Source organism: Lycium barbarum, chromosome 11 (assembly GCF_019175385.1).
Source record: "Lycium barbarum isolate Lr01 chromosome 11, ASM1917538v2, whole genome shotgun sequence".
Classification (NCBI taxonomy): domain Eukaryota; kingdom Viridiplantae; phylum Streptophyta; class Magnoliopsida; order Solanales; family Solanaceae; genus Lycium; species Lycium barbarum.
The window spans coordinates 31,641,748-31,785,926 of NC_083347.1; the positions used below are offsets into that span (position 1 = coordinate 31,641,748).

The 144,179-nt window shown below is 37.8% G+C and overlaps 3 protein-coding genes, 1 long non-coding RNA gene and 1 other non-coding gene across 9 annotated transcripts; 3 read left to right on the plus strand and 2 right to left on the minus strand.

The window, feature by feature from the left end:
* Positions 1-24,622: 24,622 nt before the first annotated feature.
* Positions 24,623-60,701, plus strand: LOC132618950 (BI1-like protein). 3 transcript variants are annotated; one of them, XR_009574401.1, is made up of 6 exons: positions 24,623-24,999; positions 25,347-25,460; positions 26,940-27,097; positions 59,110-59,241; positions 60,213-60,260; positions 60,330-60,701. XR_009574401.1 is itself a non-coding variant. In XM_060333932.1 (4 exons), exons 1-4 carry the CDS (start codon positions 24,747-24,749, stop codon positions 29,642-29,644), a joined length of 732 nt encoding a protein of 243 aa, XP_060189915.1. In that variant the 5' UTR covers positions 24,623-24,746; the 3' UTR covers positions 29,645-29,809. The 3 variants fall into 3 exon arrangements, 1 of the variants encoding a protein (XP_060189915.1); XR_009574402.1 differs by having other exon boundaries at positions 59,127-59,241; XM_060333932.1 differs by lacking the exons at positions 59,110-59,241; positions 60,213-60,260; positions 60,330-60,701 and adding an exon at positions 29,438-29,809.
* Positions 55,111-55,215, plus strand: LOC132620650 (small nucleolar RNA R71). The gene has a single exon (XR_009575087.1). It is a non-coding gene; the product is annotated as a small nucleolar RNA R71 (small nucleolar RNA).
* A 5,923-nt stretch (positions 60,702-66,624) lies between the features above and the next one.
* LOC132618665 (uncharacterized) lies at positions 66,625-69,777 on the plus strand. The gene is made up of 4 exons (XM_060333689.1): positions 66,625-66,762; positions 67,286-68,160; positions 68,249-69,352; positions 69,441-69,777. Exons 2-3 carry the CDS (start codon positions 67,532-67,534, stop codon positions 68,274-68,276), a joined length of 657 nt encoding a protein of 218 aa, XP_060189672.1. The 5' UTR covers positions 66,625-66,762; positions 67,286-67,531; the 3' UTR covers positions 68,277-69,352; positions 69,441-69,777.
* A 457-nt stretch (positions 69,778-70,234) lies between these two features.
* Positions 70,235-71,520, minus strand: LOC132620444 (uncharacterized). Its single transcript, XR_009574912.1, has 2 exons — positions 70,916-71,520; positions 70,235-70,789 (listed from the first exon to the last, which is right to left on the minus strand). It is a non-coding gene; the product is annotated as an uncharacterized LOC132620444 (long non-coding RNA).
* Positions 71,521-76,808: 5,288 nt separating this feature from the next.
* On the minus strand, positions 76,809-94,978 carry LOC132616511 (uncharacterized). 3 transcript variants are annotated; one of them, XM_060330949.1, is made up of 11 exons: positions 94,026-94,978; positions 92,648-92,924; positions 92,273-92,458; positions 85,358-85,510; positions 84,813-85,271; positions 82,121-84,655; positions 81,211-81,404; positions 80,970-81,125; positions 79,608-79,842; positions 77,900-78,210; positions 76,809-77,519 (listed from the first exon to the last, which is right to left on the minus strand). In XM_060330949.1, exons 1-11 carry the CDS (start codon positions 94,784-94,786, stop codon positions 77,216-77,218), a joined length of 5,571 nt encoding a protein of 1,856 aa, XP_060186932.1. In that variant the 5' UTR covers positions 94,787-94,978; the 3' UTR covers positions 76,809-77,215. The 3 variants fall into 3 exon arrangements, with proteins under 3 accessions (XP_060186932.1, XP_060186933.1, XP_060186934.1); XM_060330950.1 differs by having other exon boundaries at positions 92,648-92,886; positions 94,026-94,164; XM_060330951.1 differs by lacking the exon at positions 94,026-94,978 and having other exon boundaries at positions 92,273-92,468; positions 92,648-92,788.
* Positions 94,979-144,179: the final 49,201 nt, after the last annotated feature.

Here is a 144,179-nt window from a genome sequence, read left to right on the forward strand (position 1 = left end):
TACAACGGGGTAGCCAGTCCCAACACACAACAGGGCCCAACCTAAGGCAATATTCAACCCAACTTCATACCCGAATGTTCACATGCTGTCTCCAATAATATAATCTAAATATGTGTTTCGCTATACGAAGTCTCACCAAGGGTAAGCCATAACCTACCTGGATGGCTGAACTGCAACACCAACAACTCACTCTTTTGCCTTGCCTTTTCGCTGAACCTCAGAAACCAAGTAGTCTAAGCATAATCAAAATCTAGATTAGAAATCATGAAGAATGATACTAATATTGCTACTATTTCAATTAGGTCAATTCTAGCCCTAGAAATTGGGGAAACGGACCCACAAGGGCAAAATAGGAAATTCAGAAGCAAGATACCAAATTAAGTACTAGGTGATATTAACCCAACCACTAATTGTTGATTTAACTCAAAGATTAGCCTAATTTCTGATTTCAAGCAAAACCCCTAAATTAGATATAAACCTTAAGTCTTTGATTCCGAAATTCAACACTAGAAGTGAAAGATATATGATTAATAAGCTTAGATTAGTCAAAATCTAACATAAACATCATCAATTTCCTCATACATGAGCCTAAGGAAAAGTTCACCCCAAACCCTCTTTCAACTTCCATCACTAAGGTCTTATTAAGAGGGAAGGGGAAAATCTAGAATTATTGTGATTAAGGAAGAGTAAAGGAATAGGCAAGATTTACCTCCACGAATGTCTCCAAAATATCTCCAAGACTGATCCCCAAGCTCTAATTTCGAAATGGGAAATAATGAGGGTCTTAGGGCTTATTTAAATCACACTTAATGAAAATACGTGGCCCGACACCGCCACGACAGTGACGGCGCTGCTACAGTGCCCATAAGGCCGCCATAGCGGTATGGCAACAATTACACATGGACGCCCCAGTGGCCAACACATAGCAACAGCGGTGCCGCCATATCGGGCACCAGGTACCAGAATCCCTCCGATTTTTCTAAGTCCTCAGTCGAAAATCTCGGGCCATTCCCGAGGCCATCTTCTCACAAACCATCCACACTGACCCACACAAAAATATGCTATGAACGCGCTCGTGGCCTTGGAATTTCCAACGGAGGCCTTGTTGACCGAGTCAACCCCTAATGCCTTAATTCCAATTTCCAACCCAAGTCCCAAAATGCATCCAGGTGAATTGGGAACCGAACCAAATATACACACAAGTCATAAACAATCGTCCGGACCTCTCGGAATTGACAGATTTTCGAAAAAGGTCTGTTTACCCAGAAGTCAACTTTGGGTCAAAATGCGCTAGTCAATGCTCGAAAAAAACGACAATGCCGAAAGGAATATAACGACCAAACGGGTCGTTACATATTCAGAAAAGACATAGAAGCAGTTTAAAGATATGATACAAATTATATACACTATGTTCAAGGTTCAGATGCTACAGGATGCAATGATACATAAATGAAACTCAGCATGACTGTATACATGTGGCAGTTAACTCCCTATAATGGGACAAATATCAAGTTCAGCTGAGTATCAACAAGTTACAAAGGGGAAAAAAGGGATACAATATCATGTAAGCCAAAAATCTATAGGCATGGATGTTAACAAAGTCAACTGAAGGTAGACATGCAAATATAAGGCAAGATTCTCAATCTTTTCCCACCTATAGACATATATATTAGGTGATTTATTCTCAAATGGTCACAAGAAAGCAAAGAGACATGGTTTCAAATAATAGACTATCAAATACCAAAGTTTCAGGTTCAAACAAGACTTCTGGAGAAAAAAAGGCATTTGACATGTTCATATGACACTCTAAGAATAACAACTGTTTGCACAAGTGAAGAACAAGTTCAAACTCAACATAAGGCATATAAGAACATATTACTAAACATTTTTGACACTTAGGCAGCCAACAAAATCCTTAGGACTCATATAAAATTCAGATAGATTCCCCCTAAACTCTTATCCAAATGACATTTCTGACAGTAAACATTCAGAGGTTTAGATTGAATACATAGTTAGCATATGCAATGATTCAAAATGGTCATGCAATTGACTCAGATTCAAAGACTCTACATAAGGTTCATGGTGGTCAAACTAATAAACCTAGAGCCCTAGATGACTCATATTCAGGCAATAAGTGAAGGCAAATAACAATCCTTGTGTGATATATTCAGGAAGCTGGTAACCAAGTTTATTAAGAGCATTAGGACTATTTGAAACTCCATAGATTCACACAAGACAGTACCATTCAATAACAACATTCCTGTTAGCAAATGACATATTTATAAACACATAGATAGGATAACATGTTTCAAATATAGAGGGTTGATTCATTATACCATGTTTAGCATAGTTCATATACACACACTGGATTTTAAAGTCAACCAACTCCACATCTGAGCTTGACATAGGCTTACCATACTAATCATACAACTAAACCTAAGCAGTTAAAAAACTCAAGTTTAAACTCAAATTTAGACCGAAACATAGTATATCTTAGCAAACAACCAAAATCCATTAGCAACACAGACGCTACGTATACAATAACAATCATTATAGACATACATATCTTATTTAGGCAATCATGGACGTGTATTGAATCAGTACAGAAAATCCCCAAACTAGTATAAACTCAACTAACCACAAAAGAAACAAAGATTTGCAGGTTCTTAGAATATAGACTGACCATACCAACTAAATATGACAAATTTATAATGGCATGTTTTAACTAAGGCAAGGTTAACCAACTAACTTTACTAAACAAGATCATGAACTATTCATATACTTAAACATAATATTGCACTAATTACATGATTATAAACTAGTAATGCATACTAATCATTAATTATCTAAACAGGAAAATAAGCAAACACTAACAATAAACTTAATCACATAATCAACAAAACAGAATTGAAACACATATTTAATGGAAAACACTTAAACAACATTAAATGCTAAAAAATAAAGGAATAAGGAAAGAATATTACCCCTTTTGAGTGCAGCCAATGTCGAGATTGAACTTGGAAGAAATCCTTGCTTCCTCAACCCCAATACTCAGCCACAAAACCACAACAAAAGAAAAAATAAAACTTTTAGACTAATATTTCGATGAAGTCAGGATTTTAAGCAATAAAATACTAACCCTAGTTAAATAAAAAAAATTAAGCTCAGAATCATATTCAAGCTTGTGCAAATCTGTCTAATGTAAAGGGTTGGGGTTCTTTATATAGAGCCCCAATTCTCATAAATCCTAAACTCTGTCCGATGTGGGACTTCAAAAATTTCATGAAATCAACAACAATCAATGGACCATAATAAAGATAAAAGGAGGAATCCATGGTCGGATTTGACTCATATAGGTCAATCCGCGCGATTCTCTCCAAACCAATGACAATAGCCCATTGAAAAAAAAAAGAATACAAACAAATGCAATTAAAGAAAATCAGTTCTATCCATTGTAAACACAGAAATGTGAAGAAAAGTAGAGGATTGTACTGTGTTTGGATCGGCCTTTGGTGGTTTTGGTTGAGAAATGGCAAAGCAATTAATGCTCTTGCCATTCTCGGCCATACCACAGCTAGAGGAAACCATGCGGGCCCTTGTCTTCGCCAATTCTAGCGTGTGTGACGTCAGAGATGAGAGAGAAGGGAGGAAGCGGCTAGGATTTCATAGAGGAAACCCTTCCTCTAACGCTTAAGGGGTCGTTTGGTGCAAATGAAAGAGGAGTTGGGGGCTTTACCCCTTTTAACTGATATTGGGCCGGGTCTGGCCCTTGGTGGACAGGACCTAACTCAACTTAAAATGACGGGAGGGTCAATATATATGTATACACATGTATATCTATGTATATGTTTGTATATATACGGGAAGGGTGTAAAAAAAATGGTCATAACTAAGGTAATTAGTGAATTAAACTCCTTAATCAGTGGCCTAATGATTTAATTAATCAATCAACTTAATTAAAGTACACGGTTAATTATGCAAATGGTGTTAAGCTGCAAATACAACCTCAATTGACTTTAAACCATGAAATTGGTCCTTTCAATTATGGCCATAATTAGCCTAGCCAAACAATTAAAGACTTGTTTTGCGATAATGACCCCAATCGAATTAAACCATGAATTTGGCTATTTCAATTAAGGCCAAAATTAAACTTAGCCAAACAATTAGAAAGCTAATTTTGCAATGATGACCTGAATTAACTTAAACCATGAATTTGGCTATTTCAATTAAGGCCAAAATTATCCACAATTGACTATTTCAATTGTGGCCCCAATTAACCATTTAGTGAGCAATTTATGAAATTAACCACAATTAAATACTTGATTAATTATGATCAATTCAAGAATTGCACAAATGAAAATTACATATGAAAAATTAAGAATTGAGGTAATTAAATGATTAATTCATTTAATTAATCAGATTTTTTTAATTTACTGGAGTAAACTGCTTGCTAATTGGTTTTTTTCTGATAATTTTAACAATCTAAATAAATAATGATTTTAAATCATTTTCCTGTTCCATATTAATTATAAAAATGTGTAAATCAAATTCTAAATGATTCATAATATTATGGAAGTAATTTTGCCAAATGAAATGACAAAATATTATCTAAATAATTTTATAAAATTATTTTGAGGTGCGTGTTTCACTTCGTTTGATATCCAAGGATTCTGGGTAATTAAAATAAATTATGAGAGGTCAACAATTAGGTGTCAACAATGGACCGCTCCGGTAGCACCCTCGGATCACGGGTTTTCACATATCATGTCTTAAGAACCTGTCACTTAACCGACCGGACCCATTTGTCAATGGAATATACTAAAATATCATCACTCATCCGGAACTAGATCCCCTAGGACTTACAATCATATCCTCAAATAGTAGCAGGAAATACATATAAACTATGAATATGGCATACATCAAATCAAGGGCAAATATTTACGCAAGAAATCCATTGTTAGGTTCTCATTATCATAAAGGCTTCACCTTTTAGTTTCTTTTTCATTCTCAACGAGGATATATGAGTGATGTGCACACAAACAAATAAGACAGGCAATAATAAGAGACATAAAGTACAGGCATCAGACCCCAATCACAGATCCAAAGGAGCGTACTAATCTATCAACTAGTGCCCAAAACATGGCATTCAGACCAACTATACAATTGAAAGTGCGCAAATACCTTTAACATGAAGACCAGTATCGGATACTGGTGCTCTTTACCTCACAAGTGTCGGAACCCCCTTAATTAACCCATAACCCTCTTATTAGATTCATTTTTATCCAACCACACGTTCAAGAAAGAGTGCAAGGTCTCAACTTGCCTGTGATGCCGAATCTCGAATCACAAAGGTCGCTTGCCGTTCCGAATGATCAAAGTCTATTCAAATATGGATTATACGTTAGAATACAAATCCATTAACATCCATATCGCTACATAAATCCAAATCCCCAAATTAAGCCCTAAAATTAGGATTCCGAGCCCAAAAGGGAAAAATAGTAAATTGAACCTAGAATCATGTTCCTCCTGCTTAATACAACTCATAAACAAAGAATCATCCATTAATAATCACTAAATCATGCTCAAATACCAAAACCCCCAATTCTTAGGTTAGGTTCCAAAACCCCTCAATTTCCTATTTAATTCTATTCTAGGCATGGATTATGAATCTAAATCATGGGAATATTCATAATTTCAATTTAGAAGACTTACCCAATGGTTTCTCCTTGAAATCTCCTCAATCTCCTTCAAATCGCTCTCAACACTTAAGGGTTTTGAATGATAGGTCTAAGTGTAAAGAGATACTAAATAGTATTCTGTTTAGCGATTTCTCGCTTTTGAGGCTTAAATTCTTTAAACACTCCAGTTCCGCAACAGCGAAAATTCCTCGCAGTAGCGGCATCACTTCTGCGTAATAAACTTCACAGAAGCGGGGACAGAACTAATCACGGAAACCCTCGCTCCTGTGGGCCTCCTCTCGTAGGAGCTGTCCTGCAGGGGTGGAATTTCGTTCGTCGAAGCGAAAATACCAGAATCAGCAAAAACTAGTTTTGTCACATCCCAAAATCCCGAGCCTTCCCCGGAACCTCCTGAATACAAATCGAATATGCAGATATATGTAAAAATACACTACGAACACACTCGCGCACACGGAATTCTAAAAAGAGGTCTCATTGACCAAGTCAACCCCGAACAACCAAGAACCAACTTTCCAATCAAATGACCAAAATGCCCCGAGTCGCTCGAGAGCCGATCCAAATACACAACCAACCTATACTCGACGTTCGGGAGCTAATGGAACCGACGAAATTTCCAAAATGACATAAATACCCTGATGATGCCTAAAATCAACCTAACACTTAAAAATTCTTCAACTTAGCAAATTTTCCACCGTAAGATATTCGACCACCTCGGGAATTGTGTCAACCACGCCCCACTACACAACAATTCAGAACAAAAAAAAGGCAGGCCCATAAGGGTAAAATAGGCAGAAACAAGAAAACAATCAAAATAAGCTAATGGGTCGTTACAATATGTTAAGAAATTCACTTAATATCTATAAATACTTGATTATGAACCTAAATAACATTATATATTAACTTGATATTGTTATAAAAACCCTCCAACTTTAAATCCTGAATCTGTCTCGAACATATTAGGCTCGTTATGCAAAGCACAAAAAGCACTACATAATTACATGAAAATAGACACTGTTTTCCGATGAAAACGGATAATCAGTTAGAGATTGTTATTTTTAAAAAGGGTTTAAAGACAAGTAGGTCGTATCCAATTACGGAAACTCTCCTTTTAGGGGTTAATGTTTGTGCTTGTAAGAGCTATATTGAAAGAACCGAGCTAAAGAAATAACAAAATAATGTAAGACGGATAGATCTTTCAACATAAATGACTCTCTCGGATGTATATTTCTTTTGAGAGAGAAATCAGATATAGATTACAAGAGAGGGAGTGAAGAAACCTAAGCTTACATGATAAGCTATCTATACGAGAAACCAAAACAAGACTTTTCACCCCATATATGGATGATGTGACGTGAGATTACCCCCAACGTTAGCAAAGTCAGGGGCTCTCTGATCTAGAACAGCATATGTGACTAGAGTTGGTGAGAGTGGGTTACAGCTGTGAGGATCCCTCTGATCACCCCCAAGCACCCAGTCTCGCATGCGACCCCGGGACGATTTTCTACCCAATACAAATAGTCCCCTACTTTCGGGGGTTACCTTAATCGTGAGCCTGGAAAATGAAAGAGCACATCACTTCTAACCTTTCCGTGGAGAAGTCCTCGAATCGTTGAGATTATCTTGTCAGGACTTCGAATTTATTGTGCCCCTTCATTCATTTGGGGGCGTGGTTTCCCCTTACACGCGTTTTTCTCCTATCAGACGTTATTGTCCATGTATTCCATTCTTAGCCTAGTATTTTCATGAGAGATCGCGCCTTCATAATGATAACAGAGCCCTTCCTTCGAGGTTTGACTCGACGCGCCCCAAAAAAGCATCCCTCCCACTTAGGGTTGTGCTGTTTGCTCCTTTATCCTTATAAATACCTCTGTCTCTCATACTAAGAGTCATTTCTCTCTTGATCTTAATCTTTTCTGAGTGACTTCTTATAATCGTTCTTCAAGGCTATCATTATTTTTCTGTAAATCTTAACCATTGTTTTTTCCAACTCCTGCCATGTCTTCCGATTCGTCTATCACCGGAGGCGCACCACCAGATCCCGAGCCACTGAAAATAGCGATTCTGAGGTCTCCATTCAACAAGTACTGATCGACTGTCCTCCAATATCCATATCATTGAAGAGAAAGGCTTCGGCCTCAAACACCGCCCATCAATAGGCAAAAATGTTTATTCCCAAAAAATGGTTAACCGCTAAAGACATGGCCCTGGGCGAGACTTCTACCGCTCCTGTTCGTGAAAGAGACTGGCCGGCATATGTATACCGTACCTCGATTAGCAAAGATAACCTTAGCCAGGTCAAAAAGGACTGTGGATCGAAGGATATTGAGGTGCTCTTCCCGACCAAGGAGGAAAACATTTCTTCCCATCGACCCGACTTCTTTTTCATATATACCTATCCTTTCTCTTTGAGGATCAGTGACCGCATTGATCCCGTGATTTTAGAGTTTTGCCAAAAATACCAGATATGTTTGGCCCAGGCCGGCCAGGTGGTTTGGAGGACGGTAGCGTGTATTAGGTACCTCTCTACTCAAGTCCAAGAGGATTTTAATCTATCCTACCTGATCCATCTCTACTCTTCGAAGATCTTCAGGGCCGAGGCCTTTCTATTAGCCCGACGTGGTCAGAATGTGATAATTACGAGCATCAATGATGATTTTGAATGGGGATGGATAGAGAGATATATTATCATTGCGACCGCGGATTTAGTCAAGCCCCCAGAGGCCCCTATACTAGAACAATGGAACTACAAACGTAAATTCTTTCTATCCTCTTATCCTTTTTAAGCTATGTTTTAATGCTCGATTATTGATTTTGTTCTTTTCTATCCTTACAGCCGCCCTGTGGACACTAAAACTGATATCGGATATTTTGAGGTAGGTCTAAAAAATCCTTGACTTCTCCTCTCCCCACATCAGGTTGTGGAAAGAAATTTCTAGCAGGAATAATTAGACGGGAAAGAACCACGGGCTGCCCAAAAGGGTTGTCGTATGTCCTCTGGCCGATGTGTCCAAGGACCTAGCCATAGCCATCCACAAGTGCTACAAGCTTCCTCAGCATCCTCCCAGGGATGAAGGAATACTCCCATGGCAAGAGCAAAGAGGGCGTCTGTCACGACCCAACTGGAGGGCCGCGACGGGCACCCGGTGCTAACTCACCTGGGCACCTCTTATCATACTTTCACATTTACATCTAGGTGAGCCATATAGATAAATCATACTTTTCATCCATTATTCATACTAATTCCATTGGGTAACAATACATATATATATCATCATCAATAACAATGCCCATATAGATGTACATAAGCCGACGAGGCTAACAAAATGATATCCAAAATATAGGCCGACAAGGCCAAACACATCGAACCATATACACATGTCTACGAGCCTCTAAAGAGAGTATGTCATATCATATAAGCGGGACAGGACCCCGCCATGCCCATAAATATGTACACAAAAGAATAAATACCAAAAGTTGTAACTCCGAATGAAATGAAACTCCGCTATGTAGCCCCTGAGTAATAAAGCTATGGATCAAGTCTGTCTCCCTGGCCACCTGCGGGCATGACGCAGCGTCCACAAACAAAAGAACGTCAGTACGAAGAATGTACTGAGTATGTAAAGCATGATCAACATCATTATGAATGCATAATAGACAACATAAGAAATAGCATAGAATGGGAGATAGTAGTATCATCGTTATAAACACTTACTTGCTTTTCATAGGGACTTTCCATTTCTAATGCGTGGTTGGGTACATACATCCGTATCTGTTTCCGTACTCATTTACATTTCGTATCCATTTTCGTGTTCATAGCATATTCATATTTATATTCATAATTCGTTTACCTATTCATATTCATAGCATACCCGACCATGAAGGATCGGTGTTTCACATACCTGGCCATGACGAGGCTCGGTGATTATACATACCTGGCCCTTCCAAGGCTCAGGGTTATCCGTACCCAGCTGCAGTGGTGTGCCCGCGATACATAACATACCCGGCCATATAAGCTCGATGTTACATAATAATCATACATAGGCACATATATGTAGGAGCTCATAAGCATTTTTGACGTCATTACTATCGTCGCTCATTACATCTATCCCTAGAGGATTCCTCATCATATAAGGAATTTAGTACAATCGTAACATATCGAGAATCATGAGCTTAGTAGCTTTTAAAGATAGAATCATTTGGAGGACGTCATAGGCTTATGGAAGAATAGATATTTGACTAAGGAATAATGCCTTATGAAAGAAGGGTTAGCCTTACATACCTTTCCGTTCAACTATTCTACCACTTGCACGTTCTCCTTCAATGCTCACGTTTCTACCTTCATTAGAGTTATACTATCATTAAAAATTTGATAGCTTAGCATACATGACTAAAGCTAGAGAAAATTGTACAACATCTCATTTATTTATACGACTTCCTCCATGTCATATATCAACTCTCAAACATCAATAATAACATTCACAACATCATAACAATAGTCTTTATTCACCTACATTATCCTTACTTCTCAATTCACTTCCAATCATCTACATCCATGATTATAGCACACTATTACATTCATTCATATACAATGTCCATCCCATGTTCGTAACCTCATTTATAACATAACCATAATCACAACATATCAAGAATCATGACTCAATCCAAGCTATTACTCAAAAATGACACTATTCCCACATTCCTGACCCATTTTCTATATTCTTCTACAATCCAAGTGTTTCAACTTCTCAATACCTTAAACAATATGAAAATACAATAAAACTTACCTTAGATGGTGTAGGAATGACCCTTGGGTGGAAACACTTCACTTGAGCAAAACCCTAGTTTCACCTTCACTCGGATTCCTTGTCTTGGATGAACTTTAATGGGTTTCTTACACTTGATTCTCTTGGTTTGATGAAGTTGTTCACTAATATCCCTTAAATTCTTATGGGAGAAGTGTGGAGAAATGTTATAGAGAGTTCTAGAGAGAAGGGGTGTGAAGGGGAAATGAAATGAAATAACTTGGACCCCTTATTAATAATACTCAAATCTGTCCCGCTCTAAATCTACGGACCAACATACGGTCCGTATAAATTTCACTGACCGTATGTCTGGCCGTAGATTTGGTCCAGTGAAGATGTCCATCTGGGCTGATTATATGGCCAAACATACGGCCAGTATAATTTATATGGCCAGTATGTTGGGCCGTATAATGCCCAGTTCTTCCGAACTCATTCTCGTCGACTCGTTTGATCTCCAATCCTTATGGAACCTTCTTGACACTTGTTTATCACCTCATTAAAAATCTAAGGGATGTTATAACTCTTCTTCAAAGCATCATTAAATCATCATTAACTTGTTACTCGTAAATCCTTTCCGATACATATCGTATGACTTGCCTTCTCTTGGCAAACTTTCTCCTCTTACCTCGAATGTCTTTGAAATCTTAATTAGGGTCATCAAATGTCATTCCTTACTTATTTAAATACCATATACTTCGTGCTCTTCGTTATTCTATTCACTGTGCATCAACGAAAAAAAATTCGAGGTGTAACAGCGTCTTTGGGTCCCGCTTCTCTCACGTAGAGGAGCAAATAAGCCAACACTGGTCGTGAATGTTTGAGTTCATATCTAAATACCCCAGCCACCCCCCAAGTTACAATATACTTGGAAGCCGACACGAAACTTATCTGTAAAAGAAGGGCCTCTCAAGAAGTTACTACCGAGGTTCTTTTTTATGAGATAGAGTTAGCTCCGATGATGGACTCTGTCCGCTCCCCCCCCCCCCCCCCCTCCTTCCCCTTTGTTCCCTTCAATGTTAGAAGCGGAGACACCTATCTTATCCATTTTCTCATCTTTCCAGGGGCCTCTTCCATTGGTCCCTCGTAGGCAGAATCTTCAACCTTGGGGCTCATCCTGTAAGAGGAGCTCTGGCGATGCTCGAAGAGCCCCAGAAGGAGGTTTGGTGAATACCTTCGCGGCCTCGGTGCGTAATCCCTCAGCCTTTCGCTAAGTCTTCGTGTTCGTTCATCAAGTTACAACTTGCTTTCCCTACCTGTGGGAGCTGAAAGTTATTTGAGGCCTTTGGCTACGGAGAAGGATAGGAGGAAGATGGACGTCGTGTCAGCTGATTGCCTTCTGAATGTTGGCACCCATGTGGCTACCCAGGTATGCAGTGACTTCTCTCTTCCATTTTTTAGACTTTATTCAGCTTATAAAGTCACCTCATTGCTTTGAGTGTGCCATCTTTCTTTACATGCCAGCCTTTTGATGACCAACGCAAACTGATCAAAGAGAAGGGAAGGTTAGAGGAGATTCAGAGGCTGCAGGAGCGTATTCTCGACCTACAAGTCAAATGAGTGTCGGTCGAGGAGTTAGAGACCAGGATGGTTTAGTTGGAGTAAGAGAGAAAAATTCATAGCGAGAAGGCTGCCAAGTTTCACTCATATCTGACCAACCTGGAAAAAAAATGGGTTGATCACCAGGATCATTTCATGAGCCTTGTGCAGAGGGAGTCTGGGCTAATGGAGAACATTTAGACCCTGTAAGCAGAGCTGGAAAATAAGACCCAAGAAAAGGTCATGGCTGAGAGGACCGTAGCCGATCTGGATAGGTGATTAGAGGCTCAACGGGCTCGGAACAAGGCGCAGCTTGAGGACAAGGTCTTTCTCAGTCTAACGCCAGTCTGCTGGGCCCCATTGAAGGACAACGGCTGCTCTCACCGAGAAAGATGCCCAAATGCAGGATCTGAGGAAGTAATTTATTCTGGAGAAGGCCCATGCTACATATCTTACTCGCAGGCTTACGCTTGAGGAGGCACGGGATGGCCCAGACAATATTGTGAAAAAAATTACTGCCGCATTGTTTGTCGAAGAGACTGTAGCCAAGGCATTTCCTACTCAGTCGGCAACTGACAATGCAGATCAAGCATCAAGTGATGAGGGTTTGTTTTCGAATGATTGGGATGATAAGGAAGCCCAGAAATAAGTCGGAGAACAGACCCCGTAAGTTCTTGCAGAAGCTAGCCCGGAGAGGCCAAAAGATGCTTCTATCGCCGAAGGCCCTTACGCTCTTAACGTTATTTCTTTCGATCTCGCAACACTTGCTGTTAAGGATCCTATCAAGGCCGACCCTTCGTTTGATGCAACCAAACTCTGATCCGGTGCATTCCCTCCTGCTAGGCCATATTTGACGTGTTTTCTTTTGAACTTGTTTTTTAAAGACTTATCGATGTTTGACGATGAACGTATTTAATTCGTTCCTTTTCTGCCTTATCTCATCTATCCTTACTTGTGTTCCAATTGCTAATTTATTTTTGTCAGACTTGGTCGTTATTACACATGAAATTGCTTGAGTTCATTTTTGTTGGTAATGATTATGGTCTTGATGTCACGTTTATCTATCCCTTTAAAGGGGAGCATCTCCATTGTAAGGATCCATCCGCCCTGAGATCCTTCTATTGGAAGCATGCTCTATTTTTATTTCAGAAGCAAGTGTTTAGGAATTTTGATTGCTTTATTTTATGCATTTGGTATTGCATAAAATCGCTTCTCCCAATCCGAGAATGCTACTTCCGGCCGCGTATGTTATGATCAGGTATTATTCATCTGATTCATAATAAAAGGAGGGGCCTCAATTATTTTTTAACGCCGATGAGAAGGACGTCTCGACCTCATCTTTTTGGCATAAGGTTTATAGTTCCTTCACGCTCGGAGTTCCACAGGTCGTGTTGTCTGTTAGTGGGGGATGTGTTCGGATTCGGGGGGATCCGTTCGTACAAACAAATTTAAAGTGCAACCGTGCTGGTTTAAACTTCTTTCATTCATGAACAATGAGGCACATAGCCAGTTTGTATTTACATTGTTGAACAAAGAAAATAACTACAAGCTCTGCGCCATGCAGACCGTACTCTGATCTTGTCAAGGAGCAAAATCATAATTGTGATAGAGGTCGGGGCGTGCTGCCCACTGACCACAGTCCTCGACTTCAAATGGGGCGGAAAGAACTTCTGGCACGTCTTCAAGAGTAATACATTTTTCGATCGTTTCCTTGTTAAAAACCTTGTCGGTAAAAACACTTCTGGAAAAAACTCGGCCAAGTAAAAGAGTGCAACATGTATTTTCTGATGTTCACTAGCTCTGGCAGGTCCGGTCTCTCTTTAGGTTAGTCCCAGTCCTGGTCCTGCAAAAATAAGACTAAAAAAACAAGAAATAAAGAAAGTATAGATCAGGGGTTCATACCTGAGGTCATCTGAGCAACACGTCCGTGCTGAAATCATTCTCAAATTTAGATAAGCTCTGCATGATCATGGTCGAGCGATATTGATATGCTAAATCATATTCCCTCATTTTCATCGACCATTTTGATAATATATTTGTGAGGTTTTCGCTTTACAAGGTTGACTACAGCGGGGTAGTGATAATTATTGTCAACGGGGGACATTGAAAGTACGGACCCAACTTTCGGGTAGCCATAACAAGCGCCAAAATCAACTTCTCTGAGGCCGAATATCGAGACTCCGCCCCCTCCGAAGTTTTGCTAGCGTAGTAGACCGGAGTTGGTTTTCTCCATCTTTCCATACCAAAGACATGCTGACTGAGACCGATGAAATAGTCAAATATACGAACAAACGCTTCCCCTTTTATGACTTAGCCATTATGTGAGAGCCAAACAGATATTCTTTAAGATCTTTCCGGCTTTATCTGCACTTAAAAGTCCAATTGAACCTATTTCCCTTCTTTAGTAGGTTGAAAAACTCATGACATCGGTCTGAAGATCAGGAGATGAATCTCCCTAATGCTGTGACTCTCCCAGTCAGTCCCTGTACAGCTCTAACATTACCCAGTTCCTCCGGCATTTCTGAATGGCCTTGACCTTGTCTGGGTTCATCTCAATACCCCGTCCGGAAACCAAATAGCCCAGGAATTTTCTCAATAGAATCCCGAAAGAGCTTTTCTCTGGGTTTAGCTTCATGCCGGATCTACGGAGTATATCAAAGGTCTCCTGTAAGGCCGATAGATAAGCATCCGCTGTTTTGGACTTGACCAGCATGTCGTTGATGTAAACTTCCATAGTCATGCCGATCTGTTCCTCGAACATTTTATTCACCAGCCTTTGATACGTTGTCCCTGCATTCTTAAGACCAAAAGGCATGACATTATAACAAAAATTACCGTGATTAGTTATGAAAGACATTTTCTCTTGATCTTGTGGATTCAAGCGGATCTGATTGTAACCGAAATACGCATCTAAAAAATTGAGCAATTCGTGCCTCAATAGTCTGACAAATATGCGGTAGTGGAAGGACTCTTTTGGATAGGCCTCGTTCAGATCCTTGAAATCCACACACATCCTGAATTTGTTGATTTTTTTTTGGACCACCATCACCACATTTGCTACCCAATTCGGATTCTCCACCCCTCGGACCGACCTTATGTTGAGTAATCACGTGACTTCTTCTTGAGCGAATTGGTCCCTCACAGTTGATATCGGTCGCTTCCTCTGTCTTATCGGAGGGTAACGCAGATCGAAAGTTAGTCGATCCATTGCCAACTCGGGGGGGATCCATGTTATTTCCAGGTGCGACTAGGTAAAGCAATTGGAATTATCCTTTAAATAAGTTCCAAATTTATTCCTGCATTCGAGCGGAAGCTTGGAACACAGGTGTACCTGATTTTCGGGATTATCTTCGAAAAGTGTCGTGCGTTCTCGTTCTTTCGCAGTAGAGAATCGAGGATTTTTATCCTCCGAGATGCTGAATCCTTCAGGGGTGGGCTAATCTTGATATCCTCCAGTACCTTGCCTCTTCGTTTCTCTGGGTCTATCATCCAATCTCGGCATCTGTAATTGCTATTTGGGGATCCTGTCCTTCTTAGCTGTCATCATCGCCATGGTTTCTATTTCGCGGGTTGCCTCCTAGTCTCCTCTAATTTCGTCTCTCCCCCAGGGAGTAGGGCACTTTTGTTTTTGATGAAAAGTGGAAGGGACCGCCCGCATAGAGTGAATCAATGGTCCCCCTAATATGACATTATAAGACATGCCACCTCTTATGACGTCAAAGGTCGTGTCTTGTCTCATGCCATCGGCGTGAACCGACAGCTCAATCTCTCCCTGGGTCAGCTCACTTGCCATATTAAACCCAGCCAGCATTTTAGTTGCGGGGATGATTGCATCACTACCCCCATTTCCTTCAGGATGTGTTGCTGAATAATGTTTGTTGAACTTCTTGGTTCAGTCAACACATGCTTAATGAAAGAACTCTTAATTTGAATAGATATTACCAGGGCATTGTTGTGAAAAAGGACAAGTCCCACGTGGTCATTGCCGATAAAGAATATGCTCGTGCTCTCAGCGGGGTCCCAACTGTGACTCTTTGTTGTAAACAACACTTTGGATTTTCGGAGAGTAGTATAAGCTATCTTGTTTACTATCCCCCCCCCCCCCCCCCCCAATCCGAAGATCATGTTGATTGTGTGGATAGGACAAGGTGCCTCGTATGGCTTCTGCCCATGATTCTAGCATAGGTTGATCTTGGCCCGGTCACTAATATATTCCTTGAAATGACCGGCTCGCATGAGTTGGGCCACCTCGACCCTCAGGTTCACCCAATCCTCTGTAGCATGCCCGTGAGTGCCATGGAAATAACACCACAAATCGGTGTTTCCCCTGTCCTGTTTGGTCCAGATCTCCTCTGGGAATCTGGCCTCCTTCATCATCCTCATTACCACGACAATTTCTGCAGCATTTATACTAAAGTTGTGATCCGAGAACTTCGAAGTCCAGCCCCTTTGATGTCGATCCCGAAAGATGCGGGGCACTTCTATTGAGGAGGCCTTGGACACTCCAGTTGTTTCCCCTGTTGGAATTCTGGCCTAAAGGCCTACGGGACTCATATGGCTCAAACCATCCCCGATGACTTGCGACATTTGCTTCAAAACATGAGTCCGGTCTTTTTTCGAAGCGGTTTCCTACTTCTATCGGAACCATCACCCTCTGATCCTCCTCAATTAACATTTTAGCCATATATCTAAGGTTTATCTCGCTCCATATCTTAGCCAGGAATTCCCTCAAACTTTCTTTCAACTTCCTAGAAGCTTCCGAGCTTCTTGAGTTCAAACCATCTACGAATGCAGCCGAGGCCCAATCTTTCGGGATAGCCGGCAACAATATTCTCTCCCTTTGAAACCTTTCCATGAACCCTCGGAGAAACTCATTCTCCCACTGCTTTATGGCGAACACGTCCTGCTTGTGCTTTCGACCCTTCGCGCACCCCCGTGGGCTTTGATGAAAGTATCTGCATGGCCGACAAAAGAGTCAGTAGAATTTTCGTGTAAATGAGTATACCAAGAGAGCGCTCCCTTTATGAGTGTTTGATTAAATTTGTTCAGCATGACCGATTCCATCTCATACTGCTTGAGATTATGCCCTGTGACGGCTTCTTCAAACATCATTATATGCTCTTCCGGATCGGTGATACCATCGTATTTGGGCATGTACGACATTTTGAATCTCCTGGGTATCGGCACGGGGGCTATGCTTTCTAGGAACGGCAGTATACCATACTTTCTGGCTCCCGCGCTCATCACGGATGGGGCTCCTAGGATTTTGCTCATTCTCTCATTCATTTTCTTTTCGACCCTGAGTAACTCCTCGGTAAATGCATCCAATCGTTCTTTCGCCACCTCGGCCTTTTTAGTTTGCGGGGTCATAAGGATCTTGTCCGTGTTATGATTCGATGTCGGTGTCCCTGCCCTAGAGTGGTTAGCCATGGTAGTCATAGCCCTTTCCATGCGTTGCATCCTCTCATCCTACGCGTTGAGCGTGGCCATCAATATTTCGCTTGTCGAGGAAGCTGTCTTTCAAATAGGTTTTTTCCCGTCAGTTTGAGATCATTCTCGACCCGTTCTTCTGAACCCGCATTTGCATGGTTGCTCTGCTTCATCGTTGTTTGGCACACCTCTGTTTCGCTCCTCACTAGGACGCCTATGCAGTGTCCCATCCCTACTGCTCCTCTGATCTTCAATGGATTCCTCTCCGCGCTCGGGCACTTGCACCTCTACCATGTCCTTCATACCTCTCACCAATATCTATGCATCCTCGAGTCCCTGTATATTGCCCGAGCTACTGCTAGACATGTCTTCCTGCGCATAATGACTTTATTTAGAGTTTCTGAAACGAGAATTTCTGCTGCGAATTAGGACAACTCCGCAGCTGTCTATCTCCACAGACGGTGCCAAACTATTTTTTGGTGAAAACGGATAATTAGTTAGAGATTTGTATTTAAAGGGTCTAAGACAAGTAGGTCGTATCCAATTCCGAAAACTCTCCTTTTGGGGTTAATGTTTGCGATTGTAAGAGTTATATCAAAAGAACCGAACCTAAGAAATAACAAAATAATGTAAGACAGATAGATCTTTCAAGATAATGATGCGCCCATATGTATATTGCTTTTGAGAGAGAAATAAGATATAGGTTACAAGAGAGGAAGTGAAGATGTCTTAGCTTACATGATAAACTATCTATATGAGAAACCAAAACAAGACTTTTCCACCCTAACATATGGATGATGTGACGTGCGGTTACCCCCAACGTTAGCATAATCAGGGGCTCTCTCATCTAGAACAACGTATGTGACTGGAGTTGGTGAGAGTGGGTTACAGCTGTGAGGATCCCTCTGATCACCCCGAGCACCCGGTCTCGCATGTGACCCCCGGCCAGTTTTCTACCCAATACAAGCACTATAATCAAAATCCTAAGTAAGCCCTAGCCCTTATTACCCCAAATTGCCAACCATTATTGACATCTATACGAACAAGAAAAAAAAAAAAAAGAGCAAGAATGATACAATTAATTAAGCAATACGGCATGCTGAAATTAACCTTTGAGAGACAATTCTGAATTGTAATAATAAAGGACACTAAATTACATGTAGAAAAATGATATTTACGTAAAACCTTTAGTTAAATTCAAAGTCTACTAAAAATGGTAACGTATTATTTAGAGATTATCTATTTGAGTTGGGTTCAAACTCTCATAGTTTAGATAACAAACCATGGGTGATTACAATTTTATCCTGACTTGACTTAAATTTTTAAGGGCATAAGAGTCGATCAACATTTAGAGGATAGTTCGTCGTTCAATATTTAGCGAAAATTATTCGTGCGTTTAATATATGTAGATAGATATACAACTAGTGTCATTAAAAAGTTCAATTTGTAGATATTTTTTCTGCTCTTGCTTCTTTATTTTTGTAACATCAGTTTGACTCTTTGGAAATATTAACGTACAAAAACATATCTAAAAGTTAAAGAAAAGTATTTTTCTTAGTGTATATATTAGATTTTAAAAAAATCAAACAATTGAAAGCTCTTCTAATTTCTATTTTACTAAAATATTTTGAGATTAAGATCTCTGTGATCCAAATTGAGTTTTTCATATGTTAAATTAATTTCATTTGTTTGTTTGAATTGAACCTATATTGACTAACTTATATTTTACCAAAAGATATTACATTATTCAATTAATGTCAAAAATATTTAATGTGAAAACATTGTTGCGTGATGAAATCAATAAAGTATACTTTTAGATAAATATAAATAGTTAAAAGTCTTGATATTTCAAGATACCTTTGTAGATGTTCTTTTAAATTAAGTCATACACACACACACACACACACAAAAAAAAAAAAAAAAAAAAACTGAAAATTCAATAAAATTAAACTGTTCTTACTTTAAGCTTTCTTTTTCCTTCCAAAAGATGCATGTTAAAAAGTAAAAAAAAAAACTTTTTTCTTAATGTAATGAACCATTTTATGAAATCTATATTGTAATAATTTTTTCATGTTGAACTTAACTATTTTGTCCTAAATTGTATTAAATATTGATTATCCGGTATTTTGCAAATATTTTAGAGGGTGAAAATCATTTTCAACCCTCAACTTTAAGCAATAGTCATTCTCCCCCCTTTATTTTAATTAATTTTTTAAAATTCCTATTTTACCCTTACATTATCAACTTGTCTTTTTTTCTTTTATTTCTTTAAGATCATGATATTGTTTTATCTCCTTAACCTATGTAAAAATTTCCTATAAGAAAATAAATATTTTTTTGAGGCGGTAAAAGAAATATTAATTGAGTATATAACTTAATATTGTTCTATAATGAAATAAATGCGAAGAATAAGAACTTTTTTTTTTCCAATAATTATCAAAACTCAATATCTGTATTTATACAAGTAAAAATACAACAACATACCCGGTATAGTCTCACAAGTGGGGTCTGGGAGGGTAGAGTGTACGTAGACCTTACATCTACGTACCTTGAGAGGTAGAGAGGTTGTTTCTGATAGACCCTCGGCTCAAGAAAAGCAACTCCAAATAAAAATAATAGGTAATAATAACTTTGTAAATATATTTCAATGCATGTAATACAAAATAATGAATAAAAATAGAGGTATATTCTATAACAAATTCCTAAAAGATTATCTTTTTATATTATAAATAAATTTTAAATTATTATTTAAAAAATATTCCATTAATGACAACCAAACTCGTTTATATATTGACAATAGATAATAGAGAGAAGTGAAATTTAAATATATATATATATATATATATATATATATGTGTGTGTGTGTGTGTGTGTGTGTGTAAAATAACGGGTAATATGTATATGTATGTGTGTGTGTGTGTATACATGCAGGTAGGTACATACATAATATATATCTAATGCATGCAATATTAAAATTTCAATCATAAAGTAGCATTATATTATGTGATAAATTCATGAAAGGATTATTCTATTTTTAATATGAACTTAAATAAATTTATAAATACCTAGGTTAACAAAAACAATTATATAATATAAAAAGGTATACCTAGATGGAGGATTGAAAATGTCAAGGGTAAAATAGACATTGCATAAAAGAATGGGAGAGAATGTCTATTGTTCAAAGTTTGAGGGAGGAGCTTGATTTTTAAAGTAAAGTTGAGGGGTAAAAATGATTTTCACCCATATTTAAAATATTTAAACAAGTAGAAAAAAATACTTTTACAATTGTCTAGTATTATTGCTGTTTGGAGATCAAATTTTGTATTTTCTTTAACTTTCAAACATTTTCAAAATATATATAAAATAATATTTTATAATTCCTATTCTAATATAGTATTTTATTAGATAAATTTTATGTTAAAAGTGTGTGCACGTAAAATTTTGATCAATTAACTACCGTACTTCGGAATTTATTTTTGATTGAGATGCAACGATATAATTTACATTTTTGATACAATTTTTAATATATTTAACAATGATATAAGTTATTTGTATTTATTCTTTTAATTTAAATCTATGTTAATTACTTATGTTTGCCACCATGTACGACACAAAATTACAGGAGAAAATGAAAAAATAACTTTACGTTTAACCAGACAATAAAAATTTTAAAACAACAACTATTTCCCTCTTTGTTATTTTTTTTTTAATTATATAGGGGGTAGGGGAAAGGAAAGTGGGGGAGGAGATTACAACGTAGAGATTCGAACCCTCATCAATAATAAGGTGAAAGTTTAGGTAGTCAATCAACTGAAATACTAAATCCCTACCCACTATTTCCCTCTAAGGAAAAGGACACTGAGGCCTCATTTGTTTGCACTTAATGCAGATCTGAATCTAAATGGTTCAGATTCAACCCAATAAGTGCATTTGTTTTTAAAATCTGAATTTTAATTATTCAGATTCAGCTCATTAAGTGTATTTGTTTTGTTTTCTTATAAAGTCTCTTAACAGATCTGAATAGATCTGAATAAATCAGATCCTAAATAGAGTCTTATTCGATTCAGACTCATTAAAAAGTAGGCCTTATTCTCACAAAATATTTCACGCCTCCTACTCCTCTTCGAGGCAAAAGTTTTCTGGCCTCCCTCTCTGCTTTCTCAACAAAATACCTTTCTTTTCTTGCTTGAACTGGTAAGTTCTTTATCAATTTTCATTCTGGCCTGTTGCTTAGGACCATTACTTCCAACTTGTAACTGTTCAATTTTGTTTTCAAGAGTTATTGGATACTTTTATGGTTCAATGAATATAATGGTGGTCCAATTTTGAAATATACGTTTCTGGCACAGGGGAGAAATTCTTTATGCATACAAGCTTCTTAAAGAACAAGAGCTTTTTTGATAAATTTGCATCTGCAAAAAGTGGCATAATAGGGTCCATTTGTTTGAAGAGGAGGAAATTGTTTACATATAAATTATGATTCGATATTCAGTAAACAAATATCATCTTTTAACGTGATTTGATTAACGTGATTTGATAACACATAAGAGGTTGTCTATTTTGAAGAGGAGGAAATTGTTTACATATAAATGGTGATACTTCATCAGTATATCATACTATCCAAATATATACTGCTATGCTGTACCTTTAGAGTTTTTCTCTTGAAGAAAAATTAATTCTCTAGAGTTTTAAATTCAACATGCAAGATACCTAAATCGAATTGTCTTCTTTTGTCTGGTATAAGAAAACTTTAAGCTACAACTTTAGTATTCAAATATTATTTTCTATCGGATATATAAATTATTTTTGCTGAAATGTGATTTTTATTGATATTGTGTAATTTCACATTCACATTCAGCTATTGAAACAAACTGACTTAATTATACAGTGTTCAGATCTAGAGATCACATCTTAATATTCAGATGTGCATTCAGATCCAGACATTTAGATCTTAATGCACAGCTTAATATTCAGATGTGTATTCAGATTCAGACGTCTTAATCTTAATGGAAACAAATGAGGCCTGAGTGTCCAGTCAGCCAAACTAATCCCACATTTGATCAATATTTGGGCTTAATACCACAGGCTGTCCGGGGGGCCAAATTAATGCCAAAAAATGGCCGGCCGGCCCAAAATAATGTCAAGGCTGGCCGGCCCAACAGTCCAGGAGCTTAAAAAAAAGGCTTTTTGTGTCGACTAAGTCATCACAAAAAATGTCGCCACTAAAGGGCTGCTATAGAAAAATCAGGCTTTTTAGTGGCAATTAAAAAAGTCGTCACTAAAGGTTAAATATCCCAAAACATGTATAATATGTATATATTTAGTAAGAAATATCCCAAAATATGTATAATATGTGTATATTTAGTAAGTATATACAAGAATGATACAGTTTGTTTATATACATATGCTGGAATTAATTATACACTTTATATACAAAAATGATGTAGTTTATATACATATGCTAGAATTAATTATACACTTTATATACAAGAATGATACAGTTTATATACATCTGTTGGAATTAATCATACATTTATTATACATAAATTATACGTTAATTATACATTTATTAAATACATATTATACAATAATGATATGATATTTTTTTTACATATACAATAGTGATACATATTATATACCACAATGATACGGTTTCTATGATACATTTTTTATACGCATGATACACTTTCTATACAAGACTGATACAGTTTATATACACATGTTGAAATTATATATACACTTTCTATACAAAAATGATACATATTATATACAAAAACGATACAATTTTCTATTCTATAATACACATTATATACACAAATGATACATATTTTATACAAAAATGATACATACCTTAGTGATTCATATTTTATACAGTTTCTATACATTACAGATAGGTACTGATACATATTTTTATACACAAACGATACATATTATATACAAAAATCGCCTCAGAGTTTTTTGGGATATTTCTTACTAAATTACACATATTATACATGTTTTGGGATGTTTAACCTTTAGTGGCGACTTTTTTAATTGCCACTAAAAAGTCTGATTTTTCTGTAGGAAGGTCTTTTTTTATTAAAGCGCCTGGCCTTTTAGTGGCGATTTTTTAAATATTTTTGTGGCGACTTTTAGTCGCCACAAAAGACTTGCAACAGATTTTGCCTAGCGGATGGAAATAGTTTATGGGCTAATTTTTAGGTTTTGAAATAAATGGGTCAGCGTGTGGGATTATTTATGGCCCAGTAATCATTTGTGTCCTTCCCCTTCCCTCTAATTAGTAACTCAACAAAGAAATTAAATAAAAATGAAAAGTAATATGTTTGTCTAAATCTTTTTTGTTATTACTTTATTATTCTTCGTTTGTATGTATGCTCAAGTGGAATTTTTTTTTCTTGAAAGAAAGAGATACAGATCATTTCTCCCTCAAGCCAACGTACGGGGACGAGATTCGGAGTGAGCTTAGCTTTAATTAAGGACCTACTTGTTTCATTTGATTCGCAACTTGAGACTATAAGAGCAGCCAGAGAGAGAGAGGGGGGTCAAGAATAGTTAATAAAATAAAACAGAGACTATAAATGGTATACCTTGTTTGGATGGTTGTTTTAACCAAGTGTATTGTATTGTACTGTTAGATTAAATATAATAGTATTTATTTTGATTGTTATTCAAATTTTATTGTATTGTATCGTCAAATTTAGTTATTGTATCGTTTCGTTTATCCATTGTTATGCAATGACGAAAAGTTTCATTTTGTGCAACGATCTATTTGATGTGATCATGTCATTATCTTTTTATTTTTTTTATTTTCTCATTCTGTGAAACTTATTATCTAATACTTGTATATTATTCTTTACCCTACATTTAATATTTTTATAGTAGCTCTTTCCCGTGCCTTACTTTTTTTTTTTTAAGGTTTATCTTTCAAATTATTGATGTGTGACATTTTATGTAATGACAGAAATGATATAACCCATCCAAACATTGTATTTATCAAAATAATAATATAGTACTATACAATACAACACAATACAAGATAATATGATACATTATAAAACAATACTATGTAACAACCATCCAAACAGAGTGTTAGAGGTCCAATGCATAAAGATTTTAATACTTCCATTTGAAATATCAGTTGAGAGAAAGAAGTTGACAAGAAACACCCGCCCAAAAGCCGCCTCCAACCAATGAAACATGCTTAAATAGATCACCTTACAGGCAGAGAGAGAAAGGGTAGAAGAGAAACAAACAAACAAAGAGCAGAAATTAAAGGAAAATGTTCGCTAGTAATGATGGAGCGAAAGGTGACGTAGAAGAAGGAACAAGGTCCCTGCTGTATCCAGGCATTGGAAATGAGGAAAATGAGTTGCGTTGGAGTTTCATTCGCAAAGTTTACTATATCCTAGCCTCTCAGATCATCCTAACCACCATCATCTCTGCCATCGCCGTCTTTTACACTCCCATTAACAACCTCCTTCATGGCATTAATACCATCCTTCTCATTATCCTCATTTTCCTACCTCTCCTATGTAAGTCATGGCGTCGTTATAAATTTATCTCATCCTTTAATTTGTGCTATCAGCCATCAGTTTTCTGAAATCGTACGTTGTCCTTCGTCCGAAAAGTATACTGAACTATAGAAAATAATATTTCATATATAGGTTTTAAAAAATCTTTTAATACTCCTGACTTTGCTACTACCCACTACTATGTGTGACAATGGTTAGATATTATATTTTAAAAACTTTTCAACTCTCTCGCTTTGTCCTGATTAACTTTGGCTAGATATGAAGTTTAAGAAAAAGCGAACAGCTTTTAAAATTTCTGATAATACTACACGCTTGGAGGCCAATCCTGATAATTCGTTTTTGTGCAGTGTTATTGCCCTTATATTTCTATCGAGAAAAGCATCCGCTGAATTTTGTTTTCCTTGGCCTCTTCACTATAACCCTGAGTATCGGTATTGCAGTAAGTTGTGCTAATACAGATGGTGAGTAGTTTGAACCTTTCTATATATGTTTGTCCTTTAATATGTTTGGATATATATATATACATATACACTAGTTATGGAAGGTCCGTGTTAAGCCCGAGCCAAACTCAAAATATAAAAATATAATCTTTTATTAAATAAGTATAACCTGCTATTCCTTTTGTCCCAATTTATGTGATACACATTCCTTTTTAGTCTGTACAAAAACAAATTATACATTTTTATATTTAGAAATAATCTAACTTAAAACTTCTCATTTTACCCTTAATGAAATGATTTACGGCCACACAAACATATATGACTTGTTTTAGGCCATAAGTTTAAACTTCGTGCCTCATCAAACTATATCACATAAATTGAGACGGAGGAAGTACATTTTTCTACCGGATGACTAATTTAATGTATTAGCAGGTTAATAATATCTTATTAATAAGTTTTATAATTATTAAAGTTTCTTCATCACGCAATTAGATGATTTTTAATGAAAACTTTATTTATGAGGAAGAAAGTTAAGTAGAAAAATTAGCAAATCTCAAAGGGACACAAGTGATTCGATATCCTAAACTAAGATGATAAAGTAGGATAATTACAACTTGCAAAAATCATAAATCGAAAAATATTTTCACATTTTTGTGAATTTGTCAGTGTGTGATTTTATTTATAGACAAAAATAAACTTGTTTTGATACTTATTAAATTATGCACTCATTATTTTGTGTTAAGGGTTTATGCTAGTTAAATGTGATTTTTAACCTTAGTTTTAGATTAAATAATTTCTAAAATTATACCTGAAAATCATTTTAGTACAAATTTTTTTAAACACATGAGCTCAGTAAAGTATAAATATAATATAACAGAAATGCCTACATGTAAATAAATAAATTTTTAGAAATTCTCAAATTCAATGATGCAAGTATAAAGTAAAAGAAATGCCTACATGTAAAGAATCTACAACCAACGAACCAATAACCAGAGAAAAAAAAGGTTGGATGATAATATGCAACAAATGAAAAAGGGAAAAGGAGAGAGCGACAAGAAACAAGAATATTTAGCGAAGAAATGATTGTTTTTTTAATGATAATAGATAAGATCAATAGAAGAAAGTGAAAGAAAAAATAAGGCAGGTGTTCGACAGCTTTTAAAAAGTAGACCATAAGAACAAAAAGTAAAGTTGACGTAGCGATCTAGTAGCTCAGTTGGTTGGCTACTTGAACTTTCACCTTGTTGGTGAGGGTTCGAATCCCCACGTTATAATCCCCTCCCGCATTTTTCCTTTCCCTACCCCAATGTAATAAAATAATTAAAAAAAAGTAAAATTGACTTTAAAAAATAACATTAGGACCTAGAAATAATTAATTAAAAAGTTTAATATTAATTTAGAAATTTATGTGAGGACTGCAAAGCTCTTGGTTCTCCCTTATATATAGTAGTAATATGTATATACTATATAATTTGCTAAAGCATGGAAACTAAATTACAGGAAAAAGTGTGCTTGAAGCGTTGATCTTGACATCTGCTGTAGTTTTAGCTCTTACTGGTTACACATTTTGGGCTTCTAGGAGAGGCCATGACTTCAGGTTTTTGGGCCCAACACTGTTTGCTAGCCTCTTTGTGCTTGTGTTGACTGGATTTATGCAGGTTTGTACCTTTCTCTGCTCCATCTAGATTGCCAAAGCTAGAAATTTTACTAATGGTGTTCAAAAATTAATTATATATTTCTAAAAAGTACTTTTTGACCTGGATACACATTATTATTTTCTATATAGTACATTATAATTTTCTGTCGAAAGGGGCTTAGCTGACCACCTTTGATCTATGTAGCAGCTATGCCTATGTTGTAATACAACATTTTGGAAGAGTTCAAGCTGTTGGACGTTGCATCTGTTAGAGATAAAGTTTTTTAGAATAATTAGTTGTTTAGTTATAGTATGAGTCTAATAGTAATTTTATTAGAATATTTAGTTTTAGTAAGAGTCTATTACTTTGTTTATGTGCCGATATAACAACTTATGATTAATAAAATTCATAGACAGCTTTTCATTCATATTTTCTACCTTAGTGCTTGCATCTCTCTCCAAAAAATCATAACACAAGCAAATATATAGCCTCTGTCACCAACAGTGGCGGACCTAAAGTTTTACGCCAGTGGGTTCAGTAAAATGACTTTAAACGGCAAGTGAACTTTGTCCAACACTCTCTTTTTTTGGGCAGCCGAGGTTTTTTTTTGGGGGGAGGGGGTGGGTGGGGGGTGGGTGGGTCCTAATGCTACCACAAAATGAATAATGCGTTCCTTTTTTCTTTTTCTTTTTTCTCTATAAACATTTGGGAAGGAAATTTAAAACGTTTAACAAAGATTTATTACTTTAACTAAAATAAAATTATTCAAAATAACAGCGATGTTTCAACAAAATGAATCATTTATCCAAATTAGAAATCTTTTAAATTCTAAGAAATTTGATAAAATCTTTTTCTTATTAAAAATAATAAAGTTGTTTATTTACAAACAAAAGAACAAAATAAAGGAAATATAGTCATATAACTTAAATTAACCAATACTACAAGTTATAAGAGAAGATAGCTTATAAAGTAAACTAATAAATTCAATAAAATATGAATAAACAATTTAGAGTTAAAAATTATTATATGTTTTCATGATTGCACTTGCATATTTTAGATAAAATAATACTCCCGCCATTTCAATTTATGTGAACCTATTTGACTGGGCAGAGAAGATTTTTGAACTTGTGGTGTAAAATGAAGCACATATATTTTGTCGGGCTATAAATCATTACATAAAGGTTAATTGTTTCGAAATATGAAAAAAAGTCATTCTTTTTTACACAGACTGAAAAGGAAGAAGTCACCTGCTAGTTTATTCTTCTTCTTCCTTCTTGTTTTTTTTTCTTTTTTCCCAATGATAATGATCTATTACTTTAACTAAAATAAAATTATTCAAAATAACAGCGTTGTTTCAATAAATTGAATCATTTATCCAAATTAGAAATCTTTTAAATTCTAAGAAATTTGATAAAATCTAAAATCTTTTTCTTATTAAAAAGAATAAAGCTGTTTATTTACAAACAAAAGAAAAAAATTAAGGAAATACAGTCATATAACTTAAATTAACCAATACTACAAGTTATAAGAGAAGATAACTTATAAAGTAAACTAACAAATTCAATAAAATATGAATAAAAAACTTAGAGTTAACAATTATTATATGTTTTCATGATTGCACTTGCGTATTTTAGATAAAATAGTACTCCTGCTATTTTAATTTATGTGAATCTATTTGACTGGGCAGAGAAAATTTTTGAACTTGTGGTGTAAAAGGAAGCACATATATTTTGTCGGGCTATAAATCATTACATAAAGGTTAATTGTTTCGAAATATGGAAAACAGTCATTCTTTTTGACACAGACTGAAAAGGAAATAGATTCACATAAGTTGAAACACAGGAACTATAAGATTTCTCTTTGTAGATTTTTTTTTTATATTTTGAAGTGAAATTGACAGTACAATAATCCTATGAAATTTGAGTAAAGAAATCAAATGTAAAATAAAATAAAAAGATCATTATCATTGGGAAAAAAGAAAAAAGAAAAACAAGAAGGAAGAAGAAGAAGAATAAACTAGCAAGTGAAAGAACAAAAAAAGAGCTTTGCACGTGAGTGCAGCATCTAAACTATACCAAATATAAGCAATTGCTTTTATTAAGTTTCGAATATACGACCCTCCACCAACAATTGAACCCACTGACCCTCCATCTATGGGATTATTTTGTTTTTTAGTGGATTCAAATATTTCATATATTAGAATTTACAGAATTTAACCTATAGAAAACACCGTAATTTGTCGGTGAAGTGAGTTCATTTAATCCCACTTGACCCTACGTGGGTCCGCCCCCACCAAGATAGAACTTTTACATGTCCTATTAATTTCTTTTGTAGTTCTGACTTTGCCCATCTAATTTGCAGTGGTTCTTCCCTCTTGGATCTATAGCTACTGCTATTTACTGTACAATCAGTGCTATAGCTTTCTGCGCGTATATTGTGTATGACACGAGCAACCTGATTAAGAGGTTCACCTATGATCAGTACATCTGGGCATCTGTCAATCTTTACCTCGACATTCTTAACCTCTTCTTAGACATTCTGCGGTTGCTCAGGCCCAGAAACAACTAGCTAGGTCTATGAAGTGCACACTTGAAACAATTTTATGAAGGACAAATTGGTTATGTACGTAGATATTGTACATCTCTCTACTCACATAAGAGCATATTGTAAGCAAATTCGTGTTTAGACATTGTCGAGGATAAGTAAGGTGGAATAAAATTTCATTAATGCTACTGTAATTGACTGAGAAAATGCATTGTCAGCTTCAGTGTTGGTTGAAAAAACAATAATCGTATTATACTAAAAGTGGAAAGCCCCAAAGTGAAAAGTTAAAATTGTTAGGATTTGAATCCCAAATCCGACCTTTGTAAGCAGGTTTCCAGGAAAGATTGGAGGGTCACAGCTGAACCACTTAAATACCAACCTCCTTAGACAGAACCTACTTACGCCGTGATGTAAGCGAAGAATAAATAGCACACACAGATTTATAGTGGTTCACCCTCAATATGAGAGCTACGTCCACGTTGCTGCTGCAGATCTTATTAAAGAAGAAATATTACAAGTGTTTACAACACTCAACCTCACAACCCCAATCCCAATTACACTCAAGAATTTTACCACAGAAAATTCTCTCAAAGACCTTCTCTTACTTAGGCCTCTCACTAAGAGTATTTCTCTTAGATTTTTTTTCTCTCTTTGGGATGTGTTGTCTTCTTCAATTTGGTGTGTTTTACAAATGAACCATAAGCTACCTATTTATAGGAATGAATTTCCTATGATGAGGTAAGCGCTTACATCACGACTATCATGAGGTAAGCGCTTACATCACGACTATGTGAACAAAAGAATTGACTTGTTTGGCCAATTCCACACCCAACAAATCTCCCACTTGAAGACTAATTTTAATTTGTCTTCACACTTTGATCGATGCAGCAGCTCTTTCCTAGTTTCATACTTCGTGCAGGCCAACTGAAGCTGAGCATAGCTTCAGTTTGTCTATCGTCACTGCCTTTGTCAGCATGTCTGCTGGATTCTGACTCCCTGCGATCTTCTCAAGCACCAGCGCTCCATCTTCCAAAGCTGATCTAATGAAATGGTACCGGAGTTGTATGTGCTTCGTTCGAGCATGGTAAACCGAGTTCTTTGCCAAATGAATGGCGCTTTGGCTATCACAATATAGCACACTTCCCTCGTGGTCCTGATCCAATTCCCGCAGAAAAGATTGTAGCCACATCATTTCCTTTGTGGCCTCCGTCACAGCAACGTACTCAGCCTCACAACTAGAGAGAGCTACTATCTTTTGCAACTTGGAAACCCAAGAGATTGCAGTACCTCCGAATGTGTAAACATACCCGGATGTGCTCTTTCTGCTATCAATATCACCACCGTTTTCAGCATCAACATACCCCTGCAATCCTGTTTTTGATTTTCGGAAATACAGAGCTGAACTCGAGCTGCCTTTCAGATATCTGAATATCCACTTCACAGCCTCCCAGTGTTGCTTTCCCGGATTGCTCATAAATCGGCTGACAACTCCCACTGCATGTGCAATGTCTGGCCTTGTACATATCATTGCATACATAAGACTACCGATTGCAGATGCATAAGGTATCTTGTCCATCTGCTTCTTCTCATCCTCGGTTGTCGGCGACTGATCCTTTGACAACCGAAGGTGTCCAGCCAAGGGAGTGCTGACTGGCTTGGCATCATGCATGTTAAACCTTTTGATAACTTTCCTCACGTATTCTTCTTGTGAGAGTTTGATGCCCTCCTTGCTTCGGTCGATTCTCATCCCAAGGATTTGCTTTGCAGCTCTCAAATCCTTCATTGCAAACTCTTCCGATAACCCTTTTTTCAACCGATCAATCTCCTGTAGGTTTGCTCCTACGATTAGCATGTCGTCGACATAGAGTAGCAGTATCATGTACGAGTCTTCAAATTTTTTGAAGTAACAGCAGTGATCTGCCTCGCACCTTGAAAAATCAGCTTTCTTCATAAAGCTGTCAAACTTTAAATACCACTGTCTTGGAGCCTATTTTAGTCCGTACAGACTCTTTTGAAGTTTGCACACCAGATTCTCCTTTCCTTTGATTTTGAATCCCTCCGGCTGTCGCATGTAGATTTCCTCGTCTAGATCACCGTGAAGAAATGCAGTTTTCACGTCCATCTGTTGCAGATGTAGATTTTCCTTTGCTACCAGCCCAAGAACAGTTCTGATAGTCACCATCTTGACTACGGGAGAGAAGATCTCCGTATAGTCAATGCCTTCTTTCTGTTGAAATCCCTTTGCAACCAGCCTTGCTTTATAACGCTTGCTTCCATTGGGTTCTTCCTTTATCCGATAAACCCATTTGTTTTGCAATGCCTTTTTATCCTTTGGCAACTCGGATAATTCCCATGTATGATTTGCCGATAGTGAATCCATTTCATCCTTCATTGCCAGCTCCCACTTAGTCGATTCATCGACTTGCATTGCTTCTTCATAACATTCCGGCTCCCCTCTATCAGTGAGTAGAATGTAGTTGAGGGATAGAGAGTACCTATGAATCGGTTTCCTGATTCTGGATGATCTACGCAGTTCTGTGATTGGCGTCTGTTGATTTGTTTTAGAATCAACACTTTCATCAGCACCTTCTCGGATTGTTTGTTCCTCTGCCTCGGTTGTACCTAGTTGCGGCTCAGGTGTCGGAAAGTCCCTCAAATCCACTATTTCTGATTCCTTGTCCTGACATTTTGAATTTTTTTGCAACTTGTCTTTGTACAGTACCTCTTCGTTGAAGACAACATTCCTGCTTCGGATGATTTTCCGATTTTGTTCATCCCAAAATCGGTACCCAAGCTCGGTGTCACCATAGCCAATAAAGTAACACTTCTTTGATTTTGGATCAAGCTTGCTTCTAGCCGTATCATCATTATGAACATATGATAAGCAGCCGAACACTTTCAGAAATGAAAGATTTACCTTCTTGCCACTCCAGACTTCTTCTGGAATTCTGAAATCCAAGGGAACTGATGGTCCTCGGTTAATTAAGAAGGCCGCGGTATTGACTGCATCTGCCCAGAATGTCTTGGGCAGTCCAGAGTGTATTCTCATACTCCGAGCACGCTCGTTCAACGTTCGGTTCATTCTTTCGGCTACTCCATTCTGTTGCGGCGTTCCAGGAATAGTCTTCATCATCTTGATCCCATTATCGACACAATACCGTTTGAAATCACCATCAGTGTATTCTCCGCCGTTGTCGGACCTCAAACACTTCAACTTGAGGTTTGTTTCATTCTCGACCATGGCTTTCCATCTTTTGAATACACTAAACACATCAGATTTATTTTTCATAAAATAAACCCATACCTTCCTGGTTGAATCATCAATGAAGGTCACGTAGTAGTGTGATCCTCCAAGGGAGGGTACAGTGATAGGTCCCCACACGTCTGTGTGCACCAATTCCAGCTTTTCGACCTTCAACTCTCTGCCTGCACTTGAGAAGCTTACTCGCTTTTGTTTTCCGAGAATGCAGCTCTCACACGTATGAAGGTCCACCGTCTTCAGCTCCGGAATTAAGCCATTTGTCACCAACAGCTTCATCCCCTTCTGGCTGATATGCCCAAGCCGACAATGCCACAAATCTGTCTTCTTTGTGTTGTCAACCACAGCAACAATATCACGACAGCTATCCGTCATGTAGAGACTGCCAATCTTCTTTCCTCGGCCAACTACCATAGCACCTTTCGCCACCTTCCAAGACCCATTACCAAAGTTGAGATCATATCCCTCATCATCAAGCTGACCTACTGAAATCAGGTTTCGCATCAGCTTTGGAACATGTCTAACTTTTGTAATCTTCCACGAGGATCCATTTGACATCTTCAAATTAATGTCTCCCGTGCCAACAACGTCTAACGGCTCTCCATCGGCTAAATAAACTTTGCCGAGATTCCCAGCCACGTAGTTTGTCATTATATCATGATGTGGGGTGGTATGAAAGGACGCTCCTGAGTCAAGCACCCAAGAGTCTATCGGGCTGTCAACCGATAGCAACAACGCATCGCCAATGTCTTCCGTAGCAGCGTTGATTCCAGCCCCCTTGTTGTCCTCCTTCTTTGGCGCCCTGCAGTTCTTCTTGAAGTGACCTGGTTTTCCACAGTTCCAACACTCAAATGTTCGTCCTAGTCTGGATTGACCCCTGCCATTCCTTGACTTCGATCTGCCCCTATTTCGGTTGTAGTTTCTGTCATAATTTCTGCTTCTGTTTTCAACATTAAAAGCAGAACTCGTCGATGCCTCTCCAGAATCTGTCCTGCGCACTTCCTCAGCAAGGATACGATCCCTAACATCGTTGAACTTTAGTTTGTCACTACCGACAGAATTACTAACCGCTGCTCTCATTGGCTCCCAGCTATTTGGTAGGGATGCCAACAAAATTAGAGCTTGCACTTCATCATCGAAATCAATTTTTACCGATGACAATTGATTTACAATGGTATTGAATTCATTTACGTGTGCAGCAACATGAGCATTTTCCATCATCGTTAGATGAAATAGTTTCTTCATGAGAAATACCTTATTATTTGCCGAAGGTTTCTCATACATGTCAGACAATACCTTCATCATATCTGCGGTGGTCTTCTCCTTTGCCACGTTGTGAGCAACGTTCTTCGACAGCGTCAGCCGAATGACTCCCAAAACTTGTCTGTCGAGGAGATTCCAATCTGCTTGCTTCATCTCCTCTGGTTTCGGACTCAGAGGTTCATGAAGCTTTCTGCCATATAAATAATCTTCAATTTGCATTCTCCAGAACGCAAAATCTGTACCATCGAATTTACCGATGCCGTGCGTCGTACCATCTTCGCCTCCCATCGTTTCTAAATCACAACACAACCTGTTGCTTTGATACCAGTTGTTAGGATTTGAATCCCAAATCCGACCTTTGTAAGCAGGTTCCCAGGAAAGATTGGAGGGTCACAGCTGGACCACTTAAATACCAACCTCCTTAGACAGAACCTACTTACGCCGTGATGTAAGCGAAGAATAAATAGCACACACAGATTTATAGTGGTTCACCCTCAATATGAGAGCTACGTCCACGTTGCTGCTGCAGATCTTATTAAAGAAGAAATATTACAAGTGTTTACAACACTCAACCTCACAACCCCAATCCCAATTACACTCAAGAATTTTACCACAGAAAATTCTCTCAAAGACCTTCTCTTACTTAGGCCTTTCACTAAGAGTATTTCTCTTAGATTTTTTTTCTCTCTTTGGGATGTGTTGTCTTCTTCAATTTGGTGTGTTTTACAAATGAACCATAAGCTACCTATTTATAGGAATGAATTTCCTATGATGAGGTAAGCGCTTACATCACGACTATCATGAGGTAAGCGCTTACATCACGACTATGTGAACAAAAGAATTGACTTGTTTGGCCAATTCCACACCCAACAAAAATACCAAATTGTCGTTCAATAGTTGAATGACTTTCTAACCCTTCAAGCAAATACTAACCTACGTACATCTCTCCTCAATTACTATCATTGCTATACTCTTTTACCAGAGACAGACCCAGGATTTGAGTGCAACGGGGGCACCATTATCTTTAATGCATCAATTACTATCGACAAAGTTAGGCGTTCGACTCTTAAAAAACTTATTGATTACAATAGCAAAGTACAAACTTCAATATTATCAAATATAATTAATTTGGTACTAGTTTAACAAAAGTACATCATCAACTCATACTTGAACTCGACGCGTTTTCATTTTTTGAAAATGGTCGATAATAGCATCATTGCTTACAATTGCAAATACTTCCTTCTCAAAGTAAGAAACTAAACAATTTTTTTTTTAAAAAATCACTAATAATCCTGCGTAATTCATCTCAGGCTCATTATCATCATTATATTATTAAAAAGAGGATAAATAACCAATAAACTTCTCCCAAATCCATTTGAAAAATAAAAACAAACCCGACATTTCAAGACCTTAAGTTGTTTGTACAAAATCCTAAATTTAAGAATATGATAAGATGTTAGGGCTGAGTATAAGATAAGACAATTTTTAATTAAATGAAATCTATAAAGTTACGTATTCCTCAATCCCTAGTAATTAAATACTATTATATAGTTATATCATAAGTAATCTATATTAATCACTACAAAAGAAGGGAAAACTTTACCGTAAGAGAAGTCTGATCGTTGGCTCGAATTCGATTACCGGAGAAATTAATGAATATCGACAATTAATTCGACTATGGGTGACGTTCGTAACTTAGGGATTTGTGAGAAACTTGATAATGGAAGAATGGAAGAAGGGCTTGAGAATGGAGAGAGCCAATGGAGTTTCTATTTTCTTATTACGTTGCGAAAAGATGAGTGGAAGTGGGAAAAGATCTTTTGAAATTTGGGGCTTTTGCGGGGAGGGATTTAATGAACAAGTAAAATGGGAGGGGTACTAAACATTAAAAAGATTAAAAAAAAAATTGCATTCAACGTAGGTTTGTACAGTAGTTTACTGCATAATATTTTTAAGAAATAAAAATTGTAGGAGCTGAGATTCGAACTCGTGTCGCAACTGATGAGCATTTGCTCAAGGACATTCCTACCAACTGAACTACTTTAGCAATTATGTTTGAGGGGTCCTTTTAAAATATACGACAGTTTTTTAAGGTATATAAATATATGTATATTAGGGTTTCTTCCGAAGTTACGTGTCACACCCCAACCTTGGGGGTGTGGCCGGCACTCGGCACCCGAAGGCCCGAGCGAACCAACCATGGCATCTGTGACAAGTAATATGAATAATGGGCCGACAAGGCCACTATATGACACTAACAAGAACCAAATGTATCAACCTGCACGCAGAAGAACCCAACAACAACCTATATATATAGCTAAGGCCAACAAGGCTATATCACAGTCATGCCAACTGTACAGGGGGCCGACAAAGCCAAGCAAAACATATATACACTGACAACTGGTCTGCAAGCCTCTAAAAGAGTAACATGATATCAACAGGTCGGGACAGGGCCCCGACATACCCCAAAACTATATATATATACACATGCAGTAGTACCTATGGACTCAAAACAAACAACTTCAAAGAAGTGGAGTGCGACACTGAACTGCTGATCTCGGTGTCCTACTGCGGAGGTGCGTCGGCCTGTCTATCAGCACCTGTGGGCATGAACACAGTGCACAAAGGGAGTCAGTACGAAATATGTACTGAATATGTAGGGCAGTACGCACAAGCACAAATAATTTAAATAATATGAGTAGAGATTTAGAAACAACCTGAAACTCTGTTCAAGGCAACCATAACCACAACACAAATGTAAATGCGTGCTCATAAAATCATTCCTCACTGTGGAGGTATATATCATATCATGTTATAATAATAAATCCCTCTGTGGGGTGAGCTCATCATCATAACGTCATCTCTGCCCAACTGATCAGTGGCGATGCACAGCTACGTGCCTACCCGGCCGCCTACAACACGGCTCGGTAAAGAAGAAACATGTCTAGGTGCATATATAAGTGCCTACCGGCTGAATATAGCGCGGCTCGGTAATGAAAACAAATACATATATATATATATATATATATATATATATATATATATATAAGTGCAATGCAAGACTGACCTCAGAAGAGATATCATAAGAAGAGTCGGAGTGACCTGTCGTCGTTACCCTCCAACTATCGTTATTGTCGCTACGTTCTTTGGTTTGCAATTATGAGACAACCGGCACAAGAAACATGAAAGTTACGTAGTATGGATTTATTTGAAGTAGGCATCATATTCAAGCTAGCAGTAACCATGATCAATATGAACGTCGGAGGAAGAATGAACAAAAGAATTCTAGTTCTCTTTGAGCGACGAACAAGGGAAGATGAGAATACTTAAATCTTCTTCGATGTGAGTTATTCATAAGAAAAGGGCAGATTTAATCATATTTATCAATTTGAAGTGAAGCAATTCGAATTCGATGAAACAATTCAATAAACGTTCATTCGAGTTCTAGTCATGCCGAAAGATATAGAGAAGGACCCTACATACCTCGTTGTTGAAGTGAATCCCGTCCCACGAGCCCTCGTGTCCTTTATAATTGGTTATCTACGTCATACAAAGGATTCGAGATCAATTCCAAGTCTATAAATTATAAAAACATTCATTGGGACATTTTATCGAACGACTTGCAGGTGTACGTTCATTAGATTGTTTATAGAACAATTTCTTTTTTCAAGATTACCATTTTCTTCTCCTTTACCCCTACACTACATTATCAATCCATCCACTACTTCACAATCCCAAAATAATACATTTACACCATATAAACTAGCCCAACAATCAAGTTCATCTTTAGGAGTTCATATGAGTCCATAAAAACTTGTTCTCATGGGATTTCTTATCTAATTCCTAGGTTTAGATGTTTATAGAGATCAAGGTGATGAGAAGACGATCAAAACATACCTTAAGCGTTGAGGAACACTTCAACAGACAAGTCACTTCAAGCCGAAGCTTTCTTCCGGAAGACAAAACAACGAGAAATCGACGATTCTACGATTGTGACGTGATTCCTTATGTTGTAATCACTTGATTTGCCTTTGAATTTAATTGTGATTGATGGAGAATCATTTGAGAGAATAAATTAGCTGTTCTAGGGTTTAACTTGAGAAAAAATGAGGGCCTAAAACGTTTTGGGTCCCTTTTTACATCACTTAAGTTGGGCAGCCACCGACTTGGGCCCACTATCCCGCGACAGTTTGCACCCTTGTACGGAAATGCATATTTATTTCTACTCAAACGTCGTATTGGCAAACGGTTAAATGCAATGGAAACTAGACTCGTATACCTTCGATTTGATAGGTGGATCACCCCGTAACTCCCAGTAGATTGAGAGTCAGCTCTTCGACATCTGACCTAAATTTCAGTGAAATTTACAAACGTAACTTGCGACGACCTTTGTCGACTTTCGTATCACAACTCGTTTGACTTCAAAACTTAACATACGACTATAATACTATTTAAATACCTCAAAACATTACCTTCTTATCATGTTATCCACTTTACGATATGATAACGCACGAAAACACGAGGTGTAACATCCTTCCCCCATTAAGAACATTCGTCCTCGAATGTTGAGGGATATCTCAACTCTCAGGATTTCTAAAAATTTTGGCAGACTTTCCTTTGTAAATAGGACTATCCAAAACTTGTCAAGCAGCTCAAACCAATATCCAAAGCCACACAGGACCACACAACAATGGCAATTTGGCCTCGCACAACCATCTAAGTATGCAGAAAGCAAGATAAGTTAGCCATAACTCACCTCAACTGTCATCTACCGTGGCCTGGGATGTACTCGCTGCACCTGACTCAGCAATAGCACCTAACACAACATATATATATATATATATATAGCTTGAGAAATGGAAATAAGAAAAGAAGTATTGTATCGTAGAGATGTCAATGTAAACCTGAAGATTGGAACAAATAAGGGTATCGGGCTTTCATATCTTCTTCTGCCTCCCATGTCATTTCTTCTACATTATTATTCCGCCGCAATACCTTAACCGAAGTTACCTCTTTAGATCGCAATTTACGAACTTGACGATCTAGGATGGCGACAGGAAATTCCTCATACGACAAGTCCTCAGTAACTTGAATATCCTCAATAGGGGTGATACGAGAAGGATCGCCTAAGCATTTACGAAGCATGGAGACATGGAATACCGGATGGATTGCCTCTAGCTCTGGTGGAAAATCAAGTTTATAAGCAACTTGGCCAATCCTCTGCACGATCTGATACGGCCCGACATACCTGGGGCTAAGCTTGCCTTTCTTGCCAAATCTCATTATGCCTTTCATAGGCGATACCTTCAGAAATACCCAATCTCGCACGGTAAACTTCAGATCTCTACGTCAGTTGTCTGAGTATGTCTTCTGTCGGCTCTGAGCCGTCAATAACCTTTATTGAATTAACTTAACGTTCTTTACCACTTGTTGTACCAACTCAAGTCCTAACAACTTCATTTCACCGACATCAAACCAACCGATAGGGGACCTGCACTCGTCCGTATAAAGCTTCATATGGTGCCATCTGTATGCTATAGTGGTAGCTATTGTTGTAGGCAAACTCAATGAGTGGAAAATGATCTTCCCAGCTTCCTTTGAAGTCCAATACACAAGCTCGTAACATATCCTCGAGCGTCTGAATAGTACGTTCGGCCTGTCCATATGTTTGTGGATGGAAAGCTGTGCTGAGACTAATATGAGTACCCAACCCTTCTTGGAAAGATCTCAAGAAATTAGCTGTAAACTGCGCACCTCTGTCAGATATAATAGAAAATGGAACTCCATGTAATCGAACTATCTCTTTGATATACAATCTGGCATAATCTTTAATTGTGTACGTAGTTCTGACAGGTAAAAAGTGTGCTGATTTTGTAAGTCTATCCACAATAACCCTGATGGAATCGAACTTCCGACGAGAACTAGGAAATCCTATAATAAAGTCCATATTAATAGCTTCCCATTTCCATGTTGGGATCTCGATATTCTAAAGCAATCTACCAGGTTTCTGGTGTTCAACCTTAACCTGCTGACAATTTGGACACTGAGCCACAAATGTAGCAATGTAATTCTTCATACCATTCCACCAATATAACTGACAAAGGTCGTGGTACATCTTAGTAGAACCGGGATGAACCGAATACCGAGACTGGTGAATCTCGGTCATAATTTGCTTGCGAAGACCCCCAACATTAGGTACACACCATCGACCTTTATATTTGAGAACTCCGTCATCTGATATCTCGAACAATTGCTTTTTCTGAGAAGAGATGCCTTCCTTTATCTTAACCAATTCGGGATCTTCAAACTGTCGTTCTTTCACTTAAGCTACTAACGATGACTCCGTAGCTTTCTGAACCACACCACCCTTATCACCTGTGTCAAGTAACCGCACACTCAGACTGGAAAATCGATATAGATCCTTGGTCATCTCTAACTTATCAGCTCCCACATTCTTCAAACTGCCCATGGACTTGCGGCTCAACGCATCAGCTACGACGTTCGCCTTTCCCGGATGGTATAGGATATCAACATCATAGTCCTTCAGTAATTCCGGCCACCTTCGTTGTCTCAAGTTTATCTCTTTTTGCTTGAATATATACTGCAAACTCTTATGGTTTGTGTAGATATCAACATGAACTCCATAAAGATAATGACACCATATTTTCAGGGCAAATATAACGGCTGCCAACTCTAGATCATAAGTTGGGTAATTCTGCTCGTGCTTCCTCAATTGTCTTGAAGCATACGCAATAACCTTGCCTGCTGCATCAAAACACACCCCAATCCAACCCTTGACGCATCACAGTACACCACATAACCTTCAGATCCCTCAAGAAGTGCCAGAACAGGGGCTGATGTTAATCGATTCTTCAATTCCTGAAAGCTCCTTTCACAAGCATCAGACCATTGAAACTTAGCTGCTTTATGTGTCAATTTCGTCAAAGGAGTGGCAATAGAAAAGAAATTTTCCATAAACCTCCGCTAATATCCGGCTAAGCCCAAGAAACTACGAACTTCCGTAAGAGTTGTGGGCCTCGACCAATTCTTTACTGCCTCAATTTTCTGACCATCCACCTTGATACCTTCATCTGAGACGATATGTCCAAGGAACGCCACTAAATTAAACCAGAACTCGCATTTAGAGAATTTAGCATACAACTTACGATCTTGAAACGTCTGCAATACTACTCGCAAATGATCTGCGTCCTCTGCTTCTGACCGAGAGTATATCAGAATATCATCAATGAACATAATCATGAAGATGTCAAGAAATGGCTTGAAGACCCGGTTCATTAAATCCATAAAAATCACTGGTGCTTTAGTGAAACCGAAGGACATGATAATAAATTCATAATGGCCATATCTGGTCCGGAAAGCCGTCTTCGGGATATCTTGCTCTTTGACTCGCAACTGATGATATCCAGACCGAAGATCGATCTTGGAAAAGTACTTCGCGCCTTGTAGTTGATCAAATAAATCATCGATTCTGGGAAGGGGGTACTTGTTCTTAATAGTCACCTCGTTGAGCTGACGGTAATCAATACACATTCTCAACGAGCCGTCTTTCTTACGAACAAACAGCACCGGTGCACCCTATGGAGAAGCACTGGGTCTAATAAAACCTTTATCCAGAAGATCCTTCAACTGAGCTTTCAGTTCCTTTAACTCAGCAGGGGCCATTCTATACAGAGGAATAGATATAGGCTGAGTATCTGTAAGTACATCAATAGCAAAGTCGATTTCCCTTTCAGAAGGAAGGCCAGGAAGTTCATCAAGAAATACATCGAGGAATTCATTAACAATAGGAACCGACTGAAGAGTTAGAGGTTCCGCGCCCACATCCTACACTCGCACCAGACGGTAAATATATCCTTTCGCAATCATTTTCCGAGCCTTAAGGTAAGAAATAAACTTCCCTTTTGGCGCTGCAACATTGCCTTTCCACTCAATAACAGGCTCGCTTGGAAAATTAAAATGAACAATTTTCGCCCAGCAATCTACATTAGCATGACAAGAAGCCAGCCAATCCATACCCATAATAATATTGAAATCAGCCATCTCCAGTTCATGCAAATCAACTAACGTATGGTGGTCATGAATCATCACATCACAATCTTGATATACCTGTCTAACTATCACAGGCTCACCTACGGGCGTTGATTCCTCAAATGGCTTACGCAATAATTCAGGCCCTTTATTACACTTTCCAGCAACGAAGGGAGACATATACGATAATGTAGAACTGGATCTATCAACGCATACATATCAGTGGAAAAGACGAATAATATACCTGTAACCACATCCGGAGATGACTCTAAGTCCCGACGGCCCGATAATGCATATATACGGTTCTGCTAACCGCCTGAAATAGACGCTCCTCCTCTGCCTCTACCCCTTCCAGTCAATGTCTGCATACTCTGGCCAAAAGGGCGCACTGAAGAAGAAGAAGCCGCTGCAGATGCTGTCGGCTGAGTCATACCACCTCCGCCTCTCCTCGGAGAATATCTCATAATATGACCCGGCTGTCCACACGCATAACATACATCAGCACCCTGATGACACATCCTAAAATGAGCCCTACCACATCGATCACAATGGGGCACCGGAGGCCTGATCTGGATAAACTCGCCTCTAAACTGTGGGCCTGAATCCACCTCTAAAATCCCCCGAATCACCCGCAGATCAGGCCCTCTTATGCTGACCTCTATCCCGCTCTCGATCAACTCGCTGCTGCCTCTTACGATCCACTAAGTTCTGTGCATAGGCTTGTATGCGAGCAATATCCATTCCCGGATTCAGAGCAGCTGTAGTACAATCATTAATCAAATATGGTCCTAAACCACCCATGAACCGGTACACTTGATCGGTCATATCAGCTGCAACAATAGGAGCGTATCTGGCCATAGAGTTGAACTGCATGCTATACTCCCTAACACTCATATTACCTTTCTCTAAACGCAGAAACCGATCCTGTCGGGCACGACGAGTCTCAATAGGTAGATATTGCTGCATAAATGCCTTAGAAAATTCTCTCCATATCGCCAGTGGAGCACGGGGTCCCCGGGACTACTCTCAGGTCTCGTACCAATATATAGCAATATCCTGCAGCCTATAAGAAGCAAGCTCTACCGACTCAATATCAGTAGCATGCATAAACCTCAGAGTTCGCCACATACGATCTAGGAAATCCTGTAGATTAGCATTTAGGTTCGTCCCCGTAAACTCTGGAGGTGCCAAATTAATGAAATCTCGCGCCCTTGCACTCACTGCTCTGTCACCCATATCTAGAGCCTGACGTTGGGCTTAAGAGGCCACAAGTCTAGTCAATAACTGCACTGCACTCTGCATATCCAAATCCTGATCAGGTGTAACTGGAGGAGGAACTAGAGGTATATCGACTCTCCTCTGCACCCCAAGAGGGGGTGGAGGTGTTGCTCCAGAAGCCTGAGAGTCAGCCTCATTCTGAGGCTCATGCTGATCCAAATTAGCGGGCGGTGCCTGACTGATGCCTCCTCCCGCCTCGTCATCTAATCTCTGTATAAATTGCCTAGCCGTGTATCGTCTAGTAGTGTTAGGCATTGCTGAAAATATAAAAAAAATAAAGGTCAGAAGTGAACACTTACGGATTAGCTCTATCGCACGATCTAGATCAGAAGAAAGGAATATTTCCTAAATATCCTGTAGCCTCCTGTTTATAAGTGTGGTGCACAACACACCCATAAACAAGACTTTACTAGACATGGCTTGCAGACTCCCTAGGACAGACTTGCTCTGATACCAAGTTTGTCACACCCCAACCTTGGGGGCGTGGCCGGCACTCAGCACCCGAAGGCCCGAGCGAACCAACCATGGCATCTGTGACAAGTAATATGAATAATGGGCCAACAAGGCCACTATATGACACTAACAAGAACCAAATGTATCAACCTGCATGCAGAAGAACCCAACAACAACCTATATATATAGCTAAGGCCAACAAGGCTATATCACGGTCATGCCAACTGTACAGGGGGCCGACAAGGCCAAGCAAAACATATATACACTGAAAACTGGTCTGCAAGCCTTAAAAGAGTAACACAATATCAACAGGTCGAGACAAGGCCCCGATATACCCCAAAACTATATATATATATATATATATATATATATATATATATATATATATATATATAAAGATGCAGTAGTACCTATGGACTCAGAACCAGCAACTCCGAAGAAGTCGAGTGCGACACTCAACTGTTGATCTCGATGTCCTACAACGGAGGTGCGCCGGCCTGTCTATCAGCACCTGTGGGCATGAACACAGCGCACAAAGGGCGTTAGTACGATATATGTACTGAATATGTAGGGCGGTATGCACAAGCACAAATAATGTAAATAATATGAGCAGAGATTTAGAAACAACCTGAAACTCTGTTCAAGACAACCATAACCACAACATAAATGTAAATGCGTGCTCGTAAAATCATTCCTCACTGTGGAGGTATATATCATATCATATAATAATAATAATAATAATAATAATAATAATAATAATAATAATAATAATAATAAATCCCTTTGTGGGGTGAGCTCATCATCATAACATCATCTCTACCCAACTGATCAGTGGCGATGCACAGCTAAGTGCCTACCCGACCGCCTACAACACGGCTCGGTAAAGAAGAAATATGTCTAGGTGCACATATAAGTGCCTACCCGACCGACTATAGCGCGGTTCGGTAATGAATATATATATATATATATATATATATATATATATATATATATATATATATATATATATATATATATATATATATATATATATATATATATATATTTAATGCAAGACTGACCTCAGAAGAGATATCATAAGAAGAGTCAGAGTGACATATCGTCGTTACCCTCCGACTATCGTTATTTTCGCTACGTTCTTTAGTTTCCAATGATGAGACAACCGACACAAGAAACATGAAAGTTACGTAGTATGGATTTATTTGAAGTAGGCATCATGTTAAAGCTAGCAGTAACCATGATCAATATGAACGTCGGAGGAAGAACGAACAAAAGAATTCTAGTTCTCGTTGAGCGACGAACAAGTGAAGATGATAATACTTAAATCTTCTTCGATGTGAGTTATTCATAAGAAAAGGGCATATTTAATCATATTTATCAATTTGAAGTGGAGCAATTTGAATTCGATGAAACAATTCAATAAACGTTCATTCGATTACTAGTCATGCCGAAAGATATAGAGAAGGACCCTACATACCTCGTTGTTGAAGTGAATCCCGTCCCACGAGCCCTCGTGTCCTTTATAATTGGTTATCTACATCATACAAAGGATTCGAGATCAATTCCAAGTCTATAACTTATAAAAACATTCATTGGGACATTTTATCGAACAACTTGCAGGTGTACATTCATTAGATTGTTTATAGAACAATTTCTTTCTTCAAGACTACCATCTTCTTCTCCGTTACCCCTACACTCCATTATCAATCCATCCACTACTTCACAATCCCAAAATAATACATTTACACCATATAAACTAGCCCAACAATCAAGTTCATCTTTAGGAGTTCATATGAGTCCATAAAAACTTGTTCTCATGGGATTTCTTATCTAATTCCTAGGTTTAGATGTTTATAGAGCTCAAGGTGATGAGAATAAGATCAAAACATACCTTAAGTGTTGAGGAACACTTCAACAGACAAGTCACTTCAAGACAAAGCTTTCTTCCGAAAGACAAAACAACAAGAAATCGACGATTCTACGATTGTGACGTGATTCCTTATGTTGTAATCACTTGATTTGCCTTTGAATTTAATTGTGATTGATGGAGAATCAATTGAGAACATAAAGTAGTTGTTCTAGGGTTTAACTTGAGAAAAAATGAGGGCCTAAAACGTTTTGGGTCCCTTTTTATATCACTTAAGTTGGGCAGCCACCGACTTGGGCCCACTGTCCCGTGGCAGTTTGCACCCTTGTACGGAATGCAAATTTCTCTGTACTCATTATTCGTATTGACAAACGGTTAAATGCGATGGAAACTAGACTCGAAGACCTTCGATTTGATAGGTGGATCACCTCGTAACTCCAAGTAGATTGAGAGAAAAAACTCTTCGACATCTAACCCAAATTTCAGTGAAATTTACAAACGTAACTTGCGACGACCTTTGTCGATTTTAGCATCATAACATGTTTAACTTCAAAACTTAACATACGACTATCATACTATTTAAATACCTCAAAACATTACCTTCTTAGCATGTTAGCCACTTTACGATACGATAACGCACGAAAACACGAGGTGTAACATTACGGAGGGCACGTGTCCGCCCGCCCTTCAAGGTGGGTCCGCCCCTGTCTTTTAGGTACCATAAATTTCCATAATAAATTAGATTATCTGAATATGAAAGCATTTGTATAAGTGGTATCAGATAGGGCTGTTGAAAATCGAACCGCAACTGATAATCCAACCGCAAAATAGGTTTATTAGTATCGGGTAATTGGATTAATGGATGGGGAATGGTTTGGAATTTTATAGTTAACGGTTTAACGGTGCGGGGGACGGTTTTCTCATTTTCCTTATTGGTTTAGCCGTTAACCTGTTAAGAATAATTAAATTATAAATAAATCTCAGTGTATATAAAGTACTAAAGATTAGAAATACTAATCTTTGAGCCTAAAACTCATTTTCTTCCCGCAACATGGTAGCAGTTTCTCATTTTCCTTATTGCTTCTACCTGGTGTTTGTTTCTTATTATCTCATGTTACCAACTAGAATCATTCAAAACATTTTTACCTTCCTTGGATGTTTCTTCCCCTTTCTATGGTGAAGATGAGAACGAGATACAATTACTACTGGTTGTTTGAAAGAAATAAATTTTCTTATGGACATTGACACACTTTAGTATGAAAATCTCATACTTAATCTGCACAGTTTATTTAATAACGATACTTTAGTGAAAATTTAATTCGTATTTCCAATCATTTAAAATCATGTGTCCTAAGAATACCCACTATGAGTAATACATCCATTTAAATCTTGCGATGTGAAGCAAATAGGGTCAAATGTGAGTTTGCAACCTATACACTATCAATATTGAGCCTTTTGTGTTTTGATAATTTTGTATTGATGCAATAGTCCGAGCAATAGAATGAAAAAAAATCTCATATGCTTTATTGATTAACCGATAAATCGACTGCTAACCGACCGTTAACCGCTAAATTCACACCGAACCAACCGATATCTTATTGGTTGGTTAGTGAATTGAGGTATTTAAAAACCGATATCCGATAAGTCGAAACATTAAGCACAATTATCCAACCGAACTGCCCAATAAGCACCCCTAGTATTAGAGCATCAATCCTCTGACCTCGTTTGTAATGGACATCAAAAGATTTTTCTCACCATACCGTTATTATAATGACCCACGAGCTACATGTTGAACGCTGTATTGAACACTACAGCTACTGCACCAGGATATGGGCTCATTATACTAGATATGAACAAACAACAATTACAGCAAACCTACCCTCTATATACTTCTAATTTCAGTCCGCATCAATCTTGGGAAGCCGCCAACTCTCAACCTGCCCCTTATCTCCATCAGCCATCGGAGTTCGGTGGTGTTCCCTCTAATGTTTGGACCACGGGAGGGTATACAAGCAGCTCTTACATCAGTCAAACCAACGTGAAGCCTTACGCGACATGTAATCCCCACCAGTATTCAAACTTCAATTGTACAACTGTTCCTGCGCTTTCCCATTGCCACCAAAACTACAAGCAACACTTTTGTTTTGATACCGTCGTGGAGAGCTCTCTTCAATCCGGATTTTCGATTGATGTGGAGATTTCGATGGATTGCAACAGCAACACTTCCATTTGCACAGATGAAAGGCTAAGCAATCTCGTCGATGTTGGCAGAATTCGAAAGAAGAACAACAATCCTCTCATGAGCACCAGATGTTTGATGAAATGCCAATTAGTGAAGTAGTGATGCCTTTTAAACAATTAACTTCTCCATTTGATGATCAACTGGAAAATGAGGCCATGTGTTTTGCGGATACTGAAACTGACACTGAAAAGTATGAGTCTATTGGCGGAGAAAGGGAGTATGCGAGTGAGAAGCCAGAACCAGTACTTGGAAAGCCAAATGTACATGACGAGGCTTATACTGCTTGTGATTCAACCAACACTATCCTGAGGTTACTGTAGTAATTGTGTCGCCAACAAAACGGATTGATGTTGATGAAGATACGCCACCCATGTTGAAGCCAAGTGACCAGTGTCCTCTTGTAAGCATTCCAAACGAAACTAAGAACTATATGGGCTACGACACCTATTTCAATGTTTAGGACACCGAGAAGAGGGATACTAAAAAGAATTGCAGCCCCTTGATTGAGGAAATGGTTGTTGTAGTAAACAAAAATGACAGTGGAACCATTCATGTTCCTACAACTACCATGACTGCTGCGAGTGCTGAAAAGAATCACTATGCCATAAAAGATCCTATCAGTCCCTTGAAGAAGTATATGTTCGAGAACGACATGGGTAGTGAAGTTGAGTTAAATGTCATGGATTAAAAGAATGATGAGTTGATCGAAAAGGCTGTCGAGTCTGCAGATGCAAGCCCTGTTCCAGCTCATTGTCAACTTCTAAAGAATGAATTTGCCGATAGTCAGAACTTCAGAATTGGGCCTGATCAAATGCACAAAGACACTCAATATCCTTTTATGGTTAATGGTGTATTGCGTAAAACTGGAGTAACCTTCAAGTTTGTCAAGGTAAATTCTTTTCCTGAGTTCGTAGGGAAACACCATAACAGCCTTTGCGCTTGATGAGACTCACATGTGCAATGAGGAGATGCATGTTTCCTACAAATTGATGTATGAGTTATTAACTAATGCTTTCATTTCTAGATTAAGAAAAAAGCGAAAGAGAAGTGGTGATAATCATGGCAGTGCTCGTGTTAGTGTCATGTATAAGGGTCATGGACTCTGTAGTGTCAGTTACAAAGGCGAATTGATGAATGGTGACTATAAATTTGACCTTGTTAATTTCCTCAATTGTTTAAAAGGGTTGAGACTTTTGGATTGCACTTTCTTCAGTAGTAGTAGGGTGGATTCTCAAATGTGTGCCCCAGCTATGAAAATAAGCTTAAGAAACCATTATTCTATTACTAATTCTACAATCACCAGCTACTCTAGTTGTATGGACTTGAATGCAACTTACTTGGTTTTCGAAAGGTTAGAGAAAATTGTGCAATTGGTTGTAGATGTTGCCAAAAGAAGCATTGAAACAGCAGCAAAAAGGGGAGTAAACAGCGGGCGGGACAGTGCTATGAGCAGCGAGGGTTGTGACATTGGTGCCGCCATGGAGGATGTGGAGATAATGAGACAAAGTGAATTGACAAAGAAGATTGCAGAAAGTGTAGTTTGGAAGTGGCCAAATATGAAATCCCATTTTCTTGGATCTATAGGTGATGCCAAAATTAAGGAGTGGTGCTTACTTGTCTGGTTGTTGAAATTACCGTGCCAATACCTTGAGAAACTTTGTCCCTTATTTGACACTGAGATGCTGTGGAAGGGTAGTGGTGCACAGTTTTGTCAATATGGTTCTGTTGACCAACACTTGAAGCAATTTCCTTCAGAAGGAGAGTTGCTTACTATTACTTCTAATATTCTTCTTCTAATATTAGGAAGGAATCTTAAAGTTGGAGACTTCTATGAGGTCCCATTCTAAACATGTGTGTTTATTTCTTCATTTCCACTTATTACCCTTGAGGACAAGGGTGGCTTGATGTGGAAGTGATTTGCAAACTTCTCTTTTGTTCATGTGCAAGACCACACAGTCTATGCATGTTCGTCGGATTGCAATGGCAAGAAATCTCCATGAGCACGTCCTTATTATCGCTCGTTTGCATGTTGCAGAAGCTAACAATATATGGAAGTTATATTGAATTGCTGGAATGCAAAAAGAATATTTGTGATTAGAGACGACTGTTCGAGGTAGATCTTTGACCCGTGTCGGGAAGTCTGATCATCTTTCCCGACAAATTGCCCCAGTTCGCTGCCGAAGAAATAGTTCCACGAGTTGATGTGTGATGCCAACTTCGATATTGTCAAAAGCCACCAGCTAAAAACAATTGTTAGCAATAAAGAAATATATGTGTAAGTAAGACAGGGTTGGGGAAGTTTACACTTGTAACCCCTGTTTCGAAAGTTGAATCCACAACATACTTTGGAGATGAATTAAATTTATGGCTTCCAATTGAGTCGACATTGAGATCCACTTTAACGAGAACTAAATCCACATCCACGTTGATTTAAGGAATGGAGCTTCAGGAAGAGTGTACAAAGCTATCCTAAGCAGCAGTGATTTGGGAATCAAGATCTCAGATTTTGATTTGAGCTCTGTGAAGGACTTGTTTTTCTTGCAGTTTGAGACTACCCTTCTCAACCCAGGTATTAGCTCTGATGATCGTACCAAGTACCAACCTTGACAACAAAATTCACAGGATGCTGAAATGTGGTATGAGCAGTAATGAGAATATCCTCGTGATTAGCTTCATTTGAAAAACTTGAAGAACATGGATGTTCTAACGTTCTTGGTGTTTTAATCTACAACTTCCTTGCATTAGAAGTTTAAATGATGGTACGTGGAATTAACAAAAAGGAGATTGAGCAGCAAATTGGACAATTTAAAATTCTGAATCAGAACATAGCTACAGGAGAGACTTATTTGCATTTTGAGTCGGTGAATACAAAGTGTAGAACTAGGGGCCAGAGTTATCCTCTGTCACAAGTCTGGCAGATAAAGTCTCATTTCTTGGATAACTCCACCAGACTATTTATTTTAGTTATAAATCATGAAATGCAGTGCTTTGCTATTAATTCTCCTCCCTCACTCAGCACATGGGAATGTGAAAGTATGGTCACTGATGGTGAAGGGTCTGAAATGCTGCTTCTACTAATTCCATTTGATCCTGGACGGATTAAGTTCCTCACCCTTGAGGACAAGGGTGTTGTTTACTGGGGGGTACTGATACGAGTTAGAAATAATGCGACTGTGGAAAGTAGTACTCTATGTTTCCGGAAGTGTACATGGGAGTTGAGTTGGTTATTTGCCTATCAGTTACTAGTTTTCCATTTGAGTCCAATAAATAGTTAATTTATTTGCCCTAAGTTTCTTTTATTATACTTTGACCCCTAGGTCTTATTTCTCCTATGTGTATCAAGTTTGCCAATTTCAGAGGCGATGAATGTCAAAACCTTTATCTTATTTTCCCTAGTTTCTTCTCTTCTTAGCTTTAGCTTAGTCTTAGTTAGCTTCTTCTTTCGCTGAAATTCAGTATTTGTATCAGATTGTGGACAATTTTTTCTCCGGTGAAATTATCTTCTTCTTCTTCTTCTTGAAATGATTTTTGACTTATGGTGGCGGAATGATGGTGGTTATGGCAATTTTCTGGTGGTGGTTGCTGATAGTGGTATGGTGGTGGAATGATGGTATGTCGGTTGCATGTCACATTGTCATGTATAATTGTACATAGCATACACATGAGATACAAGTGACGTACATCGACATACAAAGTGATATATCATTGTATGTTATGTGTATATTACTGGTATCTTGTGTGTATCATAATTGTATGTCATGTGTATTGTTGTACATATCGTGACATACATACGATATAGCATGACACACAGGTGATATATACTGTGTCTATCAATTGGTAAATCAGGGAGAAGAAATCAAGAAAACAATCATTTTCATAACAGTCTGGGACTCTTGAGAGCAGCTACGATCCAAGGGAGATGGCCATATATTCTTCATTTACATGTCTATTGGCTAATATTTGTGATACAAGAGAAGCTCTACTGTATATGAGACACCACTGTGATTCTAAGTTCGATGCCAATGGCAAGATCATGAGAGGTCTTGATTTGTGATAGGCGAGAAGTTACTTCTGTGATCGTGACAGTGGTGGAGCAGCTGTAGAGGGAGGTGGGTGGGGGGGGGGGGGGGGGGGGGCAAATATCAACACTCCCCACTTAGACTTTGCTCGCCCTCGAGCAACCACTTATCAAACATTCCCTAGTACTTTACACAGTCATGCCACTCAAACAGGTCTACATCAAGATTCGACGGATATGACAGTTTCGAAATAGCATTAAAACACACACATTGAGCCAATTCTCTCATAAGTTATGCCAACTGCTTCAAAACAACCATTTTCTCACATTTCAAAATGTTAGCAACCATACCTCTCAAGAAACGATCCATTTAAAAATAAGCATATGACTCCAGAAACCATTCAAAACACAATGAGTATGCTACTTTACCGAGTAGTAATACTTCACCCATCTCCTATTGATTATGTGCCCTCACCCAAAAGAGAGTTGTCCATATTTCACACAAAGTCAATGACGTTATTTCAACGGACATAAGATGCAAAAAATATCGCTCACTCTCACAAAGAATATCCAATGCTCAAACATGACAAACCATAGGCTTGCCCTTAGTGTAACCGTTGCCCAAATTAGAATGAGATGAATTTAGGATCACTTAGGACTTGTATGGTTGCAACGTTGGCTAAGGGACGGGTAGGATATATTTTGAAAATAGTGACTAGGGACGGGTAAGATATATTTTGGAAATAGCACTCAAAAACATTCAAGTACACCAATTGACTTCATTTAAACTTCATTCAACAAACCCTCCCTTAATTTCACATCCCAACTCCGATTCCATTAATTAGCAATTAAAAGTGCCTAAGGAGTAAACAGGGATCAAATATTCTAGTAGGAATAAGCTTGTTTTTGTCATTTGTCACAACTGTCATCCCTCCTTTCTTCGGGACACATTGCATCGGACTCACCCACTTGCTATCCGAAATAGGAAAAATAATGCCGGAATCTAAACACTTGATTACCTCTTTCTTGACAACCTCCTTCATCATAGGATTCAGTCTCTGTTGATGCTGTGTGCTAGGCTTATGATCATCATCCATGAGTATCTTGTGCATGCATAGCGCGAGGCTAATTCCCTGAATATCAGATATCTGCCACCCCAATGTCCTTTTGTGAGACTTCAACACTTCCAGACAAACACTAACCTCTTCGTCGGTCAACTCTGCTGCTAATATCACTGCAAGGTATTACCCTCGCCTAAGAATGCATATTTAAGATGTGCAGGCAGGGGCTTCAACTCAAACTTCGGAGTTACTCCTATTTTTCTGTCTAAGGGCTTAAACTCGCCTTCACGAATATAAATGCTCATCGTATCCAGAATCTGCACCATCTCAAATGCCTCTGAATTACCAAAAATATCATCACCCACTAGGGCTCTTTCCAATGGATCATGAAAAGTGATGAGTGGCCTTCGGGTAACATCATTCAGCACAGTAATGGCTGACAACTTCTCATAGACTGCAGGCATCTTCAGAGCCTTGTACACATTGAAGACTTCAACTTTATCATTTACTCTCATGGTGAGTTGCCCAGTAGCTACATCGATAAGTGCTCTTCCAGTGGCCAAGAATGGACGCCCCAAAATAAATGGGACTTTCGAATCTGGCTCGAAGTCCAAAATCACGAAGTCTGCAGGAATTATCAACGACCCTACTTCTACCAATAAATTTTCAATAATGCCTTCGGGTCTCACCAAGGATCTATCTGCCAGCTGAAGAACTATAGTGGTTAGTCTGGGAACTCCAAACCGAGCTTCCTGAAAATTTATGCTTACACCCAAATCACATAGTGCTCGAGCAACAACCTGCTTCCTAATAGAAATCTCAATCGTGAAACTTCCTGGACCTTCAATTTTGTGGGTAACCTGTTTTGAATACGAGAATTGCACTCCTCAATAAGTGCAACCGTGGCATACTCTGTGAATCGACTATTGTTTGCAATAATATCTTTGATGTACTTAGCATACTTTGGAATACTCTGTAGCATATCAACCAACGGGACGTTCACATGTACCTGCTTTGGGCAAATCAATAAACTTCTTGTAAGTAGCCTCTTCTTTCTGTCTTGCTAAACATTGAGGGAATGGAGGTGGTGGCTTTGCAACCACGGGCTGTGGCTGCTTTACCAGTGGTTTCTCGACTACCCTCTCTCTTTCAATCCTCTCCTCGGCAATATTCCCTTTTTCAGCTTCTACTCGACTGATTTTTTTTTGAGCCACTTCCTCTAGTTCTCTCCCATTCCGAAGAGTCACAGCATTACAAGGCTTGGGATTCACATCCGTATAACTTGGAAGTCCTCCAGGCGGTCTAGTGTTTTGTACACCAGCTATCTGACCCATCTGCCTTTCTAAATTTCGCACTGCCAAATCACGATTCTGATTACCTACTATCAACTTTTGCTGGTCTTTCATCATCTTTTGCATATCACTCACCATCTTGTTCATCATCTCCTCAATATTATTCGCGGGGGCTTGAGGAACAGGTGCTTGCTGATAGTTTTGTTTCTGATTTCCTTGATTGTCGCTCTACCTGAAATTCAGGTGATTCCTCCAATTTGGGTTGTAAGAATTCCCATATTGATTGTTGTTTCCTTGCCCCTTGCATGCATTACTCTCAAAGTATATGGATGCGAGATTTGCAGGGCATACATCACTGGTGTGACCTTCCCCACAAACTTCATAAAAGATGATGGCTTGTTGCACTACATACACCTGTGGTTGAGCTTGCGCAGCAGGTAACTTCTTAATTTCAGTGCGCATGGCATCAATTTGTGCTGATAGTGTTGTAAAATTATCCACTTTAGAAAAACCCAGTGCCTTCCTAACTAAACTGCTAGTTGTGTCATCCTACCAGTCTGAAGTACTCTGAGTAAACCTGTTCAATAATGTGAATAATTCTTCATAGCTCAGATCAAGAGCCTGCCCTCCTGCGGCAGTATCTAGTGATGACTTATGTTGGGCATCTAAACTCTCAATAAATGTGTGTGCCAAAACTTCATTCGTCTGATGGTGGTGAGGACAATCTCTGAGAAGACCTTTGAAACTCTCCCACGCTTGATACAAATTGTCCCCATTTTTCTACCTCAATGACATGATCTCTCTTTGGAGTCTAGCTGTCTTTGCTGGTGGAAAGAACTTTGTCAAGAATTTCGTCGCCAAATCATCCCATACAATGATAGAATTTGAGGGCTCCGCTAATAACCAGTTACTTGCATTCCCCAACAGAGAAAGGGGGAATAGTGTCAGCCACACAAACTCTTTAGTGACCCTTCCAGTAGCAAAAGTTTCAACAATCTGCAAAAAAGTATGTACAATCTGCAAAAAAGTATGGATCTTTTGCTGAGGATCCTCGTGTGACATTCCCGTGAATTGCCCACTAGAGTGAAGTAGCTGAATCATAGGATGCTTTAGGTCAAAGTGCCCTTTGATGGTGGGCTTGACAATGCTTGAAGTTACATTTGCCACGCGAGGCACTGCAACCTCTCACACTTTTGTTGGTGGATTATTAGCCATGACCACAGGTAATTCGGCTAAAGCCTGCGGATTCTGCAATAAGTTCAAGTCTCTTCTGCGCCGGTTGAAAATACATTCAGGCTCAGGATCAAATTCCTCAAGATTTTTTTGACTCGCAGTCCTTCACATTCAATTAAAGTACCTGCAATCAAGTAGCAGCTAAGATCAAGACGTTAATACTTGGATAAATAAAGCAATACAATTTACTCTGGTAAAAATAATTGATTTTTAAGTCCTCGGCAATGGCGCCAAAAACTTGTTGCGTGTACGTGGTCGTACAAGTAACGTAGCGATTCTATGAAATCGGCTGTCGAACCCACAGAGACTTATGACCAATACTTTCACGAAAACAAACTATTGCTACTAATTATGCAAGTAATGACTAAAAGCTTTGTTTGTTTTGTAACTTAATGCTGAAAACTAAATAAATAACAATGTCAACTAGAATTGTACTACGAACGTCTTTGAGAGTTGCTTTTATCAAGATTTTAGAAATATTCCAGGGCTGTGGTTGGTTCACCAATCCTATTGAGTCATTCAAGCATCCTACCTTAGTAACTTTGTTCACAACTGCTAATTAACCAGATTATTAATCTAGTAGTATTCTTCCGAACCACTACTCGCCAATCCAAGATAATTCGCCTCTTATATTCCTATGGTATTGACTTATCAAGAACGCAATAAAAGCACAGTATGTAATTGATTGCGGTAACTAAGTATATTCCTATCCTAGTCACAAATCCTAGCACAACTATAGGGATAATCAAATCACAATCTCTTTACTACTTCTCTAAACTAACAACGTCTTTCCCAAGCACGTATATTGATTAGTAAATAGAACTCAACTATTGCACGGACAATCAAGCAATTAAGCACAGAAGTAAAGAAACAATTGCATACGAACAAGCTACTAAGATGAAAACAGTTGTCAAACGTCAATATTCATGGCTAAATCACAACCCCAGAATTAAGGTGTTTAGTTACACATGATTCGAGAATGGAAGCTAGAATTCATGAATAACATAGGGTTTCAATGAAAAGAAAAATAAGAGAAGAGGAATAAAACCTAGAAAGAGTTTCACAAGTCTCAAAAATCATCTCCGCCGCTTTCTAATGTTTAAAACGACTATTTATAAGCTAGGGAAAATATGAGATAAGTTGGCCCAATCCTGATCAAATTAGGACAACTGACGCTTGTTGTGCGCTGGTTGTGCGACGCATGGTCTTCATTATGTTTTGCTCACGTGACGCACGACCAACGCATGGCTTATCTGAGATTCAAAGAGAGGTTTTTGTGCGTTGGCTGTGCAACGCATGGCCAGCGCATGAGACCCTTCAGTGATCAGATTCTGCCTTCAAGTGCGGGAACTTCCTTCCCCACGTTCGACTAACGTGCACAGCCTCGTAATCAATCAACAAATGTTTGAAATGCCCTTCATTGGTCCTTGTTGTACCTATTCATACAAGCATACCAACATAAGCTTATATACAACAATTTACATTAAAAACTGCGATTAAAGTGCTAAGAAGTAAAGTGCAAATGACACTAAATCTAGAAATTTGTGCCAAATATTAGGGGGGACGGACGAAGAAAGCGAGGTAGGGGTGGGATGGAAATAACGATGGCTAGGGTGTGCAAAAGAATAGATAAGAAGAAAGAGAAAATCTCCAAAACTCTAATTTTGTGAGATTTGTTAGAGGTTATATATATTTTGTAAAGATTATGTTGCTATATTTTGAAAGTGAAATAGCGTTACTGGTTTTGGTAAATATGAATTATTTTCATATATTTAGGTAAAAAGCTCAATCATTTTGCTATTAGTGGTGAAATTCAATGATTTCATTGATGATGAGATAATTAAATATTTTTTTTCTTATTTTAACTATTATAGAAGCACGAGTTAACAAGTGGTTTGGTCGTCAACCTTGTGTTGTGGGTCCTACCAAAACTTTCTCCACATTTTTTAGGCTCATTGTCACTTAGGCCCTTATTTTGTGTTGTTGTTTAATTTTTGTCCCTAAAAACAAATTGTGGGGTATAAATTTATATTTCTGCATCATAATATCTCACAAGTTATGTTCCGCACCATTAAAAACTTATGGCCACTCGGCATAAGATTTAGGAAAAATAACATCCTATGTCTATTTGGAAAAATATTTACCCAAAATGACCCTTTTATACATTATTATACACTTTTATATAAGATCAACATATTATTTACAGTAAGTGTATAATGTTGTATATCGTGTGTATAAACAATATTGTAAAAAAAGTTGGCTATACAGATGTAAATTAAAAATATAACTACATGGATATAATATTTTATGCTGGATTGTATATTATTGAAATTATTCCTAAAATTAATTGCTAAAGGCAAAAATTAAATATCAGCCCATTTGAAGGACAATTCGTGAAATTCTTCCATTTTTTTAATTTTTAATTTGTAATAGACAAATTCCCTTTTTTAAAACTAAACTATATAGAAGCATGAGTTGAAGAAGTGGATCGTCGACCAAGGGCAATTTGTTCAAAGCACTTGCCATTGAATAATTCATTAGTTAAAAGTAGAATCTTACTGTAGCTTAGTATTAAATATATTCTATCTTTCATTTTTTTGCCTCTGCTCATAAAAATTGCATCACAACAGATGATGTCATTTCAAGTGGTAGGTATTAATTATGTTTTTGGCCACGTGTCACTTTTACACTCCTTTTACTTTTCACTATTTTATCATGCTCACATAATTTCACTTAATAGACAAATAACATTTGTGTATATGTATTAATGTTCATCTATATATATGCAACGACAGTGCAAATTTAGGTATGTTTATTAGCAATATAAAGTATATATACTATCACTATCGAATACATAAATCTTTACAATTGTACACAACTACATACACATAGATACACTGTATAATCCAAAGTGTTGGGCGCACGGGCATACGCCATCTAGTACTATATAATAAGTATGGGTCTTTCGTCGTCCAGGGGTACTTCCGATATTTCAAATTTATGTGAAATTTAACGTATCCCTCGACAGTGAAACTGAGCAGTCACTACCAATTGTCTGGCCTTTCCTTCTAAAATAGATTTACAATTTAGCTTTATACCCTCTCATCTCCCCTTCTTCCTATTTATTCATCATCTTCTTGAAGGTTACATAGCTTTTATTAGTTTTTTCTCTCTTCTTTTCCCTTGCACCTTTTGCTTTTTGATTCTTCGTTATTTTCTTGTTCTGTTTCATATATGTATTTTAAAATTTGAGTTTTTGGTCAAATTTGATTACTGGGTCTTTCATGCTAATCATTGTTGTTGAGCAATGAATATGGGTGTTGGTATTTTGAGCTAAAATTTGCTGGGTATTACTAGTTTCCTGTTGTTTTCTTGGTTATCTGTACAATTTTCCTGCTCTGTTGGGACTTGGGTAGTTTCTTCTTAGATTTTTACATGCATATCAATTATTTGGTCTGATGAGTACAAATTCAGAATTTCTTCATTTGCAGATCGATCATAACCGGTGGCCGCTGGAAAATGAAGAAAAAACAGTCATGCAGAAGCCTCTTCCTTCTCTGCTGTAACTTTGGGCCAACCCACTATTTCAAATTTTGTTAATTCAAGGTAATCTCATCCTAAATAACTGAGTTTTTTTTCTTATGCATTTTTTTTACTTTGGTGTAATTTTTGACGAATTTGGATCAAGAATTTTGATTTTGACCTAGATTTTGAATTATTCAAGAAGAACAGGGAACGAACATATTCACACAATGACCAATAAAGAAAGTGCAATAACAAAGAAAGATTACATAAAACAACTCTATAAACAAAGAACTCATACCAAACAAAATGGTTAAAAATTAGGACTGCCTAAAGTTGTACATTCCTTTGTACTAGGGCGGAATTTTCATAAGATTCTATACAGATCCAGAAATACTTATCGATAGAATAGAGCAATATTAGAATTACATGTTACATGTAAAAAAAAAAAAATGAAGTAATATCAGAATTTTGTATTCTACTTGTTAGTCCAAGTGGATGTTGTTACTGGTAAGTAAAACAATCATGGTATTAGAGTTGAGATGGCCATTAAGCTGTCACAGATGATTTTTTTTTCTTGTAAAATTTACTTGGCATAACTTAACATTATTACCTATTTATGGAACATAACTAAACTTTACAATAATTATATTTAGTATCTAAAATATAACATATTTTCTTCCTATAGCTATCACTTTTTCACCACTCATCTGATAACTTCCTGCACCCCTAAATTTAAGCAAAAAAAAAACGTACCTCTCTCCTATCCCCCTAAATACACACCATTATGCCCAGTATCCCTTAATTTCCTCCAATTTCAAATCAGTTTTACAATAGTTCAACTTCTTTGTTGATCTCTAATTAACTACTCATTAATTTCACTCATAATTCAAATCTAATTCCCAAAAAAGGTAAGATTCTATATTGATTTTTACGTTTCACCGTGTATTTAACCTATATTTTCGGGTTTTTTTGTTTTGTTTTTTTCGTTTGAATCAGCAATGCAACTCTAAATAATTAATTATCACTGTTTGTTCTTGGTTGTTTTTTGTTAGATTCAAGTGATATGGCTAAGAAAGCTTCTACTCCGATGAGGACTAGAGGTATAAAATCCGAATTTTCAATTCCTAATTTTTCTTTGGGAATTTCTCAACATGAAACTGCCATTGCAGGCTCTTATGCTGAGAATCGTTCAAAAATAATTAACGATCCTAGGCGTTCTGCTGATTATGTTGATTCCAAGAGTAAACTACAAGAAAAAGTGAAAAAGGTTTCTCAAATGGAGAAACAAAAGAAGAGAAATGCTGGTAACAATGTTGTTAATGTTAAGGGCAAAAAAATTGCTAAAACCAAACATAATGTCGATGAGGATGATGATGGAGAGGTATATTTATGTTGTATTTTCAGTATATTTAGTTCGTTTGTATTTTTTAGTTCAGTTATTACAGATCAGTGACTTAACCAGATCTATATTTTATGTGCATTTTAAGTATATTTTGTATTGTTATTTTTTTTCAAATGTTTCTTCAGTTAGTTCGTGTTTATTGTTCTTCACTATAACTGTAATTTTTATTTTTTTTAAGTATATTTGTGTATATTTTGTTGACAGTTATTACAGATCTGTAATTTACATATTTAGTCAATATATGTCATTATATTTTCAGTATATTCATATATATATATTTATTGTTGAATTACATTATATTTTTTCATTGTCAATCACTGTTTTGTTGTATATTTGTATATATTTTTGGTTGACCCATTTTTTACTTGATTGTGTTCACTGTTTTTTGTCAATCATATGTGTTTTTTGGCATGTTGTTTCAGGTATCTAAATTTTTTGTTACTGTTGACACCCAATTTTGGCCCGCCTCTCCTCCGAAATACCTATTCGCGCTTCTAATATTTTTTGAAAAATTAAAAAATACTTATATTTTACTATAATTATTAGCCTCTTATCAATACCGACGTTTCATTATTCTATTACAGTTACTAGCTATTATTATTATTATTATTAATTCCAATACGAGCCCAATTCACCCCCAATATTTTTGGATTAACCCAAAACAATTTTCATAGGCCATTCATTACCCATTTTAATTCACCCCAACCCAATTTTCAGACCAGTCCACATTTTATTCCAAGCCCACATTTTAATTCACCCAGCCCATCGCCTAAACCTACCCGACCCGCGCCTTCCACTTAACAAAGGAAACCCATTAGGGTTTCCTTCATTTTTTCTCCTGCAAGCCGCCACCCCCCCTTTCTCTTTCTCCTCTCCTTTCCTCTTTCTCTCCCTTCTCTCTTCCACGCAACTCCCACGCCTCCACCTTCTCCTGTCCCCCCACGCCACTGTCGCCTCCACCTCCTCCTGTCCCCCGCTCCTCTCTCTCTCTTCCGCTCCTGCCCTCTTTCTTTTATTCAACACAAAACCCTATAAATAGGGGGAGATGAATCGTTTGAAAGGGGACAAAAAAGAAAGGCTAGAATCCGTTTACGAAAACAAGTTCTTGAACCCCAAAACCCCCTAAAGCAAGAAACAAGTTTTTTTTTCAGTGGAAAAATCACCTAAGCAATACTAGTTCATCAGCCGCCTCAAAATCTCCATAAAAAATCAATTTCTTTAGCAAATCGTAATCTCATTTTAATCGGGTCAAAATACTAGATCCCAATTTATATTTGTTTGCCTTGTTATTGCTGTGAATCCGAGTATCGCAAGCTCGGATTTGATAGTGTTCGAGGTGGATCGAAAACTCGAAGCCTCACTTCGCTGCACCCGAAGCAGGTAATTTCCCCTTTTCCTTTTATTTTCTGTTTTCTCTGTTTTTTATTGCTATGTAGGTTTAAAACAGGCTGATTAGTTAGATTAGTTTGGTTTAATGGATAGTCTGTTTATATGTTGATATTAATCCGGACTTAATCAGTTTGTATGATGGTTTAGTTATTGAATTAGTTCCGTTTATACAATTACATATGTTGGAATTATATGAGTGATTCTCTATCCTTTCCTTTTATTTTTTTGCTACGACTTTATTACGCTTGGTATTTGATTTTAGTTCTCAGTGCTTTGTTTTCTGTTTGTTTGGAATTTGAATTCAGTTAGTTTATTCAAGCCCATAAGTATTTGTTTAGTTTTACTTTGGTCCTAAGATCAGTGTTAAACACTTTCGAAGAAAAATCAGACCTGTTCTTGTGTTTCATTCGGGTTGCTATTCAAGTATGTAAAAATATAATCTTTTCTATCCAAGCATCAGCAATACATTAGTTCATGTGAACTTGTTTGTTATTATAATTTTTTTATCTTGGTTGTCAAATTTGAACGTGATGAAGAGCTTAACATGATTGATGAGCTTGAGTCAAGTTTGGTTTGTTCAGTGGTAAATTCGAATGAAATATTCTCAGAAATCGATTCAGCTTTTGGATCTTAATTTGAAAGAGGTCGCCTGCTTGTTTGAAACCATATGCATAGGAGTTTTGTTTCTAACCAGTCCATGCCCTTTCTTATTTAATGTTCAAATGATTAATGGAAGAGTTTAATTTAAACATGAATATGCTCTAACCGATGATATTTAGATATTTTTCATTGTGGGTTTATGGAATAGAATTTAGTATTCTTGGTTTACGTCTGCAGTATGATTCTTCCAAGTTGGAGTTGACTGTGTTAACGTGTATATGTCGGATGTCGTAACAATAGAAATTTCGCTTGTCTTTTGATAGGATGTTATCTTATAGAAGATGGCTCAACATCATTGTTTTGTTATTATACAAAGTAGATCGATAGGGGAAATGCGCTAGTACTTTTCTATATTTATTTAAAGAGATCACTCGCCTGTGAAAATTTTGTTTTGATTTGCCTCCTTCCACATAATGCAGCCCCCAATTGTTTGTTTGAAACCTCAAAAATGGATAAAATGTGGATATAAAATAATTAGCTTGTTTTTTGGGTAAAACCAGATCTGCTTAAGGAAGTTTCTCTGTCTGAATATTTATGTATTAGTGCAGATTTCAATATGTTTTTATTGGTACTATGTTACGGTAATTATGTCCCCAAATGAAAGCATAAATCTTTGTCAAATGCAGAAGTTATAATAGAACATAGTAGTTAGGTGCCAGATTGATCTTTTTCCTTTTCCGTTGCAATCTTCTGCCTGCTATTGATGTGCCCACTTGAATTTGCATTATATGTTTAGCCTTACTTATTGATTACGCACTAATTCTTTCTCCTTCGTTTTTATGCATGAACATCGCACACGAGTCCGAGGGACTCGTTCTTCTTCCACATCCGGTGTTGGGCTAAAAGCCCAACGAAATCCTCTTGAGTCATTCTCCATCAGTCCATCCGCAACAGCATATAAAAATTATTATTGGGCCAAAGCCCATACAGCATCAGCAGACTGCAGCCCTACAGTGGAAGTTACTGGGCCGAAGCCCAATAGCAGGAACAGTCCGCAGTAGTTGGGCCTGGAAAATGGGCCAGATCCATTCAATTTTCTTCCCCTTTATCTTATTTTACTGTTGTATATTTTTTTATTTGCTTTGTATGACTAACCTTATCTTATTTTACTTTTCTTAACTTAGATGAACCTTAGTAGAATTAGTGGGTTAGTTTGATATAATGGGTAGTCAATTTAAAGTATCTATAATATTTATTTTTGTTAAGACAGTTGATTTTCAATAACATACTTGGAGTAAAAGAAATCATGTTTTGCTACTTCAGAATATTATTTTTCTAAGAAATGTCACTAATATGCAAATATAAACTCTAGTCTATTTTATAAATAATTCTTCAAGTTTGAATCAATCATGCATATTTTTTAGCTAAGCATAATTAATAAGAAATGATAAAAGGAGAAAGAAAATTCACTTCCCTTTTGAGTCCTGTTTATAAGCTCAGATTTTTCTACATTGCTACATTTATATAACGTAATCTAAAGTTAAAATTGCTAAATCTTTCTCTCAAAAGCTATTGTTTATGAGCAAATTATCATGTTTCCTACGAGTCTTATCTTGAATAGCATTTACTATATTTTCATATAAGGTCTTAGCAACATTTTAAGCTTTATTTAAATAGCATCTAAAATCCTCTTTTATGCAAACTATCTTTTATAAGTTTTATTTCTAAATAGCATTTGATTTAAAGCCTTAGTAATATTTACGAGTTTATTTAAAATGGCATTCAAAGTCCTCTTTTATATGAATTTCCATCTTAATTAATTAATCTAAGTTTGGTCGGATAACCGTAAGTTAACGGATTCTAAAGGATGCCTAACCCCTTCCCTTTAGGATAATATAGAGCCCTTACCTAGAATCATATTGGTTAAGCAGACTATTAATAGAGGTTTAGTTTTAACTTTGCCTTAGTTAACATCTAGGTGTCCTAATTCACCGTTAAATTAATTAGGTGGCGACTCCTTAAATAAAAACAAAATGGGAATCTCCAATATGTTGTACTCCTACTTTGACCCGGTTAAAATGGGGTATAACAGTTACCAAGCACCCTGCTGTGACACCATCTATGTGTAGATACACGAATGATGATGTAATGCAAGATATTAGAGGCAAACTAACAAACGCACGGATGGATATGTTCAGGAATACTTATTTTGGTAAATATCTCAGAATGCAGCACATATAGGTGCTTTACGGTCAAAGAACTTAGGGGCTTATTTTCGGTGCTTTATGGTAAATACTTATTTTCGGTGCTTTGCAGCACTTATTTTGATAAATACTTATTTTCGGTGCTTTATGGTCAAAGAACTTAGGGGCAGCACATATAGGTGCTTTACAATTGAAATAAATGGTAAAGTTTTGCGGTTCAGCCTCAGAGAATTTGCACTGATCACTGGTTAGATTGTGTCTCTGATGAAAACGATTTTGTATATGATAACTCACAACCGAATAGGCTTATGGTTGAATATTTTGGTAGAAATAATGAGAACCAACTGCCAGTTAAAAGACACGAGTTTATTGAGTGTTTCAACAAGACAGTTTGGGATGATAAAGGGGAGGACGCAGTCAAGATGACAATATTGTATTTCATAAATACGCGGGTACATTGTGGTGAGCCAAACTCAACAAACATACCAAGGATCCATTTTGATATTGTAGAGGACGGGAGGTATAATGAGTATCCTTGGGGTAAAGAGTCGTTTAGAGAGTTGGTTGTAAGCATCGGGCAGAAATATGTTGATTTTAAGAGATTATAGGATTCATGGGTTGCCACTTGCTATGTAAGTCTAGTTGTATGAATGTTGCTCAAAAGTCCCATCCACCATTGCAGTTAAGATGGGGAATTTAGTTCCTAGAATTTTGAACTGGCGGACTACGGAAGAAAAACTAGAATTCAAGAAATTGATGGATGGCATTTCAGAGACGACAAAAATTCGATAAACCAGATTTTTAACAAACTGAACAGTTATATTTGTTTGAGTCCTTTACTATTTAACTGTTTTCATATGTTTGTTTTTCATAGTATATTTTGATTATATTTTGACTATATTTATTAAGTAATGCATTTGTGATCAATATATTTTGACTATATTTTCCTCCTATTAGCATGCTCCCAATGTAGATATATATGGTAATGTAGTTTCTATATTTTGTTGTTCACAGTCTTGTAGATTTGAGGAAGTTGTGCCAACACCCGATGAGTTGGAGACTCTTAATTTGCCTCTTGTTGCACATGATATACCAGACATCAAACATGGAGTTGATGGTGTACATGGTACTGATTTGGCGGACAATGATTACGATGATTTTAGTACCACAACACTGCATCTGTCCAGTGGCAAACAACAAGAAAGGAATGTCAATTCTGATTCCCCGCGATGCAAGAAACGGACACAGATTCCCGTTTCTGTTTCTCCTTCTAGGAAACAACCATCACGGAAGGAATATCGGATAAAAGGGACAAGGAAACCAGATACACCTACAGGACCCGGAACAAATGAGTTTAAACTGATAAGGGAAGAGATTTAGATTTTCAAGAAAGAAGTAGGCGTTTTGTTTTCAATATGCTTTTGTTACTTCATATTGCTTGTGTCAAGTAATTAGCAATTCTAATTCTATTTTTGTGTTTCAAAACTGTAGGTGTTTGAGTACATGGATAACAACTTCAAAAAGTTATTAGATGCATTAAAGGGAAATCAAACACCAGATAAGGTAAAATTCAAAACTAAAAGTTATGTTTAATAAATACATTATAGGCATTAACAAGCCGGTTTCCTTTTTTATTAATAAGATATTTTTTTTGAAGGTCGCTGATAGTAAAGCCCCGTCACATCAACATGATGTTGGCATACAACACTCATATGAGAAAAGCCAACGTCATCGTTTTGATAAAGGGACTCCAACTTTCAACGACGTAGTCGATGACAATATGGTAAAAATGGAAATTATTAACTTATTAAGTTATTTTGATATATGTATTAGAAGACTTTATATTTTTTTTTGGAAAATTGTAAAGGTCGAAGACACAATGTTGCAAGCTGACTTACATACTGATGGTGGGATTTCTCGAGGCAATCAAAGTGGCGGTGCAGTAAAGGTTTCAACCGAAGAGAATCAAGGTGGTGGTGCAACTTCGCGCAAAGGAGTCATCCAGTGGTACTCATTTTTTCTTTCACTTTGCTATAGTTGCAGTATATTTTCAAAGTACAAATCTTGCAATTATTTGTGTTTAGTATTACCTATAGTGTATTTACATATATATTTTCACCTAGTCATTTTTTAGTGTGTCTCATTTGCTGTATCTATTTGTGCTATATTTGTTATAATTGTGTTTATATATAATAGTAGTGTTATATTTGTTTTGGATTGATATTTTAATAGTTGTTTTTCATATATATATATATATATATATATATATATATATATATATATATATATATATATATATATATATATATATATATATATATATTGGCTATATTTTAATTGTATTTTGATTATTATGTTCAATAGTACTTATTCTGGTCTCTGTTGACTATATTTCAGATATTTTTTTCATATATTTTGACTATATTTAGATGAAACTTTTAACTTTTATAGCAATTTTATATATGTGTATATGTGTATTTGTTTTACTGATGCCTGTAAATTTATTTGAACCATGTTTTTATTGTTTTAGGTTGAGGCAGCTGGGTTGCCAATTAATGATCCGGTTTCTGTTGTTGATGTGGATAAAGAAACGGGAGTTAAAAGTGATGCACAAACAGATGGAGTGACCATAACACCAATCCCTTTGAATTTTGATATAAGTACTGAAATTTGGCTTTTAAGTGCCAATCACATATCGTTTTGATAAGCAATAATTGACAAACACTAGTCATTTTTTGTTTGTTTTTTATTTCAGCAATCTTAGCAATCTGGTGATATGGAGAATGCTAATGCTAAATTTACTGCATTAGAGGAAATGATAGCGGAATTGCTAGTCAACTGTCCTTTAGCATCTGTTATTCCTCTCGGTGCTCCTCCAGTACCACGCGATGATCAAGCTGATTTGTCAAGTTTAAGGACCCCTCAGAATTCGGACGATAAACGGGTAATGATCTCTCAGTGGATGATTCGTGATTCTCAGATACCAACCCAACTTGGAATACAACCAACAACTGGACAAAGTTCAACAAATGAAACTGAACAACAAGTCGGAGTACAATCGATCGTTGGCCACAGTTCAAGTGATGAAACTGGACAACAAGTTCCTGTACAACCAAATGCGGGTCAAAGCTCAAGTGATGAGACTGCACAACTTTCAAACCCTGAAACACAAATCATTGTCCATCTAGGGGCTGCCCGAGAAAGGAAACCAAGCAAATATAACCTGTCCCCTTACTGTCCCAATTTCAGCTCAGCGAGTTCTTCTGCCAAAAATATCAGTCCTTGTATTTATCAGAAAAAACACCCATTTGTTGAGAACCCTATCAATGCCCCGTTAGATACTTCGTTTCTTCAAGAATATCAAAAGTGGCTTGAGAAGGATCTGTTGAAATCGCATGACAAAAAGTAATTATTTTCACAACTTATTTTTTTAGTTTTCCAAAAATCAATTCTTAATAAACTTAACGTATGTTCTTTCCATTTTGATATACAGGAAACCCAAGAAAAATCATTATAGATAGAACAAGGAAGGACTCGATCCTGCTGATGCCGAACTTCGGTTACATTTAGGTGTTATAGCCATATCCGACAAAAACTGGTTCTACTTGTTATCTATGGATGGGTAAATTTGGACTGATGAGGTTTGATGTCTTTCTGCTTGTTATCTAAGTTTTTTATGTTTTATAATAGCATTATAGTGTGATGTATCTAGAGTATATTTTTACTATATTTGACATGTATATAGATCACAATTCTGTACTTACATTATTACTGGATTGTATTTTAAATATATTCATCATTATATTTGCACTATATTTAATATAGAGACATTAATTTATTAGTTGAGTATAGTACTGATTAAGTACAGAATTGTATTTTTGCTATATTTAACAGTATATTTCACTATATTTAATATATATACAACAATATTTTTATTGAAGATAGTACTGATTATAGTCATTGAATTGATGTTTTTACAGCATATTGATGTTATTTTCTACTACCTACGCAAGAAGGGGAAGTATGACAATAACAATAATTATAGATTTACCACTGTCAGCTGTATTTTTCACACTTTAGTTGCTGAAATTTACACATCTTGGGAAAACCCAGATTCGTCTAGAATTGTCGCCATTAAGGAAGATGAACTGTGTGAGTACATTAATGGGCATAGGCTGTTGGCTAATGTACCATGGTATACTGTTGACAACGTACTAATTCCTGTCAATGTAAAAGAGGAAAATCACTGGATTTTGGTTGTGATATCATTCACTGACAGGTGTGCTCTCATCCTTTGAAAAAATCATTCATTTTTGTACAAAATTTATATGTTTGTTGTTATCGTATTTTTTCTTTTTACAAACAGGTGCTTGTACGTATACAATCCATACCGAGCTGCAGGGCATGATGTTGTCGTTAGAGCCGATATGAAAATGTTGGCTACTCTTGTGACACACAGTCTACAAATGACTGATTTCTATGAGAAGAAGGCGGATATAGATTTTGACACACATCCTTCTTACAGAAACAGAGAACAGACCGACAACTTTGACATTGTGAATGTAGACAATCTTCCGCAACAAGCTCCCGCTAGCATGTAAGAATTTCTTCCAACAAAAAACACAATAAATACATCTATTTTTTCTTGGGTTTTGATCAGTAAATTTTTTGATCATTTTTTCCAGCCTTTGCTGAATACTTGAGCTCAAGTGAAGTCATCCCAACTGAATTCGATGCAAAGTTACTCCATATGAGATATTGTGCCCTTTTATGCGACTATGCATGGGATAAGTCAAACAACAATGCATCAAGTGATAATGAGCTGCCTCCAAGACCAATTAGACCGGCAGTTGTTTACAATGCAGTTGATAAAGTAGATCTTGATTAGGCCACCAACTCTTTTGTGTTTTTGATTTTCATGTTGAACATTAGCATAGTTGGTTGCGACTTTTGTTGCTGTTTTTTTCATTTTGGACATATCGTTTCATCTGCAGTAATATTTTTAGGATCATTAATGTTGAACACCACCTTATGGTTTTTATATGGTTGTTTCATTCAAGAATGTTATTTTTTCAATGTATAAATTCCATTTTCATTTTCTGTAAAATGTATTCCTTAAACAAAGTAGTATATTTAACCATTTAAATACAGTCGAAATATACAACAAATATAACTTAGATATATTCCATAAGTCCACTTTTAATGTACATTGTGTTACAGAAGTTAAAATTTCATCTAAATACACTCCAAATATATGTAAAATATATATGAAACATAGTTAACAGTAAACCAGAATAAGTAGTATCTAACAAATCAGTCAAAATGCAACTAAAATAGAGTCAAAATATATACGAAATACAACTATTAAAACATAAATCCAAAACAAAAGGTCAAATCAGTTTATACAGAGTAGACTTTTCAAATCTTATTAAACCACCAATATAACATAACATCGAAAAACATCGGATGTTCAACCATGTGAAATACAACCATACTAGAATAATATGAATTCAAGATGAATTCATTTTTTATTTTTAACAGAAAATGAAAGTAGAATTGCCTTAACAAATAAAATCAAAATGGACTTATTTATTCTTCTTATTGAGCAGCAGATTATCACACGAACGCCTGTTATGACCAAGACGTCCACATTTACCGCAAGCATTCCTGCGTTTACCAATCACCAACTCCTGTAATGGCTTATCCCTCTTCTTTTTTGGCCTCCCAGGGGTCTCTTATAGATCGGTGGTATAACAACTTCATCTGATATGCTTTTAGGAACATTCCACTCGGTCTCATCGGGAAGAGGATCAACCGGCACATCATATGTGTTCACAACTTTTTCTGGCTTGAATAATTCCGAACAATATGCATCAGCAGTCAAATTTTTATTTTTCAATACTGCTTATGCATGAGAACGCGGTATCTCTTCCAGTTGGAACATCCTACAGTTGCAAGTTTTCTTTTTCAAATCGATTATGAAACGCCTCGGTCCATCATTCACTGTGTAAACATATTCAGTTGACGCTTTAACCTGAGAACCATTTAAACAATAAACAAGCATTAACCCGAGCAATTTTACCATTTCGGGAATATAGATAAATATAGATTAGATATAGTAAAATATAGATTAAAATTTTGTGTTGTAAAACAAACATACCCTCATTCGTATTGATTTGTACTCGTTGATCGACAACATCTCTTGATATCGCCTCATCAGTGTTGTGAATGTGTAGGTACCATTTTTTCTATTTGTTCAATTCCATCTACCAAACATCTTCCTCACTTCTTCAAGGAAATAAAAAATATGTAACTCTCTTGCAGCAACCAGTTTTCCATTAATACATTCGGCTATATTCGAAGTCATTGTCCATCCTCTGTTAATAGGTGAATAAAGCCTAGACCATTTATCCCTTCCAGCATCTTCTAGGTATCGTTTTACCCGAATATCAACATTCCCAATCTTCTCCATCAATTTATCGAACTCATCCTGGGTGTATGCCTTCGTCATTGAATAAAAAATAGGACTCAACACCTCACTGTTCGATGTGTATTGCTTTGTCACATTTTCCCACAAATGCCATATACAAGCCAAATGAGGAACAGTAGGATACACCTTAGAAACTGCGTGTATTATGCTTTCATGTCTGTCGGACACGACACACATATTTTGCCTAACACCATAAGCTTGCTTGAACAGTTCAAAAAACCACGTCCAGGACTTATTATTCTCAAAATCTATCACACCATACGCTAGTGGTAGGATATAACCTACAAAAATCAGTCTATATTTATAATATATTCAACATATATTTTAACTGAATTTGATCTCACACTGCGTTTTTAGCAACATTATTTATAAAACAACAGTATATATTTATAATATATCCACCACATATTTACAGTGTATTTCAACATATATTATTCACAAATTAACACCAGCAATATATCCAGAGTATGTTTTTAGTAGCTTTATTTGCAAATCAATAGCATATTGTTGTATTTATAAAAAAAAACATTCATAGAATAGAATTACACATACCTGCTCCATCCAAAGTACTTGCCGACACAAATGCACCATTATACGTTGATTTAAGGTGTGCACCATCCACTGCAACTATTGATCTACAACACTCGAACCCTTTTATGAATGCTTTGAGTGCTACAAACAAATACATAAACTCATTTTCTGGTGATTTATGCATTTTAACAAGCGATCCAGGATACATTTTACCAAGGATGTATATATATGCCGGCAACTTCTTGTATGAATCAGCTGGATCACCTCTCAAATCTTTTATAGCCTTCTCTCTAGCACTCCATGCCATCATATAAGAAACATCTACGCCGAATTCATTTTTGACATCGTCTATTATATCCCCAGGGGTGACCTTCCTTTTATGGTTAGTTATTTTTAACCTTGACAACTGCTTCTCCAATAAACCAACTTGTTCGTCAACGGACATGTATGTTCGTCATCGAAAGATCTAACCCTGAACATTTCAGAATCCCCAATTCTCGACGCTCTGAACTTTCATTTACATTCCGGCGACCAACATACCAGAGTATAGCTACATAATACAATGCAAATAGTACATATTGAATCAATTAAATACAGTCAAAATATACAAAAAATATATAAGAAATATAGTGCATGAAACATTTTTTTAATAAACAGTGTGCTAAGTTGCTGCCATGTGACCAGGAGGTCACGGGTTCGAACCGTGGAAACAGCCTCTTGCAGAAATGCAAGGTAAGACTGCGTACAATAGACCCTTGTGGTCCGGCCCTTCCCCGGACCCCGCGCATAGCGGGAGCTTAGTGCACCGGGCTGCCCTTTTTTTTTTTTTTTTTAGTGTGCTAAGCAAGTTAAAAAATCATCTCAATATAGTACAAATATGACAAAAATACATCTGCAATATAGTTACCAGAATACATTTAGTAAATCATACCTTATAGCATTCGATCTCTCTGTTTTGAAATCGAATCTTTCACGAATTGCGTATTTCGTCATCACAATTTTCAAAGTTTCCTTATCCTGGTAAATTTGATCGACAAAAACTCATTTCTGTTCCGTGTTCGAAATTACCAAATTGTTATCATTCTCAAACAAAACAACAACCTTTCCTGTAAAATCACAAACATCCATACCATCCTGATTCTCGCTATATCCAAGTTGCAGCACATCATCTCTAATAATGCGATTACCAATGGCATCATCCTCAATATCAATATCATGAATACTAACGCACATTGGATACATTCCAAAAACTCTGTTTTCTCTCTTAAGCTCAATGTACACACGAACTCCCATATCGTTGTGTATTTTCATTGGTTAAAAATCGCCTTCAACAGTATATTTTATTGAAATAGTTTTTCTGACAGTATCCACGCCTAATTGACTTGTAATCGTAGAAACTAACTCATCGTAATTGCAATTATCAGTGAATACAACGGCATCAATTTTGTAATTCACAAAACAGTTTTGATCGTTCCAAAAAACAGAATGTCGGATCAACGCAATTACGCTTGTCATTATTCTGTTGTTTTCGAATACAGCAATGTGTTATATTCAATTTAGCTGAAACAATAATATTTTGAATCTATGAATCTGAGTTTTCGTATATTCAAAATTTCAGGGAAAAAAATAAAAAAGTTGCAGTGAAAACGTTGTTACCTCAATTATGAACTCAACTTGAATTCGATATTTCAACAGATGAATTCAAATATATATTCGTCGTTTAAAACGAGCTCTGTTCACTAGTCTGATATTGTTATTTTTCAAAGTTTTTTGATGAACTAGTTTTTGAACCTTTTTTTTTTTTTTTGGTTAAAAATATGAATGTACTTTTTGAATTCAAATTTTTTTGAATTTGTTAGTTGTTTGAATGAGATATGAGATCAGATATGAAATGGGAGGATATTTGCGTGAATCAAGGAAGCATAATAGTATACGATCAATACTATGCATAAGAGCACACCTTATTACTAGTACTTCATATTATGTGATGAATGCTTCTGCTTTTCCTATAGTATTTGCGCGCCGAAAATTTGACATACCTTTTAGCATGTCCACTTTAAATTACTTGCAGTAGGAAATTTTGGTCTTTATCATTCATGTAGTGTAGCCTATTTCGAAATATAGTACTTGAAATTCCAGTATATAATCATAATAATGTATTTGATATATTGACGGGATGAAATTTCATGATAAAATGACAATGAGTAATATATGGTCTAAATATGAATTTTGTACTCTTTATGATGCATGAAAATGGAGATGGATCCCTTCAGGAAGAGGTTAGCGACTGAAAAATTGAAAGTTATCTTCGGTTCCTTCAGCTTATGACACAGATAATCTTTACAGTGTCCTTTTAAAGACATCAACTGATCCTAATGATCTGGTATAAGGAAAGCAGCTCGAAATCCTTTTAACTGGTCATATTAGTTCCAGAAGAATTGAAGATTGTGCCTAAAGTAATCAAGAAGCTGGACGTTTCATCTTTATGCAAGAACGCAAAGGCAAGTACATTTTGGGATGAACATAACGACACTGCCAGGAATCAAGTATGTATATTACCAACTTCAATTTCCTTCATTTTTTTCGGCCAAGTTCTTTTTCTGATGTGTTAAAGACTTGCATAGCTTTGCGGTTTTGAAATGTGACACATGGTTCATATGGAGCTAAATCCCTTTGACACTGCAAGGATTTAATTATGCCCACACTCAAACTGAAAAAATGAACAATTGCTTGACCATTATTGTTTAAGCCGCAAATGTATCCTCTATTTTGTATTCTATAGTTGTTATATTTTCTTTGTATCACTACAGTAACTACTATGTTATAATTTTGAAGTCAAAATAGGTAAGAATTACAAGGGAACCTTTTAAAGCCAGCTTTCTGTATTTTAGAGCTTTTGAGCTTAACAAATAGAACATTCGTTCTTTTGAGCCTTCTTAATGGTTTAAGTGCTACAGAGAAGAAAATTTAGAAGAAGAACAAAATGATTCTTTTGAGCATTAGTAATGGTTTAAGTGCTAGAGAAGAAAATTTAGAAGAACATCATAATGATTCTTCTATAACAGAGTGCTCTTTTGTGAAAGAAGGTGAACACACTGCTTTAATTGAGCTCATTATTCCATTGCTAGTTTGGTAGCAGATACAAGAAGGGGGAAAACCTAATTCAACTCTTTGTCTGGAGCTCGATTCATAAGCATAGAATTCCTTGCTAATCATGCATTATTTCACTCTTAAAGTGTTTCACAAAACTTAGTTTTGCTTTTTATCTACTGCCAAAAGGTTTTGGTAAACTTGTAAACTACATGAACAATCTGACATATTATCTTTCCAACAGAATGAATGGTTACACCGACTGGATAACAATATTTACAACTAATCTATGTGTCCGCTAAACTTTATTTTCTATTACTCATTTATAAGCTGAGTTACTGAGTATTATGTTTCATAGGCTAGCAACTGTTGCTTTCTTGGATCATTTTCTAGACCTATCATCCCATTCAAAACACTATATAGATATATATCGACTGATACTTCTCTAAACCTTCCTTTGCCCCTTTGCAAAGAGTAGACCATCTCTGATCCATGAATCTTACAAGGGGACTGCAGACAAATTCATGAAACGAAGATTTGTAGATTAACTGCGATTATCGCTTTGAAATTAAAGTGTGATCCTTTGCTAATTTATGTTACCAAGAGAAATATTTTCATCCTTTTTTAATTGGTGCTTTATATATTTATTAAAAGAATAGTGTCAGTAGCTTTTACTATCTTTTAGAGCCGACTAAAGGCTCCTTTTAGATTTGACTTTTGCTTGAAAGGTAGCTATTTCTTTATAAGACATGAAGCAAATGTGGAACAGAGAACAAGAAAGGATGCAAAGTGCTTGAACAAGCTTTAGATGAGCCCAAAATTAGTTGATGTTGGTAAGAGAATGCCTGGATGTAAAACCACGTGGTGTCATTAGCTACTCGATATATTCAAGGCGTACACTGTAAAATGGCAGCTGCAAGGTGTGCTCAAATTAGTGAAATTGGTTGCTCCCAGATACTTCCTTAGTTTCTTGGTATATTTTTATAGACTAATAGGTTGATTAGTGTTAGACTAACTTTGAGATGAATTCTGTGATATTCTTTATGAGAGAAGAATTAAGTAGCTCTTAGCTTCCAAATTTAGCTTAGACCTTGGATAGGAGAGTCGATCTCCTAAGTAAGCATCATAAGACATTCTTTGAAGCTGTATTGGCAAAAGACGATTCTTACTTCCTTTATAGCCCACAGTGCGGAGTTCTAATTTTAATACAGTAATACAAAAGACGATTCTTACTTCCTTTATAGCCCACAGTGCGGAGTTCTAATTTTAATACAGTAATACAAAAGACGATTCTTACTTCCTTTATAGCCCACAGTGCGGAGTTCTAATTTTAATACAGTTTGTTTCTCGCATCTTTATGTTCTATCAAAAGTAAACGACACAAACAAAAAATAATATCAGGCACGAGCCCATGCCTTGCACGGGCACACAACATCTAGTAAAGGAATAAGTCCAGGTGGTAGTGGGTGAAGGGTGGTGGTGCGTGAATACATCGAGCAATACTGCTAAGAATTAGAATTTGGCTATTTGCTACCATTTTATCGCCTATAGTTGTTAAGCCTAATCTTTGCCTAGCCTATTAGCACTAGCTAGTATATGTGTCAATGCCCCAAATATTTCTCCAAGAAAACAAGTTCTTTAAAAATCAGAAAAATGACTTCTCAAGTAGGAGTATAGAAAACAGGTTTCATAATTGGCATTTCAAACTCAGTCTCCTCCCCGCCATCCCCTGCCACCCCTTGACTACCTCACCCTACCCTCACCTCCACAGTGTTTTCCTAATTACACATATATGCTCTTTGTACAATATTTTTTCGCTTGCTGACCAAGCACAAAAATAAGTAAAAAAAAATCATTTATGTTCCATAAAAAATATTTTTCAGGAAAACAAGCACACCCTGAATCAATAAGTTAAAAGAAAACGTTTGCAGGAGAAGGAAGATACTTACAGAGAGCGAACATCGTGCTCTTCCAGATTATAGAACTTCAGTGGTAAATGATTTCTGCTTATTTCCTTGCAGTCAAACGGACAACTTACATATACAGGTATAAGGTAGAATAAAGATGTTCCTTGAAATTCCCATTTACACCTTCACTTAGCTACAAAATTTGCCTCATTTGTACACTTATAAACAACTTTACTTAAGGAGATCTTCCTTCCTGGTAATATCCACTGCCACAGTTTTTGCTTCAAGTACAATGATCTCAGTTGCTTACCAATATAAGCAAGCTAGAGCATGTACCAAACAAGTGGCAAAAGCAACCAGCAATTTCAGCTTCCCTAAAGATGCAGGTTGATTTTGGCCACATGTTAACCAAATCTTGCCCATACAAGGTTACATGCATGTTTTATTCCTTGATTTTCCTCACTATTTTCTTCCTATGAAGAGGCTCCCCGGGGTACAGAAGTACTGCCAGTGACAAAGCGAAGACAAGGCCAACTACTCCACTAAATGGTTGAGCTGAATTAGACCCCGCGAACCATGGAGGGAATTTTTGTCGATAAGTCAAAAAACCCCCAGTGTGTAAGATATAGCTAGTAGCCAGTATCCCTGAACGCAGGCCAATTGGAAGGTAGAGACTTTGGGTTCTTTGTCGAACACCCGCGAGAGCCAGTGACAATAGCCACAAACTGGGCACTGCCCAAGGTGACCTGAAAAGAAATTAGAGTATGAAACAAAATCACTTCGCTGGAATTTCATTTGCATATAGCGGAAGAAAAAGGCTAGTAGCATTAAGAAAAGCAATCAATCATGCAGAACAAATGTTTTTGGAGTGGGCGAAGAAGGCTACATCCGAAGAGGCAAGCTTGACAGGAGGTGCATGTATGCAAGACAAAAGAGCACAAAGTAGAACTAAGCAAATACAGGGGAATGATTCTCAGGAAACCCTAATTCAATCTTTCAATTATTTCGTAAGTTTCAAAAAGATAGAGAAATTGGCGGCTTGAAGGACAAGTAACCTAAAAACTCAGGCTACATAGATCCATCTCAAAAGCCTGAACACACTGCAAAATCAAGAATGAGGGCATACCTTTGAAACAAAGCAAACGCAAGTCCAGAAATTATGATTCCACGATAATATCCCAGGTCAGCAGCAATTTCATCAGGCAACCATGACCTGAAAAGAAACTCCTCCACAGTGGCAATGCCTGTTGCAGTTGCAAGTCCTCGAACAATTAGAAAAAACATCCGACCATACACCTTTAGCCAGGTTAAAGCTGCTGATGAGGTTGGAGGAGCCATGGGCAAACAGAAATCGACACAGCCAATTAAGGAGTTCACTGAATGTAATAGCAAAACAAGGATGGTTCCCCCAAATAAACCTTTCAGAAAACTCCGGACCTGCAAGAAAGGCAGGCAGCATCTGAGTAATGCAAGTTACAACAGATTTTCCTTCAAAGCTTCGAAATGTAACTCAGAGAAATATAAATATTCAAGGCCAAAATCATGAACTGATACTTGAAGAATGTCAGTATAGCTCATATTGTAGTCCCACGGTTAAAGCTAGAGACAGAAACTGAGGGACAAGGAGAAACTCTCCCTCATTCAATCCCTGTTACCATTCACACAAAAGGGAAAAGAAAGAAAAAGAAATGTCTTTATAGAAAAGTTATTGCTAAAGAGACGATTTCTTTACCGAATATGATGAGTGTTGCAAATGAGCTGGATTTTGCTCAATCAACAATGCATTTTCGTGAGAAAGAAGAAAGAAAGAAAGAAAGCTTGGAAAGAAGAAAATGGCAGAAACTAAAGAAGGAAATGATACGGAGAATTAGGTTTTCATTCAACATGTCTGACACTGCTTACTCCAACAACATATAAAAGTCTACAGCTAGCATCCACACCTAATTACATGGGTTAAAATGAAAATAAGTGCTACTGAAATGGTTAAACTGCGACAGCGTCAACTTAGTCTCTCATCTCCATTTGTAACAAAAACCATGAAAGTATAATATCTTATCACATTATAGCTAATATCTGTTCCAAATACTTTCCTAGATTGATGTACTTAATTGCATCCCCCACCGCCCCCCGCCCCCTCAAAAAAAAAAAAAAAAGAAGAGGAATTGGATCTTGCGGCCATCTAGAGGTTGCAAAATTAGCCCATGAAAATATGCTCCACACAACTTGCCAGACTTGGGCGAGGCATATTTCCATGGCAAGCCAATGTGGGCACAACCTAGCCTGTCTAATAGTTAGCCCAAACTGACCCATAAGAAACTTGTCAAAATAATTTTTACTGATATTTTTGTTTGATATGTTGACATAATAAAGAAAAAAACTTTTATTAGTTTTTTTTTGGTATTTAAACAAATTAGAAGAAATTAAAACTTAATTAGAGTTGGATGGGTTGGGCTATGACTTTGTTTAGCTCATCTTGACCCAACTCATCTCAGCCAAAGTGACCTTTAGACAGGTTAATGACTCACCCATTTATTGATTCAACCAATTTGACCAGCTGAAATTCAGCTCAACCCACCCATTTGTCACCACTATGTCCATCCCAACCCTTCTGTCCAGGAAACATGCTGGTTTACTTAACAACTTGAAGAAAATGACGTATAAACTAAATGGGTATAGCGCAGGTCCATTAAAGTGTTACTGTATTGGTAATATCAGACATTTTCAAAACAAAGACAGACCCGGCGACTGATTGTCCAGTAAGGTGCTTCCTCACGAAGTTGCTAATTTGTAAACTTTAAAGCATTAGTTAACTTTTGAAAAAAAAGAACTTTTACCTTCAGCATTGAAGTTATATCTAGCCCATACTGGTCAAGCGGGTTCTCATAGCCACGTATCCTTTTGCCCCATAGAGTAACTAGTAAGAAAATAGACATGTAGAGGCCAATAATGCAAATGAGCTCAGCAGTCGTGGATGGCTTCTGTGTGGTCCAACTTTGCACAAGTGTGGGCAGCAACGGAATGATCACAGGTGACCATAAAACAAGCACCATACCAACAAATGCAAGAATCCTGGTGCAAGTTCCAGAGTCAAGCAACATCAGTAAAATAAAATGTCAACTAGACTGAAAATAACAGAGTGCTAAGTCTATAAACTTGTTGACACATAGCAAATCTGCTTAATGAATGACTTTACCACTGATCCTACTCACGAGAGTAACATGTCAGTGACCTCACACTGTTGAAAAGAAACTGAGACCTTGTAATTTTAAATTCTAGGGGCATCTAAAGAGGATATGAAGCTTGCCTAATAGCAAATGCGTGCTTGAAAGAGGGTGTGAAGTAAACAGCATCTCTTTAGATGACTTTAGGTGACCTCTCACCTTGTTTTAAATGCATTGGTGCTGCTTTATTTTACATTTTAAGAGTAGTGGTTTTTAAATGTATAAGCTATTAGTAACAATAACGAAAAAGAAACAACGAAAAAGATCATCAGAGAGCTGCTGCTCATTAGGGAGGTCAAATGAACATATAACAGACGGATGTCCAGAAGGTAAAGTACTTAACAACCAGTCCCGAGATCCTCGCATTCCTAAGAAAAAGGTGCCGTTATGAAGAAGAACCAATTTGATGCAGATGGCTGTTTGTTAAATTTAATAATTTAAAAAAAAAAAAATCACTCTGAAGGTGAATGCTGGGAGTTTCTTCACTTATATTTTCACCAGACCAAAGAAAGAGGTAGAAGTATGACAGAAGCCATGAATGGTAATCCCCAAAGTAATTCAGTCATTAATGCAAATAGAGGTATCTATTCAATGCAGATTAAATTCACCCACTAACGCCAATACTTACGGGCTTGCCTATTATCGCATCAGTCTCAGCATCTAACCATGTAGAAGAGTAAGAAGAAGAAACAAACAGCGGACATATTATTTCTTGGAAAAGATGTCGCTTAATCCTGAAACTTTCCTTTAGTTAATGCAGTAAAAGATTCAAATTATTTCCTCTTACTCGGTAGATTAAAATTATTTCTTCTAATCACAAAACTAATACACTGCGAAACAAAATCGTTGAGAGATGAATTTTACTTTAAAAAAGACACTTTGTGAACATTTGTAGTTAATTCTTTCATCCCGCACCTAGAACATAGATAAATGACTCAATACTTCTTTTTATAGTAAAATGATGCAATATCTTACCTCTGGAACAAAGGACGTTCAGCAATGCGAAGAAATGAGATGAGTTTGTCAGTTAGACTAATAGCACCTCGTATACCACCCCAAAGCAACGCAACTTTTGCAACCAATTTCAGAATGCCACCCTTCTGTCCCAAATCCGCTAACATTGATACCAGCCTATTATAGAAAAAGAGGATATCAATTGGATTTTGGGTATAATTTGAAGTTAAAAAAGAAAAGCATGCTGTTGAGATTATAAGACCTTTCGTGATCCACTCCACCATCTTCTTTCATAGGCACCACAGGACCAGCTACAGACATGGCTTTCTCAGCAAGGCTTGTGACTATGTTATTGTGAGTTTTATCAACTGTTTCCTCATCAAGGTTGCTCTCTTCTTTGCTTTGATTTTTCTCATCTTGAAAGGGCTTGGACGAACTCTCAAAATTTTCAGCATCCTTTAAGCACATACATATGAAATATTAGAGGAGTTCATACAGGAAAAAAGGGCACAGATCAACTAAGAAATAGGCAGTATAAAATCTTTGCTTTGCTTTACCTGCTAAGCATAACCTAATATTCCTTATCCCCCCCCCCCCCAACCCACAAAAACCCCCACCCCTCCCCTCCCCCTTCCTCTTAAAATTAAGCTCTGAAAAAGAAACAACCAATGGTTTACCCCAAAAAGGCAGCTAAGAAGCCAGTACAACATAAAATTCCAATGAAATTTTGCCCAAACTATCCAATGCATTCTGCTCAAGGAGAAGATAGACTCTGGTCTCTTTAGGCCATTAACAAATATGAAAAGCAGTTTTTAAAGGTTAAAAATATGAAATATGACCCCAATTTACGAGTTCACTCCACTATATAGAGGCTATGGTTAATGCCCTCCCACTCCATTCCCGGGTAAAGAATGTGAAACATGAAGAAACACTTATCTTCTTTGTCAAAGAAATTCAATTGAGAGCTCTAGTCAATCTCTACAGCAAAATGGAGGAAAAGTACTTTTTAGATTTCAAAAATGCATGAGAGATTCAAACATGCCAAGAACTACCCTAGATGGATAATGCAAGGAAGGTGATCAACTCATGTTGCTGAATAATAAGGAAGGTTGTCCAGCTGTTGCAACCCGCTCAATATTACTCAGCCAGACATCCTTTATGTTGATTTTTACCTGTTGATGGACAAGGAGTGCTGATGCTCCGAGGGCTGCCGTAACAGCTCCAACCATAATAGATTTTCTGCCTGCATTTTCTGAATTAGCTGCTCCCTCAACTTGGCGAACTGAACTCTTCAGTCCATACACTTTTCCATTAGGATGCATTTCATCAATCTTCTTATTAGCTGTCGGGATAGAATTTATTTTCTCTAGGTCACTTATTTCATCAAGGATCAACTCTTTGCTTTGGCCATTACCTTCTATTGCATATACATCAAAAAACTTTCTCAAAGCAGCCAAGCTGCATCCTACAATAACTCCAACAGGCAATACCCTTCTCAAATAATTAGTTCCCTGAACTGCTGATGAAATAGCATGCACAACATGTTCTGCAGGAAGTGTACCCACTTTCTCTGAAGTACGGTCCTTACTCTTGATAAATGAACCAAGCTCCTCTTCATGCCCAACAGCCTGAGAGATAGCATTTGCAACATGTTCCAGTTCATTGGAGAGTTTGGACTGCATTTCCTCCAAGTCTTCAGTACTTACTTTTCTGCCAACTTCGACCTTTAAAGCGTCAACTATAATATCTCTTAAAAATAAAGCAGACCCATGTGCGGTTTCATTATCAACTTCATCATTCTCATTAGAGTTATATGAAGTCATACCTTCATCAGGATTCTGGTTTTCATGGTCAAATATTACATAAGATGGTTCAATAACATTATCCATATTATCTGTTTTCAGAGGAGAATCATGCTGCATCTCCACATGAACTTTTCCATCTGCTGCAACATCATCAGATATATCACTGTTATTTCCAGTCTGCTCCAAAAGTTTCCATTGTCCTTCTTCTGGGAAGTAGTCGAGAAACAAAGCTGTTGTGGTATCTAAATCTAGTGGTTTCGTTATGACAGCCTTTGAACTTAAATAGCTTCTAACGTATTCTTTGTAAAGTGGGTCTCCAGAGAAATTGGTATTCATGTAGACAGGACCAGCTTTTTTAATGTAATTCAAAGACTTAAGTGAATCCCCTGCAGAAGGCTCTCCATTGACAATGTTTTGTCTCTTCTGATCACTTTCTGCGTGGCTTTCTCCATCACTTTCCTGAAAATTGACGGTATCAATTTCAACTTCACCAAGTGAAGTGGCATCTGTTTCGGATTTTTCTTGGGAATGTGAGCAAACTTTTCTCTCGCTCTTCTCAACATCATCTAAATCGTGGTTATCAACCGTACGGTGATTGTTTGAGACGGAGCTAGTAGTTTGATCAAGAACCTTGTCTTTGTCCTTAAGTCCATCTTCATTGTCCCCATTCTTGATTCCACTTTTCTTAAGTCCATCTTTATCGTCTCCATTCTTGATTTCACTTTCTGTGTCTTTTACCCCATCCAACTGATTAATCATATCTTCAAGTACATGAAATACACTATTAACTGCCACCTGAGTTGTATCATCAATTCCAGTCAGGGCATCAAATGCTTGAGAAACATCAAAGCTTGGTGCATTAGGAATAATTTGATTTGAACTGGTCTGCTTACTTCTTTCTTCTCTTTTGACATTATCAGAACCTTCATTTTTTATTACGTTGGTCTCAGAAGGGGATGTCACAAGTGATGTTTTATCCTCTGTTGGGGGCGAAGATGTTGACTTGTTCTGATCACTACTAATGTCAGGAGTTTTTTCTTCCTTTTGTTGGGTAGAGATCTCTTCTTTCAAGTCCGTCTGATATTTCTCACCATCACGCTGTTCTTTGGATTGCTCAGCAATCACTCTGTCAGTGCCACCATCATGCTGTTTTTTGGATTGCTCAGCAATCACTCTGTCAGTGCCACCATCATGCTGTTCTTTGGATTGCTCAGCAATCACTCTGTCACTGCCACCATCATGCTGTTCTTTGGATTGCTCAGCAATCACTCTGTCAGTGCCACCATCATGCTGTTCTTTGGATTGCTCAGCAATCACTTTGTCAGTGCCACCATCCGCTTCAGGTGGACTTGAACTCTCAAGTTTATCTCCAGCTTTTGACACGTTTTCCCTGTAATCAGAAGTTAGGGCAGTTTTTTCTAGAGCAAGATCTGCACTTTGATTATTATTCTCCACATCATTTGTCTCCTTCTTGTCTAAAGCAGGAACTTCAACATCATGGCTACTCATTGCCTGAGACTGACCTGTATCTACAGATTTTTGCACGTTCTCCACTGCCTTAGGTTCTGAAACAAGGTCTTGAGAATGCTTGTCTGTGCTTGAGCCATTAGTATTAAGTTCATCTGAAATATCATTAGTCCTCTTCTTCGCATCTGATAACTGAGAAGTTTCACTTCCACCTTCTGCACTTGAAACTCCTCCATCCTTTTCTATCTTTGACATAAGGCTAGACGTCACGTTTGGAATACGTCCAAGACTTAATAGTCCATCAATTTTGAGATTTGAACCCTGATTGTGCAAAATTCCAGATACAGCAGTTGTAAGCTTTCCACGAACATCATCAGGAACAGCATCTTGCAAAGCTTTCATTATTGTCTCTCCTTGGCCGACAGCCGTCAGGACCTGCCACGGTAAACAGGTAAAGTCTTGAACAAATAATAGTTTTACCAAAGTTATCTAGCCTATCCAATGAGTAGAGTCGGCTCAGTTTACCTCCAAAGCAAAAACAAATTGTTTTCAACAAATTACAATAAGTCATAAGGTAACAGATAATAGGTACCTTCTTCTTCTGTTCTTCTGTTAGTGTGTCAGGCATTGTCACATCAAGCATATTCATAACTAATTCTGCAGTCTGTAGCATTTGGCCTCTTTCACCATCAACAGGACTTCCAGTCTGCTCTTCTCCTGATTCTGCATCATCAGCGCTACCATTTTGTAAGGTGCTATAGGTTTCTTGTAGCTGTCCAGTGCTTCGAAGATCTTTTCCTGGATCTCTTTCAAATCTTGAATGAATTGTTGCTGCACTATCTCCTCCTTCAAGTATTTTCAGTGAAGGATCTTGGGAGCGACCATATAAAGCACCTGAGGTAGGATAATTCAAGAGCTTGTTTGATCTAAGACTTCTATCAGATGGTCCACCCACTAGAGGAAGACCTTTGGATGGATTGATGGTAACATCAACATCTTCCAGAAGAGGATGACGACCTTTCAAAAGTCCAAGCTCCACAGCTGTGAGCCACTGCAGACAAGAATTTTGGGAATCAAAATAAATAGGGAGAATGGAGGAGCAAAATTGAACCATGACGGTTGATAAACAATGATCACCTCAATTGTAAGATGCTGGCACCAAGATAGAGTTGATCTGCTATTTGTCGTTTCATTATGTGGAGAATAAGAGCACAAGAGTAGGCTTGTGTACGGGTTTTCTGCTATTGAACTGCGCGGAACAGAGAACAAGGGGACTGACCCTTCATCGCTCTGAAAAATCAAGGAAACCACGAAGTTCAATACACTATTTGTCCCACCTTATAATCAATTTTCAGGACATTGCACATAGAATCAACCGTGTTGAAACTTGCATATAAGTTCTGGACACAGAAATTTAATTGTACTCTTCCTGATTGCAGTCGTTAACAAATTTCAAGCCTGCAAGTGCTCTCTAGACAAAGTGAAGTAACACCGTCTTCTTCTTTTTTTTTTTTTTTTTTTAATTGACACCAGATAATGAAGGCTCTAAATTATCCTGAAAGGACCACAAAAGTTTACAGCCTCCAAGGAAAATTATTTCCATTTCCATGCTTCATAGCTTTTATAAACTATAGGGCCGAGTCAAAAGAATATTGGGGTAACAAATCCCTGTGGCAAGTCATACCTTATGTCCTATATTTTAGACAGATGTCCAATTATATTATTTTTGAACAGCATCCGACATCTCTTGCCTGGATGAAATTAAAAAACGAGCGAAAAATGACCATATTCATCCCTTACATATATGGGCTCGGTTCAACCTTGTCCTTCTAATATTATTCTGAACATAAAAAGTCCTCTTAGTTCACAAAACAGGGACACTTTTAGGCCATCCAACCTGATTCTGTCAAGTGTTAACAGGATGAACTGACCCTTTCCCACCCATCACCTTTTTTTCCAATAGAATTCTTCTCCATCTTACTGTGTATCTTCCAAATTTTTACAGTGCTTTCTGTTTAACCCTAAGAAGTTTTCTTCAGTCAAAATCTTTCTAAAGTATTTTATCTGGTTATTGGTTTAGTGTTATTTGGCGAACTCTCATGGTTGCCTTAGAAGTTTGCACTATTAGTGTCTGTCATGGTGCTGTTCTCCATAAGATTTTTTTGCCTTGCTGCTGCCCCTCAAAATCCTTGGTTGTTCTTTCACTTTCTGCAACTCACATTATGCCTTATGACCTTCAGAGTCACTACCAGTGTCTATCTTTAACATCAAGGGAACAAGAGGTGCTTTGACACTGACCAAATAAAATAAAAATAACAAGGAGGTGCTTTAAACATGAATAGCTTCTGAGCTTTGGAATTCAAATTCTTGCTCACAGGAGACTGAAACTCCTCATGCCATCCAGGTATATCATATCGTTAGCTAATTGAGCTGAAAAGGAGAAGACTCTACAGCTCTTCTCCTTGTATTTCTCTCCAAAGAAAACAGTTAGTTTTTTTTTTTAGATTACAGGCTAAGGGCAAGAAATTGGATTGGGACGAATAACTAGGCATAGCAGAATTTGGAACTATTTCCTGCTGATTATTTTTCATGCTGTGCACTGAATCTACGGAAGTTCGCTCAATTACTGACAAATGTTGACGGTGCTGCAGAGAGAAGGTCTTGGTAAGAACGAAAATAGCGGTCGTCTCTGCGAACAACTAAAGAAGCAAAAGGTGGCGGGAAGGGAAGGGAAGGGTGTGTTAGGTGTGGAATTGGCCAAACAAGTCAATTCTTTTGTTCACATAGTCGTGATGTAAGCGTTTACCTCATAATAGTCGTGATGTAAGCGCTTACCTCATCATAGGAAATTCATTCCTATAAATAGGTAGCTTATGGTTCATTTGTAAGATATCATTAAGATCATTTGCTATACACATCCCAAGAGAGAAAAAATCTAAGAGAAATACTCTTAGTGAAAGGCCTAAGTAAGAGAAGGTCTTTGAGAGAATTTTCTGTGGTAAAATTCTTGAGTGTAATTGGGATTGGGGTTGTGAGGTTGAGTGTTGTAAACACTTGTAATATTTCTTCTTTAATAAGATCTGCAGCAGCAACGTGGACGTAGCTCTCACATTGAGGGTGAACCACTATAAATCTGTGTGTGCTATTTATTCTTCGCTTACATCACGGCGTAAGTAGGTTCTGTCTAAGGAGGTTGGTATTTAAGTGGTCCAGCTGTGACCCTCCAATCTTTCCTGGGAACCTGCTTACAAAGGTCGGATTTGGGATTTAAATCCTAACAACTGGTATCAGAGCAACAGGTTGTGTTGTGATTTAGAAACGATGGGAGGCGAAGATGGTACGACGCACGGCATCGGTAAATTCGATGGTACAGATTTTGCGTTCTGGAGAATGCAAATTGAAGATTATTTATATGGCAGAAAGCTTCATGAAACTCTGAGTCCGAAACCAGAGGAGATGAAGCAAGCAGATTGGGATCTCCTCGACAGACAAGTTCTGGGAGTCATTCGACTGACGCTGTCGAAGAACGTTGCTCACAACGTGGCAAAGGAGAAGACCACCGCAGATATGATGAAGGTATTGTCTGACATGTATGAGAAACCTTCGGCAAATAATAAGGTATTTCTCATGAAGAAACTATTTCATCTAAAGATGATGGAAAATGCTCATGTTGCTGCACACATAAATGAATTCAATACCATTGTAAATCAATTGTCATCGGTAAAAATTGATTTCGATGATGAAGTACAAGCTCTAATTTTGTTGGCATCCCTACCAAATAGTTGGGAGCCAATGAGAGCAGCGGTTAGTAATTCTGTTGGCAGTGACAAACTAAAGTTCAACGATGTTAGGGATCGCATCCTTGCTGAGGAGGTGCGCAGGACAGATTCGGGAGAGGCATCGACGAGTTCTGCTTTTAATGTTGAAAACAGAAGCAGAAATTATGACAGAAACTACAACCGAAATAGGGGCAGATCGAAGTCAAGGAATGGCAGGGGTCAATCCAGACCAGGACGAACACATGAGTGTTGGAACTGTGGAAAACCAGGTCACTTCAAGAAGAACTGCAGGGCGCCAAAGAAGGAGGACAACAAAGGGGCTGGAATCAACGCTGCTACGGAAGACATTGGCGATGCGTTGTTGCTATCGGTTGACAGCCCGATAGACTCTTGGGTGCTTGACTCAGGAGCGTCCTTTCATACCACCCCACATCATGATATAATGACAAACTACGTGGCTGGGAATCTCGGCAAAGTTTATTTAGCCGATGGAGAGCCGCTAGACGTTGTTGGCACGGGAGACATTAATTTGAAGATGTCAAATGGATCCTCGTGGAAGATTACAAAAGTTAGACATGTTCCAAAGCTGATGCGAAACCTGATTTCAGTAGGTCAGCTTGATGATGAGGGATATGATCTCAACTTTGGTAATGGGTCTTGGAAGGTGGCGAAAGGTGCTATGGTAGTTGGCCGAGGAAAGAAGATTGGCACTCTCTACATGACGGATAGTTGTCGTGATATTGTTGCTGTGGTTGACAACACAAAGAAGACAGATTTGTGGCATTGTCGGCTTGGGCATATCAGCCAGAAGGGGATGAAGCTGTTGGTGACAAATGGCTTAATTCCGGAGCTGAAGACGGTGGACCTTCATACGTGTGAGAGTTGCATTCTCGGAAAACAAAAGCGAGTAAGCTTCTCAAGTGCAGGCAGAGAGTTGAAGGTCGAAAAGCTGGAATTGGTGCACACAGACGTGTGGGGACCTACCACTGTACCCTCCCTTGGAGGATCACACTACTACGTGACCTTCATTGATGATTCAACCAGGAAGGTATGGGTTTATTTTATGAAAAATAAATCCGATGTGTTTAGTGTATTCAAAAGATGGAAAGCCATGGTCGAGAATGAAACAAACCTCAAGTTGAAGTGTTTGAGGTCCGACAACGGCGGAGAATACACTGATGGTGATTTCAAACGGTACTGTGCCGATAATGGGATCAAGATGATGAAGACTATTCCTGGAACGCCGCAACAGAATGGAGTAGCCGAAAGAATGAACCGAACGTTGAACGAGCGTGCTCGGAGTATGAGAATACACTCTGGACTGCCCAAGACATTCTGGGCAGATGCAGTCAATACCGCGGCCTTCTTAATTAACCGAGGACCGTCAGTTCCCTTGGATTTCAGAATTCCAGAAGAAGTCTGGAGTGGCAAGAAGGTAAATCTTTCATTTCTGAAAGTGTTCGGTTGCTTATCATATGTTCATAATGATGATACGGCTAGAAGCAAGCTTGATCCAAAATCAAAGAAGTGTTACTTTATTGGCTATGGTGACACCGAGCTTGGGTACCGATTTTGGGATGAACAAAATCGGAAGATCATCCGAAGCAGGAATGTTGTCTTTAACGAAGAGGTACTGTACAAAGACAAGCTGCAAAAGAATTCAGAATGTCAGGACAAGGAATCGGAAATAGTCGATTTGAGGGACTTTCCGGCACCTGAGCCGCAGCCAGGTACAACCGAGGCAGAGGAACAAACAATCCGAGAAGGTGCTGATGAAAGTGCTGATTCTGAAACAAATGAACAGACGCCAATCACAGAGCTGCGTAGATCATCCAGGATCAGGAAGCCGCTTTACAGGTACTCTCCATCCCTCAACTACATTCTACTCACTGATAGAGGGGAGCCGGAATGTTATGAAGAAGCAATGCAAGTCGATGAATCGACTAAGTGGGAGCTGGCAATGAAGGATGAAATGGATTCACTATCGGCAAATCATACATGGGAATTATCCGAGTTGCCAAAGGATAAAAAGGCATTGCAAAACAAATGGGTTTATCGGATAAAGGAAGAACCCAATGGAAGCAAGCGTTATAAAGCAAGGCTGGTTGCAAAGGGATTTCAACAGAAAGAAGGCATTGACTATACGGAGATCTTCTCTCCCGTAGTCAAGATGGTGACTATCAGAACTGTTCTTGGGCTGGTAGCAAAGGAAAATCTACATCTGCAACAGATGGACGTGAAAACTGCATTTCTTCACGGTGATCTAGACGAGGAAATCTACATGCGACAGCCGGAGGGATTCAAAATCAAAGGAAAGGAGAATCTGGTGTGCAAACTTCAAAAGAGTCTGTACGGACTAAAACAGGCTCCAAGACAGTGGTATTTAAAGTTTGACAGCTTTATGAAGAAAGCTGATTTTTCAAGGTGCGAGGCAGATCACTGCTGTTACTTCAAAAAATTTGAAGACTCGTACATGATACTGCTACTCTATGTCGACGACATGCTAATCGTAGGAGCAAACCTACAGGAGATTGATTGGTTGAAAAAAGGGTTATCGGAAGAGTTTGCAATGAAGGATTTGGGAGCTGCAAAGCAAATCCTTGGGATGAGAATCGACCGAAGCAAGGAGGGCATCAAACTCTCACAAGAAGAATATGTGAGGAAAGTTATCAAAAGGTTTAACATGCATGATGCCAAGCCAGTCAGCACTCCCTTGGCTGGACACTTTCGGTTGTCAAAGGATCAGTCGCCGACAACCGAGGATGAGAAGAAGCAGATGGACAAGATACCTTATGCATCTGCAATCGGTAGTCTTATGTATGCAATGATATGTACAAGGCCAGACATTGCACATGCAGTGGGAGTTGTCAGCCGATTTATGAGCAATCCGGGAAAGCAACACTGGGAGGCTGTGAAGTGGATATTCAGATATCTGAAAGGCAGCTCGAGTTCAGCTCTGTATTTCCGAAAATCAAAAACAGGATTGCAAGGGTATGTTGATGCTGACAACGGTGGTGATATTGATAGCAGAAAGAGCACATCCGGGTATGTTTACACCTTCGGAGGTACTGCAATCTCTTGGGTTTCCAAGTTGCAAAAGATAGTAGCTCTCTCTAGTTGTGAGGCTGAGTACGTTGTTGTGACGGAGGCCACAAAGGAAATGATGTGGCTACAATCTTTTCTGCGGGAATTGGATCAGGACCACGAAGGAAGTGTGTTATATTATGATAGCCAAAGCGCCATTCATTTGGCAAAGAACCCGGTTTACCATGCTCGAACGAAGCACATACAACTCCGGTACCATTTCATTAGATCAGCTTTGGAAGATGGAGCGCTAGTGCTTGAGAAGATCGCAGGGAGTCAGAATCGAGCAGACATGCTGACAAAGGCAGTGACGATAGACAAACTGAAGCTATGCTCAACTTCAGTTGGCCTGCACGAAGTATGAAAGTAGGATAGAGCTGCTGCATCGATCAAAGTGTGAAGACAAATTAAAATTAGTCTTCAAGTGGGAGATTTGTTAGGTGTGGAATTGGCCAAACAAGTCAATTCTTTTGTTCACATAGTCGTGATGTAAGCGTTTACCTCATAATAGTCGTGATGTAAGCGCTTACCTCATCATAGGAAATTCATTCCTATAAATAGGTAGCTTATGGTTCATTTGTAAGATATCATTAAGATCATTTGCTATACACATCCCAAGAGAGAAAAAATCTAAGAGAAATACTCTTAGTGAAAGGCCTAAGTAAGAGAAGGTCTTTGAGAGAATTTTCTGTGGTAAAATTCTTGAGTGTAATTGGGATTGGGGTTGTGAGGTTGAGTGTTGTAAACACTTGTAATATTTCTTCTTTAATAAGATCTGCAGCAGCAACGTGGACGTAGCTCTCACATTGAGGGTGAACCACTATAAATCTGTGTGTGCTATTTATTCTTCGCTTACATCACGGCGTAAGTAGGTTCTGTCTAAGGAGGTTGGTATTTAAGTGGTCCAGCTGTGACCCTCCAATCTTTCCTGGGAACCTGCTTACAAAGGTCGGATTTGGGATTTAAATCCTAACAGGGTGTTCTGTTAAACCTTGACAAAATCAGTTTGGATACAAAAAGTGTCCCTATTTTACAAAGTTAGAGGATTTTTTATGTTCAATGTTAATATTAGAGGGACAAATTTAAACTCACCATATACTGAAGGGACAGTGGGACAATTCCACCAAAAAGAAAAAGGAACACTTTTGGTCATTTCCTCTAATAAGCAACATGGTTTTCAAAACGTTACCTGTATAAAAAGAAGAGGAATCTTTACTTTGCCGACCACATCCCTTGTGCTGGATTTTGCATAGAAATCTTCAATAGAATTAAATCCACAAGACACCATTGATATTGCTTTCTCAAAGTCCCTAACAGATGTCGCCAAAAGAGCATTTTCAACATCAAAGCCTTTTCCACGACCTTGAAATAGTACCTGCATACATCTTCGAGATGTTAAAGAGGTGTCAAGATTTTATGGAATTCTTAAACATAGGGCAACAACATTTAGACCACCGCCTCATACAACAAACTAAAAATCGAAAGGCCATGAAGCATGCGTCAAACGAAAACTCCAGACGTTAATCGTACACTGGTAGCTTTATGTAAAGGCATAGTTCTTTACCTTGTTAGATTGCAATATGTCTACTAAGCCACGTGTGAGCTTTTGGTCCAAAGCAATGTGATAAGGAGTGGCTCTTGTTGCCTCCTCTAGGTCAAAAGGATTGTTTATGCAAGTAGCAGCTGTAAGAGGTGTTTTTTCTCCAACTTCAGCCAGATACTTTGTCAACATGTTGGCGCCATAACCCCAGCCCACACTCATTATTGTTGTCCGCGGCCTTTTCTTGTTGATAAATTTGACAACTGTGGAGATATCATCGCTGTCAGCAGCTGTAAATAACCTACAATAATAAAGCAGTCATCTGTTCTTCCATTCTTATTACAAGAGACATGATGAATGTCCACAACTGGAAGCAACAATTTTTAAACTATCCAGAAGCCAAACCACATGATTTTCATTTAAAAAAGTGATCTGTTCCATGAAAAAAAAAAAAAAGAAGCAGAAAATAATCTCCTTCCTAAACTAATAAGTTTTGCACATAAAATTAAGTAGGAAAAGGCTATGAAGAGTGCTAAGAAAAACCGACAATACTCCTTTCTTATTTTGATAACAAATAATTCTTAAAACGTAAATTATCTGTGACAGCACCTAGTTAGTTCGGATGCCAGAAAACAAAATAGGATGTTGCAATCACCAGATTGAAGCACTAAAACTAAATAACAACTAACTAGTCACTGGGAAAAGAAACTAAAACCTAAATTATTATATCTGCATCAAGGCTTATTTCTTAGGATTATCAAGAACAAACAGTAGTAGTGTTGCCTTCAGTCCATAACAGGATGGTAATGCAAAATCTATACTCCCTCCATCTCAATTTAAGTCTTACTTTCCTTTTTGCTTTGTCTCAAATTGAGTGTCTCGTTCTATATTTAGTTAATTTGACAATTCAAACATCCTACATGACAAGTTTAAAAACTACAAGATTCAAAGGACAATTTAGTACATTCCACACATCTTTAATTTAAGACCACAAGATTCAAAAGTCTCTTTTTATTCCTTAAACTCCGTGCCCAATCAAGCTAAAACATTTAAATTGGGACGGCATGAATACCATGTTGCATTTTGTCATAAAAAAAAATAAAAAAAAATGAATACCATGTTGCATTTAAATGAAACAAATGCGGAACAATACAATTACAACACATGATTAGTAGTAGAATGATACTCCCTCTGATTCAATTTGTTTGTCTTACTTTAGTCCATTTGAAAAAAGTATGCCTCTCTCCTTTTTCTGGAAACTCTTTAAATTCAATTTTCCACATGACATATTTCAAGATTCAAAAGTCTTTTTTACTTTCTTAAACTCTGTGTCAAGTCAAAACCAGACAAACAAATTAAAACGGAGGATGGAGCAGTAAAATGATACTATTGCATTTCTCACCGGGCAGTTGTCAATGGTGAACCAGCACAACCTCTAGGATTCATAACAACAGGAAAACACCCTCTCCTCAAACTCTCAACAACAAACGCCCGAATATCCTTATCATTACTTCCCTCAGTTGTTCCCGGAACAATCACCAACGTCGAATCCAATGCATACTCTTCTTCCATATCCAAATTCACCGGCCAATCTAACGACACCACTCCACCATCCTCCGTACTCAAACATACTCTCTGATACACCAACTTCTCATCATCACAATTACTCTCACTATAATCCCTGATTTTCCCACTATTTAACCTCACAAAATGCCTGTCTTCCTTCACAAGCTTCTCATTGACATCACCGATAAGTTCACTATTATCCTGAAATGAAATTGATGGACAACGTAGCACCACGAATCGATTAAAAGGCGTTGGACTAGTAAATAAGATCCATTCTCCAGAAGTTTCTAGAAGTTTTGTTGATGTTTGTGATTGAGACACGTGGAGAGCGAAACCGGATATAAAACCTAGGGCTGGAGCAATTAAATCGAGTGAATTTACAGAAGGAAATTGAGAAAATATGTTTTGAAATAGATTTTCTAATGGTATAGGATTTAAATTTAAATTATGAATTGCTAGAACTGTATGATGATGATGATATTTTAATCGCCGATACTTCCATCGGCGATGAAGTGTTCTTCTACTGCGAATACTAAGATTTGTTTGAAATGTTGAAGGAAACTGAAAACAACTGATATTATTACAGGAAAAACTCATTGAATTAAAGTAGCATATACACAAAAAACAAAAAAAAAAATGGACCTAATGAATTGAAATTGAGATTGGTGGTGTTAGACGGTGGAATTACTGATGGATGGAGAAGTAGAAAGGCTAATAAAAGTTCTTTCGAGAAGGAGAAATCTAACGGTGGAGAACAACAGAATGGAAAGTGAAAGGGGAAATTTTCAAAAATATGCAGACCATAAATATTCCGGAAGTAGCCAAATATACAATATTATTTTATATTTTTATGTATATATTTAAAAATAATTTAATTTTATGAGATATTTACGTACACACAAATACTTATTTTGAATTATAAATTTTGAAAATATTCTTTTCTTATAAATACTGTAACAAATCAAATAATATTACATAAATTAAAATGAAAGGAGTCTATAATATCATATGTAGAAAAAGACATTATACGTAATGTATTCACCTTATATAGATATGAGTAATAATACACATAAAATATTTATACATAATATGAGCTAAATCGGATAATAAACTCAAAATATGAGCTATGTATCATAAATATTCCTCTTCCACAGACATAGAGCGTAATTTTAAGAGGAGTCGTGGGGCGAGATTTGAGAGTTTGATTATGGTTGAAAACGGAGTTGGTGGGTCCTATTTCACAAAAGTGAGCGCTAAAGGGTCCTTACGTGGCGGAAAAGCATGCCGTTGCTAAGTTGTGCACTTTCAACTGAGCTTTCTGTATTCTGTCGTAATGTGGGACTCCGTATCGGAAAATTCGTAAGCCCTTTTCCAGAATATTGGGTGGGTTGTCCTCTTATGGGACCGTTCATTGAATATTTCCGTCTTATAATATTTTTTAAAAATAAGCCTTTTTTAGTTTATGCAAGAAAAATAATGTTTTTATCCTTCCACCTCCTCTTTCTTTTTCTCTAAAATAATTCATCCATTGTTTCCAACTCGGCTTCTTCTTTCTTTGGATACATGCTTAAAACTAGTAGTATTAAAATTTTGTTTCTCAACTTGTAGTCAAATTTCTATTACACACCCATCTTTTACTGGAATTACTTTGCACACCAAACATTTTTCTAATGTATTTAAAGCACACCATTTTTGTGCTTGACCAGATCTTAAGTATGTGTCTGTCACCTAACATACCAATAAGATCGCGACTCATGTTAACCACCGCCTCTTAACCTTCACACAAATTTCATTTTGCAGTGATTCCTCCGTAACAAAACATAACGAATCAAAATAGAGAAACACATCACAAAAAGAGAAAGAGAAAGACGCCAACAATTGAAAATAGGGCAACTTACATAAATACCTTTTAGGAGCAATTAATCATTCATAACAATTTTTATTCTTACAATGTGTAGCTACATTGGGCATTTTTATTGTATTTGATGTATTTCAGTATATTTGAATACACTGTTCAGTCGTATCCAATTTTATCTGATGTCACATGTATTTGACTATTCACTATATTTGAATGTATTTCATATGTATTTGACTCATATGTCTTGTATCTCATATATATTTTTGCTTCTTGTCTTGTATCTGAATGTATTTGGCTTCATATACATTCAGATACAAGATAAGAAGTCAAATACATATGACGAAATACATTCAGGCCAACTACATATGAGATATAATATGAGCCAAATACACGAAATACACTCAAAGTACAAGGACAAGAAGCTAGGAAAAACAAATACATGAGATACAATATGAGCCAAATACACGAAATACACTCAAAGTACAAGGAGAAAAAGCTAGGAAAAATATGTAAAAAAAAAAAATGTGGTTGGCTAGATTCGAACCTGCGCGGGCAGGGGTAGAGCCCACACCCAATAACCACTCCAGCCATGGCCACTTGATGTATTTTGGTATAGCCATGAATGGTGATTTCACTGTAACTACTAAATATAAATAAATTAAAAGATAGTTATTATCAATAATTACCTCTTTGAGGTAGTTACACGAAGTAATTATTCCTTGAAAATAACCCAACTAGTGAACATATGCATAGGGATATAAATTAACACAATTGTTGAACCAATTAAATCCTAGTTGATTGGGTGACTGTGCAAAACATTTTTTAGTTTACCTTTTGATTTTTTTTTTTGGTTTCCTACTTCTCATCAAAAGGGCAGGGAGTATTTTTCGCAGATTACACACTTATATTTGATTTGTAACAATACGTTTGGGGAAATGTTTCGTGTGTAAAATGATTGCCCTGAATGAGAGGTGTGTAATACGGATTTAACTATAAGACGAGTGATAAACTATATATGTATTGAGCCTTTCTTTTAATCTAACGCCTTCCATAAGAATTGTTAAATTCATTTATTAGAAAAACCTGTTAGATTTGTTTGGAAGAGGTCTTTAGCAACGTAATCAAAATATTAGAAAACCTTTGATTAAGTGATTGAAGCAATAAATAACAATCGAATTACTAGGGGAAACATTTGATATAATTAACGAACTCAATAATAAAAGAAAAGGAAATCCTTAATCGATCTCCTAAAATACTATTGAAAATTGCTTGATTGATGAATAAATGCTTGAACAATCATGTGTTTGTAGAAACAGTAGAGTGTAATATCATATTTAGGCAAAAAAAAAAAAATTAGATAGGGTAGAATTAAGGGATAATAGGGTAAATAAAGGACTGGCTCTACTAACTACTTTTTGTAACTCTGCGCAAGACTTAGCCGTTACTAGCGTGGAGATCGTGGACTCCCGATATGATAGAGCGGAATCCTTAAGCCTTAGAGTTTCATCGTTATGCACACCTCTTTTTCACCATACCCTCCCGAATAAACCACCTTGACGTATGTAATCCCGAAAGTCGTATCAGGTGGCAAGATTATAACATTTACGGAGCCATGATCAACAGACGTTGTGAATATTAAAGCATAATTCGTCTCCTCTTCATGTGTCTAATCTTTTCTATTGGGATATTTTCACCAATATATATAATCCCCACACTTTTCGGACGGGCTTTGAGCAAGCCCGGGATGTAGAAGCGTTCAGGTGAGAAAATATCATTTGTCTCACTTCATACTGAGCGGATAGCTGTCAGTGCAATCTGAGTTTTAAACCGATGGCGCCTTTCCAAGATTGTATCAGAGATGCATGGCGATTTCGTGCTGGAGGGATGTCAATCTTCTTTAAATGCAATGATGAATCTTTCCACCTATAAATAACCCTTCAACATTCGTCAATTCACTATTTGCTCATCATCGTTCTAGGTTTCCTCTCTTCGTATTCTTATTTCCTCTCCAGCCTTCGCCAGTTATGGCAAGCCTCTTTCTTTTTTATATTATCTTCATCATTTCTACCATGTCTTCACCAAATTATGAATCGCGTTTTACTCTAGCCACCAGTACTGGTGGTGTAGACGAACCACACACTTCAATACGTTCAGAGATGGTGGGGGGAACGTCGTCCACCACCGCGATATCTGATAAGGGAAGGTTTTGCCGCTATGATAGAGTACTCTCTTTCTTTAAGGAATTTAAGCCTTCAAAATTTTATTACATGAGTTGTGGTAGAATTTCTCTAGGATATTACAAAGTCAAATGAAATCCTTGTCTAATAAACCTTGAATTTCTTCCAAAAACTATGTGGAATTACTTGAGTTAGCTATAGTCCATTTCATTTTTACTTTGTACTGATTTATTTGTATTGGGCTAGGCCCGTTTTTGTGTTATTGTTCTGAGAAAGAGTTGGGTCAATATAAGTAAAAATCCCATTCATTTGTAAAAGACGGTTATTCATTTTTTCTCTGATTCTGAAATAATAAAATTCTCTCTCTTCTCAATCTTCTCTCTATCTCAATGTTGAATAAACCCTGATTATATTTTCTGATTTCCTCCATGGATTTATCTTGTTAACATGGTATCATAGCTAAGATCCAAATAAACATAATCATTCTCTTTCGATCGAGCTTACGCCCATTGGTTTTCATCGGGTAGTTCAATTTTTTCTCGATTTTTCAATTTTCGCTGCATCTTTATTTGTGAGTTCACAATTTTCAATTTATTTGGCGTGTCTTCAGTATCTTGCATGAAAATTCTTGATTGTGTGAAGAATTATATATTCAAGAAAATTTTGGGTTTGTTTTTGCGAATCTAGGGTTTCAAATTCCCGATTTCGAGTTCGTCATTGTTTTCTTCTAATTTCAAGGCCGTTATTCCTTCTTGTTGCGAAAGAAAGTGGTATATTCGATCTTCTCAAATCATTTTCTAGTGTGGTTTACCTGGTTTACTTGTATTTCTCGTTGTTGTTGCTATTATTCTGGAAAATATGTTTGATGTTAATGATTCGTCGTCTATCCCTGCGACTACTTCATCTACTACCCCTGTAACTGCTACAAAACCTTCTCGTACTACTTTTCATAAAGATGATTACACCCATCCTTGTCACCATCTCTACGTCCATCCATCAGATGTGCTTGGATCTTCTTTGGTTATTTTTCCATTTGATGGAACTGGATATGGAGTTGGCGGCGCAACATTCTAGTCGCATTACAGTCAGGAACAAATTAGAAATCATCGATGGATCCTCTCAAAGGCCTATTGAGGGTTCTCCTTTGACCAGACAATGGCAAAGATGTAATGACCTAGTCATCTCCTGGTTAACAAATCCCTCACAAAAGATGTTGCCCATACTGTTGAATATTCAGAACTTGCCAAAGATATTTGGGCTGAATTAGAGGATAGGCATGGTAAGGCAGATGTTGCTAGAGTTTTTGAACTAAAAAAGGACTTAGCTCATATTTCCCAAGGTCCATTTGATAAAGTTGATCATAAATTTCTCTTGAGTTCTTATGGATGAAGAGTGGAGAGGGTTCTAGAGAGTTCTTGAAGTGTTGGGTGAAAAATGAAATGAAATAATGAACTTGGTTCCCTTTTTAATAACTTAAAAATCTGATCCGTCGGGAAAATATACGGACACTTATACGGTCCGTATAAACTTCTACGGTCCGTATAAGTGACCGTGAAATCGCCCCTTTAACATCTCGCTTCTGTGACCATTATACGGCACATTATACGGTCCGTATAAGTGACCGTATAATCCTATCAGTGAGGGACCTTCACTGTGACGATTCTGCGGACCATTATACGGACCGTATAACATTATACGGACCGTATAATCGGCTGTGTAACCCATCTTTTCTCTGATCTTGTTCTCGTCATTTCGTTTGATCTCCAATCCTTATGGAACCTTCTTGATACTTGTTTAACACCTCATTAACGATCTAAGGGACGTTATAATTCTTCTCCAAGACACTATTAAATCATCATTAACTTGTTACTCGTAAATCCTTTCCGATACACATCGTATGCCTTGCCCTCTCTTAGTAAACTTTCTCCTCTTACTCCGAATGTCTTTGCAAATCTCAATTAGGGTCATCAAATCTCATTTCTCACTTATTGCAATACCGTATACTCCGTGCCCTTCGTTAGTCTATTCACTGTGCATCAACGAGGAATTTTTCGAGGTGTAACAATATCATTTTCCAAATTTCAAAGAAACTAACCACATGAAGTCGCTAAATAAATTACATTTTGCAGAGATCGACCTCATGAGATCAGATCTTGATTATCATTATTCATAAATTTATAGTTACCGACTTCATATGGTCGGTTTAATTAAGAAAAAAATATATATTAACGTAATTTTCCGACTTCATGTGGTCGGTAAAGTTAAATAACAGGAATTATTTTTGATAAAACCGACCACATGTAGTCGGTAACACAATTTTTTTTAAAAATAAGAAATTCAACATATCGACTACACGAGGTCAGTAAAAAATAAACAAAAACTAATAAAATTTACTGACCTCATGTGGTCGTTAATACTTTTTCTGAAAAAAATAATAATTTAATAAATCGACCACATGACGGTATGTTAAATTTTTTTTTTTGGACGAATCATGTACCGACCACACTGTCGCTAATTATTTGCGACTTGCCCATACCCGACCAACCTTTGAGGTCGGTTTTGAGGTCGCTTTTTAGAAACCAACCTCGTGAGGTCGGAAAAATCAATTTTTTTTAGTCGGTTTTCAATATTTTTTGCACACTTCCAGTGCTTCCCAGTTAGCAGACATGTTCACTAAATCGCTTGTTGGTGCTGTTCATCTTCGCAAGGTGGGTGTTATATCACCCTCCAACTTGAAGGGCGGGGGAGTGTTGGAGTATACGAATGTGGAATTTACTTAACTTAGCTATGGGCCATTTCATTTTTACTTTGTATTGATTTATTTGTATTGGGCTAGGCCCGTTTTTGTACTATTGTTCTTAGAAGAAGTCGGGTCAATATAAGTAGAAGGCCCATTCATTTGCAAAAAAACAGTTATTCATTTTTTCTCTCATTCTTAAATAATAAAATTCTCTCTCTCAATGTTGAATAAACCCTGACTATATTTTCTGATTTCCTCCACGGATTTAGCTTGTTAACAAAAACAAAGTTGTGAATTTCTGAGAAGATGAGAAGTAAAATTTTTGGGCAGAATCAAATACAATGTCTTATACTCTTTTAAGGTCTATAGTAGTCTGTTAAGTCACGCCTGTTATGACTTAATCATTATGAAAAGGCACTTTCAATAGTCACTTTAAACTTACGTTTTCATTTCCAATCATAACTACACTAATATACATTAATTGTTTACTGTTAGTTTTTGCATCCCTTTCAAACGCGTAATTACTTATTTATAATATCAACTTCAATACCTAAAAATTTCAAATGAGCTCATAACCTCTTGCTTCACAAGGAAAAGAATTGACGAAGTCGTACCCATAAAGGTGGCTTAGTTGGTTGGCCATGGGGCTTTCGTAATGGAGGTCTCAAGTTCGAAACCTCCTGCTTACGACAGGAGAGAATTTTCCTTCTGGGTCGAGCTCATCGCACGGTGCTTACCTAGTGCGGGCTATCTCTCATGTGGTTTGTAGGCTATTGCATAGGATTGGGGTTTGCCATGTGCGCACCCAGAGAGTAGCGGCTGCGGTTCCCTTGTCATGAAAAAAAAAGAATAGACGTAGTCTCCCTCTGTTCTCCATCATCATCTTCTTCCTCCTCCTTCTTCTTATGCCCCTTTACCTCCTCCACATGTTCTTCTTCTTCATCCTATTCCTTCTCCTTCTTCCTCCTCCTCTTCTTCGTTTTCCTCTTCATCTTAATTTTGGTACAATACTGAACTAGAAAAATCACAAAGCTACTTGAAGGTGGAAAAAGGAAAATGGGATAAAATGATGTCTGAATAAGAATTAAGGAATAGAGCTTTTAGTTGCCATGTTAGAATGTGAAGAAAACAAGATGTGCTGATCAGCATATTGAAAGAAATGTAATTTGATCTTTTTCTCCTGGCCTTTTTATTTCAATTCCTTTCTTTTCATATGTTGATGAGAGGGAGTGCACGTTTATGATCAGGTGAATGAATCAAATTTGTCGCTTCTGGAGAAATTTTCAGTGGACTCTCGACCTGCAGTTCAAATTTATAAAATAATTCATACAAAAATATATGAACACTTTTAGCCCGCCGAGATAAACAAACCAATAAAAGTTATCATTGACATACAACATTATAAAAACCAAAGAAAAAAAGTATACTTTCCAATGGCCATGGTTGAAATTCATTGAAAATAAATAGACGAGGTGAAAACAAAATTTGAGAAAGATTGGAGGTAATTTGAACTGGTTTGGAGTCAAACTTCGTAGTTTAATTTAGGTTAGAAAATTTCACTGTGATACATGTATCTCACATGCAGATACGTATACATGAATATATACAAATATTCAAGGGATACACATGAAATGCATAGGAGATACACTGGGGAGATCTCATCTTCTTTCATGTTCATCTTCTGCTTCGAGTTTGGCTCAAATTCCAATTGCAACCACCTCAAATCTCCATTAAAATCGTCCCAGAATTGAGATTCAAACTCATGTACCCAATCCATTCCAATAACATCCCCTTGAAACAAAATCTAATTTCGGAAATGCAAATTCTCACACTCAGGCTTGAACAAGCTTCAATGACTTTCTATAATTCTTAGCTCATTATAATTTATTATGACATGAAGTCGGCGTAATATCATAATTTTTCATGATGTAAAGAAAGTTTTAAAAAAGATGGTCCTTACCCTGCAATCGTGTAGCAAATGATATCACCAGCCTAAGTTCTTTTCCTGGCCGAAAGCCTATATATGGTCATGGAATTTGAGCAGAGTGCCAATCAAACATATATAGAAAAGTTCTTTTGTATATGTTTAGTGAATCGAACTTAAACTATTATATGAAAGTTCTTTTATATTATAATGACATTGCTTCTGTTGAAAAATCTCATGTCTATTTTATTCTGTTTTAAAACTTTCATGTCTATTTTATTCTGTTTTAAAACTTATACTTTCATATGTGATCAATGGGCGTGTCTCAGATTGCAGATGTCTATCTTCCGAAGTCAATTGAAGAGAAAGGCAAAAGTGCACGCCGAGAAGCAGAGGGTTAGCCACTTTGTAATAAAAGATGGATTTTAACGATAGGGCTAATATTGAGAGCATTCTATGAGTTTGGCTAATATTAAGAGTCTTTTGGATTTTTTTACGTTGAATAGCCGCCAAAAAAGATAATAGCCGGAAAATATATAGTTTTGTATATTAATGTATATATACATATAATATATTTTAAATATAACTAGTGTATATTTTAATTGTATATATGGCTAGATTGTGTTTATTTTTGACGAGCGGTGTGTAACTTTTCAATTTTTTTTGTTTTGGGCTGCCAAATTGGGAAGTTCTCTCAAAAAAATTGAGAATCAGATTGGTCCAAGAGAGCAGCGAGGGCAATTTGCACGATTGTCCTTAGTCGGGGGTGGTCTTTAATTTTTGTCCCTCAAATTGGTGGTCTTTAATTTTTGTCCTTCGCTAAAAATCCCTTGGTTTCGGATTTGAACCTCCGTTCAGTTAGAAATTAAAAAAAAATTCACAAGGTAGGATTTGGATTCACAAGGCAGAGTTTGCCTCAAACTCTACTTGATCAGGCAGAATTTGACTGCAAACTCTACTTAAGGCAAAGTTTTGCCTTCAGGCATAAGACAAAACTCTATTTTAAGGTAGAAGTTTGCATTAAAGACTATATATATATATATATATATATATATATATATATATATATATATAAGGTCTAACTTTTGCCTGAATAGGCTTAACTTTGCTACAAAAATTAAAAACCAGTGCATTTGAAGGGAAATCCGCACAAAACGAATTGCCTGTTGGTCCATACAATTAGCCCAAGATTGAATAACTAATGATAGTACGTTTACCTATTTTGGTTCTATTGTTTATTTTCTTCTCTATAACAGCGTGACTATGTAAATAGCAAATGTAAAATTCTGTTAGGAAAATAGAAAAGCGACGTGCTACGGCATGAAATATGACTTTTAGCCGGGGTGTTAGGTGCTTTTAGTGTAATTATCAATGACATTTCTATTATAATATAAATGTGGTGGGAGGACTAACATAGCTTTAAAATCTTGTACCAAAAGCTTTATAAATTGTACACGCAATGAATGCTTATACTAAAAGCTATATAACTTGTACACTTTAACTAACTACTTTTTTATCCCACGTGGACATATGTCATGGTACTTAATAGTTATTCTCTTCTCATTTATATACGTATACACTTATTTATTTCCTCCGTGCACTTTTACTTGTTCACTTTTGACTTTTCACGTTCTTTAAGAATTAATAAATCCCAAATAGACATATGTTATAGTACTGAATATTGATTGTCTTCTCATGTATAGACGTATGCACTTCAATTTTAATTCTTCGACACATTTATTTCCTCCCTGCACTTTTACTTGTTCGCTTTTGACTTATCACGTTCTTGCTGAATATTTATTTTTTTCTCATGTATACATGTATGCACTTCAATTTTAATTCTCCGACACATATTTATTTCCTATATGCACTTTTACGTGTTCACTTTAGACTTTTTACGGTCTTTAAGAATTAATAAATGAAGTACTCCCTCCGTCCCATATTACTTGGCCACATTACTTGACTTTTCACGTTCTTTAAGAATTAATAAATGAAATACTCCCTTCGTCCCATATTACTTGGCTACATTACTATACTTGACTTTTCACATTCTTTAAGAACTAATTAATAAATGAAGTACTCCCTTCGTCCCATATTACTTGGCTACATTACTATACTCGACTTTTCACATTCTTTAAGAATTAATAAATGAAGTACTCCCTTCGTCCCATATTACTTGGCTACATTACTAAAAATATATGTCTATTTTTCTATTCTATATTTTTCTTTATTATATATAAACGCCCAAGGTGGACGAACACAACAACAATAAGTTGTACAAAAAATAACTGAAATGTACTCTAAGCAAGAAACATGGGTACATTTCAGAAGTTGAACATTAATTCTACCTCTTGTGTGTTTACTTTTTAAGTCCCCACGGGTCCGCAGTGTCTTAATTGTCCTTTCATTTCCATCATTTGGCATATACTCTCTTGATATTTGACACAAATATCATGTTTTGTGTCATTTTACATCTTACTCTTATGACTTTTATCGCTTAATTCATGATGCAATCGTCGTATTTGAACTTATGTCGTTATATTTCATGTGTATAGGTACGATGATGACAAAACGATAGAATACTGTGCTTAAAGTGATTGATTTTGGAGCATCTGACAATTAGACGAGGTGACGAGTCGAAGACCACAAAGGACGAACTAAAAGGAAAATAATTCGACTGAAGGGTCCGCGTTTCATCCGCATCGCGTGAAGAAAGCAGACAAAACCAGCCCAGGCATTATCATCAGGCTTTCCTTCCGCAAGCGGGAAGCCTCAGTACTTTGCGCGATCCTTCCGCATCGCGGAAGGAAAGCGGGGTTCTGCGCAAGCTTTCCCGGTTCAACTAGGATTAGGTTTACTTATTTTTTGTTTTTACCCTAGACTATATATAGACGTTTTATTAGCTGAAAACGGTGTGCTGGGATTATTCAAAGACTTGTAAGCCACCGTTCTATTTTCTCTCTCTAGGTTTATTTTATTTTTCATCTTTTTCAACCCTAGATTATTCATGAATTCTTTTGTCTATGATCGAATCATGAGTAGCTAAACTTCTTAATTCTAGGGTTGTGGCGAAAGACTTGAAAGTTGGTTTGATGACAATTATTATCTATTGATTTTCCATATTTTGGGTTGCTTATTTATTCTTGATCTTAATTGTTTGATCATTTGGCCAATAGTTAGACACTATCTGTGGTGTGCGAATTGGACTTGAGAAAGGGAATTCACGTATGTAGTAAGAATAAATAGAGTTTGTTTGATTTAATCGTTTCGCTACTGAGGATAGAGATATAACCTTTAGTCCTACTTAGTTGACTACGGAGAAATAAATGCGTTCTTGTTACCTTTGATGACCATAGAGATATAGGCGTTATAGTAACATCTACAGGCTTGTGAGTAGTTCGAGAGAATATCATAAAGTATAATTAACCCGTCAACTAGTAACCCAGGAAATAAAATAGGTGGAATTGTCCGAAGATCAACTGGATTGTCGAAAGCCATGACCCTAGATCTTTCTCTCATCTGATAATTCTTACAATCTTTGTCAAGATATTCCAGTCACAAAAACACCCATCACAAATTGTTTACTTTTCATTTTTAGTTTAGTATAACAAACATCTTGATTTTCACTTTCTTGAATAGTTTCATTCGAATTTGAATTAGCTTAACAGTAGAATCTAAGTCTCTGTGGGATCGATAGCTGGACTTAATAGTCTATATTACTTGTACGACCACATATACTTGCGTGTGAGTTTGGGAGCAACAAATTTTTGGCGTCGTTGCCCGGGACTTAGAAAAATTTACTGTTTTTCTAATTTGAGTTTGTTTTTCTATTCAAGTCTTTACTTTTTTCGTTGTTCTACTTGTGTCACTTCAGGCTTCTCTGGTTTATGCCAAGCACTAGAAGTTCAGAAAAACCGTTAGTTGATCTTGATCACGAAATCGAAAGAACTTTTCACCGACAGAGAAAAATGGCTAACGAAGCAGCAAGACTTGCTCTTGAACAGGAAGAAAGGGATAGAGCCAGAAACGGCGATGAACAAGGTGAAAGAGCAGCTGCGAGAGCACAAGAACAACATATTCTTTTATCCAGTTATGCTAGGCCTAGTCTGGCAACTATTGCTAAGGCTATTGTTAGGCCTGACATTACTGGAAATTTCGAGCTAAAAGAGGGAACAGTGCGGCTGGTGCAACATACGTGCCAGTATATGGGTAAGTCTAGTGAAGACCCGCATAAGCACTTGATGCAGTTCGTGGAGTTGAGCGAGAATTTCCAATATAGAGATGTTCCCGATGATTATGTGAAGCTGTCCTTATTTCCGTTCTCACTGATTGGCGAAGCGAGGGAATGCTTGACGAATCTACCTGCAGGGTCTATCACTTCTTGGGAGATACTATCAAATAAGTTTATCGACAGGTTCTTCTCACCCAAGAAAACAAAGGAGCTGCGAGGAAGAATTGCTAACTTCACTCAGAGAGATTTCGAATCTCTACCACACGCTTGGGAAAGGTATAAGGGCTATCTGCAAGATTGCCCCCATCACATGCAGCCAAAGGAGATCATTGACAATTATTTTATAGAAGGTCTTAACCATGAATCAAGGGCCCTGTTGAATGCTTCATCTCAAGGGCAGATCTTAAACAAAACATATGAAGAGATGGAAGATCTCCTTGAGATGATGTCTGAGGGTCATCATGAGTATCACGAGACTAGCCGGGGGTTACGACAAAAAGCTACTAGGTTCTTAAAGTTGATGATGTTGCAGCTATTCGGGCTGATATAGCTTCTCTTACTAACGGGATGTTGAGGGTGTTTCCTCAAGCTCAGCAGATTCAACCAGTTCAACATATTCAGCTGGAAGCATGTGTAAGTTGCAGTGAACCTCATGATTATAACAATTTTCCATTGAATCCAGAGTCCGTCTATTTTGTGGGATAGCAGAATCGTGGTATGGGAAATCGGGGAAACTATTATGGAAATAATTACAACACTCCATTTGGGAAGCAGGATTTTCACAAGCCCAACAATTATCAGCAACCTCAAGTTCAGCCAGCTAGCAATTTAGAGGAGATGATGAAGCAGCTCATAGCTCAAAATCAAGTGACGCAGTAACAAAATCAAAAAATTCAGAGTGAGATGCAGAAATCTATTCACGAGCTTGAGCGTCAGATGGGGTAGATGACTCTTATGCAGAATGTCAGACCTCCGGGTGCTCTTCCTAGTGATACTGAAAAGATTCCAAAAGAATGCAAGGCAGTCACCTTGAGGAATGGTAGAGAACTAAAAGAAGTGCCGCCGATAAAGAAGAACATAGCAGAGGCAGAACTTATCCCTGCTAAGCGAGCTGAACCAAAGCAAACACTCACAGAGCAACATGTAGAGGAAGTGGTGTGACCACCTGATCCCTTTCCACAGCGACTTCAGAAACAGAAAGCAGATTCGGCTTGCAAGAAATTTCTTGAACTCTTAAAACAGGTACACATCAACATACCTTTAGTGGAGCTTTTGCAAGAAGTTCCAAAATATGCTAAATATATTAAAGATGTGGTTGTGAACAAATGGTGTTGGACAGAGTTTGAGACTGTTGCACTTACTGAGGAGTGCAGTTCTAGAGTGAGGAGTAAAATTCCTCCAAAGTTGAAAGATCCGGGTAGCTTCACAATTTCGATTACGATTGGCAACATTGAAGTTGGGCTAGCATTGTGTGATTTGGGTGCTAGTATTAATCTGATGCCCACCTTTGTGTTCCGAATGTTGGGTTTGGGAGAGCCTAGGCCAACCACTATTACGTTGCAGTTGGCTGATCGATCTCTTGCTTATCCTGATGGTATTATTGAGGATGTTCTTGTGAAGGTAGGCCCATTTATTCTGCCGGTTGATTTTGTGATACTTGATTATGAGGCAGATAAGTGTGTTCCTCTCATTATGGGGAGAGGATTCTTGGCCACTGTCGATGCTGTGATCCAAGTGAAAGATGGGAAGATGTCCATGACAGTTAATGGACAAGAGGCGACTTTTGATGTGTTTAAAGCTACCAAGCTTCCAGCCCATTATGAGGAGTTGAAGATGATTTCCGTGGTGGAACCCACACTCACTAATGCCGAGATAGATCACTTTCTAGCTTCGCAAGTTCCGTTGGAGATAGCTTTGGTGTATGGGGAAGATCTAACAATTGATGTAGAAGTGGAGGAGTGTCGTGGCATTCTTGACACTTCATGTGCTTATCTACGAGCAAGTACACCGGTTGAGGAGCTAGACAGACCAGATTCATGGAAGAAGCCGAAACCATCTACTGAAGAGGTTCCCGTTCTTGAGTTGAAACCATTACCTCCTCACCTTCGCTACGCTTTCTTGGGTAGTGAAGACACATTGCCCGTAATCCTCTCTGCTTATTTGACTGATGTGCAGGTTGAACGTGTGTTACGAGTGCTAAGAGATCGAGTCCGAGCCCTTGGGTGGTCGATAGCTGATATTCGAGGTATTAGTAGCTCATTTTGCATGCACAAAATATTATTGGAGGAAGACAGCAAACCTAGTATTGAGTGCCAGAGGTGACTGAACCCGATCATGAAGGAGGTGGTGAAGAAAGAGGTAATCAAGTGGCTTGACAGCTACATTATTTATCCCATCTCTGACAGCAATTGAGTGAGTCCTGTACAATGTGTCCCGAAGAAAGGGGGCATGACTGTGGTGGAAAACGAGAAGAACAAATTGGTGCCTCAACGAACTGTCACGGGTTGGAGGATATGTATTGACTATTGCAAGTTGAACAACGCTACCAGAAAAGATCACTTTCCTTTGCCCTTCATGGATCAGATGCTCAACAGATTGGCTGGGCACGATTATTATTGCTTTTTGGATAGTTGTTCGGGTTACAACCAGATCATGATTGCACCTGAGGATCAAGAGAAAACCACATTCATATGTCCATATGGCACGTTTGCATTCCGGAGGATGCCTTTCAGTTTGTGCAATGCTCCAGGTACTTTCCAGCGATGCATGATGGCTATTTTCACCGATATGGTGGAAAGTTATGTGGAGGTATTTATGGATGACTTCTATATTTTTGGAGATTCTTTTGATGACTGTTTAAATCATCTTGATGCCGTGTTAACTCGTTGTGAAGAAACGAACTTGGTGCTTAACTGGAAAAAATGGCATTTCATGGTTCGAGAGGGAATCGTTCTTGGGCATAAGATATCGAGCAAGGGAATAGAGGTTGACAAGGCGAAGATTGAAGCAATTGAAAGATTTCCACCACCCATTTCAGTTCGGGGAGTGCGCAGTTTTCTTGGGCATGCAGGATTCTATCGATGGTTCATCAAAGACTTCTCTAAAGTTGCTAATCCAATGTGCAAGATTTTAGAGAAATATGTGAAGTTTGTGTTTAATGAAGCCTGTCTAGCGGCTTTTGATGAGCTGAAACGAAGGTTAGTGTCGACGCCTATTATCATCGCACCCGATTGGTCTCTGCCGTTTATTTTGATGTGTGATGCAAGTGATTTTGCTGTAGGAGCTGTCCTTGGTCAGAAAAGGGACAAGATTTTTCATCCTATTTACTATGCCAGCAAGACACTTGATGCAGCCCAGATGAACTATATTGTCACAGAGAAGGAGTTATTGGCGGTTGTCTACGCCTTTGACAAATTTCGATCATATCTTGTGGGCACGAAGGCGATTGTCTATACTGATCATACTGCAGTTCGTTATTTGTTTGCAAAGAAGGATGCAAAGCCGAGGCTTATTCGTTGGGTGTTGCTGTTGCAAGAGTTTGACATCGAGATTCTTGATCGAAAGGGCACAGAAAATCAGGTAGCAGACCACTTATCGAGATTAGAAGATCGGGAACATGTGGATGAAGCAGTGGCGATTAAGGAGACTTTTCCTGACGAACAACTCTTTGCTCTTCAATCAGCTGAGGTGACATGGTATGCAGACATGGTGAACTTTATAGTAAGTGAGATTTACCCCCCTGGTGCTAATCACTAGAAGAAGAAGCGGATTTTGCATGACAGTCGTTTCTATGTGTGGGATGAGCCCTATCTCTACCGGGTTGGCATAGATCAGCTGATCAGAAGGTGTGTTCCAAAGGAAGAGGTCTCAGCGATTCTCGAGAAGTGTCACTCATCACTCTATGGGGGATATCATGCTGGTGACAGAACAACTGCAAAGGTACTTCAGTTCGAGTTCTACTGGCCAACTTTGTTCAAAGATGCTCATGAATTTGTGCGAGCATGTGATAGCTGCCAGAGAACCGGAAATATCTCCAAGCGTCATGAAATGCCTTTGAAGGGCATCTTGGAAATCGAGCTGTTTGATGTGTGGGGTATTGACTTCATGGGTCCCTTCATACCATCCAAGGGGAATAAGTACATATTGGTTGTTGTAGACTATGTCTCGAAGTGGGTGGAAGCCATTGCACTTCCCACCAATGATGCTAGTGTGGTGGCACGATTTCTGAAAAAAAGCATTTTTACAAGGTTTGGGACCCCTCGGGCCATCATCAGTGATCAAGGTACGCATTTTTGCAATTGGCTCTTTGATAAATTGCTGCTCAAGTATGGGGTGAAACACAAGATAGCGACTGCTTATCATCCTCAGACGAGTGGTCAAGTGGAGGTATCGCACAAAGAAATCAAGAGGATTTTGGAGAAGACTGTGAGCGTAAGTAGGAAAGATTGGTCATTGAAGCTTGATGATGCTCTGTGGGCATACAGAACAACTTACAAAACTCCGATTGGCACATCTCCCTATAAGCTCATCTTTGGTAAGGCATGTCATCTACCAGTTGAGCTTGAGCATAGAGCATATTGGGCGATCAAGAAGCTGAATCTAGACATGGTTCAAGCTGGAGAAAAGAGACTGTTGCAGCTGCACGAGTTGGAGGAATTTCGCTATCATGCTTATGAAAACGCGAAAATGTATAAGAGCGAACTAAAAGAATTCATGATAGGCGCATCCAATCTCGTGACTTTGAGCCTAGGCAGTTAGTCTTGCTGTATAACTCTAGGCTGAAGATTTTCGGTGGAAATTTGAAGAGTAAGTGGTCTGGGCCATTCGAGGTAGTTCGTGTGACTGCACATGGAGCAGTTGAGCTAAAGAAACCTAACTCGGATGAGACATTCTTGATGAATGGTCAAAGAGTGAACCATTACTATGGGGAGGCCACTGACCACGCGAGATCCTCCATCGATCTAGAAGAGGCTTGAGGAAAGCCTACGTCGTGCCGCGACGTTAAATCAAGCGCTTCTCGGGAGGCAACCCGTGTAAAATAAATGAGAAAAATACAAAAAAGTGTCGTGCCACGACCTTAACTAAGGCGCTTGTTGGGAGGCAACCCAACTTTTTGTATGATATAGGTCACGTTTGTTCATGTTGCAGGAATTGGGCGAAAAGAAGAAAATACGAAGTGCCCAGTGATTTGCGCATCGCTTCTGCGATGTGGACCAATCGCGCATGAAAAATCAGCAACCTTCAGTGATTTACGCATCGGTCCCGCGATGCGGACTGATCGCGCAATATACTGAAGCGTCTCCGTTTTCTTCCGCGATGCGGACGGATCGCGCGGGTCGACCCGGGTTTGTATTTTTTTCCAACTCATGTTATAATCGTTCCCCTTCACCCCTATTCCCTCACAAAAAACATTCCCTCTCACGCAAAAAATCCCCATCCCCATTCCCTCTCTAACAAAAACAACTTCAAGTTTCCCCAATCCATCCCCCATTAACGTCACAAGGTAAGTGGTTCATCTTCCATTTTTTCTTTTCCCTTTTTCCCTGTGTTATTGATGGTTGTAGTTGTAAGGTAGGGATATGGGTATGGGGGAATCTTGGGCGGGGATTGGTATTGCTTGTGTGGATGAGTGAGTATGGCTAGAATGTGACTCCCGTTGCACAAGGGAGGGTTTCCAAACCCACCATTGTTGTCAAGAGTTAAGGGACGATTTTAGGCCCACAAGGTGTTCGATAAAAGTCCTAAACCAAGTTTTTGTGGAAATTGTGAATTCTTGAGTAGCAATGGAACAATAACCAAGCATAGGAACCCTTGTGCATCTCCTCTCACCATAAAATTAAAATTGTGAAGGAGAATTGGAGAGTTGTGATTTTCCATCCCAAGCCCTACAACATGAAATATCTTACTTTGTTTTTGCTTGCTTTGTCATGTAGGAGTAGTTAACTTCTTTGATTTTGATTTTCGTAATGTAGTTTGAAGTAAGTGTGGGGTTGTGCCACGACCCCCTTCGTTACTGACCTGTACTTCTCGTTTGGTAATGCGTTGTTTTGTAAGCAACATGGTTCACGCCAAGTCCAAGGGCAAATCTGTCGCCTCCTCCTCCCAAGGCACAAAAAGAGGAAGAGCACAAAACCCGTCCAAAACGACAAAAGGGCAAACATCCGGAAAGGGCAAGCATCCCGCGGTTGTCATTCCTCCGGCGTCTAAAAGGACGCCCCATCCCCATCTCTCAAGGGATGAGGTAGAGTGGTATGCGGGGTTTGACACCTCGAATGGATACAATCATGAGCGAGCGATCAGTCGAGTCCCTTTGAAGAAGAATTTTCGGGATATCTACAACCGCATAGTCGCCATGGGATGGACGTTTGTGTTTGAACAACCGGGGCCAGTGAACATTTATTGGGTCGTGGCACTTTACGCTAGCATGCCAAGCCACGGGAATCCAGAGTCTGTATTCGTTCGAAAAAATTGGGTGCCGTTGACGGCGTCGACTTTGTGCGGGGCAATTGGAGTCTCGGATGTGCCTATTGAACCATTGCTAGAATTCATCAAAAGGCCCGATTATAGGGCTATCCGGGAAACTCTTTGTGGAGCCAACTACAAAGCTCAATGGGCACGATACTCAGGGCCTCTTCGGAAGCATCGGAGGATGAGCATGAGTAATTTTTGTAGAGAAGCCCGAGTTTGGTTGCGCCTTCTAAATGCTAGAATCATGCCACTTGATCACTTCTCAGAGGTACAAAAGGAGAGAGTGTGCATAGTGTTTTTCTTGATGACAGGGCAGTCGGTGAACATTGGGTATTGGATGATGAAGGAAATTCGAAGAGTGCGGGCTGGCAAGTCTAAAAGGCTGAGTTATGGAAACACTCTCACTTCCTACTTAATGAGGCTCGATGAGGAGTTGGCATACTCTACTGATAGAGTACTTGAGGCGCCTACTGACTCACTCGACATCTCAAATGTCATGGCCCCAGCGAGTGCGTTCGGTCATCATTTGACTCCGGCAGAGGAGAGGTCCGCCCAATCCACTGTACTAGCCCAGCTTTACACGTGGATGATGGTTGCGAGTGAGCATTTTAACATTGATCTTTCAAGGGTCTTTATTCAGAACCCCCACACCCCACATTCTCGGGCACTTTTGGGTGAGGTGTCTCAGCTACCTGAGGATGAGGACGAAAACTCGGTTGATCGAGTAATGTCTGCATTCGAAGAAGGGGAGGAGGTAGAGTCGCTTATGCAAGGCGATGACAATGAAGAAGAAAAGGACGCCGAGCCAGATGATGGCGAGGCTGATGATGAGGACTACATCGATAAGGACGACTAGGCCCTAGTGGGCCCTAGGGAGTATTTATTACCTTGCTTACGCTTTGTTTGTTTTCAAATATATATGCATTGAGGGCAGTGCATAATTTTAAGTGTGGGGTGGGAAAATACGTCCCTGGATTGTAACAACATGTTTTGAGGTTGCGGATGATGATTAGTATGCCTTAGGATTATTTTTTTTAGTAGTTTTGCATCTTAGTGTCGAAAAAAAAATTAGAAAAAGTTGAAAAAATTCAAAAAGATTTTATTTTCCTTAATTTTCTTTGAGAACTTCTTAAGTCCCTCAGTAGTAGGCATTCATCATCCACCCCATTTGGTTTTCTTATAGCCTCGGTTCTTTCCCGAGGGGGGGGGGGCTTTGAACCGGGCGTAGGTAGATTTTTCTTTTATAGTCATAGAAAGGGTTTTTCCTGATGACGAGTGGATGACAACCTGCTTGAGGGGAAATTAGTCCTTAGGATAGGTCTATTCAAATGCTAGGTGCACAGGTTAGGTGAAGTATTGGCATATGAGTGATCTTGAAATTTTCTTTGTGAAAACATGCCGTGAAATTGTATCACTTTTCTTGAAAGCACTTGAAAATGGTTTTTTGACTCGTGTGACCCACTTGGCATTGTTGATTTTCAGTGTTGTTTGATTCGAGGGACAACCGGATCCCTCTTGCGTTGATTGTGTGCCATGTGTGAGTAAGGTTTTGCATTTGAATCCATGTTTGGTATTGACGTCTAGAACTTGCCCTGTGTGTTCACAAAGCGAAATGAAGTTCGGTTGAGCCTAGAAAATGATAGAGGCGTTTCTTTGATTAGTCACTAAAAATACTAAAAAGTTATCCCACCAACTTGCAAATAGCACCCTAGTTAACCCTTTTGAGCCTTTAGCCTTTTCTTTGATAGCAGTTAATTAGCCTTTACCCCTTCGTTCTATAAAACTTGATTTTTGATCCAAATACTCTATGAGCACTTTAATCATTTACAGGTATAATGGGAGTTGGGATGTGAAATAAAGAGGGGAAATGGTTGTTAATTGTAATCTAGGAAGACAATGGGAGCACCGAATGAACAAAACTAATTCACTTGTTAGTTGGGAATTGACAGAAAGAAAAAAAAAAGAGAAAAGAAAGAAATCTGAAAAAGACAGAAAAAATGTAGCGAAAAGTTTCCCTTCTAACTTGTGTGACTTTTAAAAAAAAGAGTGGAGCTTAAACAAAGAAAATGGGTGAATTGGGAGAAATGTTGAATAAGGGCTAATGAAGAAATTGTGCAAGAATGATAAAAGTATATGTATTAAAGTGCTTAGGGAGGTTAGTCACTATTATCCAAATAATTCCTACCTATCCCTTAGCCTACATTACAACCCTCGAAGTCCTACTTGATTCTAGGTTCGTCTTATTTGTATTAGTAGAGTGGTTACACTACGGGCAAGCCTATGGTATGTCGTATTTTACATGTGATATTCTTTGTGAGAGTGAGCGTACTTATTGTTTTCAGGTCCTTTGATTTAAACATATGTGACTCTTGAGAGATATGGACTACTTTATTTTGGTGAGGGCACATAATTAGCAATAGAGTGGTGAAGTGTTGATTTCTTGATCATAAGGTTGCTTACATGTTTTAAAGTGGTGTCGTTGGGTCAATTGGTTTTAAAAGTGAAGTGTTTTTTTAGGAAGGTGGTCCTTGGTGCCAAACATTGAAAGTTTTAGATCTTTGGCATGGCTTTCACAACTTGGCTTATTGTTTTGGTTTTGAAAATTTTCTTTTGAGATAGTCATACTAGTCGAATCCCGTTGCAGACCTGTTTGAATGAGTTGAGCTAGAAGTGTAGTTTGGTGTTGGTTTGTGTTTGCTCGAGGGCGAGCAAAGTCTAAGTGGGGGGTGGTGATATTTGGCACAAATATCATGTTTTGTGTCATTTTACATCCTACTCTTATGACTTTTATCGCTTAATTCATGATGCAATCGTCGTATTTGAACTTATGTCGTTATATTTCATGTGTATAGGTACGATGATGACAAAACGATGGAAAACTGTGCTTAAAGTGATTGATTTTGGAGCATCTGACGATTAGACGAGGTGACGAGTCGAAGACCACAAAGGACGAACTAAAAGGAAAATAATTCGACTGAAGGGTCCGCGTTTCATCCGCATCGCGTGAAGAAAGCAGACAAAACCAGCCCAGGCATTATCATCAGGCTTTCCTTCCGCAAGCGGGAAGACTCAGTACTTTGCGCGATCCTTCCGCATCGCGGAAGGAAAGCGGGGTTCTGCGCAAGCTTTCCCGGTTCAACTAGGATTAGGTTTACTTATTTTTTGTTTTTACCCTAGACTATATATAGACGTTTTATTAGCTGAAAACGGTGTGCTGGGATTATTCAAAGACTTGTAAGCCACCGTTCTATTTTCTATCTCTAGGTTCATTTTATTTTTCATCTTTTTCAACCCTAGATTATTCATGAATTCTTTTGTCTATGATCGAATCATGAGTAGCTAAACTTCTTAATTCTAGGGTTGTGGCGAAAGACTTGAAAGTTGGTTTGATGACAATTATTATCTATTGATTTTTCATATTTTGGGTTGCTTATTTATTCTTGATCTTGATTGTTTGATTATCTGGCCAATAGTTAGACACTATCTGTGGTGCGCGAATTGGACTTGAGAAAGGGAATTCACTTACGTAATAAGAATAAATATAGTTTGTTCGATTTAATCGTTTCGCTACTGAGGATAGAGACATACCCTTTAGCCCTACTTAGTTGAATACGGAGAAATAAATGCGTTCTTGTTACCTCTGATGACCATAGAGATATTGGCGTTATAGTAAAATCTATAGGCTTGTGAGTAGTTCGAGAGAATATCATAAAGTATAATTAACCCGTCAACTAGTAACTCAGGAAACAAAATCGGTGGAATTGTCCGAAGATCAACTGGATTGTTGAAAGCCATGACCCTAGATCTTTCTCTCATCTGATAATTCTTACAATCTTTGTCAAGATATTCCCATTCACAAAAACACCTATCACAAATTGTTTACTTTTCAGTTTTAGTTTAGTACAACAAACATCTTGATTTTCACTTTCTTGAATAGTTTCATTCGAATTTGAATTAGCTTAATAGTAGAATCTAAGTCTCTGTGGGATCGATATCTGGACTTAACAGTCTATATTACTTGTACGACCACGTATACTTGCGTGTGCGTTTGAGAGCAACAAGTCTCAATTTATGTTTTTACGTTTGACTAGATACGGCGTTTAAGAAATAAAGATAGACTTTCAAATCTTGTGGTTCTAAATTAAAAATGTGTATAATATAATAAAATATCCTTTGAATCTTGTGATTATAAACTTGACATGTAGGATATTTGAATTGTCAACTTACTAAATATAAAAAGAGGCGGACATAACCAAAATAAGTCAATTTTTTTTATTTAACGACAAACGCCGAAGGTGGACGAACACGACAACAATAAGTTGTACAAAAAGCAACTGAAATTGTACTCTAAGTGGGGACTAACATGTGTACATTTCAGAAGTTTAGCATTAATACTACCTCTTGTGTGTTTACTTTTTAAGTCCCCATGTTTACTTTTTAAGTCCGCAGTGTCTCAATTGTCCTTTTATTTCCTTCATTTGGCATATACTCCTTCTGTCTCAATTTAAGTGTCTATGTTTGACTAGACACGGATTTTAAGAAATAAAGATAGACTTTTGAATCTTGTGGTTCTAATTTAAAAATGTGTATAATATAATAAAATATCCTTTGAATCTTGTGATTATAAACTTGACATGTAGGATATTTGAACTGTCAACTTACTAAATATAAAAAGAGGCTAGCATAACCAAAATAAGACAAATTTTACCAACAATTGAGAAATTAAGGGTAAAATTAAGAGAAAAGGAAAAAAATAATAGAGATTCACTAAGGAGAATCGCAGTATCATTTGCAAAATATACAAACTATAAAGATTAACTAAAGTGAGTAGCTAAATTAATCACGTTGGGCCCCGTGCATCGCACGAGCATAGTTTGCTAGTAGTTATCTTTCCGCCTATCTTCAAGGCGATAATGTCTTATTGCCAAGATGCCCTAATTTGAACAACTGTCAAAGTTTTTCTATTAAGTATGTGAAAACAAAAATGAAACAACCACACCTGAATACATTAACTTATCTACGTAATTGACGCTGGGAGACCATGAGCAAAAGTTTTTCTAAAATTTTGAGTTGGAAGTGTTTGATATGAACACCTTATTCAGGTGCTCAATTAAAACATACTTTGAATGCCTAAATAAAATTTACTGACAAATTTAAGGAATTATCGATATATTCTGTCTTTGTAGAATTAGGCCAAGTACAAAAGATGTTCCGACATTTATTTGGACTGATCGGTAAGACTTCTTTCTATCCTTGTTTGTCATGGCCCAAACATCCGTGAGTGGCACCCACCCAAATCCGCTAGTGGGCGAACCATCTACTTGACCAACCATCCAAACCATTATCAAATTACTTAGCCAATTTTAAAGCGCTCAAGGATATACTCCCTCTGTTTCAAGTTGTTTGAACCTATTTCCTTTTTAGTCCGTGCCAAAATGAATGACCTCTTTCCTAATTTGGAAACAAATTCACTTTATGAATGATTTACAGCCACACAAATTTTCAAGGCGTATTTTGAACCACAAGTTTCAAAAGTCTTCTCTCTTTCTTAAATGTCGTGCCCAGTCAAATGGGTTCAGATAAATTGAAACGGAGGGAGTATATAACACGTATAAATATTTCCAAAAGTCTAGTCATGCCATAATTAAATAAACCTGTGGAAGTCTAAACTATTACAACCCCAAAATCCGAAAGTCATTGTACAAGGAATCTAACATAATCGTCTAAGAAAGAACTACTGTCTAAAAATAACATAAATGTCTGCAATGGAATAGACATCTAAAATAGGAAAGATCTTCAAGCGGCCTGACATGGATAAGAGCTCACCTTCGAATTTGTCGGAAACTCTCCTCAGGCTAAATATGAGGTCTCTTAGAAGTCTCTGGATCACAATCTTCACTCAAAAAAATGCAGCAAGGCAGTATCAGTACAAACACTATTTACCGGTAGATATTATAGGCCGACTAAGATTAGTATCATGCATATAATCACAAAATCAATAAAATAGACAGATAGGCACAACAACACATAATCTCAAGAACTATCAACAAAGATCATCCAACACCGAAATATCATCCAACACAGGGATAAGGTAAATCCACACAAATAGAAATCAATAAGAGTAACTCAACCCACATAATCACCAAACACAATCGTAAATCACAAATTATCTCACTCTGTCACATGTCTGTACACACATGCTAAATGGTAGTGTTTGACCCATTAGCCATGACCTGCAGGGGACCCATGGTGTCCATGTACCCTCGCTCCGGAATCTTACCTCGGAACACGAGCATTTAACTTAGGTCACATCCCCACTCCCTGTCAAATGTGCCTTTTCATATTTATATATCCTTCTCATCACAATGTATTTCCGTTCCACAATCAATAAGGAATGTGAACAATTAAGAATCAAAATCAGGGAACACAAGTCACTATGTCACTAGTCATATCAAGACTCAAAAATCAATTCATCAATAAATATGAATAAGTGATTACTCCAAGTCAACATGAAGAGTATATATGAACTCCTTCTTTATCATTTCATATCAATTCATCATATAATTAACCAATCTATAACAAACTGTAGGAATTATCAACCACACTTTATGTCTGAAGCCCTAATCATGCTTCTCCTATCAATTTCGTATCACATACAATCAACTAATCAAAGCCTAACTCAAGTAGATCGTAACCTACCTCAAAGCAGAATTGGAACAATGCAATCACTTCGCGATAGCTTTCCTCTTTTGCAAAGCTTCCGAACTTTCAAAGTTTAGAAATATAGAGTTATCTGAGTATTCAAGTCATCTGCTCAAACAATACAATACCTTGGGGACGAGAGCCCAATTACAGTCTACCCTTTTTAGTGGGTGAACTATCACTAAGCGTGAATTCATCATAACCCCAAACTATCATACTATATTCCCATTCATGGGTTCTCTAATCAATTCAACCCTTTTTTTCTAGCAGTTTTTATGCTAAAGTTATCATCTTTATGAAACCCTAGGTCTCAATCAACAAATTCCACAATTAATAGACAAGTTCTCATCCTAGAAAGCGATAATATATACTCCTAGATGATTAAACAACAATAAAATCAACAACCCATTCATTAATCAAGGGTTTTCTTAAGTTCTAGGGTTTTAGCCCTTTCATTCACCATTAATGGACCTTTAACTAGTCATGGGATCTAACATGATGATGGAGTTAATAAAGTCAAGTGTTGAGACTTATCTTTCAAGCGCACTTTAGCCCTAGCCTTAAATTTTCGCCACATCAGTTCTTGAAAACTGTTTTGGTGTTATGTGGGGAATGTGTTCGGAATAAAGAATAAAAAAACACGGATTCTGCCTCCCGTCAACCGCTGCAGCGGTCTCGCTATAGCGGGAAAGCTCCCGTTATGGCGGACCTCATTAAAGTCCTGCCTCTTGCGGTGGCGACCCACAATCCGCTATAACGGACCCGCTGCAGCAGTCCCACACCCGCTACAGCGGTCGATTTTGACTAGTAGCTCGGGTTTTTGCACCAGTTTTCACCCAAAAATCCCAACACCAATCCGATGCCCTACAGACGCAAACAAAACATGTACAAATACATAAAAGCACTCTATAGACTCACCCGCAGCCTCAGAATTCCCAACGGAGGTCTAGTTTTTCTAAGTCACCCCCCATAACGACCTAGCGGGTCGTTACATTGTTCTTTTTAATTTTGTCTCTTTAATTTCCATTTAAAGTGGGATAAAGAGTTCATCTTCTACTTTTATTTTTTATTTTGGGCCCGGCAAAGGATACGATTTATCAATTTTTGCATATGTAGCTAGCTAGAAATGGACCAAGTTAATAGTAGTGACATCAAGTCAAAGATTCTTGGCCATAATTCAAATTAATTAGCTCTTTGCTTCTAAGCACATGACGTGAAGATCTTTTGGGATTACATATAAGATCATTAGTCCAAATAAATCACATGCATGTCTTTCCAAAGAGTCCTATACTCCTCTCTATGATGCTAGACGGCATTAATGTTAATCATCATTTAGTGGATAATTGCAGAGAGAAATGAGAAATAACCGTCCCCCCCCCCCCCCCCCCCCAACACCCTTCCACCTACACAAACACACACGCTATTTAAAATAATTGATGTTTTAGTTTTAAAAAATTACTCCAAATTAATTAAGTTTCACACAATCAAGAAGATATTTTTTTTTTTCCAAATTTTTCTCTTGACACATTCCTAAATCAGTGTACAAATTTAATGATACGTCAACCTAAGAGGAAATCATAATTATTAATATTTTAGTCAAAATTCCTCTTAAATTTTTAAAGTAAGTAAATTTCTTAATTGGTGTGTCAGTAAGTAAATTTCTTAATTCGTGTGTCTAAACCTAAAATATCAATTATTTTGAACCGAATGAAGTATAGAACTACCGAGTATTACTTTTATACTATAGAAAAAGTCCCCTTTTTTGTAGCTACAAAAGTTGTTAGGAAAAGAGAAAATGTCGCCACGAAGATTTTACTAATCGTCGAGTAAACTTCTCAACAAACTTTTATTCATATCATATAGGAAGATAAGAATTTACGTCATATAATGATTAGTTAAGTATAGTTTACCACTAAAATGTATACTTTACTTGATGATTATAAGTCATGCCTTATGCAGAACTTTTGTGTGAGCGATGTCGATATATATTTTACAAAGTGAACAAATAAATATATCATTATAATAACATCATATCAAAATAAAGATAATGCATATCATATTAATGGAACACAATACAAAGTACATTACTACTTCTTGTATCTATGATTTTTTTTTAATCTTTTTACGTTTATTATAACAACCCTTAATATATTAAATAACGTGTTTCCTACATCACAAGGAGTTTTGGCTCATTGATATATCATATATAGGTGAACCTTGTGTATGGTTTTATTTGCCGTGACCAATTTCATGCAAATTCTGCCATGATTGGAGTGCTGTTGCTACTGAAGAATCAAATATCATTAAAATCCAAAAACACAATTATATAATGTTTAGTTGCCGATTGATAATGACAAGCACCCTGAGCATTAGATGATGGATGGATCACTTTTCTATTTCCACCAACATGCCAAATCTTTTTAACAATTTATAAATTGAAGTGTCGCCATATAATCTAGCTAGGAGGAATCTTAACATATATCTTCATTTAAAAAAAAAATTGTTTCTTCTTCTGCATTCTCACAAACTAGCTAGCTAAGAAACCCTACAAAACTTTAGTTAAATGTTTTCTTGGCAATGTTAGGTTCCTTAACCACCAAATTTATTTCTTTTCGCTTTAAGTTACTTGATGGAGAGAGAGATAAAGGCCGACAAAACTAACAATTAATCTAATTTTGTTCTTAATATCCGCCAAGAACATAGTTAGTGTACATGATGATCAGTGATCTATATGCTGTAAACCCTTTAATTTCGTCAAAAATGTATTTATATTTAAAAAAATATACAACTACTAGTATACTATTAGTTATTTTTTTCATTATTTTATTTTTGTTTTGATGTGTTTCGGGCGGAGGATGTCTGATGTACTGGGCGGAGGATGTCTGATGTACGAAAATAAAGGATGTAAGTCAAGTGAGACTTGAATCTTTGTATCTCCACACCCACTTTATTATTTCTCTATGTGCATGATTATTCTCGCAATCAACTACATGCTATTGTCTTTTTATTATCTCACCAATTAGAGGCGGATTCAAAATGTAAATTTATGAATTCTAGGCCAGAGCTTCTTTTATTTATTATACTTTGAATAAATTATTATATTTTGAGCATATTCCTTTTGCTGCTCGATCGGCCTACGATATATTAGCAGTCATTGCTAGCTGTTCTCCGCTCAAGGCAGGTTCTTCAGCTGAAAATTGATTGATGGATTATATATGCAAAAAATTATGGCTCAAATAGCTTGACAAGTGACATTTCCATGAAAATTATGTTTGAACATTGCTAAATATAGACATCTCGGAAAGACCCAGCCGCATAACGTATTTATGCCTATGATGTACAAACAAAGCACAATAAGGAAGAAAAAGGCTTTATCTATGAAATCGAAATAAATTTGGAGGTTATGTTACATAATACTCTACATTGATAAAATAGAGTATTCCCTCATCCACATGGGAGTTATGGGAAGTTTTCCACATTAAAGAAAAGGTTGACATGGAAGAATGCTTGTAATATAGGGAGAGTCCATGTGTTGCTCACATGGTTCTGCTCAAGGAGAGACGTATGTATCATTTTCAAGGCTTGAGAAATTTGACCATGAAACATACAACATTAATTTCTCATTAACCTTCATCCAAGTTTCTTGATTCTAGATGTCATTTTATATCATGGTCCCAGATGGACAAGAACCATTTACAAGTTATCAAGACAACAAAAGATGGTGACCATATTCCCAGAAACCAAACATTCTTTCTCTCAATTTTGTTTATTTGACCTAACGTGAAATGCTTTTTGTTGATACATTGAACATTATGTTGAGCTACCAATTAACTTGGTCAGAAATTAAATTTTATATCGTAGAAGTTTATCACCTCTCTTGGCTCAAGCAAAATTCTCAAGTATGGACAAGAACCGATGAATGTGTAGTGTTTAATTACTAGCATTAAATACTATTCCACACATGTTGTCACGACCCAAAACTTTAATTGTAACGACCCGTTTGATCGTTTTGAGCTTTTACTCTATTTTGCCCAAATTACCCTTCCCGTAGTCCCTTTTGGTATTTATGACTTGCGGGGATGCGTGACGCGGTTCACTAGGCAATCGGGCGGGTTTTGATTGGTTTTGAGGAATTTAGAAATTTCTAAGTTGAATTAGTGAAAAAGAGTTGACCAATAGTTAACTTTTGGGTAATTACGTCCGAAATCGACTTCTGATAGGTCTGTTAGGTGCAAAATGTGATTTATGATTTGACTTAGTGGAGTCATTGGTTCGATTCCCGAGAGGTTCGGGTGTGATTGAGGCAGATGGTTGAGAAACTAGCTTTTGAGATGATTTGGAGTTGACTATGGTCAACGTCGGGTCAAGATTACCCCGTGTCGATGTTTTGAAAGTCCCAAAAAGTTCGTATGATGATTTTGGACTTGTTCGCGAGTTTTGGTGAGATTCCGATGAGTTTGGATGGATTTGAGTTGTGCCGCGCTCGTATTCGATATTTACGACGTAGTTTCTTTGGACATAAAGGTTACCATATTGATTAAATGACATATTTTTGGTGTTTCGATTGAACCATTAGATCCGCATCCTAATTACGAAGCCATAGCAAAAAGAATTGTCAAGTTTCGACTTCGTATGAAGGAGTTATGCCCATTTTAGTGTCTGAGAAAAATATTGTGTCTGGTGTGGTCGCTGGTGCGGAAAAAAGGGTGCATCTGGGAAGCCAAAAGTGCAGAAATAGGTCTGCAGGTACGGAAATGCCACGTGGCAGAGGCAGGTGTGGAAATTGCCGAGTATTTAAAAATCAGACTTCGTCCATTTAGTATTTTGAGCATATCTTGAGTTCTAGAGCTCCGTTTGAGGTGATTTTTGTGGCGTTGTTCTCGTCTCAACATGGGGGTAAGTATCTAACATTTATTTTGATGTTTACTCGAGATTATTTCCACTGGTTATCAATTGTATCCGTGTTTGGTTGGGGAAAATTGGGGTTTTGAACCCAAAAAATTGAAAAGTTGTAAATCATGGATTTGAGGATCAAGATGATGGATTTTTAAATGGCTTTGCTGGATCTAGGCTAATAAATCTATGGTTAAACTAATTTTGAAATAAATTTTCAGTTTTGCCCTTGCATGCTCGGGGTTACCTTTTTGGGTCATCTTTGGATTCTGAATCAATGTATTGCAATATGGGTATCATTGGAATCGTTTAAACTCGAAGAGTACTATTTTGACTATATTGTACCTGATTTTGTAATGAAATTCTAATTTTGCCCTTAGGAAACGGGTTTGACTATTTTGGGTCCGTTTTGGAGTTCCAAATAGAAGTATAACAATATGGGGGTATCATTAAACTCGTTTAACCTTGTGGAATACTATTTTGACTAGATCAAACTCATTTGCTGAATTTGGACGTAGTAGAGATTCCAGAAGACTTAATCTTTGTCCGGATCGAGATTTTGACCGTTCGGAGGCACTTCTAAAGGGGAAGGCTTAGGTTTAGGTTCGTGGCTCCTACTCGGCTTCAAGGTAGGTTACAACTTATCTTTGTTAGACTCTGATTAGAGAATCACATGTAGATAGTAGATATTGACGGGGAAAATATGTTAGGCCTTCGGGCTGGTTGTGGTGATAAATCCACTGTCTTGGTATGGATGTTGTCATGTGAGCTCGCCGCCATGTTTGCTAATAAGTTGTGATTGTTGATTTATTTACCCCTGCCACTTGATATCTCGCTTATTACATGGAAAATGGAAGGATAATATTATTAAACCGAGTTGTGACTTGCATTTATTTATTCTATTATTTGCGATGTTGTTGCAATTGATTCCCTGACTGTCATGCTTTCCATTTTCATACATGACTGATATAATGGTAAGAAAGTGATTGATAGCCTTCGAGGTCTTTATTGGAGAGCGAGTTGATTGATAGCTTCCGAGGTCTTTCCTGAAAAGCTTGTTTTATTGGTAGCTTCTAAAGTCTTACGGGAAAGTGAGTTTTATTGATAGCTTCTGAGGTCTTTGCCGAAAAGCAAGATATATTGATAGCGTCTGAGGTATTTTTCAGAGCGATGTGGTACATGGACTTCGCGGGTGCCTTATGGGTCATGACTTTGAGGCATAGACCTTAGCATGTGCTCACGGGATTGAAAAGATGGCCTGAGGGACATTACATTACATTCATTTATTTACTCATTGACTGTCTTACTTGGCATTTTATGCACTTTGTCTGATCTTATACTTGAACGTGTTTCGTGACTGTACTTGATTGCTTATCTGCTCTACTTGTTGATTTCTTCCTATTTATATGCGTTATCTAATCGTTGTTGGACTATGATGCCTACGAGTACTAGTGTTGTACTCATACTACTCTTGTTGTACCCCTTATGGAGTGCAGAGTTGATCCAGGTTATTCGAGACCTCGTGACTGATCCCAAGGCTATCAATCGGAGGCTTAGGGTGAGCTACCAGCCGGACATGCAGCCCTGGACCTTTTCTTATGTTATTCTATATACTTCATTTTCTACAAACAATATGTTATTACATTACTTAGTGATTTGTAATGTCAGTACCCGGATATGTATTTCTTTTTAGAAGCTCTTGTACAAGTTAAGACCAGGTTTTGAGGTTGTAACGCTTTTAAATATTACCGCACTGTTATACTCATAAAGTAAGTCTTTTAATATAAATATGTTGTATTCATTTATGTAAATCTTTCTATTAAATGATGTGATTAAGGAAAGGGTTTTCCTACCAGGGAGGATAGTGTGAGTACCCTCATGACTCGCGAAATGGGTCGTGATAAGTTGGTATCAGAGCTCTAGGTTCACCGTTCTCACAAGTACACGAGCAATGTCTAGTAGAGTCTTACGGATTGGTACATAGATGTCCGTACCCATCCTCGAAAGCCTATAGGACATTTAGGAAACTTTCATTCTTATCGTGCGTGTTTGTTCAAATTGGTATCTGAACTTGTTATTCTATTCTCTCACTGATGGTGAGGACACGTTCTTGAATTCGTAAATAAGTGGTTTGATATGACGTGGCGCGGTATGGACGAGATGTGTCATCCTGATATGGACACGTGACCAAGTTCAATTTTCAGCTATGACTTGAAGATTCAGTTGTGTGGGGTTGTGATTCGACCTCATTTAGTTTGTGATATTTTTGGAAGATGGGAGAGATAATATGGAGGGATGCATGATCACCATGTGTTCAACGATTTGTTGCTCGGAATTCGCAGAAGTGCAATTATGGCTTAATAAGAATGATTTGCTTGAGGTGTGATTGGTTTGGGAAAGTTTCAGCATCATCAATTTTTATTTTGATAGTTTGGGTGGCACGAGTGTATCAATGGAAAGTCAATGATTCAGCAGTGGCAAAGTATATATGTCAATATATGGGAACAAGTGTAAGCGTGGGGAGTATCATCGGATTTGACAAGAGGATAGGGACCGTGTTAAGACATTGAAGAGAAGTTGGCGATAAGGACATGAGAGGCGACTTGTGTGATAAGGTGTGAGGAAGTAAGATTTCGCAGGGTATGATGATAAAAGTACATCATTGCCCTATGGGACGGAGGCATAAGGAAGAGAATTTGGATAGATTAATCTCTGCTATATGAAGGGACCAATTGGTATCTGACGTGCTCGTCAGGATAAGTTTACAAGACGTGCGAGGGTAGATGTTGTATAAGGTTTTGAAAAGTTGAGTTGGGCTTCAATATGGCAGAATTGTAGTGGTTGAGTAAGAACTAGTAATTTGGGGGTTCCTTCAGTAAATGGCTATCAGTTCTAGCTCAGGTGGCAAGGTTACTTGTGACGAGTAATAATTAAGGTTGTAGACAACTGTGATTCTTCAATAAAGGTGTGTCCATAGAATTATTTGGTGTTTCGAGGTTAGTGGTAAAAGGGGATCGTTTGCACCAGGAGCTTGTTGATTTGAAAGTTACGTTGCAATTATTTAATGTAGAGTGGATGTAAAGGTTCATGGTGAGTTGGTATGTTCGATTACGTCATAGGCTAATGGAGGCCAGTGATTGAATAATAGGAATAACTCTAGCGCTGGACTGTGGTGTAGTTCTATTTCTAAGGAATTATCGGGTACTAGATTATTGGTATGGTATATAAAGGTTAATGCTTGAGAAGTTATAGAAATTCTGGTGTCATGACTTTGTGGAGTTAACTGAATGAGAGGAATAATCGCACTATTGTTAGGGGTGTTTCTTCGCGGGCAAGCATCGTTTAAGGACCTTGAGTGAGGATGTCAGTCACTAAGGACATTTGAAGTGGTAGATCAATGAAGGTTTTGAACTAATATAAGTCGCGAAGAGCATTTTTGAAATTGAGTTAAGAATCAACAATACCGGTTGAAACAAGGAGAGATGAGCTCACTATAGAACACTTGGGTATCGATGTTAGGTCAGTAAACTCATGAACCAAGATGGAAGAAGGATTCTATAGTTAAGGGATTTTGGAAAGGGTACTTCGGTGAAGTTAGATGAGGACTGTTACGGTTTGCATTTCGCGGCGGGATTAGAGCTCGGAAAGCTACTTCGAACTTGTTGGTGCTCTTTCGGACTTTGTTTTAAAAGAGTCGCCACCTAATTTTTAGGAAATTAGGAAAACCAGTTTCGAAGGATTTGTTCATATACAGTGAAAAAGCCTTCGTAATTCAAAGTTCTAGGTAAGGGTTCTAGTGATCCCTTAGGGAAGGTGTTAGGCACCCTAGTATTAAGGATTCGTACTATAATGTTGACCTTCGAATTCCAATGTATGAGTATTTGCATGAACTGTTTATTTAGTGTTTTTTCCCGCATTTATGAAATTTGTCATTTGCATATCAGTTTGTGAAAAGAATTGAATGTATCCCCTTTATATATAGGGTACTTAGGTTTGGATTTATAGTATCCGGGTACGAATAATTTCCTTTTATGTATAAGGATAATGTATTTTATCTACAAAGGCATAAAAAATCGCTTGGTTTTAGGAAACAAGTAAGTATAATTTTGTTCATGCTTAACCTCATACTCGGCTTGGATCAGTCCGTTTAATATGTCTTAAAACGCCTTATAAAACTTTGTATTTACGAATGTCTTGCAATTATAAAATGGTACCATTTATTATCTGATTCATGGATGAAAGTATAAGATTTATTGGAACTTTTCAAGAGTAATACAATTTTTGTTTTAAAACAAGGATTTCTGTTTTCCTGGGCCTAGCCCGATTTCTGCTTGTTGTTTTGAAATCCAGTTGGGCTTGGCCTATTTCCATCTTAACTGTTTGAAAGCACAGTCAGTGGGCTTTCGGCTCAAAGCTCATAAATTTTCTTTTGTTATTTGGGGCTTGTCCCAAAAACATTTATTTTTTTCATTCTTTGTTTAGGATCCGGTGCTTAATTTGATTTTTATAAAGAGTATGCTTTTGTTTACAAAATCCGATCTTTGAAAAAAAAATGTTAAAGTTTTCAAGATCTGTGAATTCTCTTTTATCCGTCCGTTTTTGACTTGTATGAAAAAACAGTTTTTTTCCCATTTAACTTGAGAATTTATTTATACTAAGCGGTTTTTTTTTTTTTTTTTTTTGAAAATTCGTTTTGGGAACCTAAAGTCGACTAAACGGCATACGTACCATTGTCCTAAGACGGCTAGTTCAAACCATAAATTCCAATATATGTCTGAGTTTTTTACAAGTACAAAATACAACAAAGTTACACATAAAAGAAAAAGTAAATAAATAAACAAAATGAAAGGGAAGGCTAGGGGCGTACCAAGCCCCCAGTTAGCCATTTCAACCCATGGTTGCGCCTTCTATATGTTTAATAATATTAGCTTCCATCTTCATCTTCTCGGACTCGATATTTAAGAAACAATTTGACCCGGCCTAAGTGGAAAATACAAAAAGAGCCTGGTTAGTTTTCAATCTCCTGACTTGTCACATGTATAAGTATATTCATGTGTACATACATATAATTTATAAACAAAATAGCACATTGTGCGCACATATACATTATTGGGTCTTAGCTGCCCAGCAAGGAAATAAAGTGAAGTAAAACAGCATTGAAGTCCTTTCCCTTTTTTAGATTTTTTGAAGAGATATGTTACTCTTATTGAGCTAGGCCCATTTATTCCCTACAATCAAAGTTAAGCCTAATAGGATCCTTTCCTACAACAAAGCTGAGTCAAAGTTAGGCCCATTTTTTTACTCGTTTAATATATAGGCCCTGTGTGTTACTACCTGTTTTAGTCATATACACAATATACCTAAGATATACACACCATGATGTGTATATCAGATGTATATCAAGTGTATATCTTCTTCTTTTCTTGATAACCCAGTGTATATCCTATGTATATTTGGCTTTAAAAAGGTTCTAGGTCCTGGACTTATTGCTGGTTACCCAAAAATGTCACCTTCAAACCAAATTAAGCTTAAACCTTAGCCTAATTGGACCAGATATAGGGCAGGCTATTTCACACAGATTCATCATCAAATTCAGATCTTTGCAACTCTTATGACAAGTGCAGGGATGCAAAAATACACAACTTAACTACCCACATTCTTAGGAAAAGAGGGAGATATGTTCATAACAGGGAAGGAACTAGTAAAGACTTGGTCTCCTCAATCAAGCAAAACCAAACACCCAGTATAGGACCTCTCATTCAAATAAAACAAGCATGACATAGGATGAACAAAAGGCAAACAGGTTCAAATATTCAGATATGATACAAGAACAATCATCAAGTCTTAGCTAGGTTCAAAATGATAAAAGGAAATGCATAGGTAAGACCAAGACTTGCATATGCTATAAATCAGATGATATGGAAAAGGACAGGAAATCAGTTATGCTTTTGAAGGGAAAAGATTTTTAAGTGATCCTAGTGATCCAGATGGTTCATTTTCCATGATTTTAAGATTCTGATCCCATCTCAGTTAAATTTTGCTCTTCTTTTTCACATGAGGCTATTCAACTATAGATGAACAAGTACTAGGTCATTAAGCATTTAACAGTCAATATAACAGCTCACATAGGTATTCAGTCTAACAAATTGGCTGCTTCATGATAAGATTAGAGATGGACACACACAAGGAAAACAAACTTCATGAAAGAACAAAGGAAAATCATGGGGAGGGGTTTGCCACACAGGATGAACAACAGGATGCAAAATGATTTGAATAGGGAAGCACAACACAAGACAATACCATGTTTGAGTGAAACACCAGATGTTCAGAAACAAGATGCGATACTGTGAGACTTATAATTTAAACAGGCAGATGCAACACTAGTAGAAACAGAAAGCAAACGTGCTTAAGTTCTCAGAAATGCATAGAGATGATCTTTAAGACATATTCAAGTTGAGTGAATTGAAGAAAATGCATAAACAAACATTCAGATCTCATGGCATGCTATAATTCTGATTAAGTGCAAAGAAAAGGAACAACAACTATATTTTCAAATTTTAGCAGGATCTCAGAAAAAAAATGGATAACATGACAAATTCAAGAGGTTTTTATGATCTTTAGTCATCCAGCCCCCTATCCCTAAATAAGTTTGGCATTCAGGTTTTGTCCTTAATTAGACTTTTCTCCTTTAGTCCAAGGCTAATCAGTTTTATATACATAGTTCCCTCACTAGGCTTTGACAGACACAACTTACACAAAACAATTTTAGTCGCACCCCTTTATTCTTAGGTCTATTGATAAGAGTGGAAAACCGGAGGGGGCATGCATAGTAAACACATATCCCATAGACAATTAAGGCATGCCATGGCACCTCTTATTTGAGGGAAGGGTACTATGAACTAAGTTTTCCTTGGTTCTTCCCAATCCCTACTCCAAGGTTCCTTTTAAAAGGCTTCCCTAGGTCATGTGACTTAGAGTTCACATATACACACACTATGATTCTATCCCCTCATCAATCAATTAACTTAAGCATCAACAACAAAGCCCAACTAACATCTCAAATCAAATCCATTCTAGAGGACATAGTTAAATCATGATCTTAAGCTTTACTATCTCTGACAGAATACCATTTAATCTAAGTGTTTCACTCCCTAAGGTTGATTTATCCTTAACTTTAAACCAAGCCAGACTGATCTCTAAGCAGAACACAAACCTCCTAGACATGATAGACACAACATGCTTTTCTTATTCAATCAGTTTATATCTATTAACCTACCACTAATCATGTTTGTTATCAGGTTGCCAAATTATTACACATCATGAGTATAATATTCCAGTACATGAAAGAAACAGGTCATATAAGATGTCATGCATTATACTATACGTAATACTTAGAACCATTTGGTGAATTTGGACGCGTAGAGCTTATAGAAGACTTAATCTTCATCTGGATCGAGATTTTGACTGTTCAGAGGCACTTCTAAAGGGCAAGGTTCAGGTTAGAGTTCGTGGCTTCTGCTCGGTTTCGAGGTTGGTTATGGCTTACCTTTGTTAGACTTCGATTAGAGAATCACATGTAGATGGTAGATATTGACTGGAAAGACATGTTAGGCTTTCGGGCATGGTTGTAGTGATAAATCCACTAGCTTGGTATGGATGTTGCTATGTGAGATTGCCGCCATGTTTGCTAATAAGTTGTGATTGTTGATTTATTTATCCCTGCCACTTGATATCTACCTTATTATATGGAAAAAGGAAGGATAATATTATCAAATTGAGTTGTGACTTGTATTCATGACTTGTATTTATTTATTCTATGATTTGCAATATATATATATATTTTTTTTTATAATAAACCGACCTCATGAGGTCTGTAATATTGTACCAAAATTTGAAAAAATAATGTACCGACCTCACTAGGTCGGAAATTTATTTGATGATAAATATTATAACTTTATTTTTAATTTAAAAGAATACCGACCTCACGAGGTCGGTATTATTTTAAATAAAAAATAAAATTAATAAATATACCGACCTCATGAGGTCGGTATAATCAGTCAAATAAAATTCACCCAGACCCAATTAAACTCTTCTACCTCGTTCCCATTTCTCTGCCCCTCTCCTCTCACTTTTCTCTCCCCCCCTCTCTCTCTAACCCTAGTAACTCCGGTGACGTCACCACCATTCTTGCCAGTCACCCCACACCGCCGCTATCCCTACCCAGCTGAAAAAAGTCTACTTCTTCCAGATCTCTCCCCCATTTTCTACGCTCTCAAACTTTCTTCACTTCATTTTCCCCATATCTCACGCCCTTCTCTTCTTCTAGTGCTCTCCACCTTCATTTTCCATCTTCTGGGTAAGCCCTAATTTCTCCTTTGATTCACTAATTTCCTTTCTTATTTTAATTCCCAAAGTTACTTCCCCTTTTTTTGTTACTCTAACTAAAATGTTAAAGCCTTGGCTGGAATTGACCCAGTCTTCCCTTTATTTTTTTCCTTTTCATTTCTCAGTTGTTTGTGCTTGATTTAAGAGATCATTGCGCTGCTGCCTCTATTGACAGCTTTGACGATTAGTAGACAGCCTCCTTAATCTTTATGGTGTGTATTTTCCTATCTCAAAATGTGCTTTCTCTATTTTAATTGTTGAATTGATGCTTAATGTAATTTCAAAATGCACTTGACAATCTTGACGGTGTAGTGGTAGGTTTTATGAATTTTTCCCTTTTGTAGAATTTTACCTTACTAATCCTATTGAGGTAAACTAACATAACTAGCAAGCATGTAGAAAATATGAACTTGACAAAATGGTAGTGACCTGATGTGCATTAGTGAATGTTAGACAAACCTGCAAATTGCCTGCATTTACATGACCTGATGTACTAGTATCCTCTCTGTTAGCTTGTTGAGTTCTAGGATTTGCTATGACTTGGTTCTGCTTTTTACGTGGATTTGAGATTATATGGATTTGAGTTCCATGAATTTGCTATGACCTGATGTACTGTCACGCCCCAAAACCCACCCTAGACGTGACCGGCATCCGACGTCATGAACAATATCGGAAGAACCTAAGCAATACAATAATGATACTTGAACCCGCCAGGTTCAACATTCGCCTCCAACAGTTTATAAATTAAATGTAACAAATCATGAATACATGAATTAAATCAGTGGAAGTCTTTATAAATAATAGTCTAAAACGTGGCAAACACCCATCAAGTCGTACGAGACTTTTGATAATCTACCCACAATTCTGACAACTATCTATGGAGCTTCTAAGAGGCACAACAATCGTCTAACTTCGGGACGCAGCCCGGAAATCTAGAATAATAAATGAAACAGGAAGTGTCCCACTAACAAGGATGTGGGCTCACCAAATCAACAACAGCAACAAGTTCTCCTAAGCGTCGAGAGTATCACGAGCCTGCTCTTCTCCATTACCTAACATACCATCAAAAACAACAATGGTATGCCTGAGTACTTTCGTACTCAGTGAGTGTCTCGGGGACAACAAGTATTATAAAAATAAAATATAATAATACATAAAGAAATCAGTTCTGAAAGGATAGTAAAAAAAAATAGTCATTCCACTTTGTGATTCTTAATATCATTTGTTAAACAGTTTAAAAAGCCATTAACCAATATGAAAACAAGTATTCAGCATGTGTATCTCAATAAGAATTATCAAAGCCGATTATAAAGACTTTTGTCAAGTTACAACTTTCAATTACGCCTTTCAAATTGATCACGATTGTCAACAACAGTTCCATGAGATATTACGAATATCACACATGCCGATACAGGCCCAAGAATCAATCACATCGAGGGGATGACCGTAGGGTTCCCTTGTCACAGCGCACCACACCGGATTATAAAATCCTCGGTGACCACTCATCCTCCCGAATAGCTAGGCATAAACACACCGGAATATGAAATTCTCGGTGACCACTCATCCTCCCGAATGGCTAGGCATAAACACACCGGAATATGAAAACCTCGGTGACCACTCATCCTCCCGAATGGCTAGGCGTAAACACACCGGAATATGACATCCTCGGTGACCACTCATCCTCCCGAATGGATAGGCGTAAGCACACCGGAATATGAAATCCCCGGTGACCACTCATCCTCCCGAATGGCTAGGCAAAATCACATCCACAGAGTTCATAGCATAAAAGCCGAATTACAATTCATTCCAAGGTAATCACATCACCATTTACCATTAAGGTTCATTATGCCATATCGTAAAGATAAATCATTTCAAAGAATGTTTTGAAAACGTATAACTTCTTTACGAAATATTCCATGTCCTAATTCATCAATGAGAATATCATTACCAACCCTTAACCATCATTATTAAGCATCTCCTATATAGAGGAAAACATTCATAATATCACATACATATGTAGGGTTTGTTACAATCTAGGTTTAATGTGGGTTTGTCCCCTCACACACATTAACCATTAATCAAACCTATAATAGATTTCAAGAGTGTAAAACTAATTCATCATATCATTCAAAACATGTTTTTTATAAAGAATCGATCTTTCAAGAGAGTTTGCAAAAGAGACATATAAATTACCTTTATATTCAAAAAGGATTTTATTTTTTAAAGAGACATACATTAGGGTTTTGTATGAGAAGTTCACCCTTTTTATTCAATAAATAACTTTCGAGAAAAAGACATATATCCATAATAAGGTTTTTAAAAGAGAGACATACAAATCACCTTCATAGTAAAAAAGGATTTTCAAAAGAGACATACCTTAATTTGTTAAACAAGGTTTAACAATTCACTTTTCTAATGAAGAACACCCAAACCCTAGCTTGAATCACTTTGGGAAGAATTATGTTGCAAACCCTAGGTTTTGATCACACAAATCATGTTAAGAATGATAGGTTTGATGTTAGAATGATTTAGTAATGTTAAGGATGCCCTTACCTTTGATTTGAAGACTTGGGGGAATGATTTTCGTCCTTAGGGTTGTTTAGGAAGTGGAGGAATAAACAAAACAAGGGTCTTATTTATATTTTTCTGGTGAAAACGGGCCAAAGGACGCCTCTGAAGGACGGACTGTCCTTTGGACCGTCCCTTGGTGGAAATTTCCAGAGAGTTTCTGGAAATTTTTGAGACGTTACGTGTTACACCTCGGAAATTATTCCGTACTTGTGTGATGAGTAGAACAATGAAGGACTTGAGTGTATGGTGTTTTACTAAGTCGAGAATGGCTAATTTTGCATTTTTGGAAATAATAAAGTTGCAGAAAAATTTTCACCCAGTGGTCGTATATGGCACTATACAGCCCGTAAAGGGATTTACGGACCGTATAGTGCAATTGTCTTTCATTGCGTCAAAAATCTCAAGATTCTGTTAAGTGTTGAAATGGTTAAAGACGACCCAGAATACGACCCGTAAACCAGGTCATAAACTGCCATGTCCACCAGCCAAACTCTCTGTTTTTGGAATGCTTAAATACGACCACAGTGGACGACCCGTAAATCAAAATACGGTCCGTAAACTGCAGTTTACGACCACTGTTCACCCGACGAGAATTCATTAAACATCAGCTTTTGAGTTATTAAAAGGAACTTAGGCCTCATTTTATTTCATTCTTCATTCATACAACTCTAGAACACTCTAGAACTCTCCAAATACTTTCTCCATAAGAATCCAAGAGAATCAAGGGAAAGCTAAAGATCAACAACACAAAACCTATGAAATCAAGTGCAAGAACACATCAAGGGATCATCTAAGTCAAGTAATTCCCAAGAAGGTGAACTAGGGTTTTGTTTAAGTAAAGAATTTCAACTCAAGGGTTGTTCAACCACTATCCAAGGTAAGTTTCATGATCATTCTATGTTGTTTGAAGTATTGAAAAGCTTAGACACTTGAAATGTAGAAGAACATAGAAATGGACCATTATTGAGTGAATAGTGCCATAAATGAATGATAGTGGGATTGAATTATGAATGTTGAAGTGTTGTGAATACAAATACGTTATAAATGATGTTTATATCATGAAACAAGCGTTAAACGCATGAAAAATGCAAGGACGAGTCATAAGGCTAATTATGAGGGAAATTGGAGGAAAATGGTGGATTTTGCTAAATGTACGTAAACGACGATTGTTGATTTCGATATTGTGAGTAATGCTATGAATGTTGGGAGTTAATATAAAACATGGGAAAAATAGTATAAACAAGAGAAGCGCTGCCCGACTTCTCTTAGAATTAGCGACGCGTTCTTGTAGTTAGTATGCTAATGTTGATATGAATTCTTTATGAAGGTAACGGCGCAATATTAAAGGAGAACAAGTGAGCGATATCTTAGCTAAACGACCAAGGTATGTGAGGCTAGTCCCTTCTTCCTGATGGCATGAATCTTGTAGCACGAAATTCCTATTCTCTTCATGAGTTCTTGTAGTCCGAAAGGCTAAGAGTCTAACTCCTTAATGTCTATATAAGATTAGGAATACGATATGATGATGCTAGTATAATGATGATGTTAATTATCGCTTACACTCACCTTATGTACTAGTTCCTTCAAGGTGATGCAGAGTATCAATAGTTGATCCATAATGGAATCGGGGGATCACGACCTTACGTCACCCCGATAGAGTAAAGTTGATCTTGAGCCTTATGCATGTATTACAATGAGATAAGTATTTTATGATGAGTATATTATTATTAGGAGAATTTTATGATAAGCATGACATGAGCATTTCACACCGTGCCTAGTTGGCCGGGCAGTCACCGCCAAGGCGGGCAGCTATACGGATACACCATGACCTTCGGGCATGGGCAGACACCACTAGTGGGTGGCATGAGATGGTACCCCGGACGCGGGAGGCCTGGACGCGGGCTAATATTATTGATTATCACACCGTTCCGACATGGACGGGCAGCTTGCATATGATGCATATACGTTATGAGGATGAGTACGAGTAAGATGGCACGCATGATTTCCTTTATGATTATCAGACAGATCCAGATATTTCATGTTGATGTTATCACTATATTGTTGATGTTTTCTTTCATTGTTTATGCTTCTCATACTCAGTACAACATTCGTACTGACGTCCTTTCTTCGGACGTTGTGTTCATGCCCACAGGTAGACAGAGAGGAGAGCTTGGCCCAGATCCTCAGTAGCAGTCAGCTGGTTGGAAGCACTCCATCGTCCGGAGGTGCTTAGGATTATCCTTTTGGTATATATGTATATTTTGGGCACGACAGAGTCTTGTTCCGTCCATGTATATACAGTATGTTAGTAGAGGCTCGTAGATACGCAGTGTGGGTTAGATGGTCTCACAAGACGTTTTCATATGCATGTATATTATTTTGATGGCCGAAAGGCAATTGTATATAAAGTATTTATGTTTGTTTAATTATGATTTTCCTACAACTGGTATGTAAATTGATAAAAGAATATTATATGAGCAAGATAAGTAGTAGAGTGAGCGGTGCTCGGTAACTAGCTCCGGGTACCCGTCGCGGCCCCTAACTGGGTCGTGATAGAAGTGGTATCAGAGCAGTTCGTCCTAGGAAGTGTCTGCGAGCCGTGTCTAGTAGAGTCTTGTTTATGGTGTGTTGCGCGCCACGCTAATAAACAAGTGGTTACAGGGCATTTAGGAAAATGACCATCCTTCTTCTCATGAAATCGTGCGATAGAGCCATGCTTAGGATTATGTTATTCCTAAAAGTGCGTTATGGTTTCAGAAAATGCCGCCAAAGGGAAAAGCTACAGCTGCCCAGAAGGGCAAAGCTACGACAAAGAGGCAGGCGGAAAGAGAGCCTCCGGCAAATGTAGAGGAAAGCGAATCGCAAAGTGAGGCCGCACCCAATGTAGAAGAGCAGGGAGGAGCCTCAGCTCCGATTCCTCCACCGGGTGCTTCGGGTCAACAAGTGTCTGAGGCCATCCATTTATTGACACAATTGGTTGCCGCTCAGGCACAACGACAGGATGCGGGTCCAAGGGATCGTTCAGCTAGCACGAGAGCCCGTGACTTTATGGCCTTAAATCCTCCAGAATTCTTTGGGTCAAAGCCAGATGAAGATCCGCAAAATTTTATCGATGAGATGTTGAGGACTTTAGAGATTATCCATGCTTCCGAGACCGAATCCGTGGAGTTGGCTTCTTATAGACTCCGCGATGTGGCGGTGTTATGGTATAAGAATTGGGTGATAACAAGAGGAGAAAATGTTCTACCTCCCGTGTGGCAAGCGTTTGTAGATGCCTTTATTCGTCACTACTTGCCACCCGAAGTCCGCCGAGCTAGAGCGGACAAGTTCCTGAATTTAAAGCAAAGGGGTATGAGTGCCCGAGAGTATAGCCTGCAATTCAACTCATTGGCTCGATATGCTCCGACTATGGTGGCCGACATGGGAGACAGAATCTATAGATTTGTGAGTGGTCTGGGGCCACATTTGTACAGAGATTGTTTGATGGCCTCCTTGCAAGACGGGATGGATATTTCCCGGATACAGGCCCATGCTCAGAATCTCGAGGAACGACAACGACAGCAAAGAAGTGATCGTCGTGGTGACAGAAGACAAGGTAAGAGGGCTAGATCTATGGGAGAGAACAGTGAGTATAGAGAGGGATCGAGACAGACACATCCCAGGCACTTAGGTCAGTCCGCGACTAGTGCGCCTCCTAGATTTTCAGACGGAAGGTTCGATCGTTCTTTCCAGTCAGGGCAGGGTCAGAGTTCGAGGGCCCCAAGTTCTCAGTATCAGGGAGATTTTAGTCAGAGGAGACCTCCAGTACCGCGGTGTAGCCAGTGTGGCAAATTACATTCCGGACGGTGACGTCAGGGTTCGGATGCTTGTTATGCTTGCGGGCAAGTTGGTCACATGATGAGAGATTGCCCCTCAGCGAGAGATAGAGCTGGGACTCAGCCTACAGGTTCAGCAGCGGGTTCTTCTTCAGCACGCCCGACAACACAGACTCCTCACACTACAGCAGGTAGAGGCAGAGGTAGAGGGGGAGCATCTACTTCAGGTGCTGTTCAGCCCCGTGTGTATGCTTTAGCTGGGCGACAGGATCTCGAGTCTTCCCCAGATGTTGTCACAGGTACCCTGACTATATTTTCCCGTGACGTATATGCTCTGATTGATCCAAGTTCTACCTTCTCATATATTACTCCGTATATCGTTGATTGTGTTGGGGTGAGACCCGAGCCAATTAAACCTTTCGAAGTATTCACTCCGGTTGGTGATCCTGTAATAGCGAGGCAAGTATATAAGAATTGTGTAGTCATTATACGTGATCGTCAGACAAAGGCTGATTTGATTGAACTTGAGATGATAGATTTTGACGTAATTATGGGTATGGATTGGTTGGCGTCATGCTATGCTAATGTTGGTTGCCGGACAAAGGTAGTTCGATTCAAATTTCCGGGAGAACCCATACTCGAGTGAAAGGGTAATACAGTTTCCCCAAAGGGTAGGTTTATTTCCTACCTTAAGGCGAGAAAGATGATAGCCAAGGGTTATATTTGTCATCTAGTTCGGGTTCATGACACGGAAGTGGAAGTGCCAACTTTCCAGTCTGTCCCGGTAGTGAATGAATTCCCAGATGTGTTTCCCGACGAGTTACCAGGCCTTCCTCCAGAAAGGGAAATCGATTTTGCTATTGATGTAGTACCCAACACCGAGCCTATTTCTATTCCTCCCTATCGAATGGATCCAGCAGAGTTGAAAGAGCTAAAGGCACAGTTGAAAGACTTACTCGAGAAGGGTTTTATTAGACCCAGTTCATCACCGTGGGGAGCACCGGTCTTGTTCGTGCGAAAGAAAGATGGGTCGCTACGAATGTGTATCGATTATAGACAGTTGAACAGGGTGACTGTGAAGAACAGATATCCCCTTCCCAGAATCGACGACTTGTTCAAGAAATTACAAGGTGCTAAGTGGTTTTCTAAGATAGACCTAAGATCGGGTTATCATCAAGTGAGGATCAGAGAAGAAGACATTCCCAAGACAGCCTTCAGAACGAGGTACGGCCATTACGAGTTCCGAGTGATGTCTTTTGGGTTGACAAACGCCCCGGCGGTGTTCATGAATTTAGTGAATAATGTCTTCAGGCCGTTCTTTGATCTTTTTGTGATAGTGTTTATCGACGATATCCTGGTATATTCTCGCACAGAGTCAGAACATGCAGATCATCTAAGAATTGTTCTTGGCGTTCTTCGAGATCAGGAATTGTATGCACAGTTTTTGAAGTGCGAGTTTTGGCTAAAATCTGTGGAATTTCTAGGTCATGTTATTTCGGATGATGGTATCTGAGTCGACACTCAGAAAATAGAAGCTGTGAAGACTTGGCCAAGGCCTACGACACCTACGGAAGTTCGTAGTTTTCTTGGGTTAGCAGGATATTACAGGAGTTTTGTAGACGGCTTCTCATCTATTTCAGCCCCATTGACGAAGTTAACTCAGAAGTTGGCTAAATTCCAGTGGAATGATGCCTGTGAGCGTAGTTTCCAAGAGTTGAAAAACAGGTTGACCTCAGCGCCAGTGCTAACACTTCCGGAAGGGTCCGATGGCTATATCGTATATTGTGATGCCTCCGGTGTGGGAATAGGATGCATATTGATGCAGCATGGGAGAGTCATTGCAAATGCCTCGAGACAGTTGCGAAGGCATGAACAGAATTATCCGACTCATGATCTCGAATTGGCCGCGGTTATCCATGCCTTAAAAATATGGAGGCACTACTTGTATGGTGTACGTGTTGACATCTATACGGATCACAAAAGCCTCCAATATATTTTCAAACAGAAGGAGTTGAACCTGCGGCAAAGGCGATGGTTAGAATTACTAAAGGATTACGATGTGAACATTCTATATCATCCAGGGAAGGCGAATGTAGTGGCAGATGCACTTAGCCGCCGATCGATGGGTAGTTTATGTGGAGTTCCTTCGGAAAAGCAAGAAATGGTTCGTGAGCTCCATCAACTAGCAAGTCTCGGCGTACGTGCGACTGATTCAGGAGATGCAAGTATCAACATCAATGACCCCACAGTTTCATCATTGAATCTAGAAGTGAAGGAACGACAATATGAGGATTCCCAGCTAAGCCATTATCGAGATCTAGCTCACGAAAAAGAAAAGTCTCCATTCGAAGTTTCCATAGAAGGGGTCCTTAGATATCGGGGCAGGTTATGTGTACCGGATGTGGCAAACTTACGCCAACGGATTTTAGAGGAAGCACATCATTCCCGGTATTCTATCCATCCAGGTGCAACCTAGATGTACCACGACCTTAAGTTGCTATATTGGTGGGATGGCATGAAGCGAGACATAGCGGGGTTTGTAGCCCAATGTCCAAATTGTCAGCAAGTGAAAGCCGAACATCAAAAGCCAGGAGGTTTATTGCAAGCAATGGAAATTCCTACGTGGAAATGGGAAGAAATTAATATGGATTTTGTGGTAGTATTACCCCGTACGCGAGGGAAGTATGATTCTATATGGGCGATCGTGGACAGGCTCACAAAAGCAGCTCATTTTCTCCCCGTCAGGACTACGTATTCAGCGGAAGACTATGCTAAATTGTATCTCAAGGAGATTGTACGACTTCATGGTATTCCTTTGGCCATTATCACAGATAGAGGGGCGCAGTTCACAGCCAAGTTCTGGAAGTCCTTTCAAGAAGGTCTAGGTACTCGAGTTAAGCTCAGCACGACGTTCCACCCACAGACCGACGGGCAAGCTGAGCGCACTATTCAGACCTTAGAAGATATGCTACGAGCATATGTGCTGGACTTCGGTGGTAGTTGGGACGAGCATTTTCCTCTTATTGAATTTGCCTATAATAACAACTATCATTCCAGTATCCAAATGGCTCCGTATGAAGCCTTATACGGAAGAAAATGCAGATCTCTAATTGGATGGTTTGAAACCGGAGAAGTACAATTGATAGGCCCCGACTTGGTCCAACAAGCAGTTGAAAAGGTTAAAGTGATTCGAGACCGACTGTTAACAGCTCAAAGTCGCCAAAAGTCTTATGCGGACAACCGCCGACGGGATTTAGAATTTCAAGCTAATGATTGGGTATTCCTGAAAGTTTCACCAATGAAGGGAGTAATGAGGTTCGGCAAAAAGGGGAAATTGAGTCCAAGATACATTGGACCTTATCGAATCACCCGCAAGGTGGGAAGAGTAGCCTATGAGTTGGACTTGCCTTCAGAGCTCGAATCTGTACACCCAATATTCCATGTTTCGATGCTCCCCAAGTGTATTGGAGACCCCACGAGGATTGTTCCGATTGATGATGTACAAGTGACAGAGAAGTTGACATACGAAGAAGTGCCCATTGCTATTTTGGATAGATAAGTGCGAAGGCTTCGGAATAAAAAGGTTGCTTCAGTCAAAGTGTTATGGCGGAACAATAATCGGGAAGAAATGACTTGGGAAGCGGAGGAAAAGATGAAATCTATGTACCCCCATTTGTTCCAATCCCCAGAAGAGATTCAAAATGAGACGTCGACGATATGAGGTATGAATGTTTTAATTTTATGTTTTTGGTCGTGTGTGGCCATAAATGTGTTGATATTGTGACATAGCCCTGTGAGGTGATGATATTATGGGTCGTTGTGGTAAATTGGTAGTGCCAAATTACAAAGGGAACTCTGGCAAAAAATTTCTAGAATCCCCGAGTGTCGAACATTCGAGGACGAATGTTCCAAAAGGGGGGAAGAATGTTACACCTCGGAAATTTTTCCGTACTTGTGTGATGAGTAGAACAATGAAGGACTTGAGTGTATGGTCTTTTACTAAGTCGAGAATGGCTAATTTTGCATTTTTGGAAATAATAAAGTTGCAGAAAAATTTTCACCCAGTGGTCGTATATGGCACTATACGGCCCGTAAAGTGATTTACGGACCGTATAGTGCAATCGTCTTTCATTGCGTCAAAAATCTCAAGATTCTGTTAAGTGTTGAAATGGTTAAAGACGACCCAGAATACGGCCCCCGTAAACTGGTTTACGGACCGTAAACCA

What these genes read in the sequence shown, in the direction of transcription:
- LOC132616511 (XM_060330949.1), bottom strand. Translation starts at nt 94,786, where the DNA reads ATGAGTTTTTCCTGTAATAATATCAGTTGTTTTCAGTTTCCTTCAACA. An exon ending in TTCCTCTTCTTTTTATACAG is followed by an intron (nt 85,511 to 92,272) that starts GTAACGTTTTGA and finishes TTGATTTTTCAG; the next exon opens with AGCGATGAAGGGTCAGTCCC. An exon ending in GGTGGAGTGGATCACGAAAG is followed by an intron (nt 81,126 to 81,210) that starts GTCTTATAATCT and finishes TTTCTATAATAG; the next exon opens with GCTGGTATCAATGTTAGCGG.
- LOC132618665 (XM_060333689.1), top strand. Translation starts at nt 67,532, where the DNA reads ATGGAGAATGCTAATGCTAAATTTACTGCATTAGAGGAAATGATAGCG. An exon ending in TTGAAATCGCATGACAAAAA is followed by an intron (nt 68,161 to 68,248) that starts GTAATTATTTTC and finishes TTTGATATACAG; the next exon opens with GAAACCCAAGAAAAATCATT.
- LOC132618950 (XM_060333932.1), top strand. Translation starts at nt 24,747, where the DNA reads ATGTTCGCTAGTAATGATGGAGCGAAAGGTGACGTAGAAGAAGGAACA. An exon ending in CATTTTCCTACCTCTCCTAT is followed by an intron (nt 25,000 to 25,346) that starts GTAAGTCATGGC and finishes GTTTTTGTGCAG; the next exon opens with TGTTATTGCCCTTATATTTC. An exon ending in TGTTGACTGGATTTATGCAG is followed by an intron (nt 27,098 to 29,437) that starts GTTTGTACCTTT and finishes TCTAATTTGCAG; the next exon opens with TGGTTCTTCCCTCTTGGATC.